Source organism: Nansenia antarctica (genome assembly GCF_963989245.1).
Source record: "Nansenia antarctica genome assembly, chromosome: 9".
NCBI classification, from domain to species: Eukaryota; Metazoa; Chordata; class Actinopteri; order Argentiniformes; family Microstomatidae; genus Nansenia; species Nansenia antarctica.
Window position 1 is genome coordinate 18,770,961 of NC_137679.1, and position 144,179 is coordinate 18,915,139.

The 144,179-nt window shown below is 43.8% G+C and overlaps 2 protein-coding genes across 2 annotated transcripts; both read left to right on the forward strand.

The window, feature by feature from the left end:
• Window positions 1-7,177: 7,177 nt before the first annotated feature.
• Window positions 7,178-70,518, forward strand: mef2aa (myocyte enhancer factor 2aa; the record flags this gene model as incomplete). The annotated part of the gene is made up of 10 exons (XM_080538788.1): window positions 7,178-7,297; window positions 23,617-23,867; window positions 31,720-31,923; window positions 53,854-53,988; window positions 55,700-55,919; window positions 63,768-63,952; window positions 66,457-66,480; window positions 69,428-69,554; window positions 69,696-69,819; window positions 70,065-70,518. The coding sequence occupies exons 2-10, from the start codon at window positions 23,814-23,816 to the stop codon at window positions 70,516-70,518; spliced, it is 1,527 nt and encodes a 508-aa protein (XP_080394914.1). The 5' UTR covers window positions 7,178-7,297; window positions 23,617-23,813.
• Window positions 70,519-78,377: 7,859 nt separating this feature from the next.
• mctp2a (multiple C2 domains, transmembrane 2a) lies at window positions 78,378-114,172 on the forward strand (the record flags this gene model as incomplete). Its single annotated transcript, XM_080539597.1, has 22 exons — window positions 78,378-78,759; window positions 79,219-79,415; window positions 80,741-80,803; window positions 80,900-81,008; window positions 84,694-84,836; window positions 85,029-85,105; window positions 85,214-85,331; window positions 88,064-88,264; window positions 89,221-89,354; window positions 89,569-89,755; window positions 90,021-90,114; window positions 90,225-90,327; window positions 90,477-90,579; window positions 90,705-90,806; window positions 90,999-91,073; window positions 91,955-92,074; window positions 102,047-102,166; window positions 104,645-104,686; window positions 109,956-110,065; window positions 110,257-110,366; window positions 111,661-111,758; window positions 114,113-114,172. The coding sequence occupies 22 exons, from the start codon at window positions 78,378-78,380 to the stop codon at window positions 114,170-114,172; spliced, it is 2,748 nt and encodes a 915-aa protein (XP_080395723.1).
• Between the last annotated feature and the right edge of the window lie 30,007 nt (window positions 114,173-144,179).

Below are 144,179 nucleotides of genomic sequence, written 5' to 3' on the forward strand. Positions count from 1 at the left end.
TTTCATGAACATGTAGCCTACTGTGTGTGTTTGTGGGCTGAATATGCCCTATGAGTGGGTTTGGAGGGTGCATCCAGTGGAGTAGCAGGGATAAGAGTGGGCACTGAGGGCTTTTTAGAGGGTCTGTTTTAATGAGCCTCAGATAATGAACTGTTGTTTCAAAGCTCAGTGGCCAGACTGAGGTCTCGAAAAAAGTATGAAACAGGGAACTGTCTGTGCTGTCCTCATTTACAAAATAAACATCTATTTTCTCTCCAATATTGTCCATCCAGTATCGGATCAAACTTCACTTCAGAGTTCTAATAAAGTCCAATGTATGATGGGTATTTTCTTCAATCCGTCTTTTAATTGGAGGGAAAGTGCCTTTGGAGCTATTTGTGGTCTGGTGCAATGTTGGAAATGCCAGCTGTCTCCCACCAGAGCTCTGGTGGAACCACTTGTTATCTATATGTTTGTCCAACTTAATAATAATGCTGGAATATGATTTGTTATTGATATGTAATTTATTTCATATCTAGTTGTTGATCGTGATGCTACTTAGTTTTTGTACTTCATGGTTCCATGAATGCTATCTGAGGAAATCTAGTGGGACTGAAACACATTATGCCATGATTCTGATGCCATGCCATAACCATTTAATGATCACATTTTCTTTGTCTAACTGAAATGAAACAAATGAACACTTAATTGAAAATCAGTGTCAAATTAGCCTAAAAGTAAATCATCTTTATTGATCAGTTTACTACCACCTTATCAGCTGATGTACAGGTATAGAACTCCAATTTATAGGTTATTCCTTTTTTTTGCATCTCATGAAAAATCATGATGTTTGCCTCCCATCATCACACTTATTATCACAACAACATGAGAAGAAGAAAAAACCTCCAACACCTTCTGTACCCATGACTGACAGCTGCGGCTGGTTCACAGAGCCCCTGAGCCAAATCCTGTCACACAACGCATGCCCTGCATGTCCACGTCCATCTGGGGTCCTACCCTTCAAACTGCTGTCGCCCCACTCCCTCCCGGCAGAAAGACCAAGGGACGAGAAGGAGGCAGAGGGTGTGAAGACAGGCCTCTCAGGGGCTAGAAGGAAGGCATCCAAAGCCAGCCGGTCTGGCTTTGAAGTACAAGAGAGAGAAAGAGCGATACGAAAAGAAGAGAGGTGCAGAGATAGGAGGAGAGGGAACAAAAGATAAAGAAAGTGAATCAAGTGGAAAAAAAAGCCTGAAGACCCTTACAGCAGGCTCTGTGAGGGCATTTGAGTGACAACACAAACAGGTGAGACACACAGCGACATAGGCCATTGTGTTACAGGTGGTGTCAAGGAGGGTCTTCACCCATGGCAGCATTGTCCAGGGAGGGAGCATGTACTGGATGCAACAATACTACTAAGGATGTGTTGACAGTCATGATGTGTGGGCAAGATCCCATTCTCATGGGACGTCGTCATGCTGAAACACTGTTAACCAACTAACACAAATTGATTGATCAAATCTTAATTAATAGTATAGGTGAAGATTAAATAGAACATAATGTACTGTAGTTTAGGTAACAATGTATTTTACAGTTGTATTACTATTGACAATAAGTGGACATGGTAACAACAATTGGTATGTTTTAGTAATTACTTGACATACTTTACACAATGTGCTGGTTGCTGGTATTTGCTACAGTGAATCTAAATGTTACAGATAAGTAATTATTAGTTTATAACCATACTGTAACTACACTATTATCATGTACTATCAGTAACAGCCAAGTAATTAGGGGACTGAAATAATAAACTGAATGTGACATTAGTTGAAATGATTTTTTAAAATGTGACAATTGACTACAGTAATCATGACTTTGATGGCTGTTAACATCCCAGTAATATTCAGGTAATCTAAATGTTGCATATGCAAATATGACTGTATTTCTATGACTTATGTGTAGTGCACAACATTATACATCTTAAGCTAGTTTACAAAATCTCTGATGACAACACAAATATAATCAATATATATCCTTGTTGGTTTGGTTATGATAAGGTAAGACAATTATTCTACTCTCATTAAGGTGTCTACAAGTAACATAAGACCAGCATGCAGAAACAGCATAACAACCAGGCTTATACAAATTCACATTTTGTTTTCTAATATCTTCAACAACAAGTCAAATTGAACTACAACATGTTTTTCAACTGTAAATGACACCCATTTCCCAATAATGTCTCTATCCCAGGTGGCTGGGTACTGTAGTGTACATGGTGGGGTACTCTGGGGATTTCATAAGTCTGTGGAATGGATCTACAGTGTCTGCCTCACCCTGGCAGGACTATATTTATAGACAGCTTGGGCTTTGCCTGTACCAAACAGGATCTGGATAGGATAATAAATAAACCTCCAAAATCAATGAATGTAGAGCAACAGGAATCTAATGATGGTTTTAACCTTAGCCTACCACAGACTGATTTCAGTGGATTAATTACAGTAGATAGATTTTTTAGAGAGGCCTGGGATGGGCGGCTAAATGGATGGCTACATGGACCTATAACATATACTTTATGTTATCAGTGGAGCTTTGCGAAATCATGACGAAATTCACTGTTGTTACATGCTATTAGGTTGTCACTTTATAAACTATTTGTAATATCAGATAGATCAATGCTGACATAAATATTGCAATTTATCAAACCCATTGGTTACAGTGCCATTGATTCAACTCATTTTGTGTTGCACCTGTATTTTATTAGTGTTTAGAAAAACAAGAAACCTGTTTCACTTATCTGTTAATCTAACAACTGCCAGTAGCCTAGCAAAGTAGAAATGGTTTAGAATAATACACTTTTTCCTTCAAATGCACCTGTTTCTTTAAATCCCGGTAAAAACAATCCGAGCTCCGCACCACACCTCTTCCTCAGATCCTGCACTTACACGTGACATTGCCACATGCGAGTTATACAGATCCCGCCTCCCTTCTCTAATTGGTTACTGACCAGGCGCTGAGGATTTCAATTGGATCAGGAAAGTGTCATTTCAAAATCAATGGTCCTATGTTCCTGTTGTCTTTAGAGATATGACGTCAATCGTATCTAAGGGAGTGAGACGGATGGGGCCAACAATCATAATTAACACTAGAAAACATTGCTGAGAATTTAACTCATATTGTAGGCCTAGTTTGAATTACATGCGTCGATAGTGCAATTACTCTCTGTCAATGATCAGTTACATTGACACATGTATTACACCTCACCTCTATGTGATCGACGTCTATATCGCACCTATAGCCTGCGTTTCAAATTGTCTATATTTACCAAAGTAACACAATAATAAAGTAAGAACATATTTAGATTGTGACTACCAAGAGATCGGTCCTAGTAATGTGCAAGATACTACATTGCAACAGCTTTTTCACATGTCAGGGTATGGCAATGATATGTTCCCTGACCTCGCGCGTCCTCTCCGTGCACTTTCTTTTTCTCCAAAACTTTGCTGTGTTTCACATAATTTATAGTTTTTGGAACACTCGCTTGTCTACCAGTGTAAGTTCGTTTTAAGTTTTGGCTACTGTAATAGTAATGAGACTGAGACGTGAGTGGGAGGAGGTTGATTTGAGTCTGGTGTTCGTCAGATAAGGGGGAGGAGTCTGGTGTTCGTCAGATAAGGGGGAGGAGTCTCTCTCTGACAAGAGACTGGCTCGGAGTTTGTCAGCTCCCTAAAATAGCAGTTCGTGTGTAAATGTGACTGAAATGACGCCTATGTCCCACTGTATCCATTGGAGCCACTGATATAGCCTATCTTTATACAGCGAGGGACTTGGGAGAAAAGGTGAGTAATAAAAATAGCAACAATATTGCAGCGGGACACTATAAGTGTGTGTGAGAGAGAGCGCAAGAGGGAGACGTAGAGTGAGTTATTAGGGAGCGAAAAGCCATCCACAGTACTGTACATGTAGCGCTATGTTATACGGTATCGGAGGAGGGAAATTGTTCAACATTAATAAAGGTTAATTTCGTTTATTGTTATGTTTTGCTCTCCGTTTGGGTATTTGTTGTGAATTGTTAAGCTCATGTATTAGACCTAAACTTAATTCGATCAACTTTAATTCGTTTCGGATTTTATCACGGCTATAGGCTACTTCTAATAATCAGTTTATTATAATACAACTTTTTTCGTAGTATTTCTTTACGGTAGACTATCACCCGAGGTTTGGATACGTTGAGTGTTGCGCAGAGCGTTTGACAGTTTTCGGGCGACATGACAGGCACGCGACTACAAAATACAACTTTGTTTTGTTTTTAGAAAAACATAACATTTAGAATGTTCACCACTGCAAACAGTTCCACGTGAGTTGCACTGAAATTAAACATTTTAGACAGAGCAGGTTAACATTGTTGCCAATAACCTGTGTAGCCTACGAGCTGATTCCACCTGAGAAACAGAAGAAAACATTTTCTTAGGATTTATTTATAGGTGACGCTACGCAGTCTAGCCCAGTGAACATGCATTTTTATATTGTAGGCTACATGCAGTTGTAGTAATGTAGCCTAAGTTTTACCCAAACATACAGTTGTTTTTTCCCCCCCGTATCCATATGAATGTCCTGTCCACCGCTCGTCTTGTAAAGGCACCGCGGTTGTGCATCCCGCATTCACATTTGTTGGCTGTGCAATAGAATTAAAAAACTGTAACTGCAGGGTATTTCTTCTTCCCCAATGGATGCTTCTGCTCCCCACTTCGCTGAACGCATTTTCTAATGCTGACATTAGGCCTATCTGACAGTGATATAAAGCCTTCTTTATGGTGGACAAAGTATCCCCCTCCCCAGTGTCAGAAAACAGTTGCTGATTTCAGCTTGGGAAGACCTATCAGTCATAATGCTCAAATACTGTATTTAATTTGTCACATATTAAATAAATATCTCTCCTCCTCTTGCTATTTATTAATTTATATTAGTAATACAACGTAATACAATGATGTTACTAGAGTTATTACAGCCTTATAACAAAGTTGCACTTTAGCCATAACAGTTCTACAGTATTACATATTTGTATCTGCAGTCTTTAGATCCTGTATTTATTCATGGGCCTCAAGTTGCAGTTATTGTACTGCACTGAGTCTCAAAGCAGCTTCCATGGGTACACCTCAACCCATCGACCACCCACACACCCCAGCCACCTGGGTCATGTGTGGCAAGCGTTTTTCATTTGAACGCTCACCATACATTGGCCACTGGGCTTAAAACGACTTTTGCAGTCGGTGCAGGGTCCTGGTTTTACATATCTTCCGAAGAACAGGGCTCGTATTCACAAAGTGTCTCTGAGTAGGAGTGCTGACCTAGGATCAGTTTGGACTTTTAGATAATAATGAATATGATTATATGGACAGATGGAGGACCTGGTCCTAGATCAGAACTCTGAGACGCTTTGTGGATACTGGCCCAGGTCTCTTCTCAGGGCAGTGTCCCAGTCAGTACTCTGGGCCTAGGCATTGGGGGCACCTTAGACCAGAGGGACAAAGGCCTCCTATTGGCCTTTCAACTCCACATCCTGCAGCAATGTGATTATCACAAGCAGTACAGTCTCCCATCCAACTACCAACCGTGCCCTGTTCATGCTTTAACTTGTTTATGACTATGAAACGTTGACTAAGTCAGTGAGCAACACTTTCGGAAACATTTGTCTTTGACTAAAACATGATCTTCAGTGGAGAGACTACATTGAGTGTTATGGGATCTAGTAGTCCATCTGGCTTAGTCTATGTCTGGGAAATCACGCTACGGTCTATACTTATGAAGCACATAAGTGTTGTACAACTAAAATTTCTTAGAATGACTTAGAAAATCCACAAAAAAGCACCAGGCTAAGATAAAGAATTCAGTAACCCATTATTTTACAGCCCGGTATTAAGCAGGTACTTTTAATTCTTGTAATTGTTCTTCATAATTGCTTTGTAATTGTCATTCATTCACTGTTTCTTTAACATTCACTGACACTATGTGCCATTTAGAACCAGGAGGTGGCCAATCGCCTACATTTATTGAGGTTAGTACCAGAAAGTACTCGATGTCACCACACAGTTACCACATGGTTTCTTAGTAAATACCAGGAACATAACAGTTTGAGGTGAAACAGAGTTGTAGAACAAAGGGTTACCAAGAATTCATCATCTTAGTTGTAGATGATTGACCGCCTGTGTGGAATTCAGTATGAAGGCCACAGTTTATGGTGTCTTCCCTAGACTTAGCTAAGCCCATTGTTTACAAATCCATACAGACCAAGTTAGAGGGTGTTAAGGAGATACTAGCTAATAAACGTGTAACTTTCTCCCAGGTTTCCCCAACGACGAGGTATTCCTGAGTCGGCGAAAATAGAAATGAAAATAGCACATCTTTCACGGACAGCCGCCTTGGCAGCAATATAAAGGCATATCTGTGTGTATTTTTATTGAGTGTCTATTTTGGTTCCCACTAGAGTAGTTTTTTCCCCAGCCGATTGCATTTGCATTACTTTCCCCAGTGTCCCAACAGGCTGATAGAGGCTGACTACCAATGCAGAGGAGCAAAGCACCCTCCAATCCACCGTCATTCGCTTCTGTGAGGCCCCAGACGTAAACCAATAACAGGCCCTGTTGCTGCATAGTGAACAACAATATGTCAACCCCTGTGTCTGATGTGTGGTCAGACGGCTTCATCCCAGCTTATAGTAGTTTTGTGCAAGAGTAGTGTAAACTTACTGTTGAACAATAAAACAATATTGTACTGTATGGCTGATGGTAACAGGTTTGTTGAATATCCCCCCTTTAATGCCTTTTCTGATAATATAGTAAGTACAACACATGCATTGCTTAGTGTGTCAATTTCCTAATGTTATATAAGTGGCAATACATAAGGTTATTCATTGAATATCGTCATTCTAACTCGATGACCACATTTGTGCGTTTCTGTGGTAAAAAAAAATGGGGAAGTTGAGAGGTGGTGATTGGTGCGAGGGGGGCTGTGGTGTCTCCCACTGCGCTCTTCATCGCACTTGAATATCACAACCTGGTCTCCTTCCCAAGACAGAGACGAGCAATGTGGAGTGTGTGGGCGAGTCTGATCTGCAATTAACGCTGGTTGTCACAAAGAGAATGCTGGCGTTTACACCATGCCTCTGAATCACTGAGCGAGCAAAACACTTTCTCTCCCCCCTCCCAGGAAAGCGCAGCAGCAGGAAGCTTAACACCAAGGAAGAACTGACGGGAAAGAGGAGAGAGAGACAGGAGCTGGATATCCTTGGTCCAATAAAGAGGATATCACTGCTTTGATAGTTTGGGTGAGCCACATTGACTTCCCCCTCTTCTATCAATATCAATGTTTACCTGTTCAGGAAACTTACTTCACCCCACTGTGATATGTTTTAGTTTGATGATTTCATATGCCTGATCTCCATTTATGTTTTATTATGGTCCTTTTTCTTGTCCTTTGCTAAATTGAACCAATCATAAAGGCCATCTGGTTGTGGTGCATGAAAGTGTCAGCTGTTCCGAGTTCTTGTAGACCTCACCACACTAAACCATTGAACTGTGGCCACAGCATTTCCTCTACACTTGAGAGCTGAGCTGGTGTCAACTGCAGCTGGCTCACCAGGCAGAGATAGGAAGCAAATGTAACGAATGTCGTTTAGTGTTTATGAGCCCTGCACGAATAACTCCTTGTTTTCTTGAGATTGAGGAATCAATCAATTTGATGATCAAATCTGGAATCGAGCTGTTCTCTTTAGATAGATTAGTAGAACAACAAAGTGAAAGCAAAGAAAAACACAGCTTCTTCACAAGTACCGTATCAACAAACGGCATACTTTAGATCTCTTCACATCAAACTATGTCTTATTGGAGCAAGTAACCGTCTCACTGTTTATCCTTCATTATGCAGCTCTTCCCGAGTGTAAGCTCATGTAACAAGTCAACTCTTATTGTCAGAGTGAGGTGTGAGGGCACGTTGGCAATTATGTTCAAGATCAGTGACGGGGAGCAAACTAGCCTTTTCCTCCACGATGTCTGTTTAAGCACACTTCGCCCTCTTCTCTGTTACAGCGCTTGTTGCGCATGCTCTCGGCAACATGATTCATTGTTTATTGGAGCACCATCATCGAACTGGAGATTCCAGCATTCTCCCGTGAGACCTGGAGGCAGGATGCAGAATCTTGAGCCCAGCAGATAATGTTTTTGGCCATAGTTTGCTTGTGTAGCCGCTATAGACTCTTTCTCTTCTAAGGCAGAACATTCAGGGTACTTTTATTATACAGATGTGGGCGAAAATATACTTTTTTTTTCTCACAGAAAGGGCAAACCTTGAATACGAATGGTCTTATTTTTGTACAGTACCAGTCAAAAGTTCGGACAACTTTTGACTGGTACTGTACTTATTCGCTGCATTCGCCCGGCTTTGACTTCCCCTCTACGTGTGGCAGTTGGAACAGCTCTGTGACCTAGAGGAATGTACAGTGTCACAGTAGAGTGGTCACCCAACCAGCAGACCCAAGAACGAACCCAGAAACCCTCTGGCTGCTTCCTGTCTCACTGCCAGGCCACACCACCTAACGATTGATGCTAAATGGGTTAGCCCGGGATACCAACCGATAGGTTTGACAAACACAGAAAACAGAAAATCATCATTTAGAATTAGTATCAAAATATTTGCTCCTTGTTCTTTTTTTTCTCTCTCCTCTTTAATCACACACAACCAAGTCTGTGTTAGCCTGCAAATAGGTTTCTGTGGACTGTGCCAAATCAAACCGTCTATCAGGTTGTGAGGTGGTACAGTTGTAACTTTATTAGGCAGCAGGCCCTTAATGTGCCGCGATGATGACTTACAAACCATTGGTCTGGGGGATTAACCCTGGCACAGGCGACTACACCACATACGCTTTCTAAATACATCATACTTTTTGACATGGGTGTGCGGTTTCAAAGCGAATATTTATGAAATCACATGTTGACACTTAGGCACAGTGTTCATGTTATTAAAAGACACACACATATGTATTATTAGACATGAACTTATGTGAATTATCCGATTAGATGCATGTCAGCTTTATGTACTTTGGCTCTCTCGCATTACATGGAAAAAAGAAAAAAAATCTTTTTTTTTCATGGCTCAGGAATATCTATCTATTCCCTGGAAAATGACAGTGGAATCCATAAGATAGGAGCGCTTTATTCTCTCTATTTGTTTGATGGCATAGATGGTTTAAGTACGTAGGAAAGCAAATGTCTTAGATTAGTATTTCCCATAATATCAACCTGTTATTTCACTGTCAACAAAGCAGCATTTGTACTATTAGCACTGACCTAGTTATCAAATCCTCAAATTGCCGTGGCTTCAAACCCTCTAACAGCTGGAAAAACCCTGATTCTAAGATAAGATACACATGAGTGTGCGTACAACTCAACTGATGAACTGTTTGTCTAGCGAGGCAGCTAACAGTGACCTTTCAACTGTCCTGCCCTTGGCTGTGACCTCTGGTGGTAAGCCACCCCATAAGGCCCACTCAGCACATGTACTGCTGAGCAGGGCAGAGCGGCTTAAGGATCCACAGCCTCTTCCTGTCTTCTTTGCCCTTCCCCTGCGAGCCCTGGTGGAGGTGTCTGTCCCCTACCCCCTCAGCTCTCTGGCCGTACTTGAGAATCAGCAGTAAGATCCTCAACCAAAGCGACAGCCTAAATCTGCAGTTAATCCTCTTTCACCACTACGATCATTGTCGTCGTCGTCGTCGTCCCCTGCCCCCTCCCACAGTCCAACTGAACTGGCCCACACAGGGTTAAGAGTACAAGTCAACACAGAGTAGTAAATAATGTCTTTGTTGTTGTTGTTGTTGTTGTTGTTGAAGTTGAAGAAGCCAACAACAGCTGTAATTGGTCAAGTCATGACGACTCAATGTTTTATTATGGCCTTGCACCTCTGCAATTACTGAATCCAAAGGACATTCTGAGCGTCTGATATGGTTCCAAAGGTACAGTAGTACAGTTAGTAGTATAATCGGCACAGTTTTGTTTATGTCCATATGGAAATATTGTAGGTAAACACAGTGCTAGTGTTGTACCCTATTAGGGCCAACCACCAAGGCAATGTTGTTCAGAAACAGAAGAGCCTGCTGGCTGAAGTGGTGGGCAATAAGAGGACTAGGCCATGCACTCATTATGTGCTACAGTACATGTCATCTGTTTTCTTTGTGAAAAATTGGGGTTTTCGCCCTTTTTTCGCCCTTCAGCAAAACTAAGCATTTTCATTTGATTTAATCTGTTTACTCCTTCAAAGTTACTGATGAACAATGTTACTTACCATGGATTTAGAGTAGATTCAACGTCAAATCATTGAGGCTCTAATCTAAGCTGAAGATGCATGCTAGTAAGTGTGGCTTCTGAGGTCAACCTGTGAATGTGGTGGAGGTATGGCGGAGGTGAGGCACCCGTCCTTCCGCGTGGGTGTGAAGCTGTGGAGGGTCTCCAATCTCTCACTTTCCTCTGGGGCGTTGAAATGTTGTTTCTGTTTATGCGCGTCATTTTGAAAAGCATCTCAGTCATATGCTTTTAGTACACAAACGCATGACCGTCTTGTGGTTTTATCTGTTTTCCGTTTTACAAGGATGTGTTACAAATGTTGAAAATCTGTTGCATAGCGCATAGCAGAGGATGCATTAGCTGCCACATTGTTGCGCTGTTGAAACACATACCACTAGGCTAATGGTTTGTGCTTCAATAGATGTGTATTGTGGCACAAATGTTCCCTTGAAGTTAAGGAAGACATCACTTTGCTGAGTTGCACTTTGACTGAATTTCAAAGAGACTGAACGAAAAAAAAATGTAATGAAATCAAAGGAATACATTACAATCTAATTTGCCAGATCAAAAGAGTTCTTGTGATTGTTAACATGCTCCATTATTAAAAAGCTGGGCCCCCATGGGAAGCCTGGATTTTCGGGTAGGCATTGTTGAGTTTTTTTGTACTCAATGTTTATGCCATGGATGAACAGTTGGCTAGCATGTCCCTTCGTCTGAACGGGCTTGGACTGTGTGTTTAAGAACTGGAAGTTCAAAGCATGTTTCCCCCCCTCAGTAGGAAAGGTTACACCCGGGGTGGATCTGTTTTGTTTCTCCTCACTGTCACTGCCTCTTCTAAACATTATGCTCTTCTCGTCGAGAGCTCTGCTGTACAGTACACCTTGATGAACCTGATTCTGACGTCAGACCTCACTCAGGGTCAGCCTGTCACCATTCCTTGGGTCAACTTCACGAGGTTGTGTAACATATCTAATTTGGGCATACGGCACCAGTCAAAAGTTTGGACACACTTTTCCCATTGACTGGTACTGTCGTTTTTTCCCCAAAACAGTTTAAAACAGTGCCAATAGTTTTCCTTACTCACCATAGTATTTGCAGTAGCGATACATACAGTTGCATACAACTGAGTCCAAAAAGGATCTCATGAATAGGAAACAGATTTGCTGGTGTATGGATAATGTGGAGGTCATAGTCCACATGGAGCCCCCCTCCCCTCTTCCCTCCAGTAAGTCCAGTAGCTGCTGCCGGTGGTGGGAAGTGTCCTGTCTCCTGCAGCTGGACTGGCCCTACCGGCCCTGTAGGCTGGAGGAAGAGACTGCTGCTGTATCCTTGTTATTCTCCCAGCCTGTGAAGCCCTCTGGACCTGCACAGCTGCGGGGGGGGGGGGGGGTGTGTGGCCATTCCCATTCTCCTCCAAACACACACCAACACACCATGTTCATCGCCAGGGAAGGGAAGTGACCGAACACCCTGCATGAGTCCATCTCAGGGCCTCAGACCAGGGCTCAGACCAGGGCTCACAGCTCCATCCCTCTCTACTGTGAGGGCAACGCTGGGGGGGCAGGAGGAACAGTGCATCGTCTCGTAGCTTAGGTTCTAAAGTCGAGCAGGGGAACACGTGGATTACGTATATACTAGCTAATTACACAGAGGGAGGGGGGGGGTGTCAGAGATGCAGATGTGTGTAGGAGTGTGTGGATATGCTGTCATATCCTCACTAGTTGTTCTATTCAGACATTCTATCCTATATCCCTGCATAAACATCTTGCAATCAGTGTACGCTGATATTCAGATGTCTCGACTTCCCTTTTGTTTGACAATGTCAAATTGCAAATAGGCCTTCAGTACCCCACCCCCATGTATCCACATCAATTTACCCCATTATATAGTGTGTATGCGCCGATGTGCCATACATACAATGTAGAAAGAATCAGTGTTCTGACCCCCGCCATATGAGGAGAGGTGGAAGCGGGGGCAGCGAGTCACAGTGTAACTTTTTCAAGCCATGACATCATCCCTCAGCCATAACAGCGCTGGCAGCGTCCAGTCAGGGAAAACATTACACCACTCCTGTAGTAAAATAAATAAATTACACCTCCCTACAGGGAGCAATAGGCACAGGTTATCACTTGGTTTTAATGAAATTATATATTAAACACATTATTTTTTATGGAGGGTTTAATTGGGCTGATTTGATCGTCATCTGCTTTGTTATTCAGGCAATCCATCTTGAGGCATCCTTTAGCATTTCTCTGACCCCCCCCAAAAGATTGATTTTTAGGTCTTTATTAAAACACTCCTGGCAGCCGTCGTTTCACCCTCAGTCTCCAGAGCCCAGCTCTCTTAAGCCTCCGTGTGAGAGTGTGTTGAGTCTGCCAGCTGTCTGTGGCCCTCCCTCTCCTTCCCTATCTTCCAGTCCACTCTCTGCCTCTGAGCAGACCCTGTGCCTTACCGTGCACTGCTGCTGATCCAGGTGAAACCGTAGACTGAGCCCACTGGTATCAGCTGTCCTCTGTCCGGCTGGACTGGGCCATGTGTCACACTCTGTGCTGCTCCCCATCCCCAAGTCCCCTCCCCTTGGCCTCCCTGTCACTGGTCCAGCTGCCAACACCGTTCAGACCATGCATGGGGGGAGAGGCATCCGTCACCAGCAACTGGGCCTCAGTCAGAGCCACAGGCTATCAGGGAACAGTTGGGCTGAAAAGATTCCTGGAGAGGCAGGCAGCAAGGCCTGTGGGTTTGTGTGTGTGTGTGTGTGTGTGTGTGTGTGTGTGTGTGTGTGTGTGTGTGTGTGTGTTCATATTATGTTTGAGTGAATTAGTGGGCATACTATGCATAAATGCACATTTGGTTATACTTATTTGATATAAGGCAGATTTTCTGTCTGACTACTACAGTTTGTCTACCCTATATAAAATAATGGGATTTGTATACTGTGGTAGAAGACCTTTAGAAAGTCGGGAGTGAATTCCAAAGTAGAAAATAAAACATGCAAATTGTGAGTGAGACTCAGTACAGTAGATGAGCTTTCAGTCTCCTTGTCCTTGAATGGACGTGTGTATGTACCTATAACAGTTCAATAGACCTACCGCTAAGCCACGCCCCCTTTGAAAACTCAGACAAACAAACAACGCTTCACTGACAGTGACTGACTGACCGACCGTGACTGAATGACATTCAATGACTTCCAATGACGGGAGTTGGCAAATTTCTTATTTCTGATTTACCACAGCAAGTAATAGACACGTTTTTAAAAAATGTCCAGAATATTTTGTCTAGAAGCTTTTCACCATCAGATATTAGCGAGTTTTCTGCCTGTAGTGACTTTTGCTGTGATATGATTGGACAATTTCTATTTTGGGGCGTGGCTTAGCGATAGGTCCATCGACAGATCTTTTAGAAAAACCTGAATATTCATAATATTTGTAGGCCTATGTTGATTTGGTTTATTTAGGAATACATGCTTAGATGACTTCGAAATGATTGATCTTAGTTAGTTTAGATTAGCTAGGGAATTGTCTTGTGTTTGGTTCAGAGTCAATGTTCTGAGAAACTAATAGCAAGTATTGGTACTGTACAACAGAAATTACTTCAGGAACACATCTTTTGTCCTTTTTGTCCTTTTTGAGAACTGAGTTTCCAAGGATGCCCACTTTCCAACTTCCATTGCATAAACACCAGTCCTGCGCCAAGCAGACCTTTATGTAGGCTAATAGCACATCTATATTTTAAAGTGAAAATTGTTACTCGGCTTCGACTTGGTGTTTCAATATTAATAATATTAATATATATAATATAGCATCCGACCTAAAACTCACCCTGGTGCCTAAATAATGTGGTAACATGTTTACCATCTCTGCATCTTTACTTTATCTCCATATGCATTGGATCAAGCGCACACAAAGATAGCATAAAATTGACAATTGGAGAATTGGAAATTCAGGGATATACCGTTTTTGTAATATTTACGATTTCCTTTTTTTGGGCCAGTAGAAAGCTGCAGCTTTATCTTGTCTTCTGGTCTTTGTAAAATCACTAGACTGGTTTTAACAAGTATAAAAAAAAAAAAATCAATGCTCAACCTTTCACAGTTATTATGAGTCATAACCAACCATGCCGCTTGGATTGCATAAACCTTTTATGTAATGGAACACTGTGGGACAGAGGGATGGAGAGGAAGAGAAAAATGGGAAAAGAAAATCAAATATTTATTCTGAGCCATTTTTAAACATTTCTTTCCATTAAAAGAAACACCAGTGCTCTGTTGGTCAGGACGGAACACACCAACGGCCGACAGACAGAATGCAGGATGTGTGTAACACACACTACTATCTCTGTACTCCTCTTTCTGTTTACGTTGTTAAATATGCCCACTGTTGTTCAAACAACTTGTTCATATCCAAAATGAATCTGCATGTCTAATTTTGATATTGGGTGAATTCAGAGCAGGCGATGAAAGAGGCTAAATGTGGTGCTGCCGAGACACATGAATGCATGACGTCCTTAATATCCTTACACAGCGGATTCCCCCAGGAGGAAGATCTTGATTCATCTGTGCTGTTTACCATTTCTGAGTTGCGGTCTGTGTAACATCAAAAGGCTGCCATGCCACTTAACACAGCTTGCAGGGTGCCTGGGGGGAAATGGGGGGGGGGGGGCTGTCGCTCCCCTCTGCGTTGGCGTGATTATCTCTCCCTGGTGAAAAGTCCTTCTGATGATGGACAACCATGCAAATGGACACATACCACCACATCTGACTACCAGTCCACAGAGTGCTGTCATGCAAACTTTGAGGATGCAGTATATTTGGGTATTACTGTGTATGGGTGTGTTTATGTATGAGACTGCAAGTGTTAGATAATTTTCCTTCTTGAAATATCCCTGAAAAGTTGTCATTTAAAAAAAGAAGTTAAAGTTGAAGAAAATATGCATGTTTTTGTGAAAGAAGACTTTTTCAATGATGTCAACTCTGTGACCTGTCATGTCTGTAACTTTATGGGAATGAATTTAGAATGACAATTTAGGTGCCTTGTGACACTTGAAGTGCTCATCCAGAAAGAGTGTCACATTCTGATGCTAACTCCTGTCAAGAAATGTGCTTGTGAAATTGACATACTGTCATAAAGAATGTTGGTGATGAGGTAGGGTTTTGCTCAGAGATAGAGTTGTGAGTTTGTTAGATTGGTACTGTTAATTTGAAGTGAGTGGTTAGACACCAGTCTTCTCGTACTTTTGTCGGATGACATCATTAGGTTGATTACATTTCTTACTATCTCAAAAGTCTACATTCATTTGGGATTTGGTCTATATTCTGAAATATCAATTTTCACAAATCAAGTATTTTAGTTGTTTACCAGAAGTGGACAATCTGAATGACACATAAATGTGTACTTGAGCACGTTTCAAAAGGGCATTGCCAATTTTCTTGCAGAACTGCGATGCATACTGTATCTTGGATTTCTCGATTACCAACAGCATGCATTTTTAATGAAGCATAATTCATTACTCTAAGCTTGCATCAATAGAATTATCATCTGTTTCTTGATTCATAAAAGTTTTACTACAATTAGCATCAGGAGATGCACCTTGAGGAGGAGGAGGAGGAGGAGGAGTGTGGCCTCTCCACATGAAATAGATATAACTGTTGGGAGAGGGTCATCTCTTTATCCTTGAGAAACTGAGAATCCATTCATCGGCTGGGCTTGAAAACCTGACTGACGCAAATGGATCATTGGGAATAGAAGTGTCCCAGCAGTAATTATGTTACAACACTGCTACCGCACACGACCAAAGAGGTGGGGGATGGGGGGTGGGGGTGGTTAGGAGATTCTTCCTCCATCTCAAGGTTTTATTCCTATTTCCATATCATATTTCCCTAAAGTTAACACACACAGACACACACACACACTGACACACACACACACACACACACACACACACACACACACACACACACACACACACACACACACAGACACACACACACACACTGACACACACACACACACACACACACAGACACACACACACACACACTGACACACACACACACACACACACACACACACACACACACACACACACACACACTGACACACACACACACACACACACACACACACACACACACACACACACATCCACCCAACACACTCTCAGACAAGCGCTACTACAACAACATCTGTTTTGACTGCAACATTTACCAGGCTCCATTGAATGAACTTGGGTGTCATGTCTGTAGAAGTGACATCTACAGTTGAGTGTGACTGACTGTGTCTGCAGGGTAAAGAGGCTGTGGTGTAAAACGTTGGCAGTGATCGTGTCTCCTGCTGGTTGAAGTTGTCTTACTGGCCTTAGTTTCCTCTCACTTGTGCCTTCAAGCCAAAGGGAAATGTCTATTCCGTTTTTTAGGACTCAATACGGTGATAAGTCAGGAAAAGGACGCAATATTTAAGTCAAGTCAATGGCTTTTTCTCGCGGACCCCAAGGCATTTTTTGTCAAAGTCACCTTGCCTACTGTAGTCCTCCCCATCCCCTGACATTTCCGTGTGAGCGTGAGGGTGTCTGGTTATACCCGTCCATTTCACTGTCAGCATCTCATGTCCATTGTTTTGTGTTGTTATAGAAATATATTACCCACCCTTTGACATACCATATCTTGAAACACACTCAATACTGGGGATACATGAATATACTGTTTATATAAAGATATTATCAAGGTAATCTACCTGTCTGATAAAGAGATCCGTTTTTGCACATGTCCATGTCAATGGATTTATTGGTGGATGGTATATGAGGTGGCCTAAAGCGAGCATAGAAGCAAGGGCAGCTTCATCCTATGGGGGTTTTTCTTATGATGTCATTTTGGAGGCGATAAGTAGATTTCTGTCTCCATGTCCCCTCTCTGCAGAACCATTCGTCCCAGTATAGGTTAGGTGCTAGCAGGACTGATGATTGTTTGAACTTGCGATGATCTGAGGTGAGATTACAGCTGGGTCAGTAGAGAGTTGCTGGGAGGTACTGTAGCTATCATCAAGGCAGATTAACCACTTACTGCCCGATTCCTTCCTAGAACATAGATATAGAACCATAGATATAGATATAGAACATAGATATAGAACCATAGACATAGATATTGAACCATAGATATAGATATAGAACATAGATATAGAAAACCACTCACTCGCTAGTTCTGCGTCATTGTCGTCCTCTTTTAGCCAAAGACTATATGCAATTCTTGAATGACATGAGTACGGTTGGCCAGTGTATACTGAATACATTCAGTCATCTATTTTTGGTGTTATTGAGACACTTGATCAAGAGGACAAACTAAAACCAAAGAAAGACGTTACAAGATACAGCTTGTACTGAGGGAAATAGCAATGTTCCAGCAGGCAAAAGGGAGTCTTAATCAACCATTGTACTTCGCTATTGAAGCTTGGTATGTCAGATATGCTGTGGTAATTGATTTTGTGAGTCACCATTTAACCCTTGGTGTACCGTCCAACTTTTGAGTCAGATATTGACAAAACATAAGTACAGTTTCTAAGTATCTCCAGGTAATTTAAAGAATATCTAATACCAGTCCTGAAAATGCAGGCCATTAATAGCATTCTTATTGAGAGCTTTTTCACTTAGTTTTTTTTTTGGTTTCATAGCTAATTGTGTGGCTATCAAAGCTCTTTACCGTATTCAAACCTCCTCAGAGTAAAGCTTTCACTTGTATCACTTGTCATTCATGTGAATCTGTTTAATCCAAAAATGAAAGCATGGAATTAATGTAAGACTTACAGATACCAACGGAAGAATCTACGTATTTCAGTTTTCCCTGAAGGTTTATCTTTTCTGAAAATTACATGTGTAATGTAATGTTCTCTATAACAAAGTCATGGTGCTCATATAGTAATCGTCTTAGGCTCTCATAACTGTTTTTCGAAGTCATTGTCTATGCAGATAATGTCACCCCAGGCTATATTTCACAAAGAAAGTTAACATACTGTAGAGAGTCCAATACGGGCACACATGTGAAGCTAGCTCGCTTTCTCAAAGCCTCTTTCTCACTCGTTTTCTTTTTTTTGTTCAGACACTCCTTCGGTAGATCTTATTAATTATATCTCATTAGTTGCCTTGGAAACAGAGGTGAGGGAATTTACAGAGTGAGAGAGAGAAAGAGAAAGAGAGAGGGAAAGGAATGGAGAAAGTGGTTGTTGAAGGATCAGCGGTGTGTCAGATTAGCATCAGGAGACATTAACTCTAGTGATGCTGCTGGGGCCACAATCCTCCGTTTCACTGCTGGAGCATGAGATAAGCATGCTCTCACAAAGGGAAGTGTTGGAGTGGGAGACACTGGCTTGCCTTCTCGTCCCCCCCCCCCACCCACCCACCCCCAGGCCAACAGCCCCATTTACAGGTACAGAGCAGCCCCAGGAAAAGACGGAACAAAGAGTTGAGTGTGTTAATGCATTTATGTTAAGGTTCTCATTGAAATGAAGCAGCAGAACTGTGAGATTTTACTGGACTTTTCCCAATGTCCCAATTCCACTTAATGCTCCCCAAACTGGAACCGAGCCGTTGGACTCACTCACGCTTTCAATTTGTCGGTTCATTCAGTAAGAAAATGGGAATTATTTCAGATTATCCCCCCCCACATCAATTTACCTTTATTCACACGGTTGTTTTCTTGTTCAGGATTCATCTGTTTAATCAGTGCTAAACGTGCTCATTTAGTGTGTTCAGTGATTCATCATTCAGTTTTTAACTCATTATCAGCTCTGGCCATAACAAGGAAAAAAAGTCCTGACTTGTAATTAAATTGAAAGTGGCTGAGTGCTTGGCAGTACAATGTGTCTGTGCCCAGCCTGTATAATCACCTTCACTGTAAACACCATGAACACACAGAGAATTGTCTGTTGTTGTTTAGTCTCAAAGTTACAGTCAGGAAGGTAAACAAGGGGAAACATCAGAGAGGAGGGGTGTCCCCTAGACACACTCCCTCTCCTTTTTTTTCTCTCTTTTTTTTTGGTAGTGGGCATTTATAAGGGTCCTGAAAAACAGGAAGTGGAGAGACAGGAAGTTAGTAGGATACTGAGGCCTTGGTGGCTACACACAGGAAGATGAACTGTCATGGCTATGCTCCGGACTTTGTTAGAACGATGGACCTTTGTACTTATAGTCATAGTACATGCATTTTTAGAGTAAATCATCTTTGAAGTGAGGATGATTTAAGTACTGTCATGGATTTTAAGCTCCTCAAGCCGTTTGTCTTGGATTATTAAAGGTAGATAATTCTACCTTCAGCCTGCTCATTTGGATTGGATATAAAGCAGTGGAATCATAGACCTAATGTTGAAATTGTGACAGGTCCAGTTACATAACATCTGGTCTCATCCTCCATGTATGAAATAAACCGTCTAAGACAAAGCTAGAGTACAGTACATTCTGTCATATTCTGTGTAGGACAACAGTTTGACATGTAAATGTAAGGTTAAGTACATTAATGCTACAGCTTTGTGACTACATGCAGGGCTTATTCAGGCTTACTGGCAGAGGGGAGGATGTGCTGTGTTCAGTAATTACAGTCAGAGTTGAGCATGTTTTATTGAGTGTGAAAGGGCCAACCTCATCACCAACCCCCCCCCCCCTCCCTAGTCCCCCTGGTCTTCCAGTGGCCTGTCTCACGGGAGCAGACAGACAGACAGACAGACAGACAGAGAGGCAGAGAGAGTGCGGCTACTGTACTTCTGGCCTCACTCTCACAGGGCCTGTCTCACAAACACACACACACACACACACACACACACACACACACACACACACACACGCACGCACGCACGCACGCACGCACATACACACACACACACACACACACACACACACACACACACACACACACACACACACACACACACACACACACGCACGCACGCACGCACGCACGCACATACACACACACACACACACACACACACACACACACACACACACACACACACACACACACACACACACACACACACACACACACACACACACACACACAGGGGAGGGTCAGTAAAGCACTGAGCCAAAGTGTTCCAAATCCTTCTCCTTTCTATAAATCACTGTACCAGTGAACTATACACACACCACCGGTTCCACACACTGGGTCTCCACAGCTTCACTACGCACGCATAGAGGTTCCTAGGGGGCTTGTGAGTGTAGCTTGGTGTCGTCTGCACATTCGGTGGGACATGTAGTATTGATTTTCACGTCAAGCCGATGTGGTTTCTCCTATACAGACATATTCCCCGTGCATTGATCCCTGTGGTACAAACGTTTGGTAAGCACCTTTCAGAAGTGCTGGACTGGTTTAAATCAAAGTGGTCCAGGTGTACAGTATCAAGGTCTTCTAAAGAGTAAAACGGTCACGTGCCGCGATGTTCTTCGGGCACTTAACAAACAAGGTTTAATCAATCGAGTAATCTTATCAACCTTCATTAAGCGACATTCATTCATTCAATAACATTTAAAGGGATCGTTGACCCGAACGACCCGTTGACCTCGTCTTATAGACACCATAATGAACCTGGAGATTTCACGGCCCGAGATTTGCGTACGTTGACTTCAGAACGACGAGAGTGGGAGGCGGTAACCCTAACCGTAGCATGATATTAGCAAGCCTTTGAGGTCTACCTGTATGGAGGTCTACCTGTGTTCAGGCCGTACCAGCCGCGAGCCAGAGTCCTTCACACGCTGCAGCGTTGGCCACTCCGGGCCGAGCTCCCAGTGTCCACGTGCTCCGGTAATCCAGCAGGGTTTAGTGTAACTCTGCATCCCGCTGCCCCGCTCTGCCACTGAGATTAGGAGAGAACTCCTCACACCACCGCAGCACTCTCTGCCTCTCTCTGTTACTGTACCCTCCACTCAAGATCAGAACACACATCAGGACAACATCCCCGTATGAGTTCGACATGTCTTCTCAGTCTAGACGTTGGACTAAACACGCAGATATGTGTAGGCAGTTACAGTAGGTGAAAAGGTGTTTCGATTCCATAATTGACTCTGAGCCGCAATACATGATATGGTTATAAGGAAACACATTATTAAAGGTCAGCCACTAATTTCCAGACATAGACATTTGTTTGTTTCATGAGTAGCCTACTCTTTGCATCAATATTAGCTACATTACAAAGACCTAAGGCATACATTAACAATGACAGTTCTACACAATACCATCATTTGAGAAACGCAAAAAGGCACAAGCCATCGAAATATAAAGTGGAAATAAAGAAACGGAACTAACAGATACAACACTGTAACAGGAAATAGCTTGTGTTCATCTTGACGTCAGTCAGTGGCTCTATCGAGCACAGTGCAGCACACCTGGTGTCTGAGGGACCTCAGCTTGTCATTTCATATTTATATAACAGAAATGCCATGACACAGTACATTACGCCTTTATATCTGCAGAGTCCTGGACTGCTTTGACAGCTCCTCTGACTATTTAGCAAAATGGTGAAATGGGTGTTTATTTGCTGGCTTCAGTATACAGTTGCACCAGCCAGTGTCAAGCAATGGACAGACAGACATAGAAAAGGACAGGCAGACATTGAACCAGGCACACATACATAGAACGAGACAGATGACATAGAAACAGGCAGACAGATATAGAAAGAGACAGACAGACAGACAGGCAGACAGACAGACAGACATAGAAGCAGACAGACAAAATTAGAAACAGACAGACAAAGATAGAAAGAGACAGACAGATAGACAGACAGACAGACAGACACATGCACGGACACGCACACACACACACACACACACACACACACACACACACACACACACACACAGTAGAATAACTGTCAGTACTGTATGAGTGTTTGGAAATGGTGAATGCAAGAGAACACTGTCGTTCTCACCGGCCTGTTATGATGTGGTGTAGGGAAATTCTTCATGGGGTTTTGCGTGGTTAGTTTCCTTCTCTGGATGGCCATGCGTGGGTTGTTTGGCAAGGTGAACTCAGTCAAGTTTGCCTACAGTGGAGGTTAGATTCAGACAGCTAGACACTATAATACCAGTGTTTCTAGACCTCAAATTACTGTTTGCCGGCATAACTGGTCATTTTCAGGTTCCTTGTCAATTCTCAAAAATCTGCTCTTTGGCTCTCGTAGCTCATTGTTTTTGATGGTTTTTATTGTAACCAATGTAGTATTGTAGTCTATAATGCTGACTGTGTCTTGGTTGGGACCTTGGCTGTAGCCTGAGATGTTATCCTCACACAGAGGTTGGGCTCTGAGGAATGTATAGGCGTTTTTCTATTCTGCTAGTTCATCTACGTCTGAGTCTCCACTGATGGATGACCACCCCAGGGAGAGGACGATCTCTCTCCCAGAGCAGAGGAGCAGGGTCAGGGCAAAGCTACAGGGCAGAGCCGGGCCTCTCCTGGGGGCCTGCCGCGCTCTCCACCAGTGGCCAGGTTACACACTGTTCTCACCTAGAAATCCACCGGCCTCATCCACCTCCAGAGGATTTCAACTCAAGTCTCAACCTGAGACTCCGGTGCACTCTTAATCATCTTGAGAGCAGAGCTACCAGCAGCCTGGGTCAATTGAGAGGAAGAATGAAACATGCTCTGTCTCTTCAGGCAGGGTGGGGACCATCATCTACTGACTGCAGGTGTATGAGAGAGGGACATGGATATGTTGTTATGTAGCAATTTGGTCATTGTTTTGTACTGATATTATATAGGGGAGTTTAGCAATTTTTGTAATCACAAACAGTCCCTATTTCACTTTTTCAGGAACCCCCCCAAAAAAGCGCAAAACTCCAACTTGATTATAGTGCGATCATTTCAATGTTATTACACAGATATAACAGCAACTCGATAAGAGCAACAGATCAACTGACTAATTCTTCACATAAAAGGGAAAAAATTCCCTTGAAAAAAAGTCCCTCTTTATCCATGGTTCTAAATCAGGCCTCCATTCAAAAGTCAGGCACAGATAAATAACTGACTTGCGTTGAGCATTTTTCACAGTTTTCCCCTCTTGAGTGTGAGAGGCCCTCTCCCAATGTCTCCAGATGCTGTGGAGGGGCAGGTGGGGAGATAAGAGTCATCATGTGCTTGGCTCTCACTCTCTGGATGTGTCGGGAATGGAACACAGAGCAGCCTTGCCTTGCTTTGATGTGCCTGAGCAGAAATCACTGTGTATGTTGTTAACTCTCTCTCTCTCTCTCTCTCTCTCTCTCTCTCTCTCTCTCTCTCTCTCTCTCTCTCTTTCTCTCTCGCTTTCTCTCTCTCTTCTATTTCTCTTACCTCTCTCTGCAGATTGCGGTGGGTCACGAGAAGGACAGCGATAAGAGAGAGAGAGAGAGAAAGAGAGAGAGAGAGAGGAAGAGAAAGCACGAAGAGCGAGAGAGAAGAGCGAGAGTGTTGTACAATGTGCTAGGAGAGAGAAGGAGGACAAGCTCGGTTGTTTTTTCTGATATTCTCGAGGTGTCAGAGAGACCGGACAGGACGCAGACATGGGACGGAAGAAGATACAGATCACCCGGATCATGGATGAGAGGAACAGGCAGGTCAGTGTCATCCCCCTCCTCCTCCCCGCGGCTTGGCCCGACATTAGGAAACGTCTCTCCACACACAAGCAGATCGGAGGAAGGGTACTCCCACCACCCACTCAACTAAATGAGGCCTACAGTCTTGTCCACTGTGGAGCTAAACACATCGGTTCCACTGTCAAACAGTTCCACTGTCAACACAGTTCTGTGTGTTCTTTTATAGAAGCGTAGCAACCATTCGTATTTGGGAGAGCACCGATGTCCCAGAGTGAATTACCATCCCGTGTAGGGGTTTTCACTAGGGCTTTCACAAGTATATGCCTCGGGATGTTTGTTGATAAAAGATTGGATGAGCAGGCTTAACTAGGATCATGTTTATATCCCATATTGAGATTGATTTTCTACATATCAATTGTTTTCGGGGGGGAAATAAATTAAAACAAGAAAACAAAGTAATGATCATTTCAACTGAGTATGTGCCCCGAAGCCTCATTTCCGTAACAGTCAATGCATTTTGTTTCGTTGTCTTATCGCAGTCGATCAGAACAGATGCCGAAATAAAACAAAACCTAATCCATTATACTGATTGATAAGCGGGAGGCCGTGAAGTTAACGAGAGAGGCCGTTTCACGTATCGGCTTGTATTTGGGGTAGTGAGACGACCTCTGTGTAGCGGTATCCCCATCCTCATCTAGTGTATGGAGCTGAACTCTGCTGCTGTCATCTCTAACCAGAACTCAGGACTCTAACCAGAAGAAACCTCCGTCCCCGAAGGCTCAGTGAGATAAACAGGGACCATGACATTTTTTGTCAGTGCAGCCATATTTACAGACATGATTCCCCCGCCACCCTGCAATTTCAGCCCAGAGAACTTGATGAGGCAGCAGCAACAGCAGCAGCAGCAGTAGCACTAGGCTGCAGTGGGGGCAGTTTAGCGTGGGAGTGAGCGAGGGGGCGAGTGGGGCGAAGTGGGCTGCCTGCGGCCTCTCCACACTGGAGGGCTTGTCCCTCGACCCGGTCGGGCCCCTCGCTCCCCACTCCATGCGGTTGCAGCTGCTTGGTAGTAATTAGGAGCAGCCACTGTACCACAGCACCCTCTCATTAGCAGGGTGGGTCGGCAGGACACACAGCACCCTTCTCTCCCCGGCGCAGCGGTGCCACGGCTCAGGCCAGCCACAGAAAAGACTTGGAATTTACCCTGTCTGCGCTCTCTAAATATAAACCCCCCTCCTAAACAGCACAACACAACACAGCACAGCCCAGGCCTCTGTCTCTGTCTGGACAACCACTGTCTTATTGACCTAAAACATACGGGAAGACAAAATGGCAGTTTCTCATCGGAACGGCCCGTCCCTCCGTCGAGGACGCTTGTCCGTATCGCAGTACGACTAGAGATGTTGAACATGATTTATCATCAGGTCCTACGATACCAGCAGGAAGTCATCTTTTTTCATTCCGTTTTTTTTATTCAGAATACTCCATCTCCGTTAACGGAGAGAGAGGCAGTCTTCTTGGATCAAGGATCTCTTTATGTATCCTACATTCACACTCTCTCCGAATTTCATTTGCACTCTCTCGCGGGTGAAACTTTATTTTTTTTCCCGCCGTGCACACAGAAAGATAATTGAGGTTGTGCTCTGTCTCCTGAGGGTGATAACATGTGGCCTCCTGGCCCCAGCCCTGCTACTCTACTCCCCCCATGTCTCTGACAGTTACTGTGTGGGTAGCAGTTCAGCCAAGTGAGAAACAAAAATCCAGACGATGGGCCAATTATCAGCATAACACCTGGCTCTGGGTGGGATCCAAACAGGAGGCCAGGGGAAAGCAGAGCCGTCTACTTCGGGAGCGCGCGGAGGATTCTGTTCTGCACCATCTGCACTGACCTGTGACATCAGCAGGAAACCCAAAAAAAAGAAAAAGAAAATCAGGCATGACGTCATGAATCAGGTTGTTTCCCGATTGCCGAACGGGCGAAGCCGGCGGTAACCTGTAAAGATCACGGTGATTATAGGTGTGGTACATTTCCAAGGGGGGGTAATAAGCTTATTGTTTTACAGAAAAGGTTGAGCAGAAAAGACCCCCCAAAAAAGCGCGGTAGCTCCATAATGAATGTGTCTTTCAGGTCTAGTCTTTCCCATCAGATTTGAAATGTCACACTTTTTCATCTCACAGAAAGGGGTTATCAGTGGAGTGCAGGCACCGGGCTACCATTAGGAGTGGGTTTAGCTGCCTCAGCAGACTCACTCCGTATATGAGAATAGGCCACTGTGAATACACTGTGAGTGGCTGCTAAAATAAAGCCTCGCCATAATTTGATGTGTGTGTGTGTATCTCCCCTCCACGGACCATGAAGCACACAGCAATCGTCTCCCTGGGGTGTGCTCCTAACCAAGGGGGAATGGCCATTAGCATCCGGGCCCCATTGTAGGAAGACAATTAGAATCTTTTATCTGCCCGGCTTCGCCGCCAGCAATCCGTATTCATAGCATTAAAATGAAAGAACCGCCTTAAGTGGGCTAATTAAACAGTGTGGTAATACAGGGCGCTGTACGGGGACAGCGGGGGGCTCCTCCTCCGCTTGCATCATCCCTGGGACAAGTGCTCTGGAAAGGGGCTGTTGACCTTTCGGGATTTACAGACCAAAGTGTGGCGTGGGCTGGGAGGTCGGTAATTGCGCTATCTATCAAAACAAATGGATTAGCCTCGAGAGCCCAAGCACGAACCGAGGCGTCGTTAGGACATAAAGAGTGCAATTTGTTTGATATTCATTCAGTTTTCACTTTTGAAAGGCTTACTTTCTTTCCACTTCTCGACACAGTCCCCCGTTCAAGCCAAAGCCGTATAATACCGTAGGTAGTGATGCATTGTGTGGTACTGTGGTGATTTTCATAATAATAATAATAATAATAATAATAATAATAATACATTATTAGACTTATATAGCGCTTTTCTAGACACTCAAAGACGCTTTGAACCATTTGAGTTCATGACACCAGGCATTATTCTACAGTATTACCCCCCCCCCCCCCACTCCAGATCTGTTACAGTATGTGCCTTCATAGCTGTATGAAAAATGAAGTTGGTAGATGCCCTGTCATGCATACAGAAAGATGGCACTGCGCACGTACCTGTACTAGGTGTTCAGGACGAGGATCAGCCTGCCTCCTCACCAGCTGCAGTCTAGCTGACGTGCTAATACCAAACCTGTGTAAGGGTGGAATGCTGCAATGGAACTAGACCACAGAATCACTCGACGAGATCCGTCCCATCCTCTGCCCTGCTAGTCAATCTGCTCAGCTGCGGGAAGCCTGCAATTATGACATTGTTATGACACACCTGTCTTGTTAGGGAGAGTCTGCCAGGTCATATCTCTTTGATTATTCCCTGGACTAAGAATGGGTCTTGATTATATCAGTAGCCTCCCAAAACGGTTTCATGAGAATTGATTGTTGTTTTGACCGTTTTTTTGCTCCGAAATCCGGTGAGAAAGGAGACGCGTTGGTTTGGGGGTTGGTGGTAGAAGGTACAGTGTGGCCTTGTTTTTTCGTAGCGGAGGGCTGGCTGAACGGCCCAGTGAGCAGCATGTAGCGTAGCGTAGCTCCTCGTGTCTAACGACGTCCTCTGGATGCCATTAAGCAGGCTCACCGGGGGTAATTGCCCAAGTCATTAAAAGTTTGATGATTTTGCTGCTGGGTGGAGGGTTGCCTGCCCTTGCTGTGGCTCACTCTGAATTTGGCTCGAGCACGTCGCATGCTCATGGGCATAGCGCTGCACTCTCGCTCTCTCTCTCTCTCTCTCTCTCTCTCTCTCTCTCTCTGTCTCTCTCTCTCTCTCTGTCTCTCTCTCTCTCTCTTACACCAGGGAACAGAGCTGCACATCCCTCTATATTTCATCCCTCTCTCTCCCTAAAAGCTCTGGACCCAAAGCCATTATTTTTTAACAGGTAGAAAACCTTGTTGATAGAGAATAGAGAGAATAAAGAAAAGCGCAGCTAAAAGCGGGTGGGCTAACGCACGTCAATGGGTTGAGTGTGCTAGGGTATGACGCACTGTCGACTGTGCTACAGAAGTATGAGGAACAGAATGTAATGTCCTGTATGTCCTGTTGTTGTGTTTCTAGCGAGAGGTTAGTGAGGGGACGTCTAGTGGTCTGCCCCTTATTGTTTGGTTTCAAAAGCAGTGATTGGATTATTCAACCACTTCTATCCATTGAGAGGAGGCAGACGGACAGACTGTACCTCTTGTAATGATTCATATGATGGCCAGTAACGAAAAAATAAATCACATTGTTTTTAATTCGAGTCGTACACTACAGTACATCTCCTTCTTGTTTCATGTCCGCCTCTACCTCAGTAGAGTTGGATATGATTTCATGTAAACCTAGATATAGCAAAAAGAGCTCACAGTGGTGAGTACAGTTACAGTACATTATCCTGGGACCCGGTTTAGGTTCCAAGGTCATGCCCATCTGGCTGGCCAGGCCTGTGGTTCCACAGCAGTGGTCTGTATGGGGGTCCAGGGGCTGTCCATCCTGCCTGGGAGAGCTAATCCAGCTGGACAGGCAGGGAAGGCCCCTGTTCCTGGGTCTGTCTCCCAGGCCCCAGCGCTCTAGTACTGCCCAGCCAGGGCAGCTGCCATGGGGCCCGGGTCGGTCTGCCAGCTGGTGCCAGGGCACACATGCTCTCTCTCTCTCCAGCCCAGAACCCCACACCGCTGTCAGCGAGGCACCACAGCTGACGTGAAGCTCTCATAAGCCGGGCCAGCTTCTCGTCTCATTGAAGGTGTGTAACTCAGGCATCTTTTCCCAGCCTCTAGCCTTCAAGCTCCATCCCAGCCCCAGCCCTGGCCCCAACCCTTGCCTCAGTCCCAGTCCCAGTCCTAGACCCAACTCTAACTCTAACCCTAACCCTAACCCCAACCCCAAGCCCCCAAGCCCAAATTCCAACCCCCAACCCTGTGATTCTTTCACTTCCCTATCAGCATGATATCCTAAAAATAATCCTAAAACATAGCTCATGCTCATACACAGTATACAAGTATTGTCAATGGAAACAACCTTGCTTACCGTATGAAAACAATTGTAAGAGGGCCAGTGTTAAGAAAGAGAAGTCAGATAGGGAGAATGTTTTCTGCAGAATTAACACCCAAACTTCCTCACTGGTAGTGAGATAATTTGAAAAGGTCAAGGTTTTCAACCAGCTGCACAATCAGGTGAGAAATGCTAATATAATTGGCTGTATGGCTACCATTGTGTGGGTTATTGCGATGACCTTGTCAAATACTGCAAAAAGTTAGAATGGCTCCATTTTTAAGTTCAGCGTTTTTTACTTGGGAGCCGTGTTCTTTTTTCTCCATGCACTAATCATAATAATAATTCATAAAATGTATAATAGCGCTTTTCCGAGGCTCAAAGATGCTGCACTATGCTCGGCAAGTTACTTGCACACAAACTAACTTATATTATAACGTTTTCTCTTGCAATTCTGTTCCACATGATTTACATTCGATACTATGTCGGCTGTCACTCTGAATTACACGAATTAGTCAGCGTTCGTTAAACGGAATCGTTACACTTTACTGTAGGCATGACCCAGAATCTCAATGGAACGGTATCTGTGTGGTGTCTCTTTGACGCGGTGAGCAATAGGAAAGCACTGTCTAAAGACCTCCCACGTGACCTCAAGGATGTCTGTGGTTTTCCACTGTCTCACCAGTGACCCCAGAGAGGGGTGGTGGTGGTGCCTCAGCAAGGTCTCAGACTGTGGTGTTGTTAGAGTAGTGGCACAGAGGCACAGGTTTGTTTGTGCCGATATATCTATGACTGACATGCTGATTGTTCAATATGTCAACATACAATTTTTTGGTATTAGTATTTTCTGTTTTGATCAGGGCACCCATAAACCGAGGAGGCAGACGTACAATATAGACAGGGACTACGTGTGTGTGTGTGTGTGTGTGTGTGTGTGTGTGTGTGTGTGTGTGTGTGTGCGCGTGTGTGTGTGTGTGTGTGTGTGTGCGTGTGCGTGTGTGTGTGTGTGTGTGTGCGTGCGTGCGTGCGTGCGTGCGTGTGTGTGTATGTGTGTTGGGGGGGGGGGGCTGCTGCCCGGGTCTCTGAGCTCCTGTGGGTGAAATGAAGCTTGCCCTGGGTCAGCAGCCCTGACCCTGCACTCAGCACACTGAGGCCCAGCCAGGTGGAACGATGTCCCAGCTCGCCATCTCACTGAGAGGTGACATCTCAATGGCTTAGCAGACACACTCATCTGCTAAAAAGCATACCATTTGTTAATGATTTCCCCCCCCCCCCCCCCAATGACAGTCGGTGCTTTCCAGCTGGTTAAACAAACAAACAAGTAAACAAGCGGGCAAGCAGCTCTACGAGGAGTGTGTGTCAGGTGAGGGCATTGTGAGGTGATTTTGGCTGGGTGTTTACACCGAACCAGGAGGTGTCGGGAATCAACTCTGATGAGAAGTGAGTGGGAACCGGCCCTCTGAGGACCCCCATGGACACGGACACCGCACACACCCTTGTCTGCCCCTCACGGAACCCATCGCCTCCTCAGCACAAATCAACAGTGTGACGACATGCACACATCCAAACTTTTCGCTGCTGCTATCCAGCACCAGCACATACTCATACAGTATTCAATCACGTCAAAGGTTGTGAACTTGCAGTGGCTGCTCATGCATTTTTGTAGGAAAAAAAATGCCATTCTGGTGTTTGGGTTTTTGTCAAAAATGCACTCACCTGACGGTGCATTGACTGGAAAATTACATGGAGGAAAGGGGCCTGTATGCCTAGCCGAGGAATAATGGACCTGTGTAATTACCTGTAGTGTGGAAGATTCGAAATTCATTTTGCACAGTTGGACTGACCCCGCTGGCAGAATGGATACAGAGACGCTATACAACTCATAGGATTATATTGCATTATGCCATTTTAAATGAGGAGGGCTGCAAGCTGTGACCAATTAAAGTTGAACAAAGCCAGCTCATCTGCTCAGCTCCCCCTTAGTAGGTCAGTGAAATTGGCGGAAGTGAATACAGACACATTCACTCACTGTCCTCAGGCCTGAAGCAAGGCTTTTATTGGCATATCTATACTGAATACCCGTTACATCCTATACATGAAACATGCCTGTCCTGTAAGGAAGATAAGCTTTCGCCAATGCTAGCGAGGTAGCTTTATCACGTCAACAACATGATAGAACATCTTGTACATTCTCTAAATACACTGCCTGTTAGAAGGAAAAGACATTGGCATAGCTTGTTTCCCTTACATTTGATGGAGGTATTTGGCTCATAGCATACGTTTGGGCTCATAGGCAACAAAAGCTGAGCAACATAATGACATGTGTCGTGCACCGTATGGGGCAGAGGCAACCACAAGAATGAGAGCTGCAGGGATGCAGGACAGGACATCACGTCTGCGTGGAGGGTTGGGTCGGGTTACCACCGGATTGATGCATGACCTGCAGTCCCATTTGTATGCTCCTGTTACCAGCCCAGCGATCCCAGAGACCGCTGTCCTCCCTGTACGTGGAGGAGTCAGGAGATCATGTACGGTGTATAGATCCCTCTCTCTTTTCCCATTGCCCTGATTCAGCGTGCTGAAGCGCAAGTGGCTCTCACTGCTGCCTAGCCTGACCTCTGGCCTGCTAACCAGGGACACCCGTCTGTCTTCCTGTCTGCAGTTTACTCCTGAAGGGAGAGCAATGAGGTCATCACTGTACCGTATGACTAAGCATACTGTACTAAATGTGGATGGACTTATGTATGCATTGTTTATGAAATTGTATATAAAGACAACAACTTTTTTAAATGTATTTTTTATCAAGTGTAATTGATGATGATGATTGTCTTGTCTTTCTCAGGTTACCTTCACGAAGAGGAAGTTTGGGCTAATGAAGAAGGCCTATGAGCTGAGCGTACTATGTGACTGTGAGATAGCCCTGATCATATTCAACAGCTCAAACAAACTCTTTCAGTATGCGAGCACAGACATGGACAAAGTCCTGCTCAAATACACAGAGTACAACGAGCCTCACGAGAGCAGAACCAACTCCGACATCGTGGAGGTGAGTCGGTTTCACATTCTTACTCTTATCAGGGCCATGAAAAGCTAATGGAAGATGACTGTCGGTACGGTATCCCTCCATTATGTCCATCAACATTATTCTCATTCACTCACAAAGTTGTCTTTTCCTTAAAACAAATTGGATCAATAGAAACACAATGCTAACGTGCTGTCGTCTCACCGAAGGTCACATACGTCATACACACCGTATCCAATGTTACTATCCATGATATTCAACACGGCTCAATAGTAGCAACGTGAGTTTAGTATGACAATACACAGAAACCGTGCATAAGCTTATGTAGCATTAGCACCAGTAACCGTTTCCGCGCAGTCTGTGCTCAGATAGGGCAGAGGACGTCTGCATTCTCTGATAAGTCTGGCTTCAGTTCAGACCAACAACCGACAAGGAAAATCTATTGCTACGCAGGGCTACACACAGTAGCTGTCTTGACACCATGGCAACCCTGTTTCCCTCAGATACTGTACCTGCATGGATACTGTAGATCCCCGTTTTACTGTAGCATTGTTCCAGACAGAAACCCAGTATGTCACTCAGATGTTAGATTGAATTCATTCCATAGAAGTGTAGAATGAACATACTCTTTAGATATTCCTATTGGCTGGTGTGAGCGTTGTGAAATCCAGAGAGAACACTAGAGGCACTTGGTCTTCCTGGCAGCTACTGGCCTTTGCATGCCCCAACACTAACAGAGGGAGAATAAGGCACTTGTTATGCCAGCCTTCCCAATTTGTTGGCCAAGAGCATCAATGAAACGAAAATGCTGGTGATTGTGGATCTTTCGGGATCCAAATGTTTCTCACTGACGCACTTGTGGTTGTTCAACCTTTTCTGAACTAGCCCCTCTGAAGCTAGTGTCTTCACTGTCTACCAAATGAAAAGCAAACACATTTATGCCAAGTCAAGAAATCATGATAATAACAATAAAAGGGGGTTTATTTGTTTTGAAAGCCAATATTTAAAATGGACACAGACCGGCTCTTGTGCTTCCAGTTGGACTGAGGTGTTTTTATTAGACAGGGGCAGACTTTTCCCAGGTTCTTGCACTGCTGCGTCATAATACGCTTGTGTTTTCACTGGCTCACCTCCACTCACACATACCTTTGTTATTATAACTGTCCCGACAAAAGAGACATCCAAAGTTTAAGAGCGTGATAGACACAATTCCAAGAATCCACGTTTGTAGTCTTTCACTTCAAGAAAAGAGTCCAATTGCATAAAAGGAGTCAGCTGTGTCCCATTATCTTTTATTCATGCTGCCACTGCTGCTTGTGAATTACCTGCTCGGCAGAGCTGCAAAAAATCTCTCTGGCATCCAGCAGGCCCATGCAGCCCTAGCCCGCCTCCCTCCACCAGGGGCCCTGGGCTCTCTCTCTCTCTCTCTCTCTCTCTCTCTCTCACTCTCCCCCCCGGAGCCAAGCAGGGGCTCACCTGCATTAAAAATAAATGGACACACTCCACACTTATGTAACACTGACCCCGTGTTTGTTTTGTTGCTCTTGACTTTTGGGAGCCTGTCTTTGAATTCTTCAGGAACAAAAAACTACAAACACAACTGCTTCCCATAGACATGAGGATAGCTAGAGGAGTCTTGGTGTTTTGTTGCAAAATAGGCATTTAAATCTCTCCTGTAAATAGAATTCCCTCTGTGCAAGCATGCATTTGTTGCTAGTGTAGTGTATTGATGTGTGTTTGCATCAGCTGTGTCTTGTCATCGACATGTACAGTGCAGGAAGTGGGTGTGTGCTCACGGGTAGCAGTGCCAATGGGCCATCACAAAGTGAAGTGTACTGTTAGGACAAGCTGGTGACGATCTGCTCATTTCCCACGTCGCCCCTCTGGCCACTCGCAAGGAGACTGCCTCTCTGCATAAGGACGAGAACAATACAGCGTTGTCCCTGCTCACTCGGCCAGTATCTGCGCAGATACGCGTAAATCCCCCCTAGCCTCGCTGGCGATGAGGCCGGGGTTCAGAAGTGAAGAAGCAGAGCAGAAGTAACCAGCACAGTCCTACCAGGCTCCACTTCTGAACATGGCCACACAAGCCACCATTCAGTGTTCCAGAGAGCACAGCAGCACAACACAAGAGTAAAGATCGGAGACATTGAAAAGAGCGCTCACAGGGTGATTTTCAAAGAAACATACTACGTATGCTGGGCCTATGTATTGGGGAGCTATTTTCAAAGACCATGCTGCACTTGTGTGCGGAGGTGTGTGCAACAAGACACAGAGGTGCTTTATTTAAATAACTTCCTTTAGTGATGTGTTTATTTAAATAACTTCCACTAGTGATGAGTCCCGACCATTCGATCTGTGCTCCATTGCCGACTGTCTGAAAACCAAAAGCTAATTTTACAGCATCAATGCTTGCTATAAAACAAAAATGGCGTAGATGACAACATCTTAATCAAGCAGTTGAGACAGTCGACAATGGAATGCAAATCATTGGAAAAGCTCTGGTCGCGGTCCCCAAGGCTGAATCCAAATATATCTATTTAGTATTCTAAATTGACATGATCCTCAGTAGCATATAGAGCATCTAGCATCTACAAACAAACTGTAACAATTCCGACATTATATATTCTAGTAATTGAAATGCCATTTTTCCCCAAGTATGGCGTGCCACATCCTACCCTTAGGTGCAACTTTTCCAGGGACGTACAGTATATGCGTACGTCTGTTTGAAAATGGAGGAGTCAGATGCGAATAACACATCAGCGGACGAGAAGACTACGCAGCCCTCTCTACGAGCCAGGCGCATGTGGAGCGCAAAGGTGTTTGCGCACCATAATCGTCATTTTTAAAAATTGACCATGAACGCAAGTCAGGCTCAGACCTCAGATTACGCTTGCGTATCTGCTTGTGCCCGTTTGAAAATCACCCTGACCGTGTCTGTGGCTTATCTGATGGAGGCTGCTGGCTGGCTTTATCTTGTTGTGCAGCTAGTGTTCTTATAGAGAACTTCAATTCTAGACAAAGGAAGTGGATATCCTTTTATTTTAACACAACACTGCCCTTGATGATGGAGCACCATTGAAATACAGCCATTTCATACAGTGTATTATGTATACGTGAAAAACAAAAACACACCGTGTTTGTGTCATGTTCTGTGTGTTCTGTTTATCTGGTGGACTGGCTGCTTTCCAGTATCAGTAAGGGGACAGCATCATAGGGATACTACTGTATAGAATGACTCTGCATTTCTAATGCAACCACAGGCGGCCCTACTAGAGCTAATCTAAATGGATGAGAAAGGCACTGAACAGCGACATAATGGATAGATATATCTCTCTCTCTCTCTCTCTCTCTGTTGAAATGTGCTTCACATGGAGACACTTACTCCGACACTTATCTAAATTTATAAATTGCATTAAACTGCCACACAAACAGCCGCATGCTCGTCTGCCTCGCTTGAGAGACCAAGCAAATCCTTTCTCAGTTTTCATTGGGCAGCATACGTTCCCATTCCATGCGAGGAGCCAAATCAAAGGTCACATTCCTGCTCAGTAGTACCATCTGTAGATAAAGGCCGGGCCTAGCAGTGTGGGAGAGCGATCGCCATGTTTTCCACAGATGGATGCATGCCTGGGGCACAGTTTGATAACCCAGTGGAGGGCTATGGACTTTGTCTCAAACTTGGCTCACAGTACAGACCAGAGCAGTAGGCTCAGATCGCTGTGCGTGTGCATGTGCTGTGCTGTGTGTGTCTGTGTGTGTGTGTGTGTGTGTGTGTGTGTGTGAGCGCGTGTGCGCGGTGTGGTGGTTTTGACTTCAGCAACACTCCAGGCGACAGGTGAACTGTTGCATGAAATCTCCCTTTGTGGATCGCATCCACTTCTCCATCTGATTCTAAGTGTCCCCGATCCCATCTGTGTCTTTACTTTTCAAAGGCTTGGCTTTGAAGGAAAGCTTTTATTTACAGAGTAGCAATGGCGGGATTGATGCAGCCTTTCTTCAGAGGTTAGGGCGAGCTGATTCCCAAAGCTTGTCTGGGTCTTTTAGGGCTTTACAGCAAATACTTTTCCTTAGCCAACGCTACCCTTTGCCACATCATTTTCTTTGGCTTAGTAACCATGCGGCCAAGTGGAGATGAATAGCTGGCTTTAGCAGAATCATTTTACTTTTTGTTAAATTCTTTGGTGAAGTGTGTACCGCAAAAGAGGATGTGCATTCATACTGGGATTGCTAGGCAGTGCTACTGTATGTAGATGTTGTTTCAGTTGAAGAAAGTCAAGACAGAGAACCCTGTATTGTAGATACCCATTGTTTACGTGTCGGAGTCTGAAATGGAGTTGCGTGCTAGTAGCAAAGGCCCTCCAATTGTGTTTCTTATTGAATTCTATTCGTACCAAAATGTATCACAAATTAAAATGCTGCTGTAGGTCATTAACATAATCAAATTTTCCGTCCTCCTCCTCTTCCTCCCCAACTGGAGGTAATGCAATCTTCCTTTAGCTGTTCTATAACCTTACACCGTTCTTCTGAGTACAGAAAGCTCTCTGTCTGCTCAGGATTCCTTTAAATCAGATATCAACTTCACAAGAGTCATTTGGCATCTATTGGTCCTCTTTCTTTAAGAGCATTTCAACACACTTACGGTATGCAGCAATGCTCGTATTAATCAGGTTTGCATTTGAATGAAATAGACATGGAGTGAACACATTTAAAGTAATGTCATAAGTTAGGGGATGTGGATGTAATTGAATGAGATCATAAAGCTGTAATAAACTGTCTGTAGACAACACTTTTGTCCATGTGGGTAATAATGGCTTTAATCTGATTTCTTGATGCAATTTTACTCAGATGCCTGGACATTGCAAATTGCTGGCCGACAACGGATGTAAACAATTGACCTTTCGCTGCTTTTGTGTGTGCCTTTTACCATGCCCATCAATTGGAGTAAACAAATCAAGAACAGTCATGTGTTTCCACACCTCACTTAAGGCTATGGTGAAACCCCTCCTGAACCCCCAAGAAAAACAACCATGAAAAACAACCATGATCAGTCTTCAGCAATTTTAGACCTCTAATCTAATCTCTCTTTTTTAAGCAACATTTTTGAGAAATTTGTTAAAATGATTTTCATCAGCTAAATTATTTTCTTACCTCAAACTGCATTTAAAAAATCACAGCAAAGAAACTTTTTTGGCAAAGGTTGTGAATGACCTTAGAATTAACTTCAAACAAGTAAACCAAACAACTCTCTGTCCTTGACCTGAGTGCAGCTTTCGATACAGTTGACCACAACATTCTCATAGACAGACTACATGCAACATAAGTGTTGGCCTCTCTGGCACATTTTTTTGCCCTTGATGAACACTCTTCTAAGAACTATAACATCAACTGTGGAGTACCACAAGGCTCGGTCCTAGGTCCAGTCCTCTTTAGTTGGGAAGTGTCATCAGGCGACATGGCTTACATTTTCACAGCTAAGCTGAAATCACTGAACTCTATATTGCTGTGTCTCCTGATGACACACGCCCTATTGATGCCCTCCATACGTGTACGACATTAATGCTTGGATGGCTCAGAACTTCTTTTAGCTCAACCAGGACACAACAGAGGTACTCGTCGTTGGAGCAGAGGCACTGTGAGAGAAACTGACCTCTAAATTGAAGTCACTGGCACTCAGTCCCAGGCACCAGAAAAAAACCTAGATGTCATCATAGATTGCAATTTAACTTTCAATGCCCACAATAGGAATGTGACCAAATCTGCCTTTTATCACTTATTGTCAAAATATTGACACTGTGCGTCCATTTCTCTCCTAGGCCGATACTAGTACACACCTTTATTACTAGCAGGTTGGACTGTTGTAATGATCTCCTTTGTGGTCTACCAAAAAAAGCCATAGATAAACTCCAACTTATACAAATTTCAGCAGCTCGTGTGTTAACCAGGACCTGAATTACAAATTATTTTCCTTTGTCTTCGTGATCTGTTTTTAAGATAAACAGCCCTTTCACCGAAAGGAAATTACCTGACATATGACGTCTATAATCTCTATTGTTGTTGTTATTATTACCATCATTATCAGCTATTATTATGAATGGCACTTACTATTCATATTAGTTAAGATATGTAAATCTTAACCATTTCATAATGTCAGGCCTACTGGGTCTCTATTCTCTCATATTCCATTTGAATCACACCATTCCTCCATACGCCTCGACGTGCAGCAAGGCATCAACACCTACCTTCAAATCACCTTTAACAGCTGCATTTTAGAGCTGGAACATTGTGCTGTTCATGCATACTGTATATATGCTACAATGATGACAGACAGACAATGTCATCACATCTCTGATCGCTTGTGTTGGATGATGAGGTTTTAAAGGAGAGGAGGAGGTTGGAGACCTGGAGTCTCTGATGGAGGGCAATGAAACCAGACCAAAGCTGGGGGATGGAAAATATTGACTTGCCTGAGCCTGATCTGACTGTGTGGGGTGGAGTATAGGGGACACATGTCAGGCTAGCTAGATGTCTAGGAGAAACTGTGCTAACCTCTCAGTTTCCTGCATTAGACCACCGTTGTATAGTTTGTAGCTATGATAGGAATCACTTTCCCGGTTTCTTTTTCTTGTTTTGTTAACTATGCGGCTGATAAATGTATGCTTATCTGATTTGCATAAAATCTATTCTTTATGTATTACATATGTATCTTAACTACAAATCTTAAGTTAAAATGCATTCAATATTATTTACAGTATACATCTTCATGCATACACAGCAGTTTATAATTCCTTGTGAGGAATTGTAAACAATTAATTAGCCTAGGCCTAATGACCTACAAAACAGATGGGGATTTTTCATATTTGTCTGCCTAAAATCACCAACTTTTACACAGCTGCCTTACCCAATGACTCCCGGCTATCCATGGTTCTGAAATAGATAACATTAAGATGAATTGAAAAATAAAAAATTCATGAATGGAAAAATCTATGAAAAAGCATGTTCATCACTGCACAACACATAATAGGCAAATGCCCACATACTTTGGTGTGGTGAAGGTTACAGGCCCTAATTTCTAATCATTTTTTCAAGACAAGATTCTGCACCAAGCTCAAATCGAGCAGGTAATCAGTGTGCAGAAGCCTATATTACAATGGAGGAATTACAAGTGAGCCGATAGAGGCTGTGTGGGGGGGAAATAAACAAAATAGAGGTCAATTGGCAGGAGACCCACCGGATCCGTGCAAAACACGTCCACTCTTTGATACACCCAATCAAGTCAGATCGGACTGAGAAGCACACCAATGGTGAGCTAGGAAAGAGCCCATCTCATGTGCTGGGCTTTTGGGCATATAGAGAGAGCAAAAGGAGTGTATTCTGAAGCATTGAAGTATAGAGACATTGTATCAATTAGAAATTGCATGACCCTCCCCTCAACTGTATAAAAAAACCCTCTCCCCTTGACTCTCCCCTGGTTTAATTGACGCACGACTCTCCCCCAAATCCCTCCATGTACCTTCCATCATAAATAACCGTCAGTCCTAAGAAGAAGAAAAAAGCAGTTGCAGTTGTTCCAGGTTTTTGAGACAGGAGGTGTTTATGTTGTCAATCAAAGCCTGTACAGTGATTAAGACCCATCTCAGTCTTAATGAATGCAAATTGGCACATCTGCTGTGGTGGGCTAGCCGTCCAGACTCTTCAATTAGCATGATTGATCAATTATCCTCCTCCCAGCGGTTGTGCGGAGAAACCGAGGTGAGAATGGGAAAGAAAGTGTCCATATAGAAAAGAGGACATGTACATGTCTAAATAAAGCTCCTTTATGATAAGCTAAGATGATGATGCAGAAGTGCTTTTTAACTTTAATGATTCTTCTCATAGACTTTGACAAGTGGAATTGAAATTGTGGCAATTTTCTAAGTACATTTCTCTGTAATTATATTACGCGTATGAAAAAAGGCTATTTTCAAAAGACCTCTGTCTTGAGCACTCTAACACGCATAAGGGATTGGTCAGAGGCCAGAGGGTGATTACCGCTAGCTTGACCACCCTGTAACAGCCACATTCTATTACACGTAAGTGGACTTGATAAATTAATGGCTACAATTGTTTATCAAGGTGAAAAGTCTGCGATGTGTCATCACTTAGAATAATGAGTCCAATTTAGTCACATCAATCTTGAAACAGTGCAACAAAACGTATGTACTGTGCATATGAAAACTAATATGCTTGTAAAGATGCAAGAAGAGTGCGTTCTGAACTTTCTGAGTAATCCAAGGAGCTTGTTTTGTGTCATCAAGTTGCATTACATTTTACAAGAAATATGTATCCCTCCATCTCATTGGAGACAACAGATCATGTTTCTCAGTCAGTCTGACAGATAAGAACAATGTTAATACAAGAACCCATACAAAGATATGACATGGTCTGTTGTTTATGTACAACACTTTGTACAACACTTAATACGTCAACGGACTGCATAATGCAGTGGTAAATGTATGTGATGGAAATATTTGTCCGTTTTTCTCGACGTCTTTCTCTCTCTCTCTCTCTGTCTCATCATCAACAACTCAAAGTGTGGGAAAGCCATTTGAGATGTATTGTGTAAATTAATAGTTCAAAAACATGTTCTGGTGTGACCAGATGGTGGTAATAACTGTAATATTATGAATGTGGCCTTTTTCACTCTGGCTTAGGGAGTAAGCACATAGCATGAACATCAAAGCACCCTTGTGAAGGCTTTCTGTCTAGTATCAGAGACAGATTGAGGCCTGAGTGCTGTGTATCTCTAATTGTGACATACCAAGATAATGGGGACGGTCACATGAGTCCCAAACTGGCACAGAGCAAACGTGTCACCAATCCTCCACTGCTATGCCAGAGGCTCTGGCTCAGTGGATGATATTGTCTGCTCCAAACACGCATACGGTATCAGTTCCATGAACAAAAACGTGAAAAGGTGACAGAGCTTAAGTAATTGCACATTGTCAAACTGAATTGAATCGGATTTCATTTCAATTTCAAAAGATCCTGCGCGAGGACTTTAACAGTCCATAATCACCATATCATAGGACATGACAGCGTGGCCTCCCTGGAGAACATGAGGCTGCTGTGTGCTAAGGAGGCTCCCCTTAAAGTCGCTTCCCACATTGGCTCCTGACACTGACAGTACCTAATGCTCCAGCAATGTCACTGACTCCCCTCCAATCCTGGCTGATTACAGGGATTAAAGCAAAAAAAAATCTCCTGACTGAAAATGTGTTCAAGCCAAGTCATATTCTCATTTTAACCTCCACTATATGTTTGTATTTTATAACGTTAGCGTTTTAAGGGAAGAAGATTCTTTTGAACGGCTTTTCTATTGCCAGTTTGCTTTTATGTGATGCACTTGTGGTTGCTGAGCTAAAGTCCTTTAACCTTCCTTCCCTTCTTTGTGATTTTTTAAAAAAGTGTTTTTTTTTTCTTTCCTAACACCAGGGGAGCCACCCCTCCTAAATTTCGTTGTTTGGTACCTGTACTGTAGCAATGACAATAAAGACCATTCATTCATTCTTTAACCACTAGGCCGGAAAAGCCTTCATTAAAGTGGGTGGCTGCTGCTGGCGTACGTTTGGGCCCAGGGAACGGGCATGGAAAGAGTCACAGTCACCAAACTCTACACACTCCTTGATTGTATCCCTACATTGTACCAAATCAACTTTCAGAGTCCTAGGCCATTCCTGGGAGGCCTTGCATGCGAGCTAGCGGGAACCTGTAGGGAGCTCTAATGCTTGATGTGAAGTGCCTAGTGTAAAAAGACATGTTCTCACACGTACAGGGGTACAGGGAGTACAACATGTTGCATTTTCATGCCATTAGGGTTAGGGCTTCCTAGGGTTAGAGATGCATTTGGACTTCTGGAGTACCTCCACTACTTTCAATGGGTTCTGAAGGTCTGAGAGCAAAGGGCTTTCTACCAGGGGTAACTAACCCTGGGTAGAACCTTGGGTTCAAATCTGGAGTGTGTGGGACCAAATGTGTAGATGTGGTGAGCTAATGAAGCTCTTTGAGATTGAGATGAGAAAAGGGCGCTTGTCTCTTTAAGGCCGCGGAGGGAGTTAGCGATTAGCGATGTTAGCTTAGCGCCAGTTTAACAGAAGTAACTTCACTTCTAACATGACTTCCCGTGGTCGTAGCGGGCTGGTTGACGGCTTAAAATGACCGTGGAGACCTGTAGACCTTATCCAGCCATAGTCTTGTGTTTCTACCCCGGGACATAGCCGGTGTTATTCACGGACAAACACTCCGTAGTAGACGGAAATCCGTCGCGACTTGGAAAAAATTGACGGAAATCCGTCGTAGCGACGGAGAACTTTAATCCCTGTGATTAACCAACGTTTGAAAGATTCATCTAAAAGGGGTCAGGGGGGGCCTAATTTACGTTTGATATGCACAGATGACAACACGAAAGAAAATATTACATTTTAATTGGCGAGTGCTTAACTTTAGTGACTTGACTTTGGCTTGGCCAAGGGCCAGAATCCCTCTGTGATCCACTAAAGCCTTGTTTGACATTTGAGATGGCTGAAGGGTACCGCATGGTTAATTGCACTGCCTCTGTCTGTTTAAGGTTGCTGGGAGGGAGAGTCTTAAAGCCCACTTCTCCTGATTAAAGCCTGTATCTACATACCACTGGAGATATATCCCATTGTAGCAGAGGAGTCTCAACAACTCACCTCTCTATTATACATCAGAGTTACATAACATGTGACTTTACTGTAACATCACTGTGTGCTGATAGGATCTTTACTGTAACATCACTGTGTGCTGATAGGATCTGGCAAGATTTCAAGAACCATTGGACCATATCCGTATCCATATCCGGTTCTTCATATTAAAACTTCAACAGTCCAACCAAATAATTCAGACAATGTACAGTAAGCAGCCCTTTTATCGTTATTGTGCCTTTATTTAATTTTCTATTCCCCATATCCCATTGCTTTGCATTTCACTGATCATTGGCATGGCTTAGAAGTATATCCAATATTCCTACTTTTTTCCCCCCCTCATCTCATTTTCTCTCTCTATGCCATCCTCTCATCCTTACTGGTATGCAGCTATAGATCACTCTGAGCAACCATGATATTAAAAATTACCTCTTAAGCTAAATCAAATGTCAGTGCTATTGATATAGAATTATTGAATTAAAGTAGATTTTCCTGGGTGTTCTAATATCGGAGAATATCCAAATGTATGCCAATCCAAATTTTTCATATTCCAGAAGCAAAACAAATGTGTACTTTGGGGCACTCAATCTTTATTAGAGTGACTTTCATCTGCTTCCCCCTTCATTTTCATTACATAGAACAGCCGTGCCTATTTTACCTACTATAAGAGGTCTTGTCTTTACAATGAAAAGCTGCTATTTACACACAATGACCACTAGTTGGCTGGTTTGTAAACTGGCCTGCCTCCTACACAGAAAAACTGCAAAATGTATAGTAGCTTTAGCTTATCCTGATGTGATTTTGAAAATGTAAGGATACTGGGAGAAGAACGCACATATCTAGGAAAAGTCATAAAAGGAGGGTCCTGAAATTTGATCAAGTGCAAAGATATTTAAAAAAAATTACTCAATTACTCACACCCACGGCTGTTCTAGTGTTAAATAGTTCCTACCTATATCTGCTTTATATTTAATGTATTTCCTCAGAGAGGTTTTGGTACATTACTGTGTATGGGGTAATATCATAACTGTAATATTCAGATGAGTATCTTATAAGCTGTGTTGGTGCGTTGTCCTCGTGGCCATTTCTGGAATGATTTATTTCTTGCAGCAGATTCATTATGGCATTGTATTGTCAAAAACCAACGTTCATTCATGTTAAAATGCACAAAAAATACAGGCATCAGAGATCCATCATAATTGAGGCATCATAATGCTTTCACTTATGCTTTCGTTTTTTTTAACAACAATGTAATTGCCAATAAAAGATAGTTCCTCTATCAAAAATATACTATACTATTATATACTATATACATAGTTTAATTTGTCATCAAATGTTTGTAGTCGTGCTGTTCACAGCATGGCACAACGCCACTCTTCCATTCTTTGGGGAGAATCCTGTTGACTATTCCAGAACCTGGCCAGAGTGCAGTATTTACAGAGGCTAATGACAGTATGAAACTGAATGAAATGATACCAGGACACCAAAAACCTTGATACAGTGTAATGTAGAAATTACAACAGTAAGATATGAATAGAAGTGTCAAAATCTCCTTGTGGATCTACACTATTCAAAGCCTGTCACTGTCTGAGAATGTGCTCTTCATCTGTCACTGTACTACCGACAGTATGGGTCAGTTCTCAACATGTCTGTTTGCTTACCAACAGGAAGACCCAAACATCTCCTCTTGTTTTGATATTCAGACTAACATTATGGATCATTTGTGGTGCAGTATGATGGTTTTCTACGGCTGTTGCACAAGTCCTGAGCCATCTGTAGCAGCTAATGCAGCATGTCTGGGGAAAAAAACCTGAATCAAGTTTGAGAAGTTTGAGAACGGAGACAGAATCAGTCCGAGGAGGATTTTCTAGACACTCTCCCGACGACAAATCACGTGTTCAGAATGGAGGAATCAGTACTGTATGCTAAACACCATCACAGGTCTACACCTCAGCACAGGTACCGGTGTGTTGCTGTGTACTCCAGGAAAGGCCAACCGAAGGATTAACCTATTCTGTCAGTCCTCTGTCAGAACAAACACAGTATTTTGATATATTTGGATATATTTGGCAGAATGTGTAGTGGATGTGTAGTTCCAGCATATTTGGCAAAATAAACAAGGAATCACAAATGTATGTTGAAAGCAGAAATATCTTTGTATGACACAATAATAATAGCCCTGGCCTCTTAGCTGTGTGGGTGTTCCTCTTGGTGTTTTTCAGTACAAATGGAGAAAGGAACAAGATAAAAAGTGTGTTTTTTGATTGTGGTTTTTAGAATGATGCTTGGCACTTTTCTCTTTCACCCAAGGCATTCAATCTGTTCCACCTGTGAATAAGAAATGAAACTGATTCATTTACTGTTACTTTCGGTCTGACACATTAAACACTTTTTGCTTCATTTGTCATTGTTAGTCAAGCTTTATTGTGCAAATACTATCTGTCACTGTTGGGAAAAAGAACAACCTAATATCCCCTTGTGATATATTTTTATATTGTTTGATATATGTTTTATTATTTGTAGTTCTACGTATATGACAAAGCCATTACCGTTTTCATGTGCTGGAGGTGAGCTACTGTAGGAGTGTCTTTCGAAAAGCCTTGATTTGCCACAATGAGTGCAGCAGTACTAATGGTGTTGTAGCTAGTCTCCTGCTGGGTTTCAAAGTGCCCCTCTTTATAGGACAAGGACTCCTTTTCCTCTGGGCTTTCTCTGCAAAAAGGGTCACCACTCCTCTTTGGAGTTTTTTCGACTTCAATGAAAGCAACGGTGGTGTTAATTTTTATGTAAGTCTTTTTCAGAGAACATCCTATTTCTGTCCACGTTCAGGAAACAAGCTGTGAATAGATGTTAATTGTTTCTTCCCTCTGTTCTGTGTGACTTAGTTGCTGTGGAAACGCATGTTAGTTTGGTGGAAAACAGTGAACAATGAAATCTTCTCCTGGTTTTTAATCAAGACCAGAGTCTTCAATCTATACAAATGATTTGCTTTTGATGGATTCGTTGGTGTAGTTATTATTAGTTATTATTGTAGTCTTTTCCTACCTGTGTTGACAAACAACCAAATGTTTCTTGGGTTTAGAAAAGTGAAGCGCAAAACCATCCCTCTGGCCTGTGTGTGTATGTATTACCTCCACAATACTGTTCTTTGACAAAGCCTCTGCACTCTCCACTGTGATGCTTGTTACCAGGTTACTGCCAAGAGATTTTTTTTGTTGTCGCTCATTGACGTCAGAGCTTTTCTCTGTCCTTCCCTCTTAAGTCTGATACGTATTTTTCATTTCAGAACTAGTACGTCTTCTTGGAGAGGGTAAAATAAAGGAAGACAAGGCAACAAAAGACCCCCAGCCATAGCGCTCCCCGGTAAACATTAGTCTCCACTGACACTAATGAGGCATACTCTAATCTCAAGTGCTTGAGCACTGCACTCACGGCTTTGTACAAATAACACTAGTGCTCATTCACAAAGGAAACAAGATACATGACACATGAGTACATGTTTTTTTTTTCAACTCAGTGACAAATTACATAATTTCGGCCTTGTGTTTTTGCTGTCTTTTCGCGTTCCTTGTAAGGTTGCTTTTTCATACTGTAGCCTACATGCCATGTTTGTGTAGTCTACCTACCTGAATGCTCTCAATGTGTCTTTTTTTTTTTTTTACAATTAATTCCCAATCCACCCTGCCCCTGCACTGAACAGGTTTAATTGGCCATGTCAGATGATTTTGTTGAATTCCACTAATATGGTTTATCATGATTATAACATCTCAGGGACTGTTAATGTTGTAAGTGGTTGGTATGGGTGCAGCATGCTTGCTTCCTGAACCCTGTCTGGAGGGGAGACAGATCCTAACCTGTCCTCTGCCTGAGTTGACTGGCTGCTCCCAGGGCATGCTGGGCGGGGTGCCTCACCTGGTTGCCAAGCTACTGTATTGTACTGCAATGGAAGATGTGACTTATGAAGAAACTGGCTACTGACACTCACTTAAGAGCATCTAAGCTTTCAGGTCCCCCTGCCTCTAGGTCCCAGGCATTAGCAAACATTAGCATTAGCCACAATAACTAGCAAATATTGTTGCCCATAGTGATGTCCATACAACCAACGTGTGGGTTGCAAGTCATGTTGTTACTAAAAATAAATAAAAGTATCTACCATGCTCCCAATTTTTTTCTGGTGAATGTTTAGAATTACATTTTTATGACATCACCTCTTACTTGATGATATCAGCGTTGCCATAGATCAGATGATAACACTCAGTTTTGCTTGATTAAAAGGCGTTCCTAGTTCTAGTCGCTACAAAGGTGTGAAAGCCTGTTTGAAATGAGTAACACCTCGCCACACGTCAAACCAATCACATACCTAATGCCTTCATCAACTAGATTTTGTGTATCGAGCACTCTTCTAGCAAAACAGTTTATTTTTTATTTTTTATATATATTGCAAACTAGCGTAGGCTAGAGGACACATCAACAAGCAATCATCTTCAGAATGTTGAGGGTTGTTGGAATGTAACATTCAATTAAATAAACTCTGTGCTCCATCCAGGTTCAATCCAAGCTAGATCGGTTAATGTAAAATTCTCCAGACCTCCAAAGCAGGCATGAGAACAACATGATTTGGTGGTATAGCTACACACGACTACATAGGACCAAACCCTACCAGGCAAACTGCAGAATCACCCTAAATAGGTCACAGATGAGATGCCCTAATTTGGTTTGAACTACTTAAATGACAGAAGTGCTGCCATTGGTGTGCCTCACCAAACCCTGCCCGATGTCTCTAGCAGAGCTCATACCAGTGACCACAGTGACCTGCATGGACCGTGGAACAATGAGGATCGTAACGTCCAAACCATGAGTCCACACCCATGCTCACTGTAGACCTTGTGGTCCCTGCCCTACGGAAACAAAACCTTGAATTCACATGCAGCAGTTTCTGTGTATGTCACGGTCTGTGCGGCTATCTGCCTGCCCTCTGCCCCTCTCCCGGCATGAGCCATGTGAGGCTGCCGCCCCCCCACAACCCCCCCCCCCCCCCCCCCACCCAGGGGCGAGGACAGAGCAAAGCAGGTTGGGGAGAAGAGGGGGGGTTAGCTGGCACGATGCCACTCTGAAGCAGGGGGAGGGAGGGGTGATGTGCCTCAGATTGATGAGCCCAGGTCTGTGGTCTGGGTATAGAGTGTTGCAGAACAGACGTCCTGCTGGCACATCCTGCCCTCTCTGCCACCCCCCCCCCCCCCAAGCCCTCCACACTCGCCTTATCGGAACTCCTAATTGTCCTTATGAATATTTTAGAGGCGAGCGCAGGAATGGGAGTTGAGGGTGGGGGTATGGTTTCAAGGGCCCTGACAGCTAATGATCCACTCTGTGGTGGGTAGAGAAAGAGAGAGAAGGAGAGAGAGAGAGAGAGAGAGAGAGGAAGAGAGAGAAAGAGAGAGAGAGAGAGAGACTGTACCTTGTAAGAGAGAGAGATAGGGAGAGAGGGAGATTGAACCTCTAAGAGAGAGAGAGAGAGAGAGAGAGAGAGAGAGAGAGAGAGAGAGAGAGGGAGAGGGAGAGAGAGAGTGAGGGAGAGAGAGAGAGAGAGAGAGAGAGGCAATGGGGGACATAGTTGTATGTATATGATTCAGTAAGACTACCTCTTTTATTCAAAGAGTCTAATGGAAAATGACTCACGGTACTCTGTAGATGTTTCTAAAGAGCTGGATGGATGATAATGGAGCATGTGCATTTCAGGCGTCCCCGATCTTTTCAACATGTAGATAATGATGACATTGAGATGCCTTTATCCTCAATTTGTACGTTAATTCCCACGCGACTGAAATCGTCTGAAAATATCCAGTCCACTGATTGAAAGAGTGTTCTCTTTGACTGTGGCAACTAATAGCTTTGTCACTCCAGTCATTCAACCAGAGTCTCAGAGCAGCTGCCCGCCTCTCTGAGGGAAGGGTATTGCTCTCTGCAGTGCGGACGGATTCTTACCCGATAATATGGTAGCTCTATATTTATCAAAGTGACAATCTTGCCGGTCAACCACATGTAATTATCTGCTGTAGTATATATTGAGCTTGGCGGCGAGAGAGAGAGAGGCTTTCTCCTCACACGTCCACCTGTCTGCTGTAGAGACATGCAGACCAGGGCTCAGTCAGGATTACTGGCCTGATAGAAGTCTGTTATAGTGTGTTACTGCACCTCTTTGGTGTATCAGCTCGCTGCTCATTGTGGTCGGGGCCATTGTCCTGGTTTCTGCCGGGGGATTGGATGGGATCTCGCCCCGTACTGTATATTGTTTTCGAAAAACAGCTGCGCTAAGATCGTAATAACAAAACCAAAACATGGACGATCCGAGTGAGAGACGGAGACCCCTCACCGCTGCGTTTCCCGTCGGCCCGAGCAGTGAGACAATGGACGTAGCCGAAGGAAGGACGCACAGAAGGTCATATCCTGCTATCAGCTCGATCGCTGTGTGTGTAATGGTCACGAGGTTAAAACCAGATATGTCTGGGAATCCTACCGATATCCTTACCCCCCCCCAACTCCCCACCCCCTCTCTAAACCAGTAATATGACCATTAGAAGTGAGAATAAACAAGAGACTGTTACGGCCCCGGCGACAGTACATTAAACAAGCGCTTGATGATGGCGTACCAACAGCGACTAGACTAGAGTGCCCCATGAGAACAATTAACAGAGCCCTTTATTCCCCCTCAAGTGAAAAGCACCGCACCAGAGGGAAAAGAGGGGACACACTCGCGCTGAAAGACTTGTCTCTTAAGATGTTATATAAGAGAAGGAATATTCCTCAGCAAGATAAAAGCCTTCCTATCAGCCGCCTTCCTCATGCTGATTTTCAAGTCCATTCACACTCAAAGAGGCCCTTTGATAAGCACATTAGACGGAACGGCCCCGGACACAATGGTGATGTCATGAGGATTAGCACGCTACCTTGCTTAGTTGTGGCAATGGCCACAAGGGCTAATTCACAGCACAAGGGCTAATTCACCCCCTCCTTGACTCAAGGAGGAGGAGGGAGGGCATCGGAGTGTAATGATGTTCCGAGGCAACACACAGTACAGTAAATTGCTTGGACCCATTTCAGTGAAAGTGCTTCACCAGGAAGGCATATGTAATGTGCAAGGAGGTGACTTACGCAACAGCTTCAGCTCCCAATTTTTTTTTTTAACTCATTAAATCGTGTTTATTTATTTTCTTTTTTTTATGTTAACGTGGCTGTCGTAGGAACTCTTCAAGCGTCGGTAAGCCTTCTGTCAGTCTCTGTTGATTTACTGTAGATCGAAGGCTAGACTTCCTCACAGAGGGAAATTCACAGTGGATAATGACATTGCAATTGCGAAACATAATGTGCTTTCATGCTGTACGTATTACAATTGACATACTGCGCCAAAAGTGTACTGTATAGCGCTGTGCAGATGCTTGGTTGAATATCACTTTGGGTTGCAGTGATGTTAACAATAGGGGCTCAGGTGGAGATGACTGATTGATGTCATCATCAGCAGATACTTGACAACAAACCCATTACTAAGGTGTCAGTGTTACACACGCACACACACACCCACACACACACCCACACACACACACACACACACACACACACACACACACACACACACACACACACACACATACACACGCACACATACACACGCACACACACGCACACAAACTCTCTCTTTCTCTCTCTCTCTCCCTCCCTCTCTCTCTTTCTCTCTCTCCCTCTCTCTCCCGCTAACACAAACACTATGATGCCCTGCTGGTTTGACGTCAGACACTCAGACTCTCATTTTTGTGTGTAGAGCCAAACTTCTATCAATACAGGTCTGGACGGCTGTGAGAAAATAGCTGCTGGCCTTGTTCCCAATAGCCTCTGTGAGCCTCCCAGGGCCTTGTGAATAGATTACACAAGTCCACTCGTCACTACTCTGCAGACCCCTATTACCGACAGACCTCCCTCCATTATAAACGCTGTTGAAAACGCTACTGTATTCACACCGTTCCAGCTATGTCTCCCAAAACCACGCAGCTTTGAAACGTCGTCTTTTGAAAAGCTAGCCTCCTCTAAAAGCAAGTCTTGCTTTTATGCATTTATCATACAGCTGCTTGGTGTTGTGTTTTTAGGTAAAAAAATACTGAGTACCAGATCGAAAAGCTCAATACTTATTGTTGACCTTAAAGAGTTAAACCTTGACTGGAGGGGGGGGGGGGGGGGGGGGTCAGGGCTGCTGGCCTTCAGGCCTCCATGTGGCCCCTTCTAAGGCCATGTCGGCGTGAGGCCATTCGTGATTGGCCGGGCTGGGGCGCCGGGGCCTGACAGGTGTTTGGGGGAGAGGGACACCTGTTTGGCCATGTGCTGATTTAGTGATCCATTTACTGGGAGCTGCGGGCAGCGTCAGTGGGACACCCGGAACATGCCAAGTCATTTAAGGAGGAATTACGGCCATGCTGTCCCCGAACTTCCCTCCTCTCCAACATGCTCGGGAGCACCTCGGAGAGAGGGAAGCTGTCACCTCGTAACCCTTTCGTAGCCGAACGGATGTGCTAGGCTAACGTGCTGATGTGTGCCCTCGTATACCGTATCACGTTGGAGCGTTGCCATCACACCTGTACAATCGAGTATCAATGTGATTAACCTAACACTGTAGGTTGAGATCTATATATGTATGCGTCCATGGTAAACCGTAATTATAGATATTCAATTAGAAAGCTAGTTAAAGTGATCGAGTCAAAGTGCAGGTTGTTGCGGGGCTATTGTTGTGTCTCAGTGCAACATGTTCCATGGTTTGTACTGAACGCTTAAGTGTCCCTGGCACTGGTTGTTTCCACCCAGGCTGGGCTGGGCTGAGCTGGGCTGAGCTGGGCCCCGCCCTGTGCGGCCAGCAAGGCCAGAGGGTGCGGCCGCGTTGCGGGCCAGGAACCGAGCTTGTTGTGGAAGTGCCGCAGCCCTGCCCATCTCACACAGCCATGCCCGGCCAGCCCAACCAATCTATTCCCATAATGAGCAGGTTGGGACTTTTAATTTGCAGGTCCCGACGAAATCTGTGGCAATCTGGTGGAGAAAGTGCATATTTCCTCTGGTAAACACTGCCTTTTTTGGGTAACCCTAACTAAAGAGTACCCTGGGTGAACAGGAAATGAACCAGGAAGGCGTTTTCATAGAATGAGAAGAATGCCTCTGCCCTGTGCCACATCAGTCTGTGGTGAATCTCTAGGCACAAACACACTGTTAGTGTTCCATTCATTCCCCCCTGAGAGTCTGTCTCTCTCTCTCTCTCTCCTCTGAGGAACACACACTCTGACACATATGACTGATGACATTGAGGTGCTTTTGAGAACGTTTGCTTTTTTATCTTTTGGTCCGACTGTGAACTTTCAGCTCTCAGCAGCATACTGATAATGTTTCTTCTCTCTGCTCTGGGGTGTAATAAACTAGTGTAGGGGTTGTTGGATTCAGCACCGGCACGTTCAATGATCTGTATGGTTGGAAGTCATTGAAGTGGAGTCAAGTGGCAGTCTCAGACAGCGTTGCTAATTTCAATTTTCGGAAATATGTGTACTGTTTACAGCGGGCCCCTCAGTGGTGTGTGTGTGTGTGTGTGTGTGTGTGTGTGTGTGTGTGTGTGTGTGTGTGTGTGTGTGTGTGTGCATGTGTACGTATATGCAGGGCTGGGTAAACCACGCTGTTTGATAAAGATCAGCACAGACACCACTGTTCTGTCAGAGAGCTGTCAGCAGCCACCAGCTGCTACAGCAACGCCTAGACACACACACACACACACACACACACACACACACGCATCACACACACACGCATCACACACACACACATCACACACACACACACACACACACACACACGCATCACACACACACACACACACACACGGCATCGTTACCTCCACCGCAAGGGTGATGGAGGGAGACAGAGGCAGAGACTAAGGGCTCATTAGTGTGTGCAGGCCCCTCTCCTCGTCCACAGACTGTGGCCCTTCCATCCAGAGGAGTCAGTGACCTTCCTGTATACACCCAGCTCAGAGGCAGCCCAGAGACAGGAAAGGTCACCAGCGTGGACCTGCAGCAGGTTGATAGGGGAACCCGGAGAGCGGCCATATAAATCACTTTGGATGTGCACAGGCTTGATATCATCATCTGTCACGGAGGCTTGTTAACACTGTCATTCAGACTGTTAATGAAGGGGAGAGAACAGCCTCCCTGATAGACCCCCAAACAGAACACTGTTTTTATGTAGCGACTGTTAGTTCAACTATACAGCTTCGTTCCCTCAAAGAAGCAAGACTCTTCCTACTTAGAGATCACTATAGACACACTGTGTGCTCTTTGCTCTTACAATAATCACCCCCATTTCATGCTCCGATAAGCGTCTTTGACCACACATTATAATCCATTTGATTTCCTACATTACTTAACTTTGATAAGATCCCATGAGTGGCAACCATGCTGAATAGAGTCTGGTACATTCTAAACTGCTGCTCTGTGGGATCCTCTTATGCTCGGGTGTCTTCCAGCTGGGTGGCTTATGATAACTGAAAGATAATGAAATATGCATTGAAACACACACATGCAGAGAGAGGGAGGGAGCGAGGGAGGGGGAGAGAGAGAGAAAGAGAGAGAGAGAGAGAGGGGGGGGAACATTCTGTGCAGAATATTACTAGAGTCTGAAAGAATATGCAGTGACATTTCAATTCCCCCATCATGCACAATCATTGGTCCACAGCTCACAATAGCAGACTGAATGTTTTTGACTTTGACTCTTAACTAGATTAGTAGAAAGTCATTTGAAGTATTATGACTAATAACTGATTACTGATTATTTCTGTAGCAGTTTTATCATAGTTTTTATTATAGCTGCTATATTGTATGCTTGTATTTAGGAGAGCCACTGATTGTCTCACAATGTATATTTATGTTTTTCTCCATATAATATATGAGATATATTGTAACCCCTATGCACAGATGACAGGGCCAGACTTAGAGGAATATATGCTGTACTGTATGTGTGAATTGTGCAATTTTATTTCAGAAATTAACAAACAAAGGCCAGTTGTGTGCCAGTCCTGATCCTGATGACTGTTTTGGGCACAGCCCCCTCATGGACGACCGTTTCGGCAAACTAAGCGAAGAGAGTGATTTAATGTACAAGCGCTGTGGTGTAAGTACTTCCTCCCTTCCCTTCCATTTTGTGTTGATTCCTGTCTTTATGTTGATGTTCACTACAGGCGCTAAACAAGAAAGAACACCGAGGGTGTGATAGCCCGGACCCCGATGCCTCATATGTCCTCACCCCTCACACAGAAGAAAAGTATAAAAAAATTAATGAGGAGTTTGATAATATGATGAGAAATCATAAAATCGTAAGTAAATGCAATGTTTTTGGCTTGGCTTTGTGGCACAACGGATTTTCAAAATGTTTTATTTTACCTTCTTTTGGTTATACGTTTTTTTCTTCTTTTGACATTATCCCACCCTGCAACCTCTGCCAACTAAGCAAACTTGGACTGTTGAAGCATAACCTTTTTTACCCGTTCATTGGAAGTGTTTGTTTGTGTTTGTGTTAACAATGTTGATTTTGTTGATTTTGTATTGCAACTTATATTTTTGCACACCCTGATAAGATCACATTGTGATAATTGGTGTAACCTTTTCAAAGCTCTACATTCTGAATATATGTGTAATGAATGAAGCCATAGCAATCCAAACCAAACTAAATTCAAAGGTTCATATGAAAAGGAATGTCCTAGTTTTCATAGGGGGGACAACATGGTGAAGCTTTGTGTTATAAAGACAAATACTCCTTTAAAAAAAGAGAAGGTTTCTCCAATTTCCTTCCCCCTCCAACTTAGATATTGACTGTTTCTGTAAGCTTTGGTGATTTATGTGTTTTTTCTCCAAAACCCAATTTTCACCCCCAAGCAGATCGGGAAATTGAATCTCTCTTAGTCTCACGGTACCCAGATCATGTGACAGAGCAGATGATTCTATGATAGGTGTTTCAGTCCCCCCTCCCCCTTATCTTATTGTAGTGTACTATGGTCTATCCCTACTCTCTCCCCTCCACCAGCACTCCAAAATCCCACCATCAGTCAACAACCACTGTGTATTTGTTCACTCCATCATCAAACTACTACCAAGCTAGAGGTGGATAAAAAAAAAACTGCTATTGTGTGGAGCTTTACCTAAAGACAATAGTGATCTTATTGTGGGTGGATAGAATTCTACACAACCTACTGCTTATTAAAACTGTTGTTTTTCTCTATAATGCTAACGCTGAGAGCACCACTGTTTGCCATTAACACACTAATAATATCACTAACTGCCTCACTGGACAATGCTATGAATGGAGTGGTCTCCCTGTCACCAGTCACTCTCACTCAAGCGTTGAATAGTCAGCACTGCATAGACATGGATTGGAGTGGCAGTCATTTCAGAATGCTTCTCTCTTGTATACGGTAGACTAAGTGCTCCATATTCCTATTGGATGTGCAAAAATGCCTTGATGCCATTCTGTTTATAAGCAAACTGTTCATCTGTACTGGAGTGCTGATTATTACAATGCCAAACTGACCTACTGTATGCCAATATGCATGTTTCTGCAACGATTTTTGTCCTCTGAGACGATGTTTAAAAAGTGTAATGATTTTTACGGGGGCATTTACAGAAATATGATTTTCTCAACTGGAAACTTGTACATCTGTGCATAATAGTTGATAACAGATACAGCAGTCACTGTTCATACCAGAATGAAATTGTTTGTACAGCCTTATAAGAATCCTAAGAATCCATGTTATGCAAAGCTTTTCTTGTTTTATTCAGTCTTTTCTTGACAACGACCTTGTCATACAATGTTTAAAGAAAATGTAATAGCATGTAAGGAAGGGTTATCAACTGGTATTTTGAACATAAATAAACAAAGTAATATTCTGGATATCAGTTCTCTGTTGCTCATACCCATGTGACTGATCTGCCATCCCAGGTTGTGCTCTGCCATCCCCATGCCCCCTGTGACCCTGCCGCCAGTGCCAGGCCATTGATTGTGCCCATGTCTTGTGTGTTTCCCCCTTGTAGCCCACAGCGCTGCCCCAGCAGAACTTCTCCATGCACGTGGCGGTGCCGGTCTCCAACCCAAACGCCATGTCCTACAACCCCGGCCTGAACACCCAGGCCCTGGCCGCAGCCGCAGCCTCCCTGAGCGACAGCGGGATGCTCCCCCCCCCCCAGTCCTCCCTACACAGGAACGTGGGCTCCAGCGGGGGTCCTCAGAGGCCCCCCAGTGCTGGAAATGCAGGTCAGTATCAGCACCGTCAACTGACACCTGTCCTGTCCTGAGTCCTGTTGCAGTTTCCTGTTTTCACCCACTTGTTCTTTCAGATTGTCTTAAGTGACCGTGTTAGCTTCTGGATATTTTTGGACATTTGACGTGTTTGCTTAGGATGGAATGGAGAATGGTATCAAACACACAATAAGCCTGTCCTCCGGTTTCGGCCTCCACCAGCCACCACTGCTATGCACATCATAGTGATCATGAGGTCAGGCCTGTGGAGTTCGCAGGATGGAGAGGTGTGGCACACACAGGCCACACAGCTAGAAGGTGTTAGAATCGAGAAGTTAGGTCATCGGTGGGTGAAGGGAAATATTGAGGTGTGAAAACCACAATGGTTAAAGACGCATCTCTGAGGTGAAACATTTGGTCCTTCCAGGAAGTGGCTGGAATTAAATGTAACGTCACCCTCACTGACTGAAACTCTGAGGCGCGCTGGAGCGGTCTAACGTTGTCCTTATCCATGTTGATACTCAAATGTGTTAGAATGACTGCATGTCTGAACACTTATCTGAGAAAAGACGTATTTCTCTATTCTGTGGGGAGCTACCGAGGCAGCAGTGGTGTCTTTAGTCTCTGTGTCGGCGCATTCATCCAGCTTACAGCTGAACTAACATGACTATCACTTTATTGTATCCGCAAAGCACTTGACCGCAAAACACACACACACACACACACTTCTATATATTTAATGCCGTGAACAGTAGATTCACAAGCTGATCATAAGTCATTGTGCATCTTATTTTATTCGTTTGTATCATATTATTGTACCGAATAATGGCGTTCCTATATTAAAGCAAGGATGCTGCTTCGGATGTCATGGTCAGAGTGTTCGAATATGGACATATTATAAACCCAGATGGAGTAGTGGCATATACTATATACTACTATATACATATACTATATATGTTGACTTTGGGGCATTCTCTGTAAAATGTTGTCTTGGATGAGTGCACAAAGTGAGCGAAGAGACAATAAAAGGGTACGAATCCCCCCACACCCACTCACTGTGAGATTCTTCCAGAACGCGGTAAGAGTGGACGACTGCATTTGCATACGTAAGACATGGAGAACAGCTCCATGTTGGTTTATCCCCTTGAAATAATAGAATCATTTAGCACCTGAGCATTTTTTCCCAGACACCTCATATGTTCATTAAGACTGAGAGGAGGCGGGTATAGAACCGAGGCATCTGGGGAACAGGGCCCTGATGTCCCTGATCTGGCGTCTCTCTATCGCGTAAAGGATGCAGATGGTTAATCGTATCATTCTGGTGCATCTCATTAGGGTGCCACACTGACTAACACAGACCTCTCAGTGCCAAACCATGTGTGGGCTCCTGCCCAGCGGGTCTGTCCTCCAGGAGGAATCAATTAGCTCTCTGTAGCTCTGCCCAGTCGGCCACTCAGCAGGCGAGCACGAGCGAGCTGGATAAGCCATGTGTCAGTGACATGGTCAAAGACGGCTGTTGTCACTTCGGATGGTTGTCAGTGGTTTTGAGTCACACTTTTACATTGACATGCAAAAGGATACCGTACATGTGTTCCCATCTCTTCTTTTTTTAAAGGTTCTTTTTCTGGGAGTGGGGCTGGGGCAGTCCCATGTGTGCACTGTTAAAGCCATGGTGCTAGACTTTACTGGACCACCCCCCAGGCCACATGTTTCTCCTTCTCTGAGTATTGGGGATGTTGAAGGTGTATGCAGGGTTTCCCACGGGTCCTTGAAATCCTTGAAAGTTTGTGAATTTGCGGGGGGAAAATGAAGGTCTAACAAGTTTTTGAAAATAGACATGGGTCATTTAAAGTGCTTGAATTCCTGTCTCTCTCTCTCTCTCTAAATGTTTTTTTATATTCAAAAATGTTTTACTTAGCTCCTCCTCTCTGTATTGCTTAACTTTACACATATTTCACAATATATTGTTTTGCTGTGCTGTGGTAGAGAAGGCAAGAGACCATCTAGTGTTCACACATTCAAGCCTCTCTTTTTAATTGTTGTCTGTGAGCGGATAGTTCCTATTATATCAATTCTCATCTAGATCTGTCTCAAACTGTGCCGTGTTGGGTCCTTGAATTTGAGGGAATTGACTCTTGAAAGTCCTTGAAAGGTGCTTGAATTGGATGTTTCAGAAGGTGTGGGAACCCTGTGTATGTGTGTCACTGACTAGAGTGTCGTGGTCTTCGTATGCATGAGGTTGGAGTGATGGGAAACGTTCCTTACTGCTTAGCCAGGCGGCGGAGCCGAGTGTCAGCATGTTGGTTCACATACTCTCTGACAGACATCTACTGTTTGTTCAGTACACACCCAGCAGCTAGAACTGCTGTGTGAATGATTACTGTATATCCTTGGTTCAAACAACTAGCCCAGGAGGGACGGATATGTTTTTGGGAGTTCTCTGTTTTTTTTCAGAATCGGAGGCATAATCATCAGATGTCTAATCATCAAGGATGCTAATATAATATATATGGCATTTAGCTGACGCTTTTATCCAAAGCGACTTACAATGCAGTGATTGCATACATTTTTCAGTATATATGGTCCCAGCAGGCATCGAACCCACAACCTAAGCATTGTTAGGCGCAATGCTCTACCAACTGCTTTACAAACCAAAGGTCATTTGTACCACTGTCATTCGGTGATACTGTATATCTTATGTTGGTCACTTAGTGTTGCTCTATAAGCCACAAATCAACATGTTGTACATAATATTAGTTTGCAATTTTAGTTTGTATATTTTTACTACTTCGAAGTCTACCTGAAGCCTATCATTTGATACTAAGGAATAAAAAAACAATCCTCCTGAAATAATTCAAAATATTGAGTCATGTTCACTGTCCAGGCAACTGATTAGCTCTGGCAGGTAAATAAACACAGCGTTTCCTTTAAGGCTGTCGCCTCCATACCTCCCACCCTCCCTCCCTCCCTCCTACCCTCCCTCCATCCCTCCCTCCTCCAGTTTCCTTCCCTCTATTGACAGGTGCATTTGTTTGTCTGGGTACCCCTGGCAGCCCTTATATGGCCGGAGAGAGCCTGCAAGATGCCTAGGCCAACAGAACACTGGAGGTATTCCGGCCATGACATCTCTCTAAGTCCTCTGTACACAATGACCGGACAGCCTGTCATGGCTGCTATGTGCTCTGTGAGAGGCAGAGGCAGGTGGACGTTAACCCTCTCCCTGCTACACACACACATCACTGGCTCTCACAGCACATTGTCGGGAGGTAATGGAAGATGCATTATGCAATCAGGAGATACAGTATGTGACAGTGTGTTCAAATCTATCGTGTTTTGGAATTGGAAATCCGACATTTTAGAAGATGTCCCTTTTCACCAAGTAAAAAAAAGATCAGTCCTGACATACTGTAATAGAGGTTGGAGTTTGTGCTTCGTGAAGTGAGCGACGATACAACGATCGGGCATTGTGAAGTGTTTGATCTGTGTGTGTGTTAGGTTCATCGGTAGCGCTCTGACCCCCCCTGACCCCCATGTGCTTAAGTAAGGCAGTAAGGTTGTGTGTGTAGTGGTACTGTGTTCGGACCCTATGCCAAGGGGCGTCAGCCGTTGGCACACTGGGAGGAGACTGCAGCTGTTGTTTGTATCAAACAGCGAGGGAACAGAAGAGCAGAGAGAGAGTGCTGGGAAGAGGAAGGTCTCCAGGGTTCCCGTCAGATGACCATTCCTGGCATAGCTGGGACTTTTCACAAGCAGCAGCGACAGAGGAGAGGAGAGGCCTTTTGGACCATGCAGACGGAATGCTCCTTGTGTGTTAGTCGTGTTATCTCTTCTCTTCTCTCTCTCGCTCCCCCGGTGGTGCGGCTTGATACGGCCACTGAGAGAGGCTTACACGCAGGGAGAATGTCCTGGGAAATGCCCCGGATCACTGATTAAGCCCAAGGAATGGCCATACTGATCCAGACTCTAATCCCAGTTGATATGTCAGCTCTTGTCCTCAGAGCGAAAACTCTCTCTGTCATGTTGACATACTGTACTGTACACTAGCTGGCAAAGTGAAGTGAATCATTATGTCCCATTGCCCATCTACAGTTTTGTATCTTTTCATATTGTGTCCTCTGAATACATTATGTGATGTAGTCGGTGGACAAACCGATCGAGGCTTTGTTTTTATAGTATAATTTTCTCGTATGTTTTGAAACATTCCACGATTCGGAGGTTCACAAAGCCCAATGTGTGCCTGAAGCTTCACTACCATATTCTGACTTGCAAGCAAATACATGTAGGCATAACTGTTGTTTAATTAAATATCTTAAACGGGCAGTTTTTATGAGAGCAATTAATTTTCAATTGTTCTAACAAAAATGTGCCATCTGGTCTGGCTCTTATTCAAATCTAGACCTTGGCTCACGCGATGACTATAAAGTCATCATTGCCTTTATAAAACATGAACAATGGATGTAATTAAACCAACTCTGTGATAAGTATATATATATACTGTATATTTTACACCTCATTAGAAATGTGATGTGCGCGATACATACTGTTCATTGAATTTGATCTGCATTGTTCACAGTTCCACTTGGTACAGGCTATATTCCCACTCTGTTGAGCATTAAGAGTGAAAGCTTGTCAGAATATGAAGAATAGGAGAATTCTCTCTCTGTTATGCAATATGCCTGCAAGCTGTGCAGATTCCTTCATTAATACTGAAGAGTCACAGGCTCTTGAAGAGCAATTACAAAGACTGCTTGTGTGTCAGAACTCACTACTCTTATCTGCCCACATGATTCCACTGTACCTGGAGGTCCAATGTTGGCTGTAAGGGCTCCCGGTGGATTTCTTGTAAACTTGTACAATGTTATTTTTCCCCTTCAAGAAGCATTCAAAATCGTATTTGTTTTTATACTAAGGGGCCCCCCCGAGTTAAATATGAAATTAAGTTCTAGGAACATCTAGTTACTGTAGCCTCTCAAAACAATACTACTGGCTGCACCAACTAAAGAGTTTCTGGCCAGGCTCATTAATGAAGGCTATAATTAGAAAGTTGCTCTCCTTTCCACTTAATCTATTAGAGGCCCATGATTCACATCCATTAATCTTTTCTCATTCATGCAGATTTTCTTTCCTTACTGAAAGTCAAATTCCTGTGATGTTTGCATCACTTTCCGTACGATTTCAGTACGATGCATTCTCCAATTTTGTCAACATTGTTTTTTTGTCTTTCAAAACGACATGTGTGAGTCTCAAAGACAAGCCCTTATGTAACACTGCTCCCAAAATATGTGTTAATTATTTAGAACAATGAGTCTATTTATTTACCCAAACACGGAAGCTAAACATCATTCTACATGCTCTGATCATTCAGGGAGGATTTAACGGCAGAACCAATCTGTCAGTTTTCTGAATCTGGAATGAAAAGCCCAATAGACAGAAAACAAACCCACAGAAATGTTCCTGCCAAGAAGCTTTGCGCTGAGCATTTGATCAATTTCTTGTTTCAAAATTAACGTTAAATAATTAAAGTAAAAAATAATCTACCAATACTGCTCATTTAGTAGACCCGTTTTAGAGGTTTTAATGGATGCTGATGACAACTGCGTGGTGCACTCCTTTCCTCATCAGCAATTTCTAGGCATGATGTTCTGTACATAATGTATTTAACGTTTCCGCCTGTTACTGTTGTGCATCGCTGGCTGTAGGCTATGTACAACGAGGTTCAAGGAGCTTGTTTCTTCTCTCGGAAAAGGCCTTACGTTACTGACTGCAGTGCCTACACATTTCACATCTCTGCAACAACAGATTTTGGATTGATTCCATGCAATGATATCACAGCGCTCTGATCATAATCAGTTGCTGCACCTTTTACAGTAATGTCACATTTTGACCCTCCCCCTCTCAGCACCAGCCCAGATGTTGCCTCATGTGATTTGCCCACACACCCTCAACCTGTATTTCCTTTGCATGCAACATCTACAATAGGGGTTTGTTTACCTGTCAGAAAAGTATCAGTATCTCAGAAACGTATATATTTATGATGTTTAAATGTATATATGTATATATTTGTGATGCAACTATTGTTGACAGGGATACTCACTCTTCAGTGAACCAATAATTAAGTCGAATAATTTCATTTTTATGTCAGATCGGCTATTTCAAGAGTTCATTGTTCATTCTATGTATCTTGGATTTTGTAGCAGTCACTTTGCGTGTAAGATCAAAGCCAGTGCTGGGAGCGATAGCGGCTGGCGTATGCTGTTGATTCAGCTGTGAGATACCATTGTAGGTCTCATAACTGTTTATTTGGCCATGTATTGTATTGTTGGGGTTCTTATCTATAGTTAGAGACGTGATTGTTCCATTATTCCTCTGAGCAGGGGCCCTGCTTATTCTGCAGTCGGGTTGTGTTTCACTGGAATATATGGAACACAATGGAGCACTCGCTTACTTGTTGAAGGGTGACACTGATCTGTTGATGGCATATTAGATAGCAATACGAGAAACTACTGTGCAATAACCAAGGGAATAGTACACTATTCTATAACCGTGCAATATGTTTACATTATTTTGTTTAGGTTTACATACACTGTATATAAGTTTACTAGTTCATATGTTTATATGTTTATAAAAGTACATAGTTACATGCTAACACCCCGCTATATACTATATACCCCCCTGTGAATAGACCATATAGTGTATATAAGTATATAAGTTTACATAATAGATACATACTCAGATTCCTACCGATTAATTTTAGGTATATCCCGCTATTTATGTCTATTTATGTCTCATTCTTGTTTTTTTATTATCTTAGGACTGTGTTTTACTATCTTAGGACGGTGCATTTCAATTTCAATTTCGTTGTACCCGTACAACCCGTACAAGATCATTCATTCATTCATTTATCCCTCTGCTTTTTCCTTATTTTCTCACATGTTCTCGTTGATAATTGAATTCATCAGAAGGTTTACCTAAATAATGCATCAAAGCAAATCGACGTACTACATACAGTACATTTCTGTTTCGTTTTTTTTTAGCTTTAGCTTTAGCTACTGTACTGTTTGTGGAACAAACAAACAAATTAAAATGATTGTATCACTGCAGCTGTGTCAGTCTTCGACAACTCAGGCTGTATACGTGTGTCTTTTACTCCACTTGTGTTTTTAACAGGCTGGCGACCTGTCCTTCCCTCTGACAACCTCTTCATTACCATTTTCATGGTGTTCACTTAGTGAGGCGAGCTGCCACACAGGAAATGACCCTGGGTGGGGGGTAAACAAGCAGTATGACTCACTTTCTATCAACCTACAGTACAGAGAAGAAGGAAATGACAGCAGCTCACAAATGCAACAGGGTGTTTGTGAGAACAGCAATGTGCAGTATAGCAATTCACAACAACAGTTTCAATGTCGAAACTAGAGAAGGCAACATCAACTTGCTACAGTTTGTGTACTGGAATGGCAGGAATGATAAAACAGTGGCCATAACAATCTTTTATAGCAGAGAGTAATTTTACACAACTATAATGGCTTAGGCTACAGCTTCAGTCACAGTACATTTGTCGAGTGAATTGCACCTCATCCCAAGATGCAAGGGGTTGACTGTGATATCGTCTCTCACAGCAAGAATGAAAGCCTCATCAATTTTGGAAATGGACCTTTTTATTTTTGTAAATGTGCTGGGTAATTATCGGAGTCTATTAAAACTTCCCAGAGGGTTGGGAACGCTTAACGTTGCGTGCTGCAGCAAGCTACGCCGCTTTGAAATGGTGTGTTGGGTTGGAGACTTGGCTGATGATTGTGCAGTGAAATGTTGTCAGTCCCAGGCCCGTAATCCTCTGTGGTGTCTGTCTCTGTCTCTTTGCAGGGAACGGCTTCGTCAACCCCAGGGGCTCTCCGGGACTCTTGGGCACACCCAGCGGGAACGGCCTGGGGAAAGTCATGCCCACCAAATCTCCACCGCCCCCCGGAGGGAACATGGGGATGGGAAACCGCAAGCCAGACCTCAGAGTGGTGATCCCTCCATCCAGCAAGGGCATGATGCCCCCACTGGTGAGTAGAGGCCCCCCCCGTCCCCAGAGCAGTGCACCCCGCTGCACATGAGCCCAGCAGCTGAGAGAACCCTTGAGTAACGACCCAGGCAATGCCGCTCAGATGTTGGCCTAGCATCAGTCTCCTTCTCTCTCACACATGTGCGCAGCAGAGGCAGTTGTGTTTTATTCCCCCCCCCCCCCACCCACAAGCACAGGATCCTGATGGTATCACGGCGATATAGCGTGCGATGTCAGACATGTTTTCACCAGCAGGAATGGTCCTACCCTGCCTCGGGATATCAATGCTGCCTGTCTGAGGACCTGTTTGTCTTCCTGGTGGGACTCATTTACAGTGTACGGCCTCAAACTGCTCCCATCAACAGCAATCACTGTTCGGCGTTTTTTTTCGTCTTCTTCTCATGCGGCATTTTTCTGTGATCACCTACATAACAGGGGAGTCTCTGGCCTGGAGTCTCTGGCCTGCGCCAAGAACACAAACAGCACAGCTATATCTCTGTACGCCCAGGCGTCTTAACAGTCACTCAATTATTCATATTGAAATTAGAGGCCCTCTCTAATTATTATAATTAAGGTGCAGAGAGCTCTGACCACATGGAGCACCTGAGGCTACACAAGACTGTCATGGCCATAAATCAAAATGGGGGCAGAAAGAGAGAGAGAGAGAGAGAGAGAGAGAGAGAGAGAGAGAGAGAGAGAGAGAGAGAGAGAGAGAGAGAGAGAGAGAGAGAGAGAGAGAGGCAATGGGAGAAAAGTTTTCAGAAATTGGCCCAATAATGTACTTTACCAACCCGCCTTATTGCTGGTGCTCTGCTCTTTCAGCGAAGGGAGTTCCTCCAAGAAACAGAAGCACTTGTTTTGGTAAATACACCTGGGGTTACCGTGGGTGCTTCTGAACCACCGGCCCGGAGCAGGGTGTAGGCACGGGTCTGTTGCCATGGGTGCAAAAACGGGAGAGAGAGAGAGCTCCACATAAACTGAACCAAAACAAAACTTCACGCGAGGAGGACAAAGTGATTAAGAGTCCTCTTTATTAGAACGAACCTGCGGGATTACACGAGTCGAGGGAGAGATTCAGAAGTCGTGAACCCTGCCGAGGTGTTGAGACAGAGGGGAGGGAACCGCTCTGTCACTGCAGACTTAACCGTTCCAGAGTTGAGGCTCGCCAGTGCAGTGTGGGGTGGGCTGGCGATGGCGGTGGCAGGTCTGCAGACAGCCTGTCATTAGGCCATAATGGTATTAAATTAATCACATCTCGGTGTGACAGAGTGGGGATGAAGGCTTAATCAGGGGCCCAGAGTGTGAGCCAGATAATATCTTGTCGCCCTTGTCGTGTCTTCCTGCCGGTATTGATTGAGTGTGGGTATTAAGACACGGCCTGGCCTGGCTGGGCACAGTCTGTCCCACCACTGCTCAGGGGAGATGGAAGATGGCCTTCCATTCAGCCCCTAAGCTAAGCACCACAAGCAAGCCTAAAAGACTCAATTATTTAAAAAAGATATATTGATTGGCTCAGTAATACTGTATCGTGTTAGTCTTGTTAAAGGCTGGTATCTATGTACTACTCTTTTAGTTTAGATAGAATGATGTATTAACCGCATGCAGACTTGCATTACAGTCTGCATTGAGTTTACCTACAGCAACCAGTGAGTTTTTGAACTCATTTCTTGAACACGTTTCAATTTAAAGTCGAGAGCCTTTCAAGTGAGTCAGGCTAGCCTCAGGATTGATGGTGTAATTTTCTTGACCAAGGATTGTATTGATTTAACCCAGATACTGTAGGAGAGGTTAAGCACATGTTAAATGTGAGGTTAAGTCCAAGTCAGGTTAAGTCCACTTGTGTTTATTCAGCCTTTGTCTCCTAATAGCCTGAGTGTCTTTACTCATGGACAAGCATCTAGTTCATCTATTTGGGACTGATACTAGTTACCTCTTCCCCTTCCATATCTGTCCCCTTTTGTATAGGTCCTACTCTGTAATGGCCACAATAAAACAAGTTATCATCATCCCCGCCCATATTGTTTTCACAATAGTGATGTTTGAAAAAATGTGTTAGGAATTTGAAGTTATTGCAGATTCATAAGGGGTAGTGGTGGTCTAGTGGATAGTGAGTTGGACTTGTGATCGGAAGGTTGTGAGTTCAAATCCCGCCTGAAGCCACACCACTACTAGTGTGCCCTTGGGTAAGGCACTTAGCCCTCAGTTACTCCAGGGGGAATGTCCCTGTAATTCGTAATTGTAAGTCGCTTTGGATAAAAGCGTCTGCTAAATGGCAAAATTATTAAATAAATAATTATAAGACGAAAAGCGTCTATGAAGATGACAGGAGCAGCATAGGACAGTACATGTGAATCCAGAGAGCAGTTACGTCTATATGATTTTTGTTCTCTCACAATCAGCCAATCAGACCTTTGGTTTTCACCATCAGAAAGGTGTCTTTAGAGTTCCTCCAGACCGTTTTTTCTTTGTAACCATACCTCTCTTCTTCTCTTCTGTTGAGAGCAGTCGGAGGAGGAGGAAATGGATTTGGTGAGTCTTGAGAAATGCCTGGGAAAATAATGGCTGAATGAACATGCTTTCAACTTCATCTTAACAACGACATACTGAAGAGGCAGATCCAGTCTGTACATACGTCATCACATACAGAATGCAGGAGTGACGGTTGTGCTTGAACTGGAGATTGGAACATCTTGTAATGAGTTTGTGCAATACTTGGGACAGATATACAGTGGCTTCTGAATGTATTCAGACCCCTTTACATTTCACACATTTTGTTGTGGACTCAATTTAAAATGGATTAAATAGATTGTTTGCCATCAATCCACACACAATACCCAAATCATTCAATAAGTTCATCTTAATGCAAGGATAATAGTTCATGTGATTTTTGAATTAATATCTTTGTTTTTATAGGGTCTCTGATTTGCATGGGAACTATTATATACTGGTTGTCATTACAAACTGAGCAAATGGAGAGGAACAAAACTGCTCAGAAATGCGTTCCTGAGGCCTGGGGAGACTTACACAAATGTACAAAGTTGAATGGTGGAGAGAAGAAAGCATGGGACAACATCATTTCAGTCACTCTACAAAACTATAACTATAACCAAGTGGCCAAAAATAATCCCTTAATGGAAAATCATCTATTTCACGTCCATAATTGTGTTTGCAACAATGAATTTAAGTGATACAGCGAAGAAAGTGTCTGGAAATGTGTTTATTTGGTTTTACTACAAAGCATTGCAAATCCAACACATGCAATGCAGTTTCTGCACTATCTCTCGTGTGAAGAATAGTGGTAGCTGCATAATGTTATGGGTATGTTTGTCACTGGCAGGGAGTGGGGAGTTTGTCAGGATCAAGAGAAAATTATGAAATTTGCTGAGTTGGTAGTGAGAATCCTAATCCACACAGTGTGTATTTGATTCCTATGCAATCCAGAGACTATAAAAGTCAAAAGATGTTCATTCTAAAATCACATGACCTATTATCCCTCAGATGGATTCAATGCAACTTATTGAGTGGTTTGTTGAAGACATTTTTGCATTTGAGTTAAATGTGAGTGTCATAGCAAAGGGTCTGAATATGTACATGAAGTACATGACATTTTAACACATTTGCAAACAATTCTAAAAACATGTTTTTGCTTTGTCATTATGGGGTATTGTGTGTGGAATTTTAAATTGAGTCAATAACTCAATAACACATACAAATGTGGAAAAAGTTTGAAGGGGTCTCAGTACTTTCCGAAGCCACTGTACACAGAGGAAAATGAGCTCAAGTTGAGATCAGTTTGTCACTGCATGCTTTGGGTCTGGCCTGTTCAATGCCTCAACCTGTTTTATCTGCACCTCCACTCCCTTGTGTTGAGGGAATGCTAGTCATCTTATTTGAGCTTGTTTGTGTGTGTTTGTGTTTGTCTGTGAGTGAGCACATATAGGGCCTCTTCCAATAAACTCACAATTAAATAAACACACTGGTTCACACAGCTCCTCAGAGTTCAGTAAAATATGACAGTATTGTTACTTCATGTTCCTGCAAGATCTTGCATCATTAATGATATTTCAAAATAATTTTCAAACAAGAGTTGTAAATGTTTGGATTCTTTTCCTCTTGAGGAGGAGCAGATGACATTTTGGATGATGCCACTCTCAGAGATGCTGATGATGTCATGTGGTTGTAGTAAGTACTAGGAACTGTGCATTTTTGCAAGGAAGTTATTGAATACCAGGATACGTTGTTGCCTCTGATGTAATGTGTAAAACTCAGCTGGGCTATGTTTATTTAAACTGCCACGCCAGGTGTTTAGATCACTGCGTAACCACAGATAGGGATATTTGGCAGATGTTTCTTTTGGACTGATGGTGCAAAGTTGCTAGTCGTTATTCCTAGATCACACAGTTCTGGAGCTCATGCTGATTTGTTCTCACTTTCAGGTCAGAAAGAACATGATTAACATTTCAAGTTGATATTTGAGATCCATGAAGGACAGGGTTTAATGCAGTACGTGTAGTTTGTAATCCTCCGAGGATTTGAATAAAGCTTGCACAGATCTATAAGTTCTAGAGCAGGGAGTGCGTAGGTCTGATGAGTTCAGTACACTGTACAGTAGTTTGTCGGCTCAGAGCTTGTGTGGTCTTGCTGCATGAAGACACTGGCTGTGTGTGTGTGTGTGTGTGTGTGTGTGTGTGTGTGTGTGTGTGTGTGTGTGTGTGTGTGCGTGTGTGTGCGCATGTGTGTGCGCGTGTGTGTGTGTGTGTGTGTGTGCATATGTGCGTGCATGCGTGCGTGTGTGTGTGTGTGTGTGTGTGTGTGTGTTTGGACAGCATGCCCGTCACTGCACTGAGGGTTGCTGACTTACAAGAGATACTACCCATGTTGATTTGAGGCCCTGTAGCCACTATGCAAAAGGCCTATCAGTACAAATCACACTATTCTCGATTGCAACTGTAACCTATCTGAAAAAGACATGTTCATATCCTGTGATTCCTGTATTATCCAATATCTTTGCACTGAAAGTCCCTGTTAAGAAATTCCCTTACAAATCACATCCCACTTAGACAAAGACAATCAATGTCTTTATTAGATGGGATTTTGTTTTTGTGTAGCATTGATTAGTTTGAAAGCCTTGGTCATAACAGAAAATGGTTCAATGTTATCAGGATTGTGGCTAGAGTACAGATGTGTCATGAAGCTACAGCGCCACCTTGTGGCAATAAGTCGTTTAGAAACACTTTTATTCCATGCTGTTATTGGTGCCGTAATAATCATCTAACCATCATATAACAGAATTATCTTTTTTAAAAATTTGAACAATGTTCACCTCATTTGTCATTTGTCAGGTATGAATACATGAGACATTTATTTTAAAAAGTAAATCAAGAGATAACAGTGTTTATACTTTGGGTTTACCACAGCGTTGTTAAAAATGACTTAGTCAGTGGCTTATGGTTTGTTTTTCCTGTGCTGTTTACAGAACACCCAAAGGATAAGCATCTCCCAGTCCAACCAGTCACTGGCCACCCCAGTAGTGTCTGTCACCACTCCCAGCCTGGCCTCCCAAGGCCTGCTCTTCACTGGCATGCCCTCCTCCTACAACCCTGGTGAGTCTAGCCTGTCTGTCCCCAGCCACTGCTACCTGTTATTGCTGCAGAAGTGTTACTTCTTGGTCTGTTCTCCCGTGGTGAGAGGTGTTGCTGTGGGAGGGGTGCTCACGGTGTGCGCTGGTGGTGTTGTTTTTGCAGAGTACTCCCTGAGCAGTGCAGAGATCTCCTCCCTACAGGGCTTCGGCTCTCCGGGGCTCTCTCTGGGATCCATGTCGGCATGGCAACAACATCAACTGGGCCAGGCAGCTCTCAGCTCTTTGGTGTGAGTAACACACGAGCAAAACATGGAACACGTAGCCAGTACAAAAGACACCCACACAAGCATACACTTTCTCATGTACACTCAATGACTGTTTTGTAACTTGCACTCCAAGATCCTTGCCTGATCATATGTGTGTACACCGAATCCTGCCCTGATCATATGTGTGTGATCATAATGTGTGTAGTCTGTGTACACAGAGTTCGTTTCAAAATGGACACTGACTCCCCCGCTGCTCTTCTTCACAGGGGTGGCGGTCACCTACCTCAGGGCTCCAACCTCTCTATCAACACCAGCCATAACACCAACATCAAGTCGGAGCCCATCTCCCCCCCGCGTGAGCGTGTCACCCCCTCTGGTTTTCTTCAGCAACAGCAGCAGCAGCAGCAGCAACAACAACAGCAACAACAACAACAGCAGCAACAACAACAACAACAGCAGCAACAACAACAACAACAACAACAACAGCAGCAACAGCAGCAGCAACACCAGCAGCAGCAGCAGGTGTCCAGCCGGCAAGACCTGGGCCGCTCGCCCGCCGACAGCCTCAGCTCCTCCTGCAGCTCCTACGACGGCAGCGACCGGGAGGACCACCGGCCAGACTTCCACTCCCCCCTGGGGCTGGGCAGACCCCCCGCCGGCACCGAGGACAGGGAGAGACCCTCTGTCAAGCGCATGCGCATGGACACCTGGGTGACATAGAGAGCCCCCCCTCCCCCCCAGTCAGGCCTCCAGTCACCAGCTAGTCCGACGGAGGAGGAAGGTAGACATGGGGGAGAGAAGCAGGGGGGCATGAAGGAAGGCTCCTTGTGGCTATCGTTATAATATTATTATTTAACTCCATTTTATTTTTTGTAAGAAGGCCACAGCGAATTAAATTCAAGGTGTCAGGACATATCTAAATTAAATACATCTCACGTCGATAAGAAAATTAAGTCAAATTAGTTGGACTGAATTATGTACACAAACATATGTTATCAGGTACTTGGTGCGAATCAGATTATGTTTGCAGGAGTCCGATGTTCAAAGAGAAAAAAGAAATATTAAACAATATAGATTATTGTAGTCACTGGTCTAGTCTGGCACTTACTTGTAGTTGCTGTTTTTGCTGTTGTGGTTGCAAGTAACAAACAATCAGAGAAAGTCAGAGTGTTGCTTTTCTTGCTGAGGGCCCCTTGCTTGTGGTGTTCAGTGTAACAGCTCCTATTTCAAAACGTGGTGTAACCTCATACACCCTAACTTTGTTTCAATTTGTCTCTTCTATTAATTTATTAAGTCAGTTGATGTGAAATCAAATTGTTAAACGGTATTGACCTCAGAGATACTCTATACAAGGGTTGTCCTGTCAATCTAAAAAAAGGTAGTATTTATCTAGCGGGGTAAAGCTACTGTAGCCTACTGTACATGGACACACAAATGCTCACAGTCATATTATTAGTTCAAAACGACATAGGAAAAGAGTATATTGCAATAATAACATATTCATTTTATAATCTGAAACAATATGATATATATGGGAAATTAAAATAATGGGAAATTGTCCAGTTGAACTGATGACATACAGTCGTAGCAAGAAATTTTCTCATTCCTCCAACAATTTACATTGGTAATGTAAGCCAAAGCTGTATGTTCTTTTCTGTTGTTTTGTAGGTATGATTTCCTAGCAATTCTCTCAAAAACATGTTTTTCATTTTTACTGTGCTTTGTTACAAACAATATCAAGACATGCAAGCCAGATCTTGAATCAATATCTAAAGCCATGAACACTTGCTGTTCTGTTTGTAAAATTAAGAATTTGAGCCAAACGTTTTCTTTTGTTATGTATATAGCAACTTTAATATATATATATCACCTTGGTGTAAGTACGTATGTATTGTACCATCACCAGATTCAAGGAAAAAGTATATTTTTGTGGATTACTGCCAAGTTTACAAGGCGGAGATCCTTATTAAGTAGAGTATTCACTGGTTAATATTTACTATTTTGTTAATTATACTGTACTTTCTTCAAAATTGAAATATTCCCTTTATAATCAAAGTGGTTTTATTTCCAGAGAGTCGTTTTTGGGTCGTTTTCCCTTTAATAGTGGTGAATGTCTGTCCTTAAGAAATTGTAATATCAGTGCTGTAAAATTAAAGTTCCACTATTTCTTATTTTGTGAAGGATAATCGCAATGCTACGGAAAATATGGTTCGCTCCCTTTTATTGTGTTAACTATTTACCTGCAGCTGCTGAATACACTGCCAACGTTTAAACACAAGGTCCCATCTCACCATTCAAGTATCATCTATTGTGATTGTGCGTAGCTCAACTATAGACATGCCATTTCACAGGCCATGTCAATAGACCTATTTATGATTGATTCAATTAATGACACATTGATTTGAGAGAAAAGTCCTCCTACGTTCTGAGGAAATTCTTCACCCCTATAAGTGGATTTAAGTTGTTGTAAATATCATAGCCTAATGTCAATCTCAGTTATGATTATGTATAAAACTCATACATTTTATAAATTGGCTCAGTAAAATATAATTTCTTTGTGCCCCATTATTAGGAATTGAGAACACCTGAAAGCAGTGATGTCATTTGCAGGGTTTGGTCAGGGGGGAGGGGCTGCAGCATCTTGTGTTTCACTGTCGTATGTTTGCCTGTGTGAGCATATCAGACCACGCAGAGGCACGACACTGTTTGTTATTGGTTGACTTGGCTTGCATTCTATTCCATCCCCATGGTGACAAAGTGTCAGAGAATTCAGCGGCTAAATCAGAGAAGAGACAATGCAACAGAATTGACCTGAACTCACTGCTGGATTGCACCAATTTGTATGAGAAGTTTGCTGTTCAAAAGAAGGAGTATATCACTCTACATTTGCTATACATTCTCTTGTGTGTTTCTATCCCTTGAACATGCCTTCCCCACCCCTACATTGAACCCATAGCTGTTGGCAATAAGCCGATAGTGATCTATGCAGATACAAACTCATACTTTGCCCAGATGCGGCTCCCACACACAATGTCCAAGGAGGCTCCGCTTATAGATGTCATTGCAAGTAACAGTTCACTCAGTACTAGAATGAAGAGTTGTGAAGATGTGAACTACATGCTCAGGGGCAGATGAGCGAGATGAGTGTATGACTGTTAACCTCTAGTCCTTAAGTGCCACTGCTAGAATTGAATTCATGTAAACCTTCAGTCTCACCTCAAACCTTCAGTAGTTGAAATTGTCATATAGTTCAGTATTGATCAATCCTGGATTCGTCATTGGAAAGAACTCATTGCAATCCCATGGCATTTCAGTTCACAACAGAGAAAACAGCAATAATACCATTACACTTATAACAGCAAAGTCACACATATTTTAATAGCAACACACAATTACACACACACTTAGCACTTAGGATATCAGGGATTTTTTCTAGTTTCTCTCTTTATATGCACAGTTAGAATAGCCTTATCCCAAAGACTTAAAAAGATAAACCTCAAATACAAACTGACACCCTTTTCTACAGCAAAGGAGCTGACATCACAGTACTTCAGAGACTGGGCAATCTGATCTGTCTCTCCCTCAGATTCACACAAGGAATGTATAGAGAATGTAAGGGATACACTTGGTCTTTGTGCTGTCTGAAAACGTGCACAACTGTTGAATGTGAAAGAAAATTGATTTGCAGAAACAACAAACTTTGTAGAGAACGTGCTTCACTTTGCTGTGCAAGAGTACACTGCTTTGCTTTATGGCTTTTATAAACAGAACTATGTATTTGTTAATTGTTTGTAGTAAATAGTTCACTTCAAGAAGCTGTTTGCGGTTTGGATGCTCAAACCGTTTGGCGGCACAAGCTGGACTTTGTTGCCATGAATGAAACAAACTGTTTCCAAATCAAGAGAGAATTTTAAGTTAATCTGCATTTTATTTCCCTTGAATGTGTTGTTTTATCTTCATTATACAATAAATATTCTAGTGAACTTTTTATTGAATGACTAAGATACTATGCTAGAGATTGTTGTACAAATTTGTATTCTACATTCACTAAAGTAAAAATAATATTGGCTTTTATCTGTGTATTGTAGGTTCTCTCGCTTATTCTGTATAAAATGAAGTGAACAACTCTCTTACATAGATTTTGTCCACCTGTGAAGTCCCAAACAATAGAGACTGTCAGCTTTATTAAACACCTCAATGTATGCTCAAACAGCAATTCTATGTGCCTTCATATTGGAGTGATGAAGAGGAAAGCAGCCCTGTTATTCACATGCACCAACCACACAAAGCATTTTGCAGTTCACATTGCAAATTCTTACCAAGCTTGAAACACTACAATGTCTGTTGCAGTATACATTTCACTGATCTTTATGGAAACATTGTGGCCATGGTATGCTTACAATGATCTACAGAGAAGGCGACATATTTCCCTGGTGCATTACCCATACTTACCACCAGGTGGCATTATACTTCTTTTCAAGTTTTACTCAGCAGTCTTGTACTTCACAATTGTTTAGATATCGCTATCATAAGGCAACTACTTCACAACAAATATGGCATTTATCAACTACTTGATATCTCCCAGATATTAATTTAAGATGGTTCAACTTCGAAAACATTTAACTATAAAGAGATGTAGGCCTACAGTTTGGGGACTAATGAAATCTCGACTGGCTTTTCAGGTGGTTATCACCGACAAAAACGGCATTTACTTTAATTACATATTAAACAACAGATTGATTGATAATTGTCTTATAAAATATATAGCTCAGTTTTACTGTCCGTAATAAAACTGAACTTGACTTACATGGTTGGGGTTAAATTAGGCTACATCATTTTATTTAATCTCTGTCTTGTAAATGTTTTAACGTCAATTAGGTAGCCTGAATTAGTTGTGTGACATACCTACCTGTCTACATGTTTACTGTAGCAGTATTGTAACCTATTTTGGTTCCACTTTTTCCATCATGTTCAATGTCGGAGCATATCAAGAGTTTATTAACAAACATCATACGAAACGTGGAGGGCAGTAGGCTACAGAACATTTTCAACCTTGAATGGTCCAAAGACAACTTCTGTGTTACACAGCCTATCTTTCATGATCCTACAGTAGGTCTAATCTAGGTCCTCTTGACAGCTTGCCTGTTCCTCAGCTAGTGCTCCCCTAGTGCTTGTCTTTGGGGTTCTATATTGTTGGCCAGCTGTGCTCCTGCTGGAAGGATTCCAGTGTGCATTTGTAGAGTAACCAGGCAAGGGTTTTGGACTGTTTGAGTGTTTGAGAATGAGGGGCAACAGGGCCACCTGCCATAGGAGCTTGCCCTCTCTGGGTCCCCAAGTCCTCCCTTTTAACTGCTTGCCAAGTTTGGGGGCTCTTTCATGTGTGCCTGAGCTCTTTAAGTCATCAGTAAATATTGAACAAGGCTCAGTCCAGACTCCAACGCATCTGTTGTCACAGAGTCACTGCTGTTGTGCAGAGACAACCAGTGTGTGAACATCAGTGGGCCTGTTGTATTAGCATCTACGTGTGGACAGAAAGCTATTGTTGATTCTCAGCAAACATAAATGCTCACTTTTGATGAGCTTAGGCTAAACCATGTTGCGCTGTAAACAAATAGAGATGAATGAAAGTTATGAAGCCTATTGATGACAGAGAAGCGATGCAGTGATTGATTGTCAGTGCTGAATATCAGAGAGATAACTAGGACATAATATATAGCCTGCATTTTTCCACTTCAGACTTCATGTCTCAGAATTCATAACAAGATCCATGGTTTAGGTACATTCATATGTATCGCTGTTTCTCTGAATACTTATTAGAAATATGACTATGGGTAAATGAGTAAATATGACTAATGTATGTTAGTCTTAAAACAAAACACCTGTGTAATTCTCTTCTTTACCTACAGTATATTTACAGAATCCTTGCAGCTGTAATTATTTCTTGACTATCGCTTGAGTGTACAGAGTTTTTTGTCCATCACAGTATAGCTTTCTCTACAGTACAAATTTGTATTAAAGGCCTTTGTGTATTAAAGGCCTTACTTGGCCTTAGTTAGTCTTCACCAATTGGCTGGGGTGTTAATGTCCATATAGTATCAATCACTGGTGTTGAAACTCACCTGGCCTGACTGGTGTGACCTGTTTGTTTCCAGTTGGGGCTCGTCTACTACAATTGGCTGTCTTGTTTTTAAGCAAGAGGTGTTCTTAAGTGTTCCGGAACAGAAACTTCCTCATTTTCACCATACTTATGTGAGGGAACTGAGGGGACTTCTACAGCTCTGTAAGAAACCTGAACTGAACTCTGAGATAACCCAAGTCCTCTCAGTGAGGCCAGCTGGCAGCAGAGGTTTACTGTCTTATCAGTCCTAACAGGTATGTGCTTCTCCTTATATTCCTTAAATTCACAGAATTATTTTGAAGCTGTATTATGATGACATTTTTTTTTTTTAATGTTTACAAATATGTTTTGCACATTGCATTTATAACCCATTTATAACACTCTATATTATATGTTTCTATCACTAGGCTACACAGTAGGCTAATAATGGAGTATTGTTGTGAGATAGGATGCCTTTTTTTTTTTTTTTTTTTACATCTTGGCCACAGATGAAAATTAGCCTCCTGGCTAAATCTGGCATATTTACACTTTGTGACGTTAGAATTATAAGTTATATCTCCATTTTTGTCAAAATTGATAATCTGATCCATTAGGTGTTTATTAATGCCTGTGTGGTGTTATTTTTAAAATGTTGACATTTTTGAGTTAGTAATTAATAAAATACAAAGGTTCCATCTCACAAAACATAATGGAATGTAAAAACGTTGATGCTCAATATAATAAGTACCCTAAACGGAGATAGAACCTTATAATTCTAAGCTCACGACTTGTTGTCAATTGATATGCATTGTCCCTTCTTAAATAAACTGAAATTGAAATACTGTAGGGAAAGATAAGATGACAGGCAGAGAAGAGTGTAAGAGTCTGAGGGAAGTCTCCTTTTGGTATTGGATGTATTTTATGTTTATAATACATCATCCTAAAAAAACAGCATGAGAAGCAGTGTTATCATTCTCTCTATGCTGTTACAAGATATTACACCTGATGTTATACTGTAGGTTTAGCCTCTGTTTTAGCCTCTGTTTGATGTGTCTAACCACATTGAGGTTGACTGAGTAGTGAAATAAATTCTGAAGGTACCAGTGCTATCTAACAGTTGTATACTGCCCTGTTTGATCATTCAAAATCCTGGATGGCAAGTGAATGCCAGCTCTCAATTTGAATAACACTGAAATCATCTGTTGACCGAAGGATATGCAACCTCAGGGCACAGTGCCAGTGTGCATACACACAGAGGAGGTTTCCCCAAACACAGATTAAGCAACGTCCTGGACTAGATCACACTTTCAATGGATACTCTCTATTGAGAATGCCTATTATATATGAGTACTCTATGCTTAACCCAGGTCTGGGAAAACCTCCCTGAGAGCTATGAAGGCCAAATATGTGCTATTATGTTCTTCAGGCCAGACTTGCTTTTGCTGAAGGAATGTTGTTTTGTGAAAGGTCTCATGGCTTTCAAAGCAAGTATGTAGGATTACTGCAACATACTCCTGGCTGGTCTCCCCGCCTCCGCCATTAGACCTCTGCAGCTCATCCAGAACGCTGCTGCACGTCTGGTATTCAACCTCCCCAAACACTCTCATGTCACCCCTCTCCTTCGCACCCTGCACTGGCTCCCGATAGCAGCTCGCATCAGATTCAAGACCCTGGTGCTTGCATATCAGGCAGCTAAAGGGACAGCCCCTGCCTACCTGAAGGAAATGGTAACCCCTCACACTCCAGCCCGCTCACTCCGCTCCTCCACCTCGGCTGGCCGTCTGGCCCCACCACCTCTGCACAGCAGTCGAGCTGCCCGATCACATCTCTTCACAACTCTGGCTCCCCGCTGGTGGAATGAGCTCCCCACGGCTGTCAGAACGGCAGAGTCACTACCCATCTTCCGTCGTAGACTGAAGACCCACCTCTTCAGGTTACACCTTAACTGCTCCTTCTGAGACATCTTCTGCCCTCAGCACTACGTCTCCTGAAGACGTCCGCTTTCCCCTCTACTGTGTCCCTAAGAACTTCTATCGTCCCCCTTGTACTGTTTCTCTGTTCCTCCAGTATATTAAAAAAAAAAAAAAAAAAAAAACGTTTTAGGAGAAGGTGGTAGAAGAAGGTTTCTCCTTCTATCAGTGGCCCCGGGCCTGAGCTAGATTACTCTTCCTGCCACGAATGGTGGACTGATGATTCACATGCTTAGTATTCAAATGTATTGATTGTAAGTCGCTTTGGAATAAGGCGTCTGCTAAATGCCAAAAATGTAAATGTAAATGTAGACATAAAACACCAAGAAATGATCTCCATTTAGATAAATGACACATTTGGAAATACTGTATATGAATCTTTCAAAACTCTAACAATCCTTTATACTATCATAACATAAACAATGAGGTGCTGAACTGTGCTATCTCTTCATCTTGTCTTTACAGCCGTAGTTTGAAAAGAGAGGGTCCATCCAGCCTGTGGATTACACACTATGGACCCTAAGAAGAACACCGTGTGGGAGAACTTCCGTCAGAAGGCCAAGGCCAAGCCTCTGTTTGGCAAGAAGGGCAAGAAGGAGAAGCTGAAGAAGTCTCCGAAGCCCCTAGCCTACAGGCGCAGTATGTCAGTGCCTGACCTGAGGGTGGTGCAGCAGAGAGAGCCCTCTCCCACAGAGAGTGACAACGTGGCCCCAGACTCAGACTCTGACAAAATCTTCTTCTTTGGCAGGTCCTCTTTCTACAGTGATTCTGCTTCTGTTTACGATACCTCGGGCCCGCTCTTCACAGACAGCCTGACTGTGACCGATTCTGCTCCCCCAGGCAGACAGGCTGTGCCCGATTCATCTCTACAAGATTATATGGCTTTGCCCGGACGTAAAAAGAGTGGACCTGTTGAGATCCTTACTCTTTATGAAGAGGAAGAGGACAGAGCGGGCAGAGCGAACAGGCCAACAGACGGCGTGAACGTGCGTGCGGATAAGCGGACCACATCAGTGGAGAGAGAGAGTGTACCTGTACCCAAACCAAGATCAACTCCTTCAAACGTCCTCATGTCTACACCGAAATCGACACCACCACCGGTTGCAAAAGTGACCATACCTCCACCTGAACCGAGACCGACGTCTTCCGCAGAAAGTTCGACCACCTCTTCTAGTGAGCATTTGAACAAAGCTGTAAAGCGAAGACTCGCTACTCCACGAGAAAGAGGCAGAGCATTCTCTTCCGGAGACCAAATTAACCTATTTCGAGAGAAATTGGCCAATTCCAGTGAACGAAAGAGATTACCTACCGATAGATGGACCCCTCCAGTGACCAGAGCCAACATCCCTGCAGATCGGTGGTCCCTGCCAACAGAGGGACAGGGCACACCAGGGGAGAGTGCAGACAATAGTTCTATGGACTCCACCCAGTGGGAGGAACGGCCTAACATGGCCTGGCCTATTGACTCGGAGGACCTGGAGATGAGGGAGCCTATCTCCCCTCAAATCAGAGAGATGTTCTTCATGGAGACTGAGGAAGACATGGCTGAGGTCAGAGATACCACTACACACTCATGTACATATACAGTACATAGAGCATTTGAATACTTCTTACTGGTAGACAAGCTTCACACTTGTTTTTGATGAAATATGCACCATTATTCAGTGGGATAGAGGCGTGTTTCCATGTGTCTGTAACATTAGTGACACAGTAACACTATATTAGTGACAAAGTTATGTTAGACACAAACAGTATTTTCATTGTGGTCTCATTTGCATGAGTATTTGCGAGCTATCTTCACATTCAAATAGTGTGGTCTGGTTTTTCACGCACTTTAGTTGTGGTATCCGCTGAGCCAATAGGTGTGCTTAAAATGACAGTAGACAGGCTTAGAAATATGGATGCTGAATAAGAGTGCTGAAGATAAGTTTCTGAAGTTTGTCTGCCAGTAATCTCATGTGTACCACACTCTGACAATTAGAAATAACCACTCAGGAAGAGTTGTATATGCACGCAATATTCTACATGTTGAGAGGCTTCATTCATTATACACTACAAATCTGGTTGGCATTGCATGTTACAGTGAATCTTAATATCTTATCTTAATCTTACACTTACATTTTTATAACACCCCTCCAATGCTTAGATTCAATGTAGTAGCAAAATACCACCAATACCAACACATGTCTCATGTTTCAGAATCAGAATCAGAATCAGAATCGCCTTTATTACTTCCCATTCCCAATATCCCCAAAAGTACGCAAGAGTCAAATTCTTTGGCTTTGGTTCTTCAACATTGACATTGCAGAATCAAGATACAAGATCACAATAATAAAGTAAAGTAAAATAAGTAAAAGTAAGTAATAATACATTAATAAAGTAATAAAGTTATGGTAGTAGCCAGTCGTACTGTTGTGGATTCAATAGTGCAAAATGCTGTGCAAAGTCCTGGGTAACTAGATACCAAAACTATTGTTTTCTTTAGATCTCTGTCTGATTGCGAAGTCTAAAACCTGCACTACTGGTTGCAAGTTCAGTGTCATGCTTGAGGCTCAACAAAGTAAATAACAACAATGACTGAACTTGACAACATCTAACTTTGCTCTATACACATGTTGTGGTCATGATTGCCATGCTAAAATAGCAAACTATTGAATCTCATATAAAGCTGCAGTATATGATAATCATCCAATTGACTGACAAACTGAGGTCATCTGATTAGATTAGAATCTGATTACAAGGAAACCATTTATGCCTTGCTAAGTAGGCATTCGTACATTATGTTAAACCTTATTGAAAGTCTTTACATATCAATGAAATCACTGTACACAAACACATAGTCTTATTGAAGCAAAAAAATATGAATTCTCCATAGATATCCAATGAAGAAGAGAGTGACCTGTTTGTCGAGGCCATGCAGGACCAAGCAGGCAGCAGTGTGAGTACTGTACACAGACCTTGTCACCAAAATAGGACAGCACCTTGGCTGTAGACTGTTAGAGCATCCTATTAATCAGGCTGACCTTCCCCACAGGCGATGGCAGCAGGAGATGAACTTCCTCCACCTGTTATTCCCTGGCAGAAGTACCTCCTCACCATCAACTTGAAGGAGGGCAGGAACCTAGTAATCAGAGACCGCAACGGTAAGTGAACAGACAGGAAATCTAAATTCCGGTTTAGACTTTAAGAGAAGTGTATGGATTAAATGTTGAGGCAAAGTTGATTGTCTATACAGTATGGCAATGTACAGTCATAACTAAATGCTTTGAATGTGTCTGAAGTGTAGAAATATTTTCGTTATGTCCATACTATACAGTACATAGTATATATACTGAAGACATTGATCTTGACCATGAATACTTCATGGAGTGTATTTTTGGTTGAAATACAAATGGACTCAGATTGGCATCCCCCAGTAGAGTCTTTCTGACAGTGATGACAACTCCTTAGATGTGGTCCCTGCTATTGTCATAAGCTACAGTACTATCAATTAGACTAGTAGCAATACTGAATCATACTGTACTGTCGATATAATGATCTATAAATGGAAGGACAATAACTAAAGATATGTATTGTAAATGTATTTAGACGCTCACTACTGAAATGGTGTCACTACCGCGACAACATCTAATGTCCCACTTCAATGGAACCACAGCTCATCAAAACAATACCACATTACAGGGACTACATAGACACATGCCTCCAGTGTCATTCGCAGTATGTACATTATGTGCAAATTCATGTAGGTCTATGTATAACAGGTCCGGAACCTGTGCTTTGCTAAATGTGGCATGCGCTTTTTGAATGGTCTGGTACAGTATTTGCTTATGAATTATCTGTGGGGCATGTATGTGGGCCGTTTATCTGGTTAACACATGTTTTTATGGGCCTTTAAAGTTTTTATTTGTTCAAAATTGGGGTAAAATATGTTTTTGTATTGGTAGTGTTTCAGTTGTGACAAAATATATATTAAAAAGTTCCACATTCCCAAGTAATTCCTGATTTGCTAAATATTGCAGATTTTCAATTATATGCATTAAACAGATATACAGTACATTTAAAAATGTACACGTTAAAGTCTAGAAAATACAGACTTGGCATCTGTTCGGTTGTGACGTTTCTTCAAACCACACACACTTTAACGGTAGACTACTTTAAATACTGTAAGATACTGTAGACCAATCAGCATTTGGTCATAATAGAGAGGGATGCTACCTTATTGTCTGGTCACATTCTTGAGGTTGTAGTGAATGTCTTTAAACAAAATGTGTCTTTAAAGCAAAATGCTTTTGATAACTGCTATGTTCGACATACGGTTTCTGTCCAACCTCTCTATAGAGTAGACAGACAGGCATGCTGTCAGACCAGATTCTTACAGTCCACACCCCTCCTTTATAGATCACTCCCTGATAGGACGCGTTCTACAAACGGTTACTGTGTGCAGCAAGTTAGCCTCAATTATGCACATTTATGTCCCTTTTGAGACAATCAGAGTTGCATATTGTCAGAATGGCTCCACTATTCTTCGTGGTAGGCTGAACACCACTGAGATGCACTGTGACTGTCTTTGTTAGCAAACCTGTGTGGAGAAACAAATGTTGTGTTTTGGAGGTTTTCATAACCATCGCAAACAAGAGGCTAAATTGTAGCCCAGCCTTCAACCACAGACATTCTGAAGCGAATCTGAACGAGGGGGGTTAGGTTGGCACAGAAGCAGACGTGCTTGCTAGGACTCTAAACGGCCATAAAATAAGGTTATTCTGTCACAAATGATGACAAACTGCCACCTGCTGGAGGTGTCTTAGAAAAACACAAAATAAACATAAAACAGAATTCTTTGATTGGGTTAGGGTTAGGTTATTGTTCAACCCGGTGAGGTCAGATGAGTCTCTTGTCTATACCTGCATGTCTGCGTATACTGTAGCAAGACTAAGTTGTTCTAAACCATCGCTCTGGCTCATACTGAATATCTTGAATTATGCTTGAATTATTATGCCCTATGTTTTGTGCTGCAATGCAATGTCAGGAACTGAAGCCTAAGCATTTTACTCTGTTACACTTGTGTAATGTGACGTAACAATACACTTGAAACTTGAATATGTTCATCATATCCAGATAAATAGCCATGGGTTGTGGCATATTGGTTAGATGTTTGAGTATGGTTTTATGTATGCATTTGTTGTTCTGAATTAATATCTTCTGAGCCTGGTAATCCATACCCAGACTTCAGTTTCCCAAATGCATAGGCAGGCCTTAGTGTCTCATTTCCTCACCAGTCCTTTGTCATGTGGCCCACCCTCTCTGGTGGTGTCACAGAGCTCACTTTTGGAAAACAGAGACCTCAAGTGGCCATAGATTGAATCTCTTGAGAGAAGTACCAACATGTGTGGGCTTCTCTTATACTGTTGGTATAAGAGAATGCTCTACTCTACTGTTACTCCAAAAGTATGTGGTATTGAAGCTATTGAGAACCAGTATTGTATGCATGAACATGTGATTAACAAGAGAATGAATGACACATTCATGCACAGGAGGAGAATATCAGCTGGTATTTCACAATGCTTTCAAATGTATTATGAGTCAAACATATTGATAGGGTGTGTTGTGCGATGCTCTCAGGCAGAGGGATATGTACCGGTAGGTTTCTATTTGGACTGGCTCCACCGGTGTGTCTCCGACCCAACCCCACGCTCTCACCTCCTTGCAAGTTGAGACCTTACTTTCCCTGACAGGATGGCACTGCGATGATGCAATCCCCACATGCCCCCTGCTTCTCTACTGTTTGCCCAACAATCAACAGCGTGCCAAAGCCCCACCAACACCATACACTGTCATTACATATTCTGAAAGGACCCCTCGCCACCAGCCCCCTCTTCTCCTTTTTTTGTTCTCCCCTTTTTTCGCTGTTAATTTCCATCGTCACCGTTCTCAGTCACGCCAGAGCTTTTCTCCTCGCTGGCTGCCACATTCTCCTCCTGTCAAGTTGCCTGGAGGTTTCCCTGTCACAGACTGGCAGGGCGGAGCTGCTGTGGGTCCTGCCTGCCTTTGCGAGATGTTCATTTGAAGTGGGGAGCTGACAGGCCTGACAGCCCATCCCCACAGGGCCTTTGTCATGTGATTCAAGCCTCCCTGCAGGCTCTCTCAAGCACCCCTTTATTCCCCCATACAAATGAAGGCATGGGACTGGCTTTCATTTTTCGGCCAATCTGCATGCCATTGCGCAGACAAAGACGTCCCGTCCCCCCACCCAACTCGCAGGCAGACTTTCTTAACAGGCTTGGGAGATTAACACTGGTTGCTCCTGGTTTCTGGACCTTATTTGCTGGTCGCCTCATGCTGGCGAGTTTCTGCTCTTTCACAATTAAACAGCTACATCCCTCTGTTTTCTCAAATAAATGTGGGGAGCACCTCCTCCCTGCATATCTCAGTCTAGCACACAACAGCTCTTTGATTTATCCAGTAGGGGTGTGTGTGTGTGTGTGTGTGTGTGTGTGTGTGTGTGTGTGTGTGTGTGTGTGTGTGTGTGTGTGTGTGTGTGTGTGTGTTTGTGTACATTTGTCTGTGCATGTGTATATTCTGCATCATGCAGATCTGTCTTGTTTGAATTATATTACTTTTGCATTAGATTAAAATATATATATATATATATATATTAATTGATAAAACAAATATATCTATATTTTATATAATATACATTATTAGTACACTGTCATTGTACTCCCCTCAACTATTAGACCCCTTAACTTGTAAGACGTCTGTGTCATATCCTCACCTCATGTTCATAACGCCTCCCTTAAGATTATTGCATTTTATTCTCCATCTGTGTAGGTTTTAGTGACCCTTATTGCAAATTCAAACTGGAAGGGAAGACATTCTACAAAAGCAAAATCGTGAACAAAAACCTGAACCCAAGATGGAATGAGTCTTTCTCCTTTCCTCTCCGTGATCGGAAGCAGGCTGTGGAAGTGAGGGTGAGTATCCAGCTGATCTCTGGTTTTGACATCATTTGTCTTATTAACACCTAGTAACAGACTATGATGATGTAATGGAGCAACCTACAGTGCATACACCATTGGCCTACAGTACCAGCAACAGTGGTATTGTGCCATAGCCTGTCCTGCCTGTTATACTGAATATGCTGTTTATTATTATTTTAATTACAGGTTTATGATAAAAACCTAACCACAGATGACTTCATGGGCTCCACCACTATTGCAGTAAACAAACTTGAAACAGACAAGTGAGTGGCATACAATTCCTTTACAGATTTAGACTGAATCATTGAGTGTATTGGGCAGTGCCCAAGTGGAGATGTGTTCATCTTGTGTATGCACTGGCCTCTGTCCAGAACCTGTGAGATGGTGCTGCCTCTGGAGGACCCCAACAGTCAGGAGGACGACATGGGAGTCATCGTTATCGACATCTGCCTGACGTTCAGAGACGCCACCATCAAAAAAAGAAACAATGTGAGGCCGCCATTTTACATCATCATTACAACATTTTTATTTTATTTTTAATATGTATATATTGTCTTATTTTATTTTTTCATTCTAAGTTGCAGAAATGGCTACCGAAAAAAAGAAGAAGCTTCAGGGTAAATATGATAATTTCTTCTCTTAAACATATTTATATTTGGTAAATTAAAATCATAAAAATTAATGTCAATACTGTATATGCCAATATGATGTACATTATGATGTACATCGCTATTTTCAGTAGAAATACACATACTGTATTGCTGATACTGTTACTAATATATAGCACTAGGGGGCAGTAGACCACTGTATTATAAATGATCATCAGTAACAAAGAATGAAGTGGTCCAGTTCTGCTTTTGTCTGTGCATTTTCAAACCTAACGGTGTGCATCATTTGTTCCTCATTTTGTTTCATTTGGAGTTAACTTGTTTGTCACAATGCGAAAGAAAGTTGTATGCTATATTTAGTTGTGGTATTAGAACAACTGTACACGACTGTGCTATAAACATGTTATATTGATCTTACTTGTAAAGTATGTAACGTATGTTAAAAGCAGAACGAAGCCAAGCCATTAAGGGATTTAAAGCAAATGCAATTATGTCTCTTTTTAAGAAGTACATTATGCCTTTAAATGTAATAACATTTAGACTTAAATAGGCTGTAATAGGCTACTATTGTTTTGTTTTGTAGCTTTGCTAATTATAGTACTGGCAGGTGTGTATTCACGTTGATTAACTCTTTAATCTCTTGATAGGCCAGTAGACAATCTCAGTTTGATATAATGGAAAGGAAGAAGATCAATTTGCATGTACACAGGGCGTGCTCTGCAGATGGACAGACACACAAATAGATAGAAATGTGTGACCAGACTCTCCCTGATGCTCTGCTGTTTAAATCGTGGTGCACATTTACACTCTCATTCTGAGGGGGCGGGCGCCAATGTTCATTTTGTGATGTTTCAATTGATATTTCCTATCTGAAATAACATAGCATTTTGCACCCATCCCGGAGGTGCTGAGCACACACACACAACAAGCTCTCATCCATTCCTCATCTCTCAGTGTTACTCCCCACCTACATCCCCTCCTCTGCCAGCACTACCACCACACAGAGACAACAAATGGCAACTGCCCCTGTAAAACTCGGCTGCGTGATAGTGTCCCAGCCAGGCAGGGGGGGTTGTGTGGGAGTGGAAGAGGAGAGGGGGGCTCTGCTGTTTGAGGCAAATTGCCAGTGTGAGATGCCGAAGATCGGCGAGGCTGATAATTCCCAGGCAGAGCAGCAATAACCCAGATGTTAGGATGTAATATCACAGCTGTGGACGGACAGAGCCGAGGTACCAGCCAAATGGACCCGGGTTTGAGCTCATCCTGCTCGTCCCCATGCTGTCCCACCATATGGAAGCAATCGCAGTCCCCTTTTAGGACCAGGAATAGACTCTCTTTAGGGGCCACTTACAGTTAAGTGGAATTGTTTTATTGGCCGCTGAGATAGAAATGTGTCCAAGATAAACACACGGGATGACTTGGCTTGGGCCCTGTGTTCTATCGCTCCTCCACTCCCTCTGTTCCTCCTCTTTAGAGAGGGAGGGGGGGGGGGGTATTTATAGGGCTGTGCCATGGTATTCCATGTTCATTCAGGTCCCTGAGATGTGCTTTGATCCCCACTGGACTGGGTCTCTGTGTGGGGGCTGTGGGAGGTGACCCAGGCGGCGGCGGGGGGGGGGGGTGACAGGGGAGCCGTGGCTGGTCCGTTTGAAGCGTTGCCGATCGGAGCAGCAGAGGGAGGGAGCCAATCTGAGGGGCCAGAGTAGATTACAGCCCTGCTCTTTAATTACAGTCAACCCTAGACAACCTCGCACTGCTGTTTGTTTTCACATAGCAGGCCTACTGTATCACTGCACAGTGCTCAGGGGAACTTTAACCACATGGAAATGTATCAAGGTCCCTGTTTTTCCTCTTATCTCTCTCTCTCTCTCTCTCTCTCTCTCTCTCTCTCTCTCTCTCTGTGACACCGCACGGCAGGACTGTTGGATGGCTTGTTAGAGTCGTCCTTGATGTCTCGGTGTTTTCGCCACCTGAACATGTTGTTACGTTTATACCCTTCCAACTATGCCGGGTTTTTCCAAGATTCATCACTTAGCTTTGCACTTTTTCTCGTCGAGGTTTAACAGAAGATGACTACGATGTGCACAGTACACGATCTGTACAGTACAATGTCAGGCTGTGCATACATACATACATACAGTACACATACAGTACATGCATAATTTTGTGATGAGGAGGCTGTGTGGTTTGCATCATTACTCATTGCAGCCTGCTGTCTCTCCCGCAGTATGCCAAGTGTCCTGCCTCCCCACACTCTGTCTCTGAGCTTGTGATGAGTGGGCCTGTCACAGCTAGGGACATCTGGCTGCTTGCTGACATCCCTCTCTCTCTCTCTCTCCCTCTCTCTCTCTCTCTCTCTCTCTCTCTCTCTCTCTCTCTCTCTCTCTCTCTCTCTCTCTCTCTCTCTCCAGGAGCCTCTGTGGTGTGGCTCTGCTGTCAGTGGAGATGTGCTAATGTGTTCAAACAGAGTAGGGGATGTAAGCGCTAGCGTGAAGCTAGCCCCAAAGTCCTGCTTTCACGCACTCGTGCACGATGTCATAAGGAACCGGGTTTAGGTGGGGCGAGTAAACAGAGGGGTTTGTTCATGTAACCTGTCGGTTCTGTGTGTCTCAGGGAGGCCAGGCTCCAGGCCAGAACCAGAACCCGAACCAGGCTCAGGTCCAGGCCAAGGGCCCAAGCGAGACCCCGAAGAAGTCTCAGCTGTGGTGTGGGGTGTTCGGTATCACCCTGGTGGAGGGACAGGACCTGCCCGAACAAGGCCACGGGGACGCCTATGTGCGCTTCAGACTGGGAGAGCAGAAGTACAAGACCAAGGTGGGCCTCTATCACGTTCTGTTATTATTATCACTTTCCCTCCTCCCTACTTTTCTTTTCTCCCTCTTCCCCTTTTCTCATGCTCTTCTTCTTCTCATCTGCTCCTCTCTCTTGCATCCCCCCCACTCCTTTCTCTGGTTGCCTTTCTCTCTTCCACTCCTCTCTCCCTCCCCCCTTCCATCCCTCCGTTTCATCCCTCCCTCCCTCCCTCCTTCCCACTCTCTCAGCAGGTGCCTGTCACTGGCTCACCTCCACCTTGGCTCACTGGAGCATGGCAGAGCCGAGAGGCTGCTCATTAGCCTGGCCGTGGCTGCCACTATAGGCTCTCCTCCAGTCCCCATGATGCTTCAGGTGGTGGGCTTCACTGGCTTCATTTGCATACCCAGCATGGCCCTGCTCATCTACCTCTACTTGTTGGCCTTCCCCCTGATGATTCCGCAGCACGCTCGTCTTGTCTCCTCATGTCACTTCTTTGTAAACCTCTCCGCTTTTTTCCGTTTCTGCATGTTTGTTTGTTGAACAAAGCTAATTCTAATTGGAAGCTGTCAATGTTTACAATCCCAGAGTGGGGACGGAGGTGCGGCCACATGCAAAAAAGAAAAACAACCCAAAAAACAACAACTCTCCTCTCCTCCTCTCCCTCCCATTGCTGGTTGGACTGAATGAAGACTAAATCCACCTGTCGTGTCTTCTGTGCTCAGTCTGACAGTGTATTAAAGCTGACACGGCGTCACAGTCCCTGTGTGTGTGTGTGTCCAACCCACGCACTACTGTATCAGTTCGATCTGTGGGTGCGTTCGTAAATACACTCTGGAAATCTGTTCTGAGCACTCAGAGCGCTCTGGTTTCAACTGAAATCAGTTCATTTCCGAACGGTCGGAGAGCACCCCGGGTGTGCCTCGGCGGTCTCAGAGCGTATTTACAAACGCACCCTGTGTCTCCCTTCCCTCCTCCAGAACCTGTGTGTTCAGCCCAACCCTCAGTGGAGGGAGAGGTTCGACTTCAACCACTTTGAGGACGGGCACGATGAGCCGCTGCAGGTGGAGGTGTTTGTCAAGAGAGGGAGGAAGTCGGAAGAATCTTGGGGACTGTGAGTAGGGCCTACACACACACACACACACACACACACACACACACACACATACATACAGTAATGCACTGGCCTTGATTCTCGCTGATGGTTTTATTGCATCATGACTGCAGTCCTTTAATTGGACATTTGTAACCCCCCCCCCCTCCAAGGACAAGCCTAACTCGATAAGTTGAAATGGAACAGTTCCCCCCCCCCCCCCTTTTGCGTCCAGGTTTGAGATTGACCTGTCCAGAATGCCAGCGAATGAGCAGCATCTGTACACCCACGTCTTGGACCCAGGCAAGGGCAGGCTGGTGTTCCTGGTCACCCTGACCCCCTGCACTGGGGCGTCCATCTCTGACATCCACAACTCTCCCCTGGAACAGACGGATAAGAAGGATACAATTGTGGACAAATACGTTAGTGCTTATTATCACATTACAGTATTGTTCATGCCTCCCACATGTTGACCTCAACACTTATTACTGCCGTTCAGCCCACATTCATATGGATTTTGTTTAAGATACTGTATCAGAGCGGAAAGATACTTACTCATACATAAGGTACATATTGTTTCACAATGAAGACACGACCATATCACAGTAGTACCCAGTACATTTCAAATGCAGCTAGGAGTGATGATTTGGTTCATGTATATAATAAAGATCATGTTCTTTTTTGCAGTGTTTGAAGAACTCTTTGAAAAGCATGAGGGAGGTGGGCTTCCTTCAAGTCAAGGTCATCAAGGCCACAGATCTCACATCAACTGACCTCAATGGTGATCTATCATTACAGTATTGCACTTTTAACGAGTTACTGTACTCTCTAGGGCTGATCTTCACCATCTTCAAATGCACACACACTGTAACACGTCTGTGTTCTTTGCAGGAAAAAGCGACCCATTCTGTGTGCTTGAGCTTGGGAACAGCAGACTGCAAACTCAGACCATCTACAAAACATTGAATCCAGAGTGGAACAAAGTCTTGACATTGTAACTAAGCAGTCGTTCATTGTCATCTAGCCTATTAGTCTATATCCTAAGTCTATTTTTGTGTGTATTTTTGTGTAAATGAATACTATTTTTATACTATACTATTTCCAAACAAATTCAGGGTTGTCTATATTGTAATCTCCTTACAGCCCGATAAAGGACATCCATGAAGCACTCCAGCTGACTGTCTTTGATGAAGATGGAGACAAAGCTCCAGACTTTCTGGGCAGAGTGGCCATTCCATTACTCACTGTGAGTTGGGAAGAATCTAGTGAATTGATTCATAAAGGGCTTGTAATTCATACTTTGACAAGTCATATATATATATGATCGTTTGTGTGTTGTAATTAATTTGAATGACTTGGCCATTGCTTCAGGTTCAAAATGGTCAGCAGATCTCCCGAGTCTTGAAGAAAGACGATCTTGGAGGGCCATCTAAAGGGACCATCACTGTAGTACTGGAGGTCCATTACAACCCAGTAAGAATCCAGCTTAACTCATTGGTTTCTGTTGATACACGCCATCAGGCCCCAGCACATAGAGGTTGATCCCAGCCTAGCTCACGTTTTTTCACATAGAAACCAATCAAAATATCATACTGTATACTGAATTGACCTCTATGACTTCAGTTAGCTCATCTAACTTTTCATGATGTTCAACGTCTTCCTCAGGTCAGAGCAGGCATCAAAACCTTCCGACCGAAAGAGACAAAGTTCATGGAGGACAACCCAAAGTTTTCCAAAAAGGTTTGTCTTTGCAATCAGTGTTCTATAATTCTAACTTATTATATGAGTTATAAAGCAGGGTAAATATAGTTTATTGGATAGGAGGAGTTGCAGGGTGAATGCCTGAGTATACCACCTCCTATCCAGACTGGACTTCTAATCAAATTGAGTACTCAATTGCATGCCCTGGTTGATTGCACATAGCGGGTTCGAATCGCACTGATGGACAACAATATTTGCTAATGATCACTTCTGATGATCTTCACTTTTTGACTATTGTCCAAAACTCTCTCTAATGGTGCTTACACACAGGCTGCAGTAAGCGGCCAATTGGATCGCTTGAAACTCTGCCTACCATGTTGGAGGGAGTCACGGCATCAGTTTGTCAGCTTGAATGTTGACATTAAATCATCGTTTGATTGGTTGACAAAATTAATTAATTGGTTAGTCTTCAGCCTGCTGCTAAATTTCCTCTTCTTCACTACGAACCGTGCCGCTTGCCAATCCTCTTGCGTCTTGTCGCTGACCGCCCTTCTCTCATTGAAAGTCTACGAGCCCTTCAGGGCTACAGTGGCCTGTGTGTATGAACCTTAATGCATCAACCAGGATACGCAATTGGGAACGCGCACTATCATGTATATGTACACCATCTAATTAGCGGACCGTGTTGCAGACTCGCTCGCATCACACTAATGACTTTACCACGGGAAAGCTGCCACAGAAGTCGCTTTGATTGGTCATAGTCAAACTAATTAGCTTAATTGGCTTAAGATATCAAACTACAGAGTACTAACTTAATAAGGCTTTGGAAACCTGACTAAAACTGATTGGGAAGTCATAAACACTATGTCCCTGTATCAAATAATGCTAACTACTGTACCGTTTCGTTTCTGATTATTTAGATCCTAGCCCAGAACATATATCGGGTTCGGAGAATCAGCACTGCAGTGCTGTATACGTTACAGTACATTCAAAGCTGTTTTCAGTGGGAGAGCACGCAACGGAGTATAATAGCCTTCTTGGTAAGTTGTAGTCCCATGTTAACGAACCTGCTTCAAGCCTTGGTGCTGTGCAAGTGATGTCTCTGTCCTATTGTACTTACCTTAACTCTTTCTTAGTCAGGAAAATCCACAGCATGCTTTCTTAGGAACATGTTCTCATGAATAGAAACTGCAAGTCTTCACCGCCGTTGTGAACTTGTGAACCTGTGGAGAGTAAAAATACGGCGTGTGTTTGCATGTTGGATGTGTTCTATCCTTTAATTCAACCCCCACTTGGCTCCCTTCAGTCTCCTTATGGCAGGAGAGAGCTCGGGTCTGGTCCGTTTGGACTTCTTAGCAGAGCCTCCCCACCCCGGGGATGGTGTAAGAAGGATCACAGTCTCTTGCTTCTCTGTGTGGAGGAGTGACAGTCGGCCTCCAAGATTTGAACCTTGTATAAATGTTCTCTGTTTAGCTGTTTTAATGAGGCTATGTGATCTAACGCCCTAAGCTCAAGTAATCTGGATCTCACCCCATGCGAATCCCCCCTCCTCAGAGCACATGTAATGTCATGATTAAGAGTGTACACTCGCCATAAAACCCCTGGCAGCGCGGTGAGGAAGCGGTCACAGACAGGGTGTGTGAAGAAACCTTTCTTTTATAGCCCTCCCCCCCCCCCCCCTTCCCCCCACACCCGACCCGCTCTGCTCTGTCTGGGGGCGACGTGCATTTCATACCTGGCGTATTTCTCTAAGCCCTGCTCACTGATCTTGAGGTGCAGAGCCCCTCAAGCGATGGCCACGGCTCTTTTCATCACAGTCTATCCCTACAGGTGTGGACGCAGACAGGTAGACAGACAGATGGATGGACGGGGGAAATGGAGTAGAGTGTATGCAGGTAGAGTGATAGGGGCTGTGAGTCAGACGGGGAGAGGGCCGGGCAGAGACGCAGGGAGGTAGGCGGGCTGACAGGTGACAGGTCAGCGGGACGGGGCCATCTCCTGGCCCCCACCTATAATTAGGTCCTCAGCAGGCGACTGGGAGTGTGTGGCAGCGCACTCTAATCTCTCATTTCCACCTCCACTCCACCTGCTGTTTACGAGCGGCTACCAAATAGAGACCTCGGACGGCAGGGTAGACATTACCCTTCTGCCGCACTGTCGTCGGGAATTCTTCTGGGTTATTTTTGGACACAGATCCGAATGAATTGATTGAAATGTTTTGACATGTCGGTGAATGAGCTGAGTGCGTCTGCTGAAAGGAGAGGAACGGCCTCTCTGTGTTGTTGTTAAATGCATGTGGCGGGCAGGCAAATATGATATCCTACGTGTGTACACGTCGTAACAAATGATCACAAAATGGCATTCGCACGGTTTCAATACAGCTCTGTCTGTGGGTGTTCAGCTCCCAGTGCGTTGTCTGCATTGTGATAGTTTGTGAACAGGATAGCAGTGCACTGGCTGTTATATTTAGAGACCAAGTTGAACAGAGCAGTCTGGCTTGCTCCATACAGTAGCTTTCCACCACTGTCTGGGTTTGAGAAGCACTTTGCATAAGCGTGGACGGTGGGTGTTTTTTGGCAAGACTTGCCTGAGGACAGAGTGAATCAACCTGCGCTAGAGTTGTTTTTCACCCACTCCTCAGCACCTCGAGTGAACGAAGTGAAACACTTCTGATTTCTAATCAGGTGCTGCATTGTCTCCATGCAAACTGTATGGGGAGGTGCATTAATCATTCCTCACATAATATGTTTCCCCATACATATTATGGCCTGACGGGGGTCACAGTAAGAGAGAACTCCTGAACTAAATGTACAAAACAAACCTGACAGACAAAAGGCCCTAACGTCAGAGATGAGAGGGCAGCAGTAGAAGCCGTTACTTGACTGTCATTACAAGCCAGGTGCCACACCACTACACCCCCCTCTCAGGGGGTCAGCCACAGCAGGGCCACACAAGAGCCACTCCTCCTCCCAACAAGTCATAATTTGCAATTAAGTTGTGTGTTTCGAGCTGTCTGAAGCGGCATGCCCCCGTGTGCATTAATGAAAGCAGCTCCCTCTCCTATATTTATATCTTTAGGCATTGGTAATAAGGTAACTGATTCAGACACTGACAGATGGCCTCTGCTTGCCTCTCAGATGTGCATAATTAGAGGAGTGTCTGCTCTTTTCTACAGCACCACTGCTGCTCAGGGTATGCCGCTAGGAACTAGTGCTGCTGCAGCAGCAGTGGTGGAGGAACCAGCTTTAATATACATTATACTACATTATTTATCAAGCAGGCAGACCCATCCCTGCCGTTTACACCCTATGTAATCCTGTAATGCATAACCTGCTGTTGTGGTTTCATCTAGGTCCATGGGACTGCGGGATCCTCCACTAGTGCCTTACCAGGAATTCTTTGCCCTCCTATCCCACTCTCCCCGACCACCACAAAACAAAGTAGTATACATTATTACTCAGTTCAATCTGTAGATTCAGGGATCTTTATGCTTGTAAATTATGAAGTGCCACTTGGTGTGTGTAAAGTATTCATAGGTTGTGTGAGAGATAATGGGTCTGGTCCGTGTTAAACTTAGGAGAGTGTCGAGAGTGTATGTGTTGTCTTCTCTAAGACATATCACTTTTCCCTTCTGAGTAGCCATCCGAAAACGTATCCGGAGAACGTAAATTGGGCATAGACTTGTTGTGAGATCAAGATTGATGGCTCATCAGACATCATGCTGGCATTGAGTATTATTGTGAGGGTTTTTGAAGAAACCTGCAAAACAATGCAAACATATTCAACGCTGTCATTGTTTACAGGTACTCAAGGTAACTAGTTATGATTGCGTAATCTCCACCGTAAGTGGAGTCTTAACTGTTTGAAGTTGCCTTCGATTTTCCACCCATGGGATTCAAAAACCATGGGTTTTAAAAATAGAGACTTTCCAATTAGGTAATGTTAAAAGAATCTTTCTCACAGATTTACGAAAAACTTCTGGCAAAGCCTCATAAACGCCCTTCATCAGTGAACGGAAATAGCAACAACAAATTTTGATTTTTTTTTTTCAGCGCTTGTTTATGCTACAGTAATGAGCCTAGGATGTGTGTTTTCTAAAGTTTGACAACGGCATGGTCCTTTTCTCTGAGAGAGAGAGAGAGAGAGAGAGAGAGAGAGAGAGAGAGAGAGAGAGAGAGAGAGAGAGAGAGAGAGAGAGAGAGAGAGAGAGAGAGAGAGAGAGAGAGAGAGAGACTCAGAGAGAGAGAGAGAGAGAGAGAGAGAGAGAGTGTGACAGCTAAAAATCTTCATAAAATAACGCCCTTTTAAATGTGCTTCTTACTATGGCAGAGCTAGATGAATGTGCCATACATCAGCGGCAATTGCAGAGGGGTCAAACAGAGTTCTTTCCTGCAGACTGTCCCACTGCCTGGAGATGGAGCTATAGCACTGCTGAACGATGAGCAGAGAGTGTCGAGAGTCTAGGGAGGAGATCAGTTACTTTCCCCCCAACGAGAATCCTTCATGGGAAAAAACTAAGAAAGTGAAATCCTCCATTCTGTGCACTGGACCATCATAAGTTTCTAAAACATACAAAAATGAGCATGTAGGCCTATTAGCTGGCCAAATTAATCTGTTTCAGAAGTCTAAAGTTGAGAACAATTTTAGATTTAGATGAAATGGAAGTGAAAAAAAAAGGGGGCAAATTACACTTGAAAGCTGATTTTGGAGCTTTGCTGTCATTAGAGCACTTTAAGTATTTAAGTCGAATTAATATTTTAACATAGGGAGGTAGCTCGTCTGTCAGGAGTTAGACTAGAAAGAAACCGTATACCTTATGTGGAGTATTTGAACTGTTTTTCTTTTTGACACTGCCAGGTAGCAACCAGTTTAGACATCATTTGACAGCCTGTGAAATGCTGATTGCCTCACATCACAGACTGTAAAGATGGCATTTGATGAATGTTTGATGCGGTGCAGCTGTAAACACAGTTGGCAGCTGCGACGGGTGCTTTTTTGGGCTGATAGAATCCTTGTCTCCCCAGATGAGAGCAGTGCAGGGTCAGATCTGGCTCCAGAGGTCCCCGGGGACCACCTGTGAGGTGCCGACCACGGTCGTGGCCATTAACCAGAATACCAGGACGGCCAGGATCAAAGCCATAATCAGCGCTGTCATAATTATTCTTGTTAACACTGTCCTTCTAAAATGACATGTTTTGTCGGGGAGCCTTGGATCTGCTCGTCTTGGTTTACTGCAATGCAGCACGGCACCCGGAAAAACAAATGTGAAAGGAGTGAAAACTTGCGGACGTGCCTGTGAAATGTCGACTGGTTCTCTTCTCTGCATCTGTTTTCTCTCTGTTTGAAAAGTTGGAGGATTGTGTGTGTGGCTTGCCTGGCCTTAAAGGAGTGGGCTCTTGCAGTCTCAGGGGGGTTACACTCTTCAACTCTATGGCTGTGGGAGTTCTCACAGAGTTTGCAGTGGGAATGTGGCAGGGAGAGAGAGAGCCCTTGATGGTGATGTGTGTGTGTGTGTGTGTGTGTGTGTGTGTGTGTGTGTGTGTGCGTGTGCCTGGTTTTAAAAATATATATATTCTGAGATCTATTAATTATTAAAGAATAGGATATCAGTATCTGCAAACAATTGAGCGGTGCCTTCAGATTTGAAATAATACTGTTATTGAGTTGCCAGTGACTGGCAGTTGACAGCTCTTGAAGCTAGCTGGTGGATGTACAGTACTGCAACCTTGAGACATTGTCCTCTTATCGTATGGATTAATAAGCCTCTCTCTGGTAGTTGTTGTCTCAATACGGGCTGTATTTTATTACAAATATGACATATTTGAAGGAAAAGCCTGCTATATTAGCATTTTAAAATGACTCGGATTTGATGTATTATTGACTAATTTCACCAAATTTCTGATCTTCTCCTTATAAAATAGCAAAGAACATAATATTTGTAGGCGATAAACAACCCAGAGGAGGGGAAGATGTGTAATACTACAGCCCTCTGCGGCGGGGCTCCAGGCGTGTGCTTTGTCTGTGTCCGCGCGTAGCGATTTTATATTGTGCTTATTTTCTGCACAGATGAAGTGTGCTCTGTGTTTAACCCTGTTGTGTGCACGGTATCGTAATGACTGCCTCTAACACGCTCGCCACCTTCTCAGTCACAGAGGACACCCCTCCCCAGGCAGCAGAGCCTGCGACCTGGCCGCCCCTAGTGTGGCTGTGCCGGGCCAGGCCCCGGTCCCGCCGCCGCGCTAACGCGTCTGTGAGCCCAGCTGACAGGGGAAGGGAGGGGAGAGATCGTCCACCAACGCCACTCCCACCCTCCCCACCTCCTCAGGGGAAAAGGCTTGCATGGCGGATCTGTCACCCAGGAGGTCGCTTAGTGTTAACGCTCCCGACACGGATTAAACACTCATGGCCAGTGCCGGAGCGCAGGGTCGGAGTAGCCACCACTGACAGGCACCACGGGGCCCCGGCTGACCGCCCTGCTCCAGCCCCTGCTGCGTATGTGAAATATTTATTCAGCGTTAGCTCCCAGCACCGTGGTCTGCCCACACACTCTACCTGCCCTGCAGAGAAATCTTATCTGCGCTTCCTCCCTCCCTGCCTCCCTGAAACCCCCTGAAAGCCTGTCCCCGCGCTGGCCTGAGCTCACCACAAATGACATGTCTCATTGCTCTGTGTTTACAACTGCTTTAAAGCCGGGCCGCTGTCGTCCCCAACATTAGCCCTCAGCCAGACTTCTCTGTTCCAGGCCTGGCTGAATAAAAAGGCCTGCGTGAGCTGAGCTGCCACCGGGGCCTTTGATTCATTATTAATCTCATTTTCTTTTCTTTCTTTTTTTTTTGGGGGGGGGGGGGGGGGTTAATTGAGGAAGCAACACAGATTACTCCCACTGCCCTTGATTTCACCCAGAAAAAGTACATCTATATCAGAGTGACGATTATGCGAGGTTTCTCCTCGTTTTATATTTGAGCGTTTTCTGCGTCTCTGTCCTCAGTGCATGTGCACACGCATATGGACGTACACACCCCAGACACACACCACACATGCAAACACACACACACGCACACACAAACACACACACACACACACACACACACACACACGCAAACACGCACACACACACACACACACACACACACACACGCAAACACACACACACACACACACACACACACACACACACACACACACACATACCCCTGCAGCTTGTAGTCAGCCTGGTTAAACTTATTCAGCTGCGTTCATGTAATCTGGCATCCATCCACAGCCCCCATGACTGACCCCCATAATACTAGCTGGCACTCTCTGTGTTGTGCTTTGTCTTAGCTAGGGAGGCTTTCCCAAGCATAACCAGAGAGAAATATGTGGGATTGACAAAGAGGAGATAAAAATGTCATCTTTGAAATTACTGTGTCCTTTTGAATGCATGGCCATTAGCTCAGTCAGAGTAAAGAGTGATAACCTTTTCAACTGTTAGTTAAATGTGTTATTATTACCGGAGCATTGAGTGCATTAGATGCTGTTATTCTGTGTACTCTAACACTACAGTACATCTAACTAGTTTGGCACATATCTACAGCACCATGATGTTTACATTGGGCTCTGTGTATGAGCAGCGCTTGGCAGCCCGGTCGTCTGGTGTTTAGTCTGTCAGTCACTAGTGTGGGTGGGTAGACTGGGCCCTCCCCCCTCTCCCCATTAATCAATTTGCAGGATGGTAGAAACTCTTGGTGAGGGCGTCTTTGTCCTTTTGTTCCTGCTGCGGTTCCTTCTCTCCGCCTCCTGGGAGAGTGTGGGTGGTGGGGAGCTGCCATGCTTGCTCAGCTTTAAGAGTTATTTTATTCACACTTTTAATCGCTGAGTGCTTTATTATTAGGTGCTGGATTCTGCTGGCCAGGGGATCTGCATGAGAAGGCGCAGAATGCATTTAGTGGAATCATATTAATGGCACTATAAAACAAATCTGTCAGCCTGTTCTTAACCCCACTGGCAGAGTGGCGTTGCCCGGGGTCGGCCCTTCTCCAGGCCTTTACAGGTGGCTAAGGAGAGTGCATCTCCATCACCTACTCCACCGAGCGCTAATAGTTTTATTAATTCACCCCCCCCCCCAGACACCCAATGCATAATCCTGCAGACATTTCTCAGCTAAATGGTGTTTGTCAAGGGAGGGTTTCCTACATTAGAGACACTCCTCCCAGACATACATACCAACACTTGTTCAATTACAAGTCGTTCATTATCCAATTCTGCCGCATGTAAACGTTCGCTCAGGTAGATCATTAATTATTAGCTCGCCTTTTCTTGTTTGTTGCTTCATGTCCTTTTCTTTGAAACAAATGACTGTTTTTACCACCCATGTAACATATTAGTGTTGTAGCGTTTTGGGCTTTAAGGTTCTCGTTGTCAGGTGTAATTTGTTGAGGGATGAAGGGGGGAAAAAAAGCACAGCTCTCACGGCTGAAACCGAGCCCAACTTTGAGGCCAATTAAAAGGTGGATTATTTTCTATATAAATTTACACTTAAGCCTGACAGGTTGCACTTTGTCCACCACGTCCTTTAATCACTCAGCTCTCTGCTAATAAAACATAAACCACTTAGAGGGGAATTAGTTCCGTCTCCGTTTCACAGAAGCTACAGAGAATGTGAGGAGACAGGGGAAAGGTATATGCTGTGCCTCCGCTCATTACTGAGGGATATATCTGACGTGGACGTCACAGTTCGTACGCCTGAGTGAAGGAATCCGAGAGGCTCTCCCAGATGTTCACAGTAACATTTTTTATTAGTGTTTAAAAAAAGCCATGTAAATCCGGCACACATGGGCAGACAGACACACCGTGCCGCAAGAAGGAATTGAGGAGATATCCCTGACAGTTTTGGTTTATACCCTCATTTAAGCGCTCACTTTAGACACGACATATTGTATTTCTGGAGGCTTGTATCTTGTCCACCAAGCCAGAGCTGGTGGTGAGCAGAAATTTGCATTAGTGGGCGATTATGAATACCTGTGACAGATCCTCTCTCGCCGACTCCCTGGGAGGAAATGAATTGGCTCCCTCTGTTGACTTGCTCAGGAAGACAGAGACCAGGCAATTAGACTTTAGTGGTTAATGTAGCAGATTTCGCAGGGAGGGCAAGGGGGTTCAACATTCCTGCTGGGCTCATGTCAGTTTCCAAGCAAATTTTTTTCCCCGCCTTTCTTTTTCATAAAAAAAGAAAAAGAAAAGGGAATGCTCTGGATATGACAGGCTACCTGTCCACCAGCCGGCTGAATTCCTCTGGGGTGAAAAGAGCGTCGCTTTAGAATAGCCTCATGGGAACGCAGGTGACAACATATGACGTAGGTTATTCATAACCGAGAGGAGACACGTTGCGGCTACCTCTGCACATCATGCATATTCATTGTTTACCATCACTTTTTTCCCCACCAGCTTTAGTTGTAGCTGCATCATTCAAATGAGCTGTTATGGAGAGAGAGAGAGAAAAAAAAAAGAACGGGTAACATACTGTTCATATTATATCTTGATATCTTGGTCATCCCGCTGTGTTTCTGCTTATTTATTTGGTGCCTTTAACGTTTCCCAGATATTGTTGAACAATGGTAAACCCACAGTAGACTGTGTTGAAGCCTAGGGCGACGGGGGCACAGTGTTGTGTGCATTACTCACGGTTCACGTTTCCCTGGTGGCAGTTTGAACTCAGGCAGGCAGGCCTGGTGTGGCGGTAGGTAGACTGGCCCCAGAGCAAGAGGGCTGGACGCTGGCTGATATGACAGAAGCAGTCTGCTGTTTACAGGGCTTGAACGGAGGCCTGAAGGCCCCGGTGGTTCACATCCTGTCTCAGGCCTAAGTCTAACATATTGTTTCTACTGTAACAAGCCCCCAGCAGTCTACACACACCGACACGGCACAGTATGCTATTGTAGTCACAACTGAGAAAACAGTCCACTCCCTCATTCCATTGGGTACATGTGAGGCGCAGGAAGGATTTATTTTCCATCTTTTTGTCCACTTTTTGCTTCTCGTGTTAGAAAACAGTTTTTAAACAAAGTTTTTTTTAAAAAGTGTTGCGTATCATTTGACTTGATTACAAACATATCCAATTAAAAAAAAGCTAACTTGTGTTAAACAAAAATGTGTGAAAGGGACGAAAAAGTTGAATTCCCACAGTATACGAAGTGTTCCATATGTTAAGTGTAAATGCACATAATTATACCATAATAGATTTCGAGATGCAAACTTGGGGTGGGGGACGCTATTTTTTCTTCTTCACTGTCAACCTGCTCATGTGATCCTCCTCACACATTCCTGATCATTTCAGTTTGAGCGAGACTCATTAGGCTGTCACTAAATGGGTTTAAATGCAGCCGCCAATTAGTGCTCTGCTGTGAAGTGCGGTGGGTGTTGTGCGCCGTGCTTAGCGCCGCTCCTTTACAGAATTATGAGGGATTACTCATTCAGTGTGATCCATCTTATTTCTACCAGGGGTTATGGCTTTTCTCAGTATCATCGCTGTAGAGGGGGTAAACGTTGCAAATGCTTCTCCGGTCGCCATATGTGCGTAGTCACAGCCAGACAGTCTCGATGCCTCCTCGTCTAAGAGGATTTGATGTGCCCGGTTTCCGAGACAGGACGCCCGTGCCTATCCTTGTCAAACATTTTGTCCTTCAGAAAGGCACACTGTCTGCTCTGCGTAGATACAGTAAATGGGATTTTGAAACATTCCAAAAGTCCCCTGAAAGTCTCCTGCCTCCCCATGACTAAGAGAGAGGGGACTAAGGATCTGTTGCCATAGGCAGTATGGTGCGGTGTAGCTTGTGCAGTCTGCTGTGCTGTGTTCACGGGAGGTAAACCCGTTGTGTTTGTTTTAGGATGTGGCATACTGGGATTTGAGAGCGGGACGGTTTGTTACTGTACGTCATGCCTGGGCTTGGTTCTGGCCCAGTGTACTGTGAGGGCACTGAGAGTTCTGTTTGTGAGCCTCACCCTCTGCCCCCCCCCCACTCCTTCCTCTCTTTCAGATCTTTTTGGTCACAGTGTGGACCTGGGAACTCTTCATGTTGCCGCTCTTCCTGCTGCTGCTCATTGGCTGGAACTACTTCCAGCTCTCCTCGGGGAAGATCAGCTCTAATCAGGACCTGGTGAGTGTAATATACTCCTCACAGCTTTACCTGAACAGTACTGCACGCATGCACACACACACACACACACACACACACACACACACACACACACACACACACACACACATACACACATACACATACACACACATACACACACTCGCCCACTCAACAGTCACAAACATGCAGCACAGCCATTTCCTGTGCCAAACTCTTTCTCAAGCCCGTATCATAGGCATTTACATTTACATTTTTGGCATTTAGCAGACGCCTTTATCCAAAGCGACTTACACCAAATACATTTGACTAAGTAAGTGAATCATCTATCCACCAGTCATAGCAGGAAAAAGTCATCTACGCTCAGGCCTGGAGCCATTGGCAGTCATCATTCTAGAAGAAGTGTACATTTTTTTACACTGGGGAAACAGTACAGGGGGGTAGTAGATCTCAGGTGGGACAGTTTAGGTGTAGCCTGAAGAGATCGATTGAGATGGGATGAGTCTACGGCGGAAGATAGGGAGTGACTCTGCAGTTCTGACGGCAGTGAGAAGCTCGTTCCACCAGCGGGAAACCAGTATAGCGAAGAGACGGGTAGCGCGACTGCCGCATCCGCGTAGAGGCGTTGGAGCCAGTCGGCCAGCAGAGGTGGAAGAGCGGCGTGAACGGGCTGATAGTTGTGGGGTGACCATTGCCTGCAGGTAGGCAGGGGCTGTTTCCTTTGCCTCCCGGTAGGTGAGCACCAGGGTCTTGAATCTGATGCAAGCTGCTATTGGGAGCCAGTGAAGGGTTCGAAGGAGATAACATGAGAGAATTTGGGGACGTTGAACACCAGTCAGGCGACAGCATTCTGGATGAGCTGCAGAGGTCTGATGGCAGAGGCGGGGAGCCCGGCCAGGAGTGTGTTGCAGTAGTCAAGGCGGGAGATGACCAGTGACTGAACCAAGAGTTGAGCTGTATTCTGGTGAGGAATGGACGTATCCTTCTGATGTTGCAGAGGAAGAATCTGCCGGAGCGTGCTGTCACTGTGATGTCCGCCGCACAGGATAAGTGGTTGTCGAGGATCACTCCAAGGTTCATGGCTGTCTGGGAGGAGGTCACCGTAGAGTTCTCTACTGTGATGGTGAAGTCTTGGAGAGGGCAGACTTTCCCGGGGAGGAAGAGTAGCTCAGTCTTGTTAAGGTTGAGCTTGAGGTGGTGGGCTGACATCCATGCAGATATGTCAGCAAGACACGCAGAGACACTGTTGCCGCCTATGAGTCAGAGGGGGGGAAAGACAGAAAGAGTTGAGTGTGCGTAGCAGTGGTAGGAGAACTCATGTGAGGAGATAACCGAGCCAAGAGACTTGGTATAGAGGAAGAACAGTAAGGGCCCTAGGACAGAGCCCTGGGGGACCCCAATGGTGAGGGCTCATGGAGAGGACGGCGATCCTCTCCACGTCACCTGGTAGGAGCGATCAGCCAAGTAGGTTGCAAGCCAGGAGAGTGCACATCTGAGAGGGTGGAGAGAAGCATCGGGTGGTTTACGATGTCAAAGATCAGGTCCAGGAGAATGAGAACAAAGGAGAGGGAGAAAGCTCGAGCAGAGTGGAGAGCCTCCGTGACAGCATGACGTCTACACGTCAGACGAGGGTCTGCTAGTTTTCTACTACCCGATGCCTCGACACCTCACTATAATTGAGAATATGCTATTATTACCATGTTGGTGTTGACTATTTTGAAGCATCTAGGACAATAATATTGATGCCGCATCGCTACTGTTGCAGATAGAGGGCACATCCATTGGTAAGACGGTGAGACTATCTTCTTCTGTATCTTAGGTTATGGAAATAAAGTCTCCCCCTACCTGTATCTGTAAAGGTTAATGCTGTTCACACTTGTGAATGCCCTCCAATTTCACTGTGTTGTAAGCCATTTCGACGGCCAGGGCCCCAGCCTGGCCCTGAAGACATCCCCTTCACGCTGCCACGTCCCCAGCCCAGTGATTGTGTTTGTGGTTGCTGGCAACAACAGCAAAAAAATGCCGTCCCCAGGCAATGTTAAAGCCTGGTCTCACCCTCATATCCAGTGCGGAGCCTTCTGTCACCTCTGTGTGACCCTGTGGCCGGCAGAAATACGGCCCTGTTCCTAGGCAATGTCACCATGCGTGCACCACGACAGGGTCAGGGATGATTTGATGTACAGTGATCTAGGCAACAGCATCCAAATTAAATGTTTTTTTATTTTTTTATTTCTTCTTTTTCTGTTTTTCTGTGTGTTTATGTTGTGGAGAAATGAGATTGCTTTACTGTGACAGTGCTCTTGTGAGGAAGGCCCTCTTTCACCTCTCCTTTTGTGTGAGGTCACCCCTGTGATGCAGTCTCTATGGAAACAGGCCTCTCCCAATAGGGGTGTATGTACTAGAGGAGAATTTCATTACTAGGTGTTTGTTAAAAATGCTCCAGTGCCCACGTGTCCCTGTCCATTTCAAAACACTCTCCACCACTCTTTTCTCTCCTAGGTGAACATGACCATGGCGGATGACGAAGAGGAAGATGAGAAGGTATTTAATTTCAGTTATTTCTCACTGTTGGAAATACTAGTGCGCCCTGAACGGCAGTCATGCAAGTTCTAGTTGTGACTTTTGCATAGTTACAATAGAAATCATCTCTCAGAAGCTCGTCTGAACCCAAGAATAGAACATTTCATGCATTCCAAATTAGGACAGTATTTACGAAACAGTAATAGCATGTGAACAAACACATCTCCCCTCAGTCCTTTCATTCTATTCCACTGGGTATTCAGTATCATTCTACAAATGGGCTCTGCTGCAGTATTCCAGCCCTTTGAAACTCAAAATCAACGTTAAACTGTATCATTAATTGAAGTCTGCCTGCCGTTGGGGATATTACTGGAGCAGTAAGTGAAGATTTTTCACCAGACTTTTCTAAATGAGATGGATGTTATGAGACTGACCTTAAGCTACAATAACAAATCAGGCTAATTGCTATGGTACAGCAGTGCAGACACTTACCAGAATGGTTTCTATCGGGGATTTTTACTCTATCCTGATTATTATTCACACGTACAATCACACCTAATAGTCATAGTCGTAGACATATAGTATATATAAATATAGTCACATCTATGTGACAGGGTCTGATGGAAAAGTCGGTCACCAGAAAAGTAGGGCAAGGTTTTTTTCCGGTTACATTTTTTTTTACAGATTATGAAAGTGCAGATTGTCAGCTTTCAATCGACTTGAGAATTGCTGGCATGCGGACCTTTTCACCAGACCGTGTCACATATTCTTTTCATGCTAATGTGACAGTGTATCTCTTGAAAAGTGAAAAAAAAACATACAGCTTATCGTACAGGTATTCTACAGCTAACATACAGCTATTCTAATGACTCCCCCCAAAGTTGCATCACCCTACAGTGTATACATCCTTATTATTTAGACATTCATCCCCGTGCTTGGTGGTGAGGAGAGGAGAGGAGAGAGTTAATGGGGATGTGTGTGTTATTGCTTTATGGTGGGGTAGTGAGTTGCTGCAAAGCCTCCCAGCAATGACCCCTCTGCTATGCGGCTAGGCCCAGGAATCATATCCATAATGTGCTCAATATATTCTGCTGCGATGGCCGCAGGCTGCCTTCATCTTGGGAGGGGAACATCCTCCACTAAACAACAGGGCCTTCCTCTAAATCCTGTCTGAGAAGGGAGGCTAATTCATGTATGATTCTCATGATATGTGTGTGCATACACACGCATACACATACACACTATAGATGCATACAGAAACACACATACAAAGACACATACACATACACACGTACGCAAACACATACAGTACACACATACACACATTCACATACGTATGCCTAGCTGCACGGTGCCTGTAATGGAAAAGGAAAAGGCAGCCCTGCTCTTAAACAAACAGCCATGATATTATGAGCATTTTGTATGTGTATGAATAGTGAATGAGGATGTGCTGCTTTTATGGAGTGGTGTTTTTATAGTGACACCGTTCAATAGGATCTTTATAAACATGTCTTTATTGTTCTCTATTCTACAAGGTCTCTGTCTAGTAATGTTTTTTTAGTTGTTTGTTACTCTTTCAGATACAGCAGAGTGAGAGAGAGAGAGAGAGAGAGCAAAAAAAAGCTATTCGATTTTCTAAATGCATGTCCATGTGATGCGACGCTCGGTATCAGCCTAAACCAAATCATTTATGTTCCTTGAAGTCCTTTCTGAAAGGTTTACCGTGAGCTCGCTAAGCCCATTCACACTCTGTGAATATAAAATATCTCCTTTCATTTACTAATTAAGCAGTTGCCTATGTTTGTTTTAAGCTGTCAGCTTTAATTTAAAGTGGCTTATTTGAAAATCTTGTTATGGTTTTGCTGTCACTTAAATGTGATATCATGCAGGCAGATCAAGCAAGTGTAGCTTTACACTTCATATCAAAGTCTACTTTCAAAAAATATTTAGGGTTAAAGAGTGATCAGTGTTAAATTTGATGACTTCAAAGGCGTTACTTTTTTCCCTTAGTCCTTTTCGTTGCGATGTGAATAAAGGCTATTCCCTCTGAGAAGGTTACTATTACCACTCAAATATGTCGCTTTTTCTTCTCTATTTTCCCCCTGGAGGGAGGAAACATGTAGACCTCAGATAGAGCACTAGGAATGTGAAGGCATGACGATAAAGGGAGAAGAAGGTCTATGTTACAGGCGGGCTAATACAGAACAGATCCACTCCTCTGTGAACAAATCTGTCCTCGGGGAAAGAGACAGCTTACAAATTATGTGTGGGCAAAGTGACTTCCCTTTAGCCTTAGGTATCAATTGTGCAGATAGACAATATTTAATCATAACATAAAAAAACAAAACAGAGAAAGATAAAACGCCCCTCTCCTGTTGCCCCTGGCTCGGCTGGCATTGCTGGTCTTCGGGAAGGGGAATTTCTCCTGGAGCTGTGCTCTGGGGATTTGTGGGGGTTGGTTAGGGGGTAGGGGGGGTTGAGGGGGGTGCCAGACTGACCGACCTGTAGGGTTGGTTTCTCTTCTCCTTTTCAGACCACAGTCACCACTGGGTCACTTTCAACACACCAGTCAGACAGATCGCTGATGTCATAACCGCTGATGTGCATTATGTGAGGTAGAACCAGAATGGGCTCTGGGAACCGCTTTGCTTTTTTGCGTTTTGTTTGTGTGTTCATTTGTTTGTTATACTGTAGCTCATTTTGAGTAGCGTATGAGAACCTATGCCAGAAACACAGGTGTTTTCCATTACGATGCGCATTCTCGCCTTTGTGGAATAAGTCACGAGGAAATATTCAGTCAAGCTTTGAATGAATATTCAAATTTGCTGCCGTTTATTCAAATTAAAGCAATGTTAAATGAGCTTTTTCCCGATTTTGATTATGCCCAACATGCCTGTGAAAGTACATTTGTATTTACCTTTGTACAGAAGATCAAATCTGTTCTCCATTATGCCTCCTTAAAAGGTAGCTTTTACAATTTTTATCTGAAATGAGAATATGATCTGACACAGGTTTTCTAATCACTAGACATTTACAATTCATGTAATCCATCCCCAGTATGCCCATCCCTTTTCACATCAGAGGGAACAGTTTTGTTTATTTTTTGTTTTCCAATAGCACAGAATAGTTTTGTAGGTGGGCTGAAAATGGAAATGAACATAGATAAGGAGTATCATCAAATGAGTCATGTAGTAAAGACGTCCAGTGCTCGTCACCTAGGAGATGATGGACTTCAAGAGTCTTATGGAGATGAATGGTGATAATCATGAGAGCTTGTTGATGCATACTTTACCATATATCTTTCGGTCTCTTTCAAATAATTTCCACTATGTTTTTTTTCCGCCCCCCTTCTTTTCTTTTACATTTTTGTTTCTTTTTTCTCTGCCTGAGGAAGAAAAAAGCTCTCTGGCTAAATTTACCCTGTACGTGTATCTGTTGCAGTTAAATAAGAGTTCCTATCTCTTATTAGGTTTAAACCCTAATTCATGTAAAGGGGGGGCCCTAAACAAGTTTAGATAGAGATATGAAAGGGAATCTGAGCCTAACTGATGAGGCTCCATATCCAGTGAGCTATCATTTCCCCACGCACGGCTCTCTCAGTCCATCAGGCGCACACAGACATGGATCTTAATGGCTTTTAGCGGGCACAAACAGTTCCCCTGCTTTCAATGAGAGCTCAGGAGAAAGAGCTCAATTAACACCTAATGCGCAGTAAAGGATCTGCATGCACATTAGGCAGAGGTCGAAGGTCCCCCATGCCCCTGCTGCAGGGATGAGTCTCGACCCCTAAATGATGCCTAGGCCAGTATTCCCTCCCTCACTCTCCTTTCTGTGACGATGAGATGATAGGCTTGGTAATCTCTTTATGGATCTCTCAAACGGAGCATTTTTGAGATGTTTTCTCCTTTTTTGGCGAGGGACTGAGCAGAGCATCCTTTCTCCATGCAGAGCTGGGGGCCTGGTGGGTCTGAGTGGGAGGGGGGGAGGGGGGGGGGCTACTCTGCTGGTGTGGGAATTGCTCTCTTCCTGTTGAGGAGGAGACTGGGGACTGACAGTGGGGAGTCTCTCTGTGGCTGCCTGGCTGGTGGACAGCGTGTTTCCCCAGGGGCTGTCTCGTGAGGCTCTGATAAAGGCGTTCTGTCTGGACGCTGTCAATGTGCCGAGGCCCGGGCCTGGGACTGCTTTCTAACACAAACACATAAGACATCCTCCAAGCCTCCTGTTAGAGTCCATCAGACGACTCCCTCCCTCCCTCCCCCCACCCCCCACCCCCCACTCTCTTCCTCTCTCCCCCTCCCCGCTCTTCTCTGTCATCATTCCTGTCATTATTTCCTCCTTTTGATGTGAGGCTTCTCAGCCCCTCTTTAGTTTGCATTACTCAGTTATCTTCCAGTCCTCTCCTCTCCCTCTGGAAAGCTTCACAGTGCTGCTTTACCAGCAGTGATGTGATCACATCTATTTCAACTCACTTGAGAATACCCTCCCCCCCCCCCCCCCCCCCCCCGCCCTGAAAATGGACTCCATGCTTTACCAAGTCCATCTGGTCTCTCTATAGTAGGTCTGTATCATATCACACCCAGAGTACCATTATGTTCCTACTGTCAATACAAAAAGGAAGAATACTCTATAACACATAGGCCTAGCATATGCTGTGTATTGGTGTTGAAAGAGAACCTACAGCATCGTACTCAACGTCCTTTCACATCAGATGAGAGTCCTTGTGAGAGTGAGAACACATCCAATGATTACACCCTGTGTTCTGGGGTGGTCGAGGTGCTGCTCTCTCACATACAGGGAGGTGTGAGGAAAAGCAGCCTGGGCTGTTCAGAGGTGGGGGAGATAGTATTATAAGAACAAGCCCAAACCTGCCCCATGGAGACTTGTGGATTGGCGTGCCCCCCATGAGTTACCAAGCCCATGCACTCTCTTGCCTGGGTCGTCTAGGCTGCCTGCTGATTGCTGATGGCCATTTTTATGTATTTTTTCCCCCTTTTTTTCCTCCACCCTCCAGTTAATCTCTGATTGGGCTTCAGATGTGTAGCAGTTCTATTGTTTGTGTGTAGCAGTTCTATTGTTTGTGTGGGACAAAGGCTTAAACCTCGCCGCCGTCTGCTTGACAGCTCCTTGACGTCGAATCTGCATCATTTTCAAAAGCATAGTCTGAAGAGATGTAGAGTTTGCTCATTATAGGCCATTCAATAGATGAAATACTCATGCTCTTTGTCTGCTTTCTCAAACAATCCACGCACAAACAGTACAGAGTCCCTCATCAGTGTCTGTGTATTTGCAGGAAGCCGGGAAAAAAGGCTTGATGGAGAAAATCCATATGGTGCAAGAGATTGTCATCACCGTCCAGACCATTATGGATGAAATCGCCAGCATGGGGGAACGAATCAAGAAGTAAGTTTTGTCCTACTGTATCCCATTACATATATCACATTATTCAGTGGAGGCTGTAAAAGTTGGGGTGTGTAATGCATTGGGTAAGCTAGCGTCAGTGTTTTGATTGATAGTGTGGTATGGTCTGTATCTGGCAACAAGCAAGTCATAAAGATACTGTTCATTAATTTGATACAATATTTCATCCACAGCACTTTCAACTGGTCAGTCCCGTTCATGTCCTGGCTGGCCTGCTTGGTTCTCTTCGTGGCGACAGTGGTAGTGTACTACATCCCGCTACGCTACGTCCTGTTAGTATGGGGTAAGTCAATTAACACGCACTGTTCAGTTTCTTAACTGTAAGTACTATGAATGGGTTTGGCTGTAAAAAAAGACAAGAAATAAGCGATACAATATCAATTTGTTATTCCTATAACTAGGAATCCAACATCGCCTTGACTTGAAGTCATGTAATAATTCAGCCACCCCCACACCTCTGCAAAATGCCAAGAGATCAGCCCGCTTGTGGGGGCGCGGAGTGCAGGCAGCAGGCTGTAACCGCCGTGGCCGCCAGAGCCAGCTAGGCAGGCGAGGCCCAGGGTCTGTGTGTGAACAAAGCAGAGAGAGAGAGAGAGCATCAGGCTGTATAAGAACACATGATTGTCCTTGGGCAGTGTGTGTCTGTGGGCTCCTGGTGCAGCGGCTCATTATCCGTTCTAGTCATATGGAGGTAGACAGTCGTCTCTGTGGTCAGGGGGGGGGGGGGAGACGCTGCCCCGAACAGGAACTCCTCCTCCAGCAGTTAGCCCCCACAACTCCTGGAGTTCCACGCAGGCTCCAACACAATCAATACGAATGTGATATCAAACAACAAGCACTGATACACTCTCCTGCCTCCCCAGTTAACCCCCATCTCTGTGGTTGCAAGGCAAGGCTTTTCATGTGGTTTGCACATATTTAGGTCCTTGGGTTCTTTGTCTACACACTGACGCACCTGAAATTCTGCTGCTCGGCTATGAATAAATGGTCCTATTACACAATGACCCCCCCCCCCCCCCCCCCCCCCCGGAAGTATCTGTTTTGTTTGTTATCTGTTTTGCAACACAATGAAGCACACTGTATATTTAATGGAGATGATTGGAGTGCAGCGAATAAAACAGACAAGGTAAAAGAGTGTTGTGGAGTGATGGGAGCGGTAGGTGAGCACAATGCTTGTGGCTTGTGTACTGTATGCATGGACTCTGAGGAACCCAAACGGCCCTTGGCTACAGACTGAAACGTTTGTTCTGCAGTCAGCCACGAGGCCCTGTTCAAAAGCGTGCGTGCGTGCGTGCGTGCGTGCGTGTGTGTGTGTGTGTGTGTGTGTGTGTGTGTGTGTGTGCGTGCGTTTATATGTGTATCTATTTAGGTTAGATATCCATTGCACTGTCCATACGACTCCACATCTTATTGATATGCCTCCGATTCAATTTGGTTTCTGGGGATCAATTGAAATAGCATCACAAGGTGGAATTTCACACGCACACACACACACACACACACACATACACACCAGTGAGGAAAATATGCAGGTCTGGATGACACCTTTATTTATTAATGTGTTCTTGTTTTCACAGGCGTTAACAAATTTACCAAGAAGCTCCGTAACCCGTATGCCATTGACAATAATGAAATACTGGATTTCCTCAAGAGGGTGCCTTCTGATGTTCAAAAGGTAAGGGTTCAATTTTACATACAGATAGGAGGAGGGAATTCCCTGAAGATATGTGCTCTATATTGCTCTAACAGAATTCCCAAGTGTCAGGGAAATATATCCTCTGGCTTTGTTTGATTATTAATGGACTCACGCCTTTAAAGCACCCCTGGCCCAATTATTTCTCGGTGTGGTTTGATGCCGTCGCTCGGGTGCCTGGATGGGGTCTACTCTGATCTGTCCTCAGCCATAACGCTCCAGCCTCGTCCCTGATTAGCAGTTTTGTCTCTCTGTGATAAAAGCGCTGTGGCGTCGGGGGCCAGTGATTGGCCAGGGGCCGGCGGAGGGGTCCCCGACGTCTCGGTCAAGGCTGGTGTGCTCAGCAGCTCTGACTCTTGTCAGCTGAGAGACTCTGACGTAGCCCCCCGTCACATCAGGGTGGGGGGAGTCAATTAATGTAGTTGTGAGCCCCGGCCGTCCTGCTGGGTGCCATATGTGATCATATATTAGCCATGGCTGATATGTCATTTGCGGTTACATCACAGGGCTGAAGATAGCTGCCAGGGTGCTGTAACTAGTGGTGGGTGTTCATCCGCTCTCTGTTCTCTCACTGAGAACCGTGCGTGGGAAGGAAGTAGGGCACCACACAGCGCCTTCCTCTCCCAGGTACTCGACAGACAGTGTTCAGCCAGGATACGTGACTGTCTGTATCGGGAAAGACACTCTCACCCCCAGTGCCTTTCTCTGCTGCCCCCTTGATGTGCTCCCTCTTGTAAGCCAATGCCAAACATTCACTGATGTTGTTGGAGAAAAGCCTCTGTGACTGTGAGATTTGGCTGAGTAAAGTTGGCAAAAAAAAAGATTATTTAAATTCACCATCCTTAACATGACTGCTCTCCAGTGGGATACATTGTTGAAAGTTTTGAAAATGAATCGCACCCAAAATTCTGTGGAGACAGTACCGTACATTGCCTGGTTTACAGAAGAAAGTTATGTCCTGAATTATGACAACATAAACAGAACAAAACCAAACATTCATATTGACTCATCATTACAGAAGTACAGAATAATCATGTTGCTCAACATCACATATACTGTACATACAACAATCCTAACAATAGACCGCAGATTGCTTTTGTTACCTTTGAACCTCAACCCAAGGATAGGTGTGGGCACACATGAACCACAAAGGCTGGATACGGACTCCTGTCTGCTGCGAAAATGACTTGGCAATTAGTGCCTGTGCAAAACTACAAAGCCCCCCTCAAACCAGGACTTCTGACAGCAGCGTGTCTGTCCTAAAATATGAAGCAGCTGTCAGTTCTGAGGACAGTTTCATGTTCTGATGCAGACGGCAGTCACTTTGTTCCCTCTATCGTGCTCCCATTCTAATAATCAGGCCTCAGTAATTAGCATGGAGGCTCTACCTTGATTCAACAAAATACTATTTATTGTTGTAGCAAAAACAAAAATGCCTTGAGAGCAATTTTTGTATCAACTTGTGCTGTATTCATTTGTTACGGTTTCTAAATGTTTTCCAACAATCAATCTGTTTCACATTATGGCTGTTTTCATTTCAGATTGTTTTTCGCCCTGTTACTTATACATTATTGTACACTACAACATTTTGAAATATCACCCTTTAATATGCTTGAATAATATGGGCATTATGTTTTATATTTGTACTGATTGTCAGACACTGTACTGTTAACTGTAAGTTAATAATGGAAACCTAAAGATCAGTAGTTTCATATTGATTCATCTCACAAATATGTTTAGATGTGAAGGCATCTGTGGAAAGAAAGTGAGAGGAAACATTGAAACTTGAGACAATCTTTGATGTTCAACCTCGTAATTCTCCAAACATAACAGAGGAAAGAGAGGTGTAAGTTCAGATGTCAAAGTTTCCCGTCTACTTTTTTAATGAAATCAAAGTCAACTTTGAGGTCCTGCACAGCCACGTATGAGTGAGCATCGTATCGATGCCTGCTCCGACTCCAGCTGAAGGAGCGCCTGTCTGAAGCTATTCTTAGCGTTGTAAGCAAAGTTTTCGTACAAAAGGACACAACTTGCAATGAGCGATTATGCAGTTTACAACTCCCTCGGCTGGCAGGTCGTCTCAACATTTGATGTCTGCTTCTAATATTGCAATCGTGGCGGAGGAGGGGGGCCGTGCGCGGGTACGGAACCCTTGACTTCTCAAATCCTTCCTCCCTGTGATTAATCCCCTCTGCTCCTGTGTTTAAAAAATGATTCATTACAGGCGAGCCCGCCTCGCTTTCCCCTGCACCAGCTCTCCTCAGGGGAGCCATTACTGTGCGCTCCACTGAGCTCAGATTACCTGCCTCCGACCAAACTCCTGTTTGTTTTTACAGGTGCAGTACAGCGAGCTGAGAGCGCCTGGCGTCCAGGGCCCGCCGCGGAAGAAGAGGTAAGCCCCGTTGGACGTGCTGGATGAAAGGGCGGGCTCCTTTTGAAAATGGCACGGCCCGGTTCCGCCCGATGACAACGCTCCAGTGCTAGCAGAACCTGCAACCCCCTGCACACACCCCACGCCACCCCCACACCACCCCCCATGCCCCCCTGCTGCTGGGGTGCAGCCAGCCGCTCTCTCGCTTGTGTGTCTGCCACCCCCCTGACAGGGGCTGTGCACTGTGCTGGCTAGGGGGGGCAGCACATGGTGCTGTCAATCACAGAGCCAGGGGTAAAGGCATGGAGGAGCCGCCAGGGCCAGCCTGCATCCAACGATGCGATGTTGATCAAGAATGACTCTGAGCTACAGTTTGGTTTACCTCAGGACCTCTGATGATTCGCTTGTATTAACTGAGTTGTACATTTATTTCTTTACAGTTTCATTGACTGTAAAACCCAGTGAAATATGCCTCTACATGAAGTTTGAACATGCATAAACAAATCATAAACAAGTAGCCACTTCAATATCATATGTACATGTTATATTTAATGGGCAATAGGGTAAATGTAATACTTCAGGCCTGTTTCTGTCCTGTACTTTCCAACATGTTTGCTAAATCCAATTGCTCTCCCATTTAAACCGATGTAACTCTCATACCGTATGCGACAATTGTAGTTTTATGTATGATCATAACGTTTGTACTATGAAGTCTTTTGATATTCAAGATGTATATAAGAAGTATAATGTTTGTATAATCCCTTATGCAAAAGTCCTTTTGATTTGGCTCAGTTGCTGCCATCATCATTTTATAGTACATAACACGCAAGAAAGAGATGTCACACTAGAGTTGTCTTGCTCATGTAAGGGACTGTACTGTATATTACTATACTCTAGTCTTTAGTGAGTGTCAGTCAAGTGTAAGTTTTACCAGTAACTGGGTATGTAAATCATTATGGCGAATTGTGGTGCTGTATTATTGCTTGTAATAAGGTAAAACATTAAATAAAAAACATTTTTTCTGGTTTCATTTTGCATTTTGCATCTTGGTGTTTTCTTATCTCTGTGCATTCTGAAATAAAAAAAATATTGTGACACATTGTCCGATATTGAAAAAACAAACATCTCAAACAGTTTGAGTTGTTGTTCCAGTTGTTGTTGTCTTTTCCTCTAACTGCTGCGTACCGAGGATGGATTACAGCATTTCTCTCCTTGAATACACAGTAAACACATCTGATTACACAACACAGCCATTGGAACAGAGCTCACACACTGGCCACCGCTGTGCCTTGGTTACCGAGCCCACATCAAAGCAGTGTGGGTCCGGCATTGTGGCTAATGCAGCGCTTTGTTGCTTTCTCACAATAACAGGGTCCACATGAGAGAGAGAGCTCATCTCTCAGAGAGAGCACTCTCCGTCCTCAGCACTTAGTGCTTCACATTTCCATTAAAATCACCTCCACTGACTAATGGCAGTACACACACACACACACACGCATGCACGGACACGCACACACACACACACACACACACACACACACACACACAGACACACACTGACTGTTCCGTCTTTCTCTCCATGAGGAGTAATCCTACTCCAGCAATTTATTAATATTATCTGAGATAATCCTCTATCTGAGGGTCTTTTACTATTTGCCTCAAGTTTTTCATAATGATTAGCCACATTCCAAACATCAATTTACATTAATGTAATCATTTTGACAACTTTGTCTTAACATAAATTACTTTTTTAATCCATATTCAGATAAAGTCCTCATGACATTTCCAGACTGTAAACACATTGCATAAAATACAGCTGAGTATAACGTAAGATTTTGCAGCAAAGTTAAGTTAAGTTAAGTGTTTTCTTACTTACATTTACATTTAGATTTCAGACATTTAGCTGACGCCTTTATCCAAAGCGACTTACAACAAGTACATTTGTCTAAGTAAGTGAATCATCTATACATCAGTAATCATAAGAAAAACGAATCTATGCTATGGGGATGAATTTCTTTCAAATATTTGTAGAGAAACTGTACAGGGGGATAGTACGGGTGAAGAGGTCTTTAGGTCTTCAGTCTACAGCGGAAGATAGGTAATGACTCTGCAGTCCTGACAGTCCTGACTGCACCAGGACAGTGAAACGCTGTGACAGAATAGCGTGACTGCTGCATTCACGTATAGGTGGCGGTGCCAGGCGGCCAGTCGAGGTGGAAGAGTGGAGTGATCGGGCATAGGGGTTTGGGGGGGGGGGGGGGGGGGGGCTGACCATTGCATTGCATGGTGAATGGTAGGCTCCATAACAGACAGAGCGGATGAATAAGGAAGTGAGTGAGTAATAGTCTTGTAAAAGTAGACCCATAGTTGGAGCTGAGTATGGGCCAGGGTTGAGCCCTGGACCCCGGTGTTGGGAGTTTGTTCTAACTGATTGGAGTGCTGAGCATCCCAGTTGGGCGCCCCCCCTCCTCTTCAGTAGCACGCTGGTGAAAGAGCATCTGTCTGTGCTTTGTGAAGAGTTTGATTGGCTCAGGGGGACCTGGTGGAGCCCCGGGCTATCTCTTTTGACAGGCTGATAGAGACATCACTGGGTTCTCCCAGGAGCTGCCACCAGGGGTCCATTTCAAAGTGAGGGGGAGTGGAGGTGACCCTGAGCTTCTGACGAGCTAAATCCCACACACAAGCTGAAACCCTTCCTGCATTCTGGGACTCCTCCATTGGGGGTGGGGGTGGAGGTGGGTGGATAGATGAGGGGGGGGGGACAGGGGAGGGGGGCCAGGGAGGAGGGGGGTGCTCCACAGATCACTGAGGATGCCCAATAAGGTGTCCCCGCGAGGTGAAACCAATTAAGGAATGCTCCCAGGGTACTTTTCATCATTGTGTATTAGCAAACACCAAAACTGACACACCAGGACATTTGCATCTCACACATATATGTGGAGTTGAGGAATAAATGTTCAACACTATTTGGATTTTGAGTATTGTTGGGGACAAACATCCGAAATACATTTAGAACATGAACAAGAAAAAAAGGTTAACTTAATGTTTACTGATGGCAACACATATTTTACAGAAAGAGAGTAAGTAACAACAATACTGCCTTGAAGTTACAACTACTTCATGTTCTTTAATGTCAAACACAATTTGTTTCCTTGGCCACTATGAATTCAGTGCATACTGTGGCACGAGGCTCTAGAGAAGTTCTAGGAGGAGGACGAAGCTGTCATCAGGGATGATATTATCAAGGCAAATTGCGTCACCGCCATTAAAGAGAGGTCATGGTGAATGTGGGTGTCTGCTTCCCAGCTGTCAAGTCAATCGCCCCAAGGTTTTGGGCTCGGATGCTCTGTGTTAAAATGTCGAGTCATTCAGAGTCAATGAATACGAGAAGACATTGACAGGGTCATAACTGTCATTGAATCCTCACAGCACATACTTTCTCTGTCCTCTCCATAGAGGTTTGTAATCATATTTAAGAAATTATGTATCAATTTATTTCCTCAGGGGAAAACTCTCAAATCTCTGCAGATGAAGTATAACCACGCAATATGGTCCCTGAATGCATTAGATAGTCCCTGGATGTTTTACAAGATTGCTAATGAACATTTGAGCCACACAGCAGTTAACATTGCCTGGATCATTTTTTCTCAGCATAGTTGTTGTTGTTGTTGTTGTTGTGCACTGCGTGGCAGTGATGTCTTCATCAGCCTGTCAGAAAGGAAGCGCCTGCAGCTGTGGCGGATCCCCCCAGAGCCTGTCACACTCCTTGTTTCCATGGTAGTCCTTCAGGCAGCACCACGGGCAGGCTGTGCGCAAGGACCCCTACAACCTGTTTTTTCAGCAGTCGCTCCTCTGATGTGCAGCCCCAAAGCGGGCGTCAAACTACCAAGCACACAGACAGAGAACAGTGCTCCCTTCTCTCCATCGCGGGTGTACCCGGCCCTTCAACTGATGCGAGCAAAAGGCTCATTTTAATAAGCCACTACCCGCAGCACCTCTTTAGTAATTGTTACATGAGAGATTCCATTAAAGTTCACTGACCTACCATCCTTGAGACACTACATTCCTGAAGAGTACAGCAAAGTAACAGAGACACTACTCTAAGTTGCACGTGTGTCAAAATCATTCTGTTCTCATTATTTGTTCTAGTTGTACCAATTGAAAAACAGGCCAAGGAGATTAGCACTCATGGTCTTAGTCCTGGCTGGCCTGAATGAAACCTGCAGGGGTCGAGACCTACCCTATGAGAGGACCCTGACACCAATAAAGTAGAAGGCTTTCCTGGCAGCAACTCAGTAACGAGATCCAAATGACAGTCCAGATTGTGTTTGCTACAGCCACAGATTGCTTCGCCTGCCTAAGCATGTCTACCTGAGGAGACTGCATGGGAAGCTTTTCAAAAGACATTGACGTTTTTTTCTCCACAGTTTTCAACAAAAAAACGTCAGGTTCCAGTTTTCTTATCATCGACAAAAAAATGTGTTTTTTCAGTGTTTCAGTGGGTTTTTTGGTTTACAAACTGCATAGCTTTTCATTTGAGAGTGGACTCCGATGACGGGCAAACCAGAAAAGCACAAGAAGGATTGATATCTGTGGGATGAGAGGTGACAATATGACTAAGACAACAACAAAGAGAAATATGACTGCTAATGGTGGCTGTTTCCAGAAGTCACAGTTTACTAATAATTTATACAGCGGCCCACAGTTCTCAGTGGTGTAAAGACATGGCAAAAGCCATAATTCTTTGTAACATATCAAGAATAGAGGGTAGCCTTTAAGAGCTGAAATTAAATCATTGGCCTTTAAAAGCATCTCTCAGAGGGGCCGACTGCATTAATAAATTCAACTGATTCTCCTTTAATATTATTCAGAGTGCATTAAAATGAAGCGAACAGCTGGGATCATGGCCAGTCTCTGGAGTATTCCTTGGGCCGTGAGTGCTGGTGAAATGCAAAGCATGTCTGGGCAGGACTCTGCGTGCTGGATGCAGGGCCACAAGGTCTCAGTGTTACAGGTGCAGGCCTGACAGTTCTTGGTCCAGGATCAGGGGTTCCTGGGTACTGACATGGGCCTCAGGACAGCTACTGCCTGTCTCTGAACAATGTCACACACGTGAACAGAAACCTTGGTCTCTCAGCCAATCAGGACAGCCTCTGGCCTAATCGCTGTTAGTACGACTACTTAGTAGGGAAAAGAAAAAGGTGATAAGAAGAACCTTCAATTCTTTACATTTTGAAATGTAAAGCCGGGGCCTCGTCATACAAATTCATCCACATTGGTTTCAACAGGCCTGCGTCTTTGACAAAGAACCTTGGGAAATCGTTGTTAGGAAAGCACTGACTTCAGGGCTAAGACTTGAGAGAAAAAAGAAGGACTGAGGGAAGATAAATAAATAAATAAACAAAGTCTTTGATAACTTTTTATGCAACCTGAGCTGCTCTGTACTTAGCGCGAGCACAGTCGTCAGGAAACAATACACCAAATAATGTCACTGAATATTTCATTTTAATTAACAGTGATATAACACAATGTGACTCTCAGCCTCCTGAGGGAAGAGAACAATATTTGGTTTGATGAATCTGCTAAAGCCACAGATAGTCTCGCCACTAGCCCCCAGGGAATCAGGTATCATTAGAGATAAGCACAGATCTGCTTTTTGTCTCACTGAAAGAGAGAACGAGGGAAAAATAACAGTTTCACAGTCCTGGCACATGGGTGACTGCAAAAGTGTTCAATATTAATAGCCTTTCATCAAGGACACAATTAGGACACCTCTATTTGACACATTCTATAGCATCAGAATGAATATGTATATACAGTCCCTGGAAAGGAGACATGGCAGAATTACAAAGTGAAATCATGGGCATACCCAGGCAGGATGAAGAAATGCACGACATGACAATCAGGGGCTGATGTATTTTGATCTGCTATAAATTCAAAAGAAGCAAGAGACTAAAAGACTATTATAAGCCCTATTCATAATTCACGGCCCAGGGCAAGTTGTATATTTATACAAATTAGCATACATTTATACTAGCGACACATTTGAAATACCAAACACCACACAAATACCCTACTCCCTCAAACACTATTGACCACAATTCTTTCATTGCGTACACCTACAGTACAGTACTGTATGTCATGTCAACTCTTCCCGTATTTCTTCTCCCAATTACAGCTGTTTTCAATCATTCAAAATGGTGCAATGTGTATGTTTCACATGTCTCCTTCACAGTTTAATTGCTTTAAATCAGGAATGCTTGAAAGAAAGGTTAAACATTCCTGATTCAAGGCTTCATAGGTGTTCTATTCCTCTATATCTGATGAACAGACACAGGTCTTATTGAATGTATGAACCGCCTTTACAGTTGGCTTTACTGTACAGTTTTATAGAGACTTTAGTTAGGCAGAGCCTGAAGGAGCCGTCTGAAGAGGGTTGTGGAGCTATGTGCAGTCCAGTGAAGGGAGTGGATTCACCTTGTAAGCACAGCAGCATCCTCCACACTGTTCTGTCAGAGTGTGACACCAGAGAGCTTCCGCAGCACAAGAACACAGACCCATTAAGCAGACCAGCTAATTACTGTCTCCTACAAGGTCCTCAAGCTCTGAGGCAATGTATGCTCTCATTTCTGATTAAAAAACATAAATGCATATGGAAAAAAGGATCAATTACAGCAAGGCACCAAGAAAAAAAGAAAAACTCTACCAGAGTAATTAGACTAGGGTCTTTCATTGGAACCGCTTGCTCTGTGATGAAGGTTTAAAGAGTCCAGTGGCAGAGACACTAAAACTGTGTTTGTTTTATTTACGATGCTGCAGTGTCACCCACCGGGGCCCAATTAGCCTGCGATTGATGCCTCTGAAAGCTTCTCCCCGCTCCTCTTTTGACAGGAAATGAAAGCTCCACTTGCTCACGTCCTTCCACTGACCCGCAGGCTCTGGCTTCAACCTGTTCAGGGCAGTCTGGCGGGGAGCAATGACTTAAACATGTCACCAGAACATCCTTTCCTCCTGTCCTCTCTGGCCATTTGCCAGCTTCACTAATCTGTGTCAATAGAGGAGAGGGAGTGGTGATCATGTGAAAGTCTAAGAACGCAAATTATTTCCGGCCAAGTGCAAAGATACAAACAGTCTGGTATAGATTTACTCCTACAGTAGACCAACGGTACCTCCTGCGTGGTGTAACTGAGAGATGCAGTACATTGTGTATCGGCATACTGAACAGCCTCTCCCACATGAGAGAGCTGTATGGCCGTACCATAAGGGACGGCCCTCCTGATTGCCATGTTGGCCGGCGTTCTTATATCAGCTTCAGACGGTTTGTCAAAGTCATTTCCTTAATTAACTGAGATGTGCTCTGATTAAAATTATATTTACCAATTTACATCTTTCAGGCAGCGTTGAGCTTTAAATTGCCTCTCATAGACTCAAGGCAGACATGTGTTTTATATCTAGGATATACAAATAGAGCGTAAAATGATGTACTTATGCTCCTACATCGCATTATAGAGAATTGCTGTGTGTTACAAGGACACACCACACACAGACACACAGACGCCACACGCACCTTGAGTGGAAAAATTCACACTTATACATAATCTTCCTTACTAATTAATAACTTAACAATACCAGTCCTTCACACATGCCACTGAGTACCATGCAGACAGCCTAACAATATGATACTCTTATGTAATTCTTGAAGTACCATACACACAAGGACATGTGGTTTATTAGTTTTAATAGACCAAAAACCCATAGAAATAAAATATAAAAAAAAACTGAATGCCTATGGATCTTTAAGCAAGCAGCAAGAGACCAATTAGCAAGTATCTCTATTCTATTCCTTCGTATCTCCAGTAAGTGAGTGTGAGAGGGAGAGAGAGAGGTGTGGGGGGAGGAGTTTGAGCGGCACAGCCACAGACAGGCAGGGAGAAAACAAAGCCATCATCTCCCAGTGCTTGCCCTCCTCTCCCCTCTCCTCTGCAGCTCCAATTACTGCCTCCTCTCCCTGCCATCAGTATGCAGCAGGGCTGCTCCTCTCCACCACTCGCCCCAGGCCATTGAATACGTTACCTCCGCTATGGGGCTAGGGGCTCAGGGCCGCCGCGCCCCCCCTAACCCCCCGGATAATTTGGGATTCCTGCTCCTGCCTTGGAGAGCCGAAAACAAATAAAACACCCCGATAAATAAAGAAATAAGGTTGCCTCGCAAATATCCAGAGATCTACTGATTTATTGATTTGTTCATTCTTTCATTTATTGTTATTTGTAAATCATTACTGGGCTGCATCCACCCACACCTCCATCCTCAGCGAATGAGTAGGCCCGTGGGTAACTGGTGGATGATACTGAACAAAAGTTCTGTGCACCAACATGGATGGATTGGTGAGTTTGTAGTGCATAGGGCGATTAGTATTTCAGATTATTGATGTAGACTAGATGTAACACAATCTGATATTCTTCAACATTATGCTGTACAGGTATACAGTATGTTCTCATAGTGGTAATGAGCCAGATTGTAACTCAGCTATTACCAAATGAGTATCATTATTTGTGTCCTGTTCAACCCACAAGACTGCACAATCTTCTTGAGGGGAGGCATACAAAGCTGTTTAAACTCAAAATGCCTTTGGCTCAGATTTCCATCTCTCTCTCTTTGGTCTTGGTTTAGGATCGCTCAATGAGCTGTGTTAACCATACACTTCTTATTAAAGCACTTAACGTGATTTACCGGATAAGGCACATTTGTGTTTCAATTCTGCTCTAAAAGTCCCAGAAGCTACAGAACTGTATATCACACCATATCCAACTATAAGTAGGCTATATATCATTTTATATATTGTACACTATACAATATATTTATATATATATATATATTTCTATATTGTACAATGTATTGCTATGGAATGGGATATATATATATTTTTTTTAAACCACGTACAGTACATCAACAATGAAACAACATTTTGTTTTCCATTACAGTGACCCATTTCCTATTGAAAAACCTTGAATAACAAAGCAACGTTCCACACACTGTATGTATCTAAAAGTGTGTTGTTGTGCTGTTGTCTTTCATCTCCGAGCAAACTCCTACACTGTGGTCCTCATGCAGTCTTCTTTGTCCACAGCTGCTCTTCCCACTCGCCTGTGAGCAGATGCATGGCTGGCTGTCTGGGTATACACAGCCTCGCCGCTCAGTTGTTTTGAAGATATGATAACAATTGTGCGGGGAAAAATGCGATGAAATGGGATGGAAATGGTAGCGTGAAAAAGAAACCTTCCACTTCATTGTCCTGCTCGGGTGCGTTACCGGGAGCGAAAACAACCAGAGCTGGGGCTCCCAGTGATCCTAGTGGAGATGGAGCTCACATTGCACCCAAACCATTGTATTCCTCTGATAGTGACATTAATGCCTCTTTAATATGCTTCTTTAATATGCTTCTGTTTTCTCCCCCAAAAACAGTTTGAGTAATTGATTACTACATTACTTAATGTAGCGATGAACCAATGCTCAAAAGTGTCAGTTGCTGCTATAGTCGCAGGGGGGAGAGAAGCGATGTGAGACATTGAATGTGATAGAGCCATAGGGGGAATTATGAGACTATTAGGAGAAGCTGTTGTTACTCTTGGCTTCTTCGAGAATTTCGTCAGTGTATGTATCTCCCTGGTAATAGTTGACAGTGGGCGGTCAGGGGATGTTAAATCAGCTGGCCCAAAGATTTTATATTGTGATATCTTCAAATAATGTGTTCACAAATTAGAAGATGAGGTAATGTGAGGTGAGGTAATCCACTTACAATGATTAAATGTGGGCTGTGACTGTTTTTTCCCCCCAACAGTGCTCCAACAGTAAAACTCAGGTTCGCTATCACAGACTATTCTCTTCAAATGCAATACAGTTCATCAGATAAACTATGTCAAAAGAAAGAAACAAAGCGACTGAAAAAAAAAAAGCTCAAGTAGTCAAGTACAACTATTTCACAGTACATGGTCCTTAAAAATGGCAACTGCTTCAGATGAATGACAGGGCCATCCAGCCTGAAGCAGCGGCTGCACACGAGATAGCAGCCGAAGAGGCACCTGCTCCTCAAAGGCCCGGCCCTAATCACTCTCATCTGGGCCCCCTGCTGACACACTAACCTGCTGTTACTAAGGAAAGGAGATCTCCTTCCAAGATCCTCCAAAAAGTTTTTCAGACCCCGCTGTATTACCTTCCTAATTCAGCCCAGATGTGCAAGTCCCCCCATTCTGCTCCACCACCACCCTGCCCCCCCCCCTCCCATCTCCTCCCATTTCATTCCCACCTGCTAGCTGACCCGGGGACCCCACGCCCAGACTCTCATTTTGGTTTGCCTCTCCTGGAGAAGAGGCCTGTTTCTTTGGCTCAGTGTCGGCTCCTCTCCCTGCTCTCATGCCCCAGCCTGGAGGGTCTCTGCTCTGCGGTGAGGGTCTGAGTGGAGTTGCATTGGCATCTTCCCTCTGTCACTTACAGCCCCCCATGTCCTTTGTTCCTCCATCAACGTCTTAATCACAATCCCCATGCCCACGACCCCCTGCCCCTGACGGGCCAACCACCCATGTAGATGGCTGGGGACCAGGGATTCTTACACACACACATAGCTTACATGCAGGCTTATTTCATTGTTAGCCATATAATGTACTGTATTCATCTTCTAGACTCCATACATACCTAAATTCTGCTCTCTCCTACACCAGAAGAATATATCATTAACGTATGAAATAGTATGCGCGTGATTATATTATAAGAGTTGATCTGTTATTGGTGTTCTTGTGAGCTTTTGCAACTCACTAGGTCTTCGTATTGAAAAGCGCTCTTTTGTCTTGAGAACTCGTTGGATTTAAATGAAAAACCAAAGGAATGTCATTGTTGGATGACGAACACCGTTGGCTACCGCTGACCGGCAGAAAGATCTCAGCTTTAATTGGATTGGTTGGCCATCCCATGCTGACGGACATGCCCGTCTCCCAGGACCGCGGAGCGTCTGTCTCCACTGGACGGGCCCCAGTAAATAATCTCGCTCTCCTAAACGCCTTACTGTTAATTGTGTTTCTTTTTTTTTTTTTACGGGGGGGGGGGGATAATTAAGACAATGCCTTTGCTGCCTCGCCTTTGGAACGAGGATTCCACCCGGGCTGAGGCAGGTGCCTCTGACAGAGAGAGACTTACTGACAAGGGCTGTCAATCAAACCTAAAGAGCTCTCCATTTCCTTCAGCTCTTAGAGGGCTGTATTCCCTTTAGTCAGTTTATTCCAAACACAATTTTAAAAAGCCAGGGATTAAGCAGGTAGCAAACAGGCCCCAGTCTGTTAGAGGGAATCAGTTGCTCCCTAGCCTATCCTGCCTGCCTCACTACCGTCCATGAGGTACTGGGAAGGCGGACAGCTTTTCCTAACAAATGATTAGTACTTATACTCCATTGAGACTTGCAATGGTTTTATTATCATTACCATTATCATCGCTGTGCATCATGGCGATAGACAGACTTAGTTTGGCACCTAAAGGTCACTAGACCCCTGCAAAGTCATTCAAACACTAATGTATTGTCCTTGTATCATTTATATGGGCTGATTACTGTTTTATTCTCTTTCGTATGCATTTTTCTAAAATCAACGGTTGCTTGCCAGTCCATTGTGTATAAATGATCAAAGGGATGGATTTCATGCAGTTTTTTTTTTCTGAAAAGAACACCAAGCAGTATATCTCTGTGTTTCCCCTCCCCTTCCACATGCAGTGTGTTAGCATGGAGAGAATTAACCATGCTAACGGAACAATACAGAGTGCCTTTGAGGAACATAGGAGGAGACGCCTATTGTTATTCTTATACCTGACCTGGAGGGCATTGTCAAGTTGCGCGCGAAAAACAGTCGGAAAAAAAGATGTACAGTACATAAAAATAATACAATCAAAGATATTACCCGTAGTGGTGGTGAAGCACATTCTATCTCTTTAGACTTGGTCCTGATCTGGGAGACAGGCCAGAGAGAGGCGCCAGCAGCTATTCACGCAAGGAGTCGCCGCTGCAGAGCGGGAAAGCAGGTCAGGGAGTCATGGCCACTAAGAGCAGCCTTGCTATAGAGCGCCAGTGACAGGCTGGGACAAGGCCGGGGCCTCAGCTGGCTGCTCCGCCACATTTTGGGGACAGGATAGAGCCTGCTCTTAAAACATGGAGAAAGGATAAATACTGCTTGTCTGGATGTGAAAAGATAATACATCCCTCAGAGCTAAGATTAATTAGCAAAGGTATAAGTGCAGTGGTGGGACGGGAACGGGAGGGATAATTCTATGTTCAATCACACTTAGTGTGCTGCAGCGGTTTTACAGTCATTGACTACTGAATTCCGATGTTCAAAGACGGCAACACATGGTCTTGTAAAGTTTCTAATCTTTACATTTGAAATATGTGCTGTCAATGTTTTGTAGCAGGGTAAAAAGTGCTCCAAGACACCTCCACGCGTGAGTGAATCTGACCCCCCTCCAGCAGAGTCTATAGCTGCTTGTCACACACAGACAGGAAATGGACAGGCACTTTGGGGGAATTCAATTCACTCGCTGTCCACTGTGAAAGAGATTGAATCACTTAGACATTTGAGGTGATTTAATGGTGTTAACATTCGCACAGCGCCGCACAATGACTTAAGCAAAACCGGCTTTATGGATCATTGAGTTCAGTGTAAAATCAGTCACTTCTCTTAAGTCTCTCAGTCCATTTCACTCAGAGCAATAGATGGCCATTAACAGTGAATTTGAGGGTGATTTCTTTGTGAACAGAGTGGTGATGGATTTCAGTTTCATATAACCATTGCCTAGATAACATTCACAGTGTCTCATGTTGTAGATGGACATAGGTATTGTGAGCATTGAGGAGCTATATTGCAAGGGCTAGTTTTCATAACCCTCAGAATCCTGGCTAGCACAAGGGTACTGTAAATATGTAATAATGTACAAATGCAAGTATAAAGGCCTAGAGATATTTAACTTAGACTTCATTGTTGCCTGTGATAAACAATGGAGAAACAATTTAAATCATGGCTCAAATCTATTACTTTAAAATAAAAATAAAACAATTCTCAAGAATATGTTTTCTTTGCATTGATGATCCCAGGGAAGATAATTGAAAGCTTATGTCACGAAACAAGATATTATTTTTGTATTAAGAGTATTCCTAATGTTAAGTATTAGAGCACAGTGATACTGTGTATGCCTGGGGCTGCTGTGTTGAACAGCTGAGTAAAGTCAGTACTGACCACTAACGTTTTGGTACAGCACACCAGCAGAGATGTGAAGAGCGTAGGTGGTCAGTCCAAGACTTCCTCACCACCACCTCTCCTGCATCAACCGTGGGAGGATCAGAATCTGGAAAAATGCTCTGCCTGTTCTCCCTCTCTCTCTCTATCTCTCTCTTTCTCCATCTCTCTCTCTATCTTTATCTCTCTCTCTAACTACAACAACATCCTCCTCTCTTTGCTCATTAACATGTTCTCTCTCTCTCTCTCTCTCTCTCTCTCTCTCTCTCTCTCTCGCTCTCTCTCTCTCTCTCTCTCTCTCTCTTTCTCTCTCTCCATGCCATTATGACCCTGATGAGCTGACCACATCCCTGGAACACTTCGCAAGATAAATAATTGAACCTCTCAATAGCCCTTGATGGACAAAAATTGCTCCTCAAGCTGCCTCTTTCGTCTTTGTCCTCAGGAGCAAACAACAAATGTGCCTCCACTAAAGCTCACACTAAGGAAACACGTTGTACCCTGGTAGCAGATAAGGGGCCGAGGTTGTATTATCTCCTGTTCAGATGATTAGTGTTATTAAAGGTATACATTGTACAAATGGTGATAAAGGGATCTTCAAAAGGGATATGTGATCTTAAAAATAATGTTTTATCTTACCAGCTTACTGATGACACCGCCATCAGTTATCTGTCACCACCTAACTTGCCTTCTCAATAATCTGAGGAAAGACAGACAAAGGTTTCTCTTAAGGAATATTGCAGTTTGAACTATAGGTGGCAGTGTGCTACCACGTAATGGAGCCTGACTAGCTATCTGTATCCAGCACTTGGCAGGAGCAGGTTTGAGACTGCTCTCCCGATTTAATTAGACAGAAACAGATACTTACATGTTCATTTCTCAGCTGCCTCCCATCCATTTCTTTACAGTCTGTTGGGGGAAAACGCTTTATGGTCCCGTTGTAACTTTAACTGCAACCACCAAACAGAACCACACTTTTACTGCAAAAAGCCTAAGTGTTAAGACCCTGTTTCACACCTCCTATGAGTAATCATTATAGCAGGTAGATCTGTCAAAATCATAGTGGAACTGTTAAAATCCTGGAATGGGAGCAGAGGACACATTACAACGGACAAGAAACAGGTTGGAAAATTGTTGCGATGAGCCCCATGTCTTAACTGGAAGAGTATTACATTCAAGTTATAATCACCTACACTTCATTATACCACAGATTTCTGCATTTAATCAGTGATGTCAATTAGAGATTATTTCAGTAGCACTGAAGTTTGCTAGACCTTGGCTAAACCCTTTTGCATCTAGGGAGCCTTTTTTGACTTAAGGCCGCGTTTACTCTTTCATAAGTTGTAACTGAGAATTGTATCTTATAATAATAATAATAATAATAATAATAATAATAATAATAACTTTTATTTGTTTAGCACTTTTCCTGCAAGCATTGCAGCTCAAAGTGCTCCGAAGCAATGGACTATGCTTCACTCAACACGCCTGAGTGAAATCTACAGTTACTAGTGGTGCTGTAGGGTTGTAAAAAAAAACATAATTGGGTGCCTCTATCATGCAGTATGTGGTCTACGAAACGCAGGGTGGATGAAGAGAGGAAGCAGGATCAGATAGAGAGTGAGAGAGAGAGAGAGAGAGAAAGAGAGAGAGTGAGAGAGAGAGAAAGAGAAAGACTAGTGCTGAGACAGTGTGTGGGTCTGAAGCCTGGTGTACCACGAACCCACGCATCCTTATTAAAGGCAGAAGGCGACTGAATGCAAATTAAAAGTAGCCTGCAAAATCACTGTTAATGAACCCAGACGTTGGACTGCATATAGTAGGCCTGCCGCCTGCCTTTAGATAGGTGCTCCATAAATAGTCCATTTGGCAGAGTGCCAGAGTGGAGGGGCAAGGCATAGTTACTAACAGCGGGATAGGGCCTTTATTATGTTATGACGGACAGAGGAGACGATCAGACAGGATAGAGATATGGGCTTTCCTTTCCAGATTAATTAAAGAAAGGATCAATTAACAGTGATGAAAACCATGGCGGCATACTGACTAGCTGATAGTCCAATCAAGCCTTGAAATGCAGAGCAGTTGGCATGTTTTATCTCTCCAAACTTAATTGCAATTTTCCAGAGAGAATGACGTGATCAAACTGATGGGGTGAAATTAGCATCATATGAATAAGTATTTCAACTGTCTTATAACGGAACAGTTGCATTTGTTCGTCTGTGATTTCTGGATTAAGTGTGTCCAGCTCTCCTCCATATGCATGCAAGAGGAGATGTTATGCCGTTGCAAACCGGGGCTCTTCATTTTGCAATTTATTCTTCCCCTCCTCTCTCTTTATGCTCACCTTTATCATGGAAATTGTGAACAGAGCTCCGCTATTAAGAACATCAGCATTAGCTTTTGCTGAGTCGCAAAATGTCTTGGCCGAGGACAATTTGTCCCTCACTACCCAATCACGCCAGATGCATGTGGTTATACAATATGCAGAATACATTTGCATATTATGACTTCAGATTCATAGCCCTCACTACTACCTGATAATACAGAATACAGACAATTATGACCTTGCAATGGACTGATATAATAAGCTTGACTGAAATAAGCATAGGAGGGGAATATGAATAAACCAAAAGCACAAAAAAGAACAAATAGTAAAAACTGCCCCTCATTTGATATGATTCAGAATTGATCAAATTGCTCTCTAGTAATCATTACTTTCCCTAAACCTAAAGAAAAACAAATAGTGAAGCAGTGCTCTGCAAATCTAACAATGACCTTTCACCCCCAGCAAACGGGGGTCATGTTCTAGATCCTTGGAGACCGTGTCCCTCTTCTCTGCAGCTCGAGGTACATACATCCAGTGTAACATTTGATCAGCGGAGGCACTGCGTGACCCTGCCCTCCAAATGACCATAATTGCAGTACATCACATGCAATCACTGTAATGTTAGGAGTTGTAGGATAATGCAGCATTTGCAAAGCCCACTTACACTGGTGGTCTGTAGAATGTAGCTATTTGCTTGTTTTTAATAATTCATCCAGTTATTATAACAATATTAGCAAAGATTAAACACACACACATTGCTCATTACCTTGGGAACACAGCCCACCAAAAGCTCATTTCCTGTTGAGGAAGACTGACTAACCCCGATTGACCTTCAGATATTCCCATTACCAAGGCCCAGTGTTTAAGGGAAGCCTTATTGAGCTACCTCAGCTGGAGCGCCCGCCAATGATTTATGAGCGCCAGAGACCTCCTCTTTTAATTATTATGTATTTATTTTTTCCCACAAATCACATAAGCAACAAGGTTATGGGAAGCATTTAGACATTAAAATGTATATCAAATAGGAATCAAAGTAACAGTGCCTTCTCCTGAGTGGAGAAAAGCTTCAACAGATGGAGGAAAACAAGATTTTGACAAAAATCCTTTTTTGTGCATTTGAGCTGGATATTTTGAAGTTACTTCCTCATTTGATGATCTCTATCATCTGCTCCCTCACAAACCTTTTTATGAATGTTGAATACAGTCAATGTTCTTTAAAGAAACTTCAAAATGGTCTCTTTACTTTGAAATATGTGACTAATTGAAAAAATATCCCTGTGGAATACTATCCACCTGTCAAAATTGTCCCAACATACTACATATCCAGCCAGTGTACAGTATCGCTCTCTCTCTACTGTAAACGATGCTGGGATATCTCCATGTCAATATTGCTACTAGATAGAAGATCAGATTAAATGAGTATGTCATAGTAATTACGGACTATCAGGTCCTCAGCTTGATTTAAAGTCCATACTGTAAGTCTACATAAAGAGTCTCCTGTGAGCACCAGGTTATTGAAAAAGATGTACTTGTCTACCTAATAGCAGTGCCTAAGGACAAAACACATCCAGTACATGTATTCAATGTCATGAAAATGCTGAGTTTGAAACACATTATTAGAGTGCCCTAGGGTCACATTCAGTTGCCATGTTCGATGATCAGTCTGGGTAGTGTATAATATGTCACACCCTGAATGGATGACACTGTACCAGCTCAAGGCAAATGTATTGTCACCAGATTGCCATTCATTTTTAAATTTGTTAACTGGCAATCCCGTAAGGCCTTGACAGGAGGAGGCATATGTGAAAGCAGCAGCCCCCCAATATCCATCAGCACCTTCAGGAGACAGACACACCGCTTTTCTTCTGTCGTTCCCTTGCAACTGTTGACAGATGTTGCTGCAGCATAACGCTTTCTTTCAAATAAACAAATAATACAGTGAATATTATAAATAGGCACTCTCACTATTTGACTGAGTGAGTTATGACTGTGGGGGAGGAATTCGACTTGTTTAAAATTAATTTGCATTCTAGTTTAAATAAGCATGAACATCTCTATCTCAGTGCCTCTGTCTAGGATTTTTTTTTTGTAAAGGACTTGACAGGTAGGGGAGATGATATTCGTACCATAGATGTAGTTCTATCCCTATTATCCCCTATGATTCTAACACTGTCCATTATGTGAAGTGTGTCAGTTACCAGTCAGCTGGCTCTATGAAACAGGAGTAAGGAGGTAATTGTAATGTGTTTGTGCATGGACTTCTGCGACGAAGCGGAGCGAGTTCGCAGTCATTTATTTCAAAATGGTAACATAATGCAATAATGTTTTGGAGGCAGTTGTTTTGATTGGGAAGGGATACCCACTAAAACTGCAGTTACAAAGTGAGAACATAATATTAGTGTCCATCATTTGAGGTAGCTAACGGGGTCTCGGTTTCAGCTTTTCGGAAATGAAATTAGTCTGCCAGACATCCAATTTGCGTTTTTGTTTAGTCAAATGTGGCTGCTGCTTAAAATGCTGTAGGGCACAAAGACAAGGGGCCACTAATTTAAGCCTCTCTGCCATTTTTCTGACAAGGAAAAATATACCGTACTGAACCTCATTTTTTTCCCCTGAACAAAGTGATAGGCAGGCAGTAGGGATCACATAAGGTGCTCTTAGAGTCTAAAATTAGTACGGTAGTATATTCCCATTTAATATCCTCATTGAAAATCAACTTCAATGTCAACTTCTGGTCAATAAACCAGTGATGGTAGAGGAGTGTTCTTCTATATTATATAGGACTTCCAAGTCACTATAGTGAGCACCCAGTCCCTCAACAGTTAAATCATATCAGATGGGCTATTGACAGCATCCTGTCAATGGGTAAGCCCTCAGAGGGTTGGCTATTTGTACATTGACTGATTGACTGTTTCTTAATAGACACACACTTGGTGACAAAGACCTTCCAATGGAGTGTCATTTGCCAGAGCATTTGTGATCATTCACAGCCTGTCTCATTTTCCGTTGGACAGAATCCCAAAGTATGGACTCTGTGATGACAAATATGAACCCCTGGCAAGTGACATATCGACCACAGAAAATACACGTGTAGCTCTATATCAAATTTGGGAGGAAATGTTGGGAATAAAATGAATCCGAATTGTCAAAGCAAAGACTGCTATTCTCATGCATACTCATCCCATCGAGACACCGACAATATCTATTCAAAAGGCTAGCAATTACAAAAGCAGGTGTTGGAAACCTGTATACATTCTATAGGTGGTCTGCATGAAAAAGACAATAGGTGGGTCTGCTGCAATATGCTGCATCTCGAACTTTAACCTCTCGTAACAATATTCATGAGCAGTAATATTACAAGCTGTTTTCCTTCATCCCAGGCCTTGTACAATGTTGATGGATAGTCATTTTCACATGGCGGATTTGTTTGCCTTGTTTATCTGCTCTCCTGTCTGACATATTGCTCATGCACCACATCATCGCCTCTGTCGGAGACAGACCACTTGCAGGAGGCTGGAGTGATAATAGCAGAGACATTTAAAGAAGAAGAAGAAAAAGAAAAAACGCCCCCATAATCCACAAGCATTTTCATAAAGACTCTGCTTTTCAAACCAGCTGCTAGAAGGATTTTTTAACATCTATTAATGCAGAATTACTCCAATTACAAGCCTTCTTTGCACCAAGGCCCCCTTCCGCTGCCCGCGTGAGATGGTGCGCACCTCTGGGAGCCAATCACAGCCTTCTCAGCCACTGGCAGCAGATGTAAGCAATTTACTTCTGATTTCTTCATATTCAGTGTGAGACGAGCTCCTGATGACCCCCGACCCCGGAGCCTGCAGGATTCTAACCCTATCAAATTAAAGCTGTCTGCTCACTTATTCCCCAGCGCTCCTCCGGTGCTAAGCAGCCATCTCGCTGCATAGCAACGCCGGTCGGGCGTGCTCGCTCATACGCCCTGCCTCATCAGCCTCTATTAGGGAAAATATACAGTGCTCTAATTGGATGAGATTCAGCTAAGGAAGTGCAGTTAAAGGTCATTTTCCACCGTGTGTCTCCTGCTCTTCAGAATAATTTCTGTGTCCTCCGTCTTTGGGAGCTGTTAAACAATAGGGCCAAAGTTACAATCCTTTCTGTCTCCTCCTGACAGAGAGTGGCAGCGGCCGTGATGAAAGGAGAGTCCTAGGAATCATGTAAACAACATGGCAAGGCCCTGACTGTTGTGCTCTCTGTCGACTGCAGCTCCTCTCCTCTGTACTCCTCAAAGTGTCTTGGTTCCTGAGGCACGACCTTGTCGTTTTGCCAATTTCATACATTTGAAAATAGTTTTAGGAGGGCGCCTCCTATTCTAATCAGCAGGCCTTTTGTTGTAATCTTTCTTCACAGTGTCAATTCGTAAAGGCTGTGCCTAGGTGTACTTTCACACATAGATTCTAAATAACAGCATTATAGGGCTTAGAGGAGGCTACACACTTACACAATGTGGCAAAATAACAAGAGAGTGAGAGGCTAATGGGTGAATTTGCCTTCATCTATCCTCCTTCATGAGGAGCTGAGAGAGTTCACGGACTCCTCCGTTATAATAGGGTTTAATAGAGCAGGGCTGGAATTCAATAGTGGCGCATCACAACTGAGCTTCTCAAGGAAGCTTTTTTAGACAATCTGTTTACACAGCACAGGTGTCTACGGTTACTGTGTGTCAAAAACACCTCCCACGCTGCTTCCTTCCACATGCCTGTGCACTTAAAGACACACATAATGATATCACCACTCACATTTTTTAAGACTTCGGGTACTTTTTGTGCCTTTTCAAAGCGTAATGCAGTAGATTGAATTCATGCCTGAATCTTCTGGGACATATTTATTGATTTCCTTATCGGCTTCACTCTGATAATATCATCATCATCCCTTTGTTTTCAAAGACATCTTTATTTTATTTTGTTCAATTCTATAAAAAAATCTATACGTTTTCAAATGTGTTTTACAGCGGAATGTGTATCTCTAATCTCTGTGTCATTAAATGAATTAGTGCTGTCTTTTTATCTCGTATTATCTAAAATGGATCTTTGTATGTATATGAAGGCTTAACATTCATCACTTATACAGTACACGATGGCACATGATTTTAATAATAACGGTGAATAGCGTTGCTTTGCAATGCCACCATGTAACGTGCAATCATAAACCTGTAGCACCACACCATTTGACCAAAAAATACTCTGGAGTGGTTTTGAACATTTTCACTCATTACCTGTGTGAAATATCACACTCGTGAAAAAGCTTGGTTGCTTAAGGACTCAATCAGCCTGAGTAAATGCTGCAGGTTTGGGAGGGACTCATTTATGAGTGTGGGGGCTTTAGAGGCTCCCTGTCAGCCAATTTTACAGCTGGAAGGGCAGAGGCCCTTTTGAGCTCTACTGGAGAACTGTGGAGCATTCACCATCCATGAGAGGGCTGGGCCCACAGTCCCACGGCTTCTCCCACCTTTTGTCCTGACTGAAAGGCCTCACCGCCTGAAACGCTTCACTTGACGCCCTAGTGTTTGCTGTTGGGAAACCTGATTAAAGGAGGCGAGACACACACATACACAGGGACCTAAGCCTATCAATGACTCCCACTACCCCCCCCCCCCCACCCCCCAAGATACTGTATTTGCCCTTGCGGCTCGAGCTCTCTGAGAGAATGCAGCCCGCCCATTGATCTGTGCCTGATAAAGCCCTTGGCATGGTGTGCATGGTGCGTTATGGGCTTCATTCCGCTCAGACGAGTCCATTTCAGAGAGCTGTGGTTGAGCTAATGTGGGACACGCTGCGCCAGTCACGGCCTTTGGGATTTGGCCTAAGTGCTGTTGCGTTCTGATGCTTTGCTCTGAAATTCTCCAGCACGGGCAGAAGTGCAGCACTTTCACACTTCCTTTGACAATTCCTCTGAGCTTTCTCGTTGTATATATCTAGGCAAACACAGGTTCAACTGGGAAACAATAGATTCATGATACGGAAAACTTCCAAAACTGTATCTCTGCGATATTAGAAATTATTGTCTGAATGTTCTCCTAGGAGGAGTCTAAAAGGTGGATGAATAAATGCACAGAAACTGATAATAAAACTAGACTAACGCTGGGTTTATTGAAAAGTTACACACAAATACAGCCCTCGACAATCGTGAGGTAACACCTGTGCATCCATACCGTCCACAGTGTGTTCTTTTAAATGCTGGTTTGTGATTGCTGAGCACACACTCCTGTCCAAGACATCTGACAGATGTCCTCTGAGGTCTATTGGCTTAGATCCTGCTGCCTGTCACCTTTCACATCTCAATGGGACCAGAGGTGACCCCTCTGTTGCCATTGAGCTCCATACGTTATCGGCCCTAACACAATCGAATGCACGTTCAGCATTCGAGGGTCGAAGAGGAGGCAGGCACTCAGACGACCTCATGCACAAAGAGGGCCAACCCCAGTGACCTCTAGCACCTGAACCATGACCCTCATTTACAAGCAGGTCATCTTTGCAACAACTGCATTTACACAGGGTCAGCTAAGATCTCTGTCCTCCAAACAGCTCTAAAAGGCACAGGGATCTTAATAATATAGTCTTCCCTAAGAACTGGGACATGCTGCACATCAGCAGCATATGGGAGCAGTGTCGTGACCCCGGCCTAGGAGGAAATACAGTGCTTTATGTAGAGAATACATAGAAACACACACACACACAGACACGTACGCACACACACACACACACACACACACACGCACGCACGCATGCACACACACACACACACACACACACACAAACACAGACAAGCACACACACTCAGACAGGTATGCACCCGCACGCACGCACGCACGCACGCACGCACGCACACACACACACACACACACACACACACACACCATTTCGGTAAACTCACCAATCATCTGAGTGTAATAGAAAGTGCATTGTTGCAAGCCTCTGAAGTATTAGTACTGCAGTGCCATCGTAAATAGAACAAACAAATAGTTTCTCACGGTCTTAAAACATAACAGACACTACAGAAAGAAAAACATGAAGTTTAACTTCCCGCAATGCCAATCTTAATTTGAATAGATTTGATATAGTTCTGCACGCAGTTTGTCAATATTGTATACATAATGAACCCATACAAACCATAATCAGATGAGACAAAATAAGCATATTTTCCTTGATATAATTATGTGGTAATTTGAGCCAACATTCAATTTTATTAGAATTCAACCGCATCACATATTATTTTGGAAACAGTCAAATGTTTGAAATGTGATGGCACAGAGAAGTCATTGTGGCTGACTGGCCCTTCTTGGCATACAGCTGTGGTGAAACAAAACCCTTATTGCTGAGACATCTCAATAAAAGTGAAAAAGGGGTCTTTTTTGCGCTGACCTTCTGGCAATACTAAATGGCCCTAATAGGGGTGACATAATGCACCATTTTATGGTTAATCAAATTCCCACGGAGCTCAAGAGTGGCAAAGCAGCCTTACAGCTGAAACATGACAGATGTTGGGTAATGTTCATCTGCCTCACATTAAATTGATATTGACTTATTATACTATAGATTTCATATTTTAAATTTTAATTTGCATTATTGCATATTCTGTCTCGCTAACTTGGAGACAAATCCCAAGTTCCCAGGATAAAGCAAATTCAGCAGATTCCCCCCAAAATGTTACTCTAAACCAAAACGATATGAATAATACATGTTTGCTTCTAGTGAGATAGAATTTATGAGGATTTCTTAATATCCACAGGCCGTAGTAGAAACATACTACCGGTATATTAATATTCTTGGTACATTGTTTCACCTGATTACAGTTGCGTACCAGACGACAGCAAGATTCACCTGTCAACTTTAACTCTCTCATGACAGTTATATTGAGAGAGAGAGAGAGATCAGATAGAGAGAGATCAGATAGAGAGAGAGACAGAGAGAGAGAGAGAGAGAGAGAGGGTCACAGCGACCGTGTGATGGTCGCTGACACAGGGGTTCAGCCGGCGGTCAGGGGAAGCGGTTGAAGATGAAGTAGACACACAGGCCAGGCTCTGTGTGCAGGTGCCCCCTCGCTGCCCCGCTCGCTTTCATCCCCCATCCACTCCCACATTGCCCCGCCAGCCCCGCCTGCCATCCACCAATCAGGGCACAGGGGGGCGGCGGCACAGCGGGGACACATCAAAGCGTTCTCTCGGTGAGAGGCTCAGGGCTGATGCTGGCACAACACAGAGGAGCACAGAAGAAAGCAGGGACGGCCAGTTAAAAAAAAGAAGGGAGTCCAAATGGACCCTTTCTTGCAGAAGGGCAGCACCAGAACAAAACATTTCATTCTCTTCACAAACCAGCATTATGCCAGCCTTGCATCCCAAACCTCACACATTTTCCTCACTGCCTTGAGCCAATGGCCCCCTTGAGTGTGTGAACAAGAGGGATAATTTAATAAAGAAAATCCAATCTTCCAGTTTGGGGGAACAAAGTTAGATTTGAATGAGTGCAATATGTTCCCTTCTTTCTTTTCTTCAAATTATAATTTCATAGCTGAAATCAAAGCATTGTTGAGCTGCCCTCATATCTGGAGAGACTTTTCACTATAGGGTTATGGATGGAGATGGCATAAACTACTTAGAATTTCATGTCTCCACAAGCTTATTGAAATAGATTGTCTGAATATAAAATAGATAATTGTATTTCCATAAATAAAACAGAGGCGACTTGCTTGTCATGCTTAGGCTTCTTAGTAATTGAATGTGATCTGATGATGAGTCTCTTATATGTATTTCTCAACATTTTGTTTCACAAAACATATGCCTTATTGTGGAAAAAAGTCCAGAACTAAATTAATAAATACAACGTTAAAATAAGTTATTAAAAGAAGTTTGTGAAATTGTTGACGAATTTTTATGACCATCTTCGTGGAAGCTAAGGCTCTGTCTACACGTAGCCTACATTGGTATTTTTTAAAACGTTGCTTTTTCTATGCGTTTTGGCCTTTCGTCTACAAGCAAACTGCGTTTTAGGTCACTGAAAACGGACCGTTTGGAAAACTCCTTCCAGGGTGAAGATATTCAGAAACTCAGTTTTAAGTGTTGACGTGTAGACAGGTAAAAAAAATAGTTTTTGTCTCCTTTGTTTACATCATCCAGAGGTGACATTTCGTGCTGCTCAAGAAGAAGCCCATCAATGCGCATGCCCCTAATGTTCTTCTGTGGTGTTTGACATAACGTTTCATTGCCACCTACTGGCCTGGCATACGTATGGAGTATTATAAATCATTTGTGACACGTTCTAGTCTTTTGGTCCTCCTTTTGGAACTACGTTTCAACGTTGTTGAGAATCACAACACAAACTCGCTAGTCAAGCCAAAATACTGCAACACAATGTGATCCCCACTGCTAGCTAGTTAACTATAACACTACATTGTTAGCAGGTTGACCAAACAAGCTGTGTTAGTTGACTAGCGATGTGTCATTGATTTTCAACAACACGAAAAACAAAATCGAGATCGAGATATGCGGACCAAAGCATTAGAACGTGACACATTACGTTATCTTCTGGATGGAAATTATTTTTGAGAGCAAAGGAGAACAAAAAACCCTGTCTTCAAAAATACCTGTGTATGTGTAGACAGGACAAGACCTAAAGAGTGGGCACAGCTTTAAAGTAATCATTTATTTTTTACAGTAAGCAAGAAACACAACACCTTGCACTGGTTTAACGATTAGCTAAATAAATATGCATGCGTCATTTAAATGTATAGCATGTTGTAGGATCATGTTTGACCATGATGTTATTGAGCATCACAAACTCAAAAAAAACTGACGAAAACCACACTTAAGTACAGGGGAAACCATGGGGTGAACAGTGGCTGAACCACAAAGAGAACAAGCTTTAGTGCTCCCATGACAGTCATAACCTGAACGTGCCACACCTGATATGTCGTCAGCTGGCTCCCTAAAGCACCCAGTCAGGGTTTCACATGCTCCCAACAGATGGAACCTGACTCTGTCCTGTAAATATTGTATGTTTTTAAAAGCACTGTTATATAAAACTGTAACTGTAAAATAAATGTACTGTACAATATCAAATAGACACAAGAGGACTATGTTGGATGAAATGCAATGGACATGTTCAATCTTTTCACCAAACTGTAGTCGGTTCAAGAATTGAAAAAAAAAAAACGAATACGGTATGCCTGTCATAACGCCTTCTCCCTGGAGTGACGTTCAATATGAATGCTTTCACTATGAGGAGGGCTTTTCAGATGAGAAGCACCCCTACAATGGCAGCGAGCAGACTGCACAAAAGTACCAGCGCTAGAAAAACAAGTGTGTCGAGTCCCTAAGTGAGTATGATGCACAATCCAGCAAGCTCTTGTGTGCATATGTAAAAAGAGTAATGTGTTCCTCTGGGAAGAGAAGCTGAGGCCCACAAATGAGCATGACTACAGAAGGGCCCGTGAAGGGCTTCCTCACTACACTGAAGATTACATGAGGCAGGCCATGATAAACAAAACAACAGATATCCAATTATGTGCCACAACAGGGAAATAAAGCACCATTTGTATGTACAATAACAACCGTTTAAGGACGTACCATCCTTGGCCCCAACAGTGCTGTCAGTAAATTGGGCAAAATGTATTGGAAAATAAAGAATGAAAAAATGTCTAAAATAATATTTACATTTGACATTTTAGGCGTTTGGCAGAACAACGCACAATAAGCACACAAGTTAGTGAATCAACTATGGGCTGCATCACAGTCATCGCAAGTAAGACTTCCACCAGTATAAGAATAAGTGGCACATTTTCATTTGACTAAATGCACTAATTTCCCATATTTTCCCCCAACGAATGCTGAACACAAGCTCCAGATCAATACAGGACAGAAAAACAACAGCAGCAGCAACAACAACAACAACAACACCCAAGTGGCTATGCCAGGATCACAGACTGCACTCATGGTCCTGAATCACTCCTGTTCTGTGCCATATCAATAAGATACAACATGTCTTCCAAGTCAAGATCTTGGGAGTTCAACCTCTCTCCAGTGTGCTGTAAGGCAACAAAACAAGGCCTTCAAACCGGTCACGGAGCACATTAAAACCCTCTGTCGTGTCTGAAGGCGGCTGACAGACAGAGCTCTCATTGTCTTTTTTGCCCTAGGATGTAACGTTCATATTGACTGATACACAGCTCATGTTGATCATCACTCATGAGCTGAGGACATACACCAATTCTATCTGTCACAGCATCACGTGAGAAAGCTTAGACCTACGAGGGTGGAAAAAGTGACGGTTTATTGATGGACACATCAGGAACAGAGACAGGAGCTGTTGACCCTCCAGTGGAGTTGGTCCGCGTCCACCACTCTGCCGTTGGGCCCTGTGTAAGGTATTCTATAGACATGGCAACTCACCATAATGAACACTTATTGATGCCCTGTGTCGCTGCAATGATGATATTGATTGAATGCACTGAGCTATTATTTGTATTACTCAAGTGGTTTGACGTGTGTCAATGTCCAAGTGCGGAGGGGAGAGCTCTATCTGATTGGCGTCAATCATATTTGGGATCATTATAGACAGTTGACAACGTCAATTTTATGACATGTACACATAATGAGAAATGTGGCAGATGTAACAGATCTCAGTGACAACAAGGAGCTACTACTCTGCAGGAAATGGGAGCTCTAGAACACATGTTACTGGTCTCTGGAATCTCATGTAAGGACACGGCTGACATTTTGGCACTGTCCTCCATTCTGTTTTCACTCTGTGTTCTCTGCTCCTGTGCCAGCTCATCCTGTGTGTGGTCTTTGCTGGGACTTGGCACTCTGTGTCCGTGGCTCAGATTACTGCAGCACCAGCGCCTCGGTCTAAAAAAGAAGCTAAACGACCGTCTCTGGTGGTAGATAGGGACAGACTTTGAAAACATGATCTTTAATGAGAAGGTGTCATTTAAAAAAAAAGAAAAATTAAAAGGAAAAGGCAGATGTTTATCCGTTTCACTGAGAGGAGTCAGTGTGACGCTGTGGAGGCGGCGTAGTGCAGCGATGACCTTGCCATTGTTCCCTGAGCAGAGGCAGGGCTGCCCCTGTGCCCCTGGTCTGGGCCGTGTTGGTGTGCCCGTGGCCACACTCATCAGAGGTTCGGCCACTACCTATCCGTCTTCCCTCATTGTGCTCAGAGGTGACAGCTGGCATTCAGCTGTTTGTAAAAGGCCTTTAAAAATCACGCAGGGTCTCCATCCTCGGCTACATTAAAGTAATTAGCTGCCAAGCTAGTCGAAAGCACCCCCCACCAAGTGCCAGCAAGACTGCGGATTGAAGCCGGCATCCTGTTTGACACATCTGGGCAAGGGAGAGTAATGAAAACAGCTGCTTCTGCCCATATGGCATCCAAAGCCTGGCAGCGCGATGGTGTGCTGTGCCAACCTTAGGCAAATTATCCATCATTAATCCCGGGATCTGACCAGCATACGAGTCGCTGCTAATCAAAACATCTGGGGGTGGTGGCAGAAGAAGGGGGGAGGTCTCACTTGAAAGGACCATACTTTGCGAGTAGAGGGGATGCAAGGCGACTCTTCAACAAGGGGCCTGGCTAGATTAAAGGTGTGGGATCTGACACAACTAGAGACAGCCTAAAGATATGAATGTGCCCATGGCAAATATATGACAATGGGCAGTAGTCGAAAACCATGGGCCTACTTTTGTAAAACACAAAACAAACACACATTTTTTTTAAATTATTGGATAAGTAAATGTCACTGCATACTGTCCAATCCATTTCTCCCTCCCGCTCTCTCTCCATCCCTCTCTCTCTTGATCTATGAATAACAGTAATAACAATGAATTGATTGAGATGTTTATTTCAAATATGTGCAAAGCAAGATACAACAACAACAATAATAATAACAACAACAATAATAACAACAATAATAATAACAACAATAATAATAATAATAATAATAATAATAATAATAATAATAATAATAATAATAATAATAATAATAATAATAATAATAATAATAATAATAATATGATGTGTCACTCCCCAAGCCACTCACAGGATACAGGATTAACCATAGGAACACAGCACATTTGACTTTTAAACGCTGTCCACTTTTGAAATCCATGCACGATAAACTTTTACTTAAAAAAATCAATGCTCAGATACAATTTGATTAGCTGCAAATTGTCCTCTCATTTGTTTCTGCGTCTGTCTATTGTGTGTCCTTTTCGCTTATAGGCTGGCCTGTTCAAACCTGGGCTGCAAATTCCCTCAGAAAGTCATTGACATTAAAATGTCCTTTGATGTTCCTTCGCCAAGCAGGGAGTATTAACAGTAATAGTGATTATGTCACTTAATGCTTTTCCGGGGATCAATAGCTCTTAAATGCTACAGTGGGACAATTAAAAATAAATAGGAGGCTGCTCCAGTCTAAATCAGATTATACCTAGCTGCCCCTAGCAGGTCCTCAAAAGCACAGTATGGCTTCGCCACCAGTCACCCGTGCAGCATCCTGGTTTGTGAGTGATGCATGCATTTGTAAGTGAGGCTCATTTTGAAATACATAGCTTTTATTTCTCTCTCCTGCCTCGGCCTCTTCACTCAATCAATATTTGCTCCTTAGACCTACTGACATAAGAACATGAAGTACTAAACACAAGATAAATGCAATGAATGAAGTAAAAAAATAAAAAAATAAAAAAAAATACTGCATTAGTATGGCTATCCCAAATAAAAGATTCAATTCAAAGGAGACCCATTTCCCCTAACCCTCCAGTGGCTCCTGCTGTAATGTCAACTCTGGTACTAATACAGATGTAACTAGAGGCAGGGCATGATGGGGGAGCGCCTGACAGACATGACCAAACCCAACACAATTAGCCAGTGACAGCAGGTGCTGCCTGACTCTGCCACGTTAACACATCTCAGGTTTCCTTGTAATGGCCACAAAGTGATCCTAACTTTCAATTAACACATCCCCTGCTTCCACAGCCCCAGCCAGCCACTCATCTCCGCGTCTCTGCCATTAGGCGCGTAGGCAGGAGTGCTTTGGCACACAGGCCGTCTCTGTGCACGCCGACTGAGAGTAAAGGCATTTCTTAGTGTGACAGTGAGACTTAAACAGCTACAGTTGAGCTTTATAAACACACACATTAACACACGTGCACACACACACACACACACACACACACACACACACTCATACACACACACACACTCATACACAAATGCACACGCACACACACACAAAACAGACACACGCACACAAAACACACAAAACACACACACACACACACACACACACACACACACACACAGTGTCAATGGCCACACCATTCTTACAGATAATATCTATCTGAGTCAGTTGCTGTCCAGCGCCAAAGAGAAGTACTGATGTCAATGTCAAGACTAAATCAGGATAAATGGCCAGAGAAA